The sequence below is a fragment of the Leucopleurus acutus genome, assembly GCF_964270905.1.
Source record: "Leucopleurus acutus genome assembly, chromosome: 11".
Lineage (NCBI taxonomy): Eukaryota > Metazoa > Chordata > Mammalia > Artiodactyla > Delphinidae > Leucopleurus > Leucopleurus acutus.
The window spans coordinates 72,483,853-72,628,031 of NC_139152.1; the positions used below are offsets into that span (position 1 = coordinate 72,483,853).

The 144,179-nt window shown below is 38.8% G+C and overlaps 1 protein-coding gene and 1 pseudogene across 2 annotated transcripts; one reads left to right on the forward strand and one right to left on the reverse strand.

Moving 5' to 3' along the window:
- Window positions 1–10,902: 10,902 nt before the first annotated feature.
- On the reverse strand, window positions 10,903–95,363 carry KITLG (KIT ligand). Its single transcript, XM_082850518.1, has 10 exons — window positions 95,243–95,363; window positions 58,080–58,193; window positions 46,813–46,875; window positions 31,527–31,697; window positions 30,071–30,230; window positions 29,556–29,639; window positions 20,797–20,906; window positions 20,350–20,417; window positions 18,999–19,075; window positions 10,903–11,258 (listed from the first exon to the last, which is right to left on the reverse strand). Exons 1-9 carry the CDS (start codon window positions 95,255–95,257, stop codon window positions 19,036–19,038), a joined length of 825 nt encoding a protein of 274 aa, XP_082706644.1. The 5' UTR covers window positions 95,258–95,363; the 3' UTR covers window positions 10,903–11,258; window positions 18,999–19,035.
- An 8,644-nt stretch (window positions 95,364–104,007) lies between these two features.
- Window positions 104,008–110,418, forward strand: LOC309968954 (small ribosomal subunit protein uS2-like; annotated as a pseudogene). The gene is made up of 2 exons: window positions 104,008–104,091; window positions 109,530–110,418. The product of its transcript is annotated as a small ribosomal subunit protein uS2-like (transcript).
- Window positions 110,419–144,179: the final 33,761 nt, after the last annotated feature.

Below are 144,179 nucleotides of genomic sequence, written 5' to 3' on the forward strand. Positions count from 1 at the left end.
AGAATTTGCCCATTTCTTCCAGGTTGTCCATTTTATTGGCATAGAGTTGCTTGTAGTAATCACTCATGATCTTTTGTATTTCTACAGTGGCAGTTGTTACTTCTCCTTTTTCATTTCTAATTCTATTGATTTGAGTCTTCTCCCTGTTTTTCATGATGAGTCTGGCTAATGGTTTATCAATTTTGTTTATCTTCTCAAAGAAGCAGCTTTTACTTTTATTGATCTTTGCTATCATTTTCTTCATTTCTTTTTCATTTATTTCTGATCTGATTTTCATGATTTCTTTCCTTCTGCTAACTTTGGGGTGTTTTTGTTCTTTCTCTAATTGCTTTAGGTGCAAGGTTAAGTTGTTCATTTGAGATGTTTCCTGTTTCTTAAGGTGGGCTTGTATTGCTGTAAACTTCCCTCTTAGAACTGCTTTTGCTGCATCCCATAGGTTTTGGGTCATCGTGTGTCCATTATTATTTGTTTCTAGGTATTTTTTTATTTCCTCTTTGATTTCTTCAGTGAATACTTTGTTATTAAGTAGTGTATTGTTTAGCCTCCATGTGTTTGTATTTTTTACAGATCTTTTCCTGTAATTAATATCTAGTCTCAGTGTTGTGGTCAGAAAGATACTTGATACAATTTCAATTTTCTTAAATTTACCAAGGCTTGATTTGTGACCCAAGATATGATCTATCCTGGAGAATGTTCCTTGAGCACTTGAGAAAAATGTGTATTCTGTTGTTTTTGGATGGAATGTCCTATAAATATCAATTAAGTCCATCTTGTTTAAAGTATCATTTAAAGCTTGTGTTTCCTTATTTCTTTTCATTTTGAATGACCTGTCCATTGGTGAAAGTGGGGTGTTAAAGTCCCCTACTATGAATGTGTTACTGTCGATTTCCCCTTTTATGGCTGTTAGTATTTGCCTTATGTATTGAGGTGCTCCTATGTTGGGTGCACAAATATTTACAATTGTTATATCCTCTTCTTGGAGCGATCCCTTGATCATTATGTAGTGTCCTTCTTTGTCTCTTCTAATAGTCTTTATTTTAAAGTCTACTTTGTCTGATATGAGAATTGCTACTCCAGCTTTCTTTTGGTTTCCATTTGCATGGAATATCTTTTTCCATCCCCTCACTTTCTGTCTGTATGTGTCTCTAGGTCTGAAGTGGGTCTCTTGTAGACAGCAAATATATGGGTCTTGTTTTTGTATTCATTCAGCCAATCTGTGTCTTTTGGTGGGAGCATTTAGTCCATTTACATTTAAGGTAATTATCGATATGTATGTTCTTATTCCCATTTTGTTAATTGTTTTGGGTTCATTATTGTAGGTCTTTTCCTTCTCTTCTGTTTCTTGCCTAGAGAAGTTCCTTTAGCATTTGTTGTAAAGCTGGTTTGGTGGTGCTGAACCCTCTCAGCTTTTGCTTGTCTGTAAAGATTTTAATTTCTTCATCAAATCTGCATGAGATCCTTGCTGGTAGAGTAATCTTGGTTGCAGGTTTTTCTCCTTCATCACTTTAAATATGTCCTGCCACTCCCTTCTGGCTTGCAGAGTTTCTGCTGAAAGATCAGCTGTTAACCTTATGGGGATTCCCTTGTGTGTTATTTGTTGTTTTTCCCTTGCTGCTTTTAATATGCTTTCTTTGTATTTAATTTTTGACAGTTTGATTAATATGTGTCTTGGCATATTTCTCCTTGGATTTATCCTGTATGGGACTCTCTGTGCTTCCTGGACTTGATTAACTATTTCCTTTCCCATATTAGGGAAGTTTTCAACTATAATCTCTTCAAATATTTTCTCAGTCCCTTTCTTTTTCTCTTCTTCTTCTGGAACCCCTATAATTCGAATGCTGGTGCGTTTAATGTTGTCCTAGAGGTCTCTGAGACTGTCCTCAATTCTTTTCATTCTTTTTTCTTTATTCTGTGCTGCAGTAGTTATTTCCACTATTTTATCTTCCAGGTCACTTATCCGTTCTTCTGCCTCAGTTATTCTGCTATTGATCCCATCTAGAGTATTTTTAATTTCATTTATTGTGTTGTTCATCGTTGCTTGTTTCATCTTTAGTTCTGCTAGGTCCTTGTTAAATGTTTCTTGCATTTTGTCTATTCTATTTCCAAGATTTTGGATCATCTTTACTATCATTATTCTGAATTCTTTTTCAGGTAGATTGCCTATTTCTCCTTCATTTGTTAGGTCTGGTGGGTTTTTATCTTGCTCCTTCATCTGCTGTGTGTTTTTCTGTCTTCTCATTTTGCTTATCTTACTGTGTTTGGGGTCTCCTTTTTGCAGGCTGCAGGTTCATAGTTCCCGTTGTTTTTGGTGTCTGTCCCCAGTGGCTAAAGTTGGTTCAGTGGGTTGTGTAGGCTTCCTGGTGGAGGGGACTAGTGCCCATGTTCTGGTGGCTGAGGCTGGATCTTGTCTTTCTGGTGGGCAGGTCCACGTCTGGTGGTGTGTTTTGGGGTGTCTGTGGACTTATTATGATTTTAGGCGGCCTCTCTGCTAATGGGTGGGATTGTGTTCCTGTCTTGCTAGTTGTTTGGCATAGGGTGTCCAGCACTGTAGCTTGCTGGTCGTTGAGTGAAGCTGGGTGTTGGTGTTGAGATGGAGATCTCTGGGAGATTTTCGCCATTTGATATTATATGGAGCTGGGAGGTCTCTTGTGGACCAGTGTCCTGAAGTTGGCTCTCCCACCTCAGAGGCACAGCACTGACTCCTGGCTGCAGCACCAAGAGCCTTTCATCCACACGGCTCAGAATAAAAGGGAGAAAAAGTAGAAAGAAAGGAAGAAAAGAAAAGAAAGAAAGAAAGAGAGAGAGAAAGGAGGGAGGGAGGGAGGGAGGAAGGAAGGAGGGAAGGAAGGAAAGAAAGAAACAAGATAAAATAAAATAAAGTAAGATAAAATAAAATAAAGTTATTAAAATAAAAAATAATTATTAAGAAAAAAAATTTTTTTAAGAAAAAAGCAAAACAAAAAAACCGGATGGGGGCATCCCTGGTGGCACAGTGGTTGAGAGTCCGCCTGCTGATGCAGGGGACATGGGTTCGTGCCCCAGTGTGGGAAGATCCCACATGCCACGGAGCGGCTAGGTCTGTGAGCCATGGCCGCTGAGCCTGCGCGTCCAGAGCTTGTGTTCCGCAACGGGAGAGGCCACAACAGTGAGAGGCCCGCGTACCGGAAAAAAAAAAAAAAAAGAAAAAAAAAAAGAAAACAGACGGATAGAACCCTAGGACAAATGGTGAAAGCAAAGCTATACTGACAAAATCTCACACAGAAGCATACACATACACACTCACAAAAAGAGGAAAAGGGGAAAAAATCATAAACCTTGCTTTCCAAGTCCACCTCCTCAGTTTGGGATGATTCGTTGTCTATTCAGGTATTCCACAGATGCAGGCTACATCAAGTTGATTGTGGAGCTTTAATCCGCTGCTCCTGAGGCTGCTGGGAGGGATTTCCCTTTCTCTTCTTTGTTCTTACAGCTCCTGGGGCTCAGCTTTGGATTTGGCCCTGCCTCTGCGTGTAGGTCGCCTGAGGGCGTCTGTTCTTTGCTCAGAAAGGATGGGGTAAAGGAGCAGCTGCTTCGGGGGCTCAGGCTGGGGGGAGGGAGGGGTATGGAGTGCGGGGCGAGCCTGCGGCGTCAGACGCCGGCATGTCGTTGCACTAGCCTGAGGCGCGCCGTGTGTTCTCCCGGGGAAGTTGTCCCTGGATCCCAGGACCCTGGCAGTGGCGGCTGCACAGGAATGGGGGTGTGGATAGTGACCTGCGCTCGCACACAGGCTTTTTGGTGGCGGCAGCAGCAGCCTTAGCGTCTCATGCCCGTCTCTGGGGTCCGCGCTTTTAGCCGCGGCTCGCGACCGTCTCTGGAGCTCCTTTAAGCAGCGCTCTTAATCCCCTCTCCTCGCGCACCAGCAAACAAAGAGTGAAGAAAAAGTCTCTTGCCTCTTCAGCAGGTCCAGACTTTTCCCCAGACTCCCTCCCGGTTAGCTGTGGCGCCCTAGCCCCCTTCAGGCTGTGTTCATGCAGCCAACCCCAGTCCTCTCCCTGCGATCTGACCAAAGCCGGAGACTCAGCTCCCAGACCCCGCCCGCCGCGGCAGATGAGCAGACAAGCCTCTCGGGCTGGTGAGTGCCGGTCGGCACCGATCCTCTGTGCGGGAATCTCTCCGCTTTGCCCTCCGCACCCCTGTTGCTGCGCTCTCCTCTGTGGCTCTGAAGCTTTCCCCCTCCGCCACTCCCGTCTCCGCCAGTGAAGGGCCTTCCTAGTGTGTGGAAACCTTTTCTCCTTCACAGCTCCCTCCCACTGGTGCAGGTCCCGTCCCTATCCTTTTGTCTCTGTTTATTCTCTTTTCTTTTGCCCTACCCAGGTACGTGGGGGGGGGGGGTTCTTGCCTTTTCGGAGGTCTGAGGTCTTCTGCCAGCTTTCAGTAGGTGTTCTGTAGGAGTTGTTCCACGTGTAGATGTATTTCTGGTGTATCTGTGGGGAGGAAGGTGATCTCTGTGTCTTACTCTTCCGCCACCTTCCCTTCTAGGATCTCTAATGATGTTCTTAAAATAAACCTTACTCATTAGAATATAGAAAAGCTGGATTCATAAAAGTCTCCAAAGGAGGAAAAGGAGGAGGAGGGGGATAAGGAAGAAGCAGCAGCTGCAGCCAAAAGGATCATTTATATGTGTATCAAAATCCCAAGAAATAAGACAGGAGTACAGATGAGTGACAGTGAAGTAGGTGCTCATACCATCAAGAAATGAAGGAGAAGAACCTGAGAGTTAGTACATGAAAGCAACAGTGAATAGCAGTGGGTATGTAATCTGATAACATGAGATTCAAATCTGGGAGGGATTAAGGAGTGATGACCCAGAAGCAGCAATGAGGACCAGAGAACCCACTGCCAGACCCAGTGACAGTTATGGAGGAAACACAGCCACCAAATGAGAGGGCTGAAGAGGCAGATATATCCTCAAAAGAGAGCCTCATTTTCATTTTGAAGAAAAAGTTCTAGAAGTACATTGGATTTTGCTAAGTATGGACTGGAATTCCAAAAGGCACACATTATAGTACAATTTCAATGTCCATCTATAATTTCCTGGCTATGGTAGTGGATAAAGGTTTATCTGGGCTGATGCAAAGTGTTACACATTCTTCTAATAAATGGGAAAAGTAAGGTTAGAGGATAGTATTACATAAATATGTATGTACACGTAGTTTTTCTGAGGGTTAACAAGAAATACCTGTTTTCCTGTGGAGGAAAGAACTTTAATGTTGGAGGGAGAATTTTACCTTTATTTTATACTCTGCTGTAGTACAATATTGCAATGCATGATGATGTGAGATAAAATATGAATACTTATTGGGTCTTTGATATTAAGGAATAATTTTTCTTAGGTGTGACAAAGGTATTACGTTCTAAAATTTATAATTTAGAGATACACATATAAATATTTACAGATCAAATATTTGTAGGTATTAGCCTAAAAATAATATGAAAGGGGTGGTGGGTAAGTGGTGTAGTAGGTGACTTAGATAAAATAAGATCATTCAGCACTTAAATAAGATTGAAGCTAGGTTATGGTTACATGGAAGTTCATTACACTACTCTACTTTTGCATATATTTCAAATTGTCCATGATAAAAAGTTTTAGAAAATAACTTTTAACTTATTGAACATTGCAATAGGTAATATCTATTCAGATCCAATTTTGTTTCAATTCCATGCTTTATTATTGCATTAAATTGGGGGAATGCAATGATATAAGTCTTCACGGTCCTAGTCCTCATGTGTTTATAACTTAAAGGGGAAAACAAACAATTAGCAACCCCCTGCCCCCCCCCCCAAAAAAAATTATGAGATGTGTCGAGGAGGGCTTTATAAACCATGTTGAGTTTGGGTTTGGTCCTGAAAAATAATGAGAAGCCATTTCAGTGTTTTAATCAGAGAAAAGTATTATCAGTTGTCTCCGTATTATTCACTCTAACATGAGGAACTGATTGAAAAAGGGCTAAATAGTGGAGGAGTGCGATCAGTTACAAGGCTGTTATCGTCTAGGCTTATATTGATGGAAGTTTGTAATATAAAGCGTGAGCAGAGGAGGAAAAATCGGCAAAGAAACTGAAAAGAAATGGTGGGTGAATAAGTGTGATGTCATAAATCTAGAGGATGTGGTCTCAGGAGTCCAATACCAACCAGGGGCTAGGCAGGATGATTACTTATTGCCTAAACCACATAAGCCGTAATGGTGTATGATCTTGCCATTCCATCCCTCTTCTCAGAAGCACGCAATGACTTCGCATGGCCCCTAAGAAGAATCTGCCCTCCTGTGGCATTCAAGGCTCTGGTCTCATCTCACTGTGTATCCCTTTACGCACTGTATGCTCAGGATTGGATTTGATGGGATAAATTGAGAAATTTTAAAACTTCTTGCTTTGGAAAACACTGCTCAGGCTGGGCATAATTATCCTTCTTTATCGAAATTTCTCATCCTTGTAAATCTTAGCCCAAACACCAACTCCCCCATGATCATCCCTAGGCTATCCATTTCTTCTTCCTGTGTGCCCCAAGTACATTAACTAGACCGCAGTTTTGCACTTAGGCAATTACTTCACTGTGGCTTTATGCAGTTGACAGTGGTTTTCCTATCTTCTCCCCAACTAAGTTAGAAACCCCTTGAGATCCAACAGTGTATTAATTCAATTTTACCTTCTTTGATTACTTTACCTATCTTCCTTGATTACTTAACCAACACATATTTATTGGAATAAAATGATTTATCTCCTTCTGTGCATATTAGAATAAAATCTAGATTAATGATGTTTTCCATAGAAAACTTTGAGTTTACCTTAAATGCTCAACCATGTTATGAACATGTGTGATAACTTCAAGATAATGACAGGGCAAATTTGAGTGCATAAAATTCTTTATTTAGAACAATAAAGTATGTGTATATATAATGTAATTTCAAATTCAAACCTGTATAAAAAAGGGTCAGGACATAAACCTATTTTAAAAAGTACACATACAGTACATACACATCACATTTTACAACCTTTTTTATTTAACTTCAGTCATAATAAAACTATAGAATAATGTTGACATACATTTACATTACAATATGCAAACTCCAATCTATGACTGAACTAGCAATATATCTGTGCATCCATCTAAATGTCTGAATACTTTAAGTCCATTGATTTAAAAAATAGTGGCAAGTGGACACTATAATCACACATTAATCCTTAGAATATAGGAGAATAGGGTATTTTGATTGGAAATTTTTATTTAGTGAGTCATAGCTCAGAAATCAAGTAACTGAAAATACTATGTTTTTTTAGTTTAAACAATTTTATTTTAAAAAACAACATAAGATGTAATTGGAGACGGCGGTTATAAATACATGTACGATGCTTAAGAAACATTTTAGGATCAAGAATATCCATTTTAATATGGATTATTTCTAAAACAGTATCTTGTTAGGAAATGAAAGTACCATTATTTTATCTTTACAAAGGCATTTCCAGCAACACCATAAACTGTGTGATCAAACACCACAAATGAACTGGTTGGAATTTCAATCTGAATGTTTATATTTTAATGCCAATTTCAGAATAATACTGTTTCAAAACAAGCTGGCTTTCTCTAAAATTCTTATCCCACTTTCCAATCCTGAAATATAATTTATGGTTTACCCATCTCCAAATGGATTCGAAAGTATCTTTTTGCACTTAAAAACTTTATGAGCATCTTACATTTTCTGCTCTTAGCTTTTAAGAAAAATGAGAGCATTTAAATGCTTGATTTGGTACACTTCCAAATGTTACACACATCTCATCTTTTCCTGGGTAAAATGTACTCTTGGTTTTCATTCTTCAGAGGTGATCCAAAAATGTTTATTTAAGCAACGGAAAAAGCCATCTCTTGTGTAAGTGGTTATCCGACTCACCCTACAGGAGACTGATTTTCACTTTTACGAATGGACCCTATTTACATTACAAACAAGAACAGCCATAGCTTTTTATGTTCAAATTGCTTATTCACAGAGATCAGAGTTGGATATTTTATATGCGATAGTTTCAGCTCTATTTTATCATCTTTGTCAGTCACATATCAATAGGTTTCTCTCATACCTATGGTATGACTTGACTTCACCATATAGATAAATAAAAATTGAGAGCCAAAGAAGGGCAGTGATTTACCAATACCTGTTAATGGCAGAGTGGAAGCTCCTGACAATTTTTCCTAACATCCATCCCACTATGTCCACCTGCCTTCTTGAAAAATATATTTCTTAGTTAAATTAGAATAGGTTGGGAATGGCTAAAAGCCCCATACTGGAATTACATTTTGAAACCAGAACCTAGCTTCAGAAAAACATTAAGAAATATCCATGAATTCTGCGTGGAGTTTTCTATTAATTTAAAACTTCATCTGAATTAGAATACCAAAATATGCCACGAAGTTTCTCCGGAGTACTTTAATTCTTACTAAAAGCAGATATTTCATTGTGAACATACTTTATCATACATTGTCATTTTTCACATAGTTAATCCTTTTCAAAGAGAATAGGGTACTTGTTCTGTTAAAGTATTGAAAAAAATAACTTGTTTCTGACTCATTAGAAAGTGGCTGTGTGGTAAGCACATCAGATTATAATACAAAATCAAGCAACGCTTTGATACCACAGGGCAGGCACCGTTTATCAGTGCCAGTTTGTCTATAGATTTGGGTGCTACCACAGAGGTACAAAGCTTAATTATACTTTACACTAAAGTATAATTTAGCATCTGCAGACTTCTGAAACCATTTTAAAAGACAATTTTGAAACATTACAAAAGAGAACTATCAGATACATGGTACCAGTTTAAAAGGTGATTTCACAGTTTAAGATGTCAGTGTGAGTTTTCCATGATTTATAAAGGATGTTCAGAACACATACTGGATAAAATAAAGCAAAGACATATATGTATATATATTTTTTAATCTCCAAGTAGATATGACAGTTCATTCCCAAGCAACTACCAACCAAAGTAATGTTCAACATTTTTCTATTGTTCGTGTATTTTACTGAATTTTAGTGTTTTAAAAATTGGTAATCCACACAACTCTCAATGAACCAATACATTTAATTAGGCAGAATACATCTCCCCTCGCCGACCGTGCCAGATTTCATAACTTGCTGAATTTGTTTATTTAACCCTATCAATTAGGACCATGTCCTTGTGTGTTAAAACCCAGCTACCAGCTTTGAGAACAAAAGTACATCTATTATACTCTAAAGCTCATTAAGCAGCATTTTTACATACTTACAAAGACTGAAACCATTGCTGAAACAAACTATTAGATTGAGAAGTATCAATCTTCTCAATTGACACATGACCTACACACATACTCATGTTAATCTATGTCTATTTTCTTCAAAACAATCAACATCACACACTGAGACAGGTCCTTTCAGCCATTAAATTGATCTCTGGTTTTATTATATATAATTGGTTGTACCATGGGATATTTGAGGGACTGAATAAATTAATGCAACTTCCCAAAGCATCTGGGTTGTATCTTAGAGACATGACTAGTGTTTGAGGAACCACAGCACTTTAGAGGAGGGATCGCAGAAATCATCTGAGCTCTTTGGTATAAAAAAGAGCAAGGGCCACTTACTAGAGTTGTATTTGAATTAGCTTTGAACATAAGCTAAAATCCAGCTCTACTAGAAGTTCTTGGACTTTTGAAAACAAAGGAAAGATAGCAGTTTTTCATGCCCTTCTCTATCACTGCATTGAAAACAGTCATGTGATGGTGATAGACATGGCAATGATGTTATCACAAGGATCAAGTTAGAATGGAAAGCTTTGGATTCCTGTATGTGTACGTTTGTGATATATTAAAAGAATCTTCATCAAAATAAACCAAAAGAAATCATTCCTTGACCTTAGTCAGATGTTCCTTTGAAATAAAAAAAATTGGCAAGGGAAATTCACTTAATGTCTTACAAGTTCTGGTTTAAAAATGCAACGTCCATCTTGGGAATTCCTGCCAAGTTCACTCAATATGACAAAAACGCTGTCGCATATTTTAATAGCAAACTGACATGCGTAACTACATAAAGCTTTCTTTTTATTTTTAATTCATAAACCTTAATGAATACAGAGTGCCTGATTTTAAATAAATGGATCCTTTAAACAGATAATGGTGATTATACTATAAATAACTAAAGTTTCCTGATCCCCTGCATTCTTGTAAAAGCCAAGTCACCTAGTTTTCAACACCCATATTAGCATGTGTGTGGTTATCTAACCATAGATACTAAATATCATAATTTATATTTACTCTCTCCCACAGCAGAAATTGAAAATGCGGCCTCCATACATTCAGTGATTTCTCCGAAGTCCCTTTACATAACTCTGTGATAGTTTTAGAATATAAACATTTTGTAATATAATTTGCAAGCACAATTTGTACACGCCATAGTGGTCAAGGGCAAAGGCTGACTTCACCAGGGGTGCCAGATGCCCTCCTCGGCAGACTGTTCTGCTGGGCAGTGTCCACAGCTTCTTCGTGTGATGACTCTTTCGGAGTCTCTCCTCTGCAAAGGCATCACTGTTGTGTAATTCAGTACTGGCTCCCCTGCATGACTAAAGTCAGACAACCATGTCCGTTTGTCTAGTGGGATACGGTTGAGCACACTCTGTGTCAGAAAGAGACCAAGCTCAGACCCACATCATTCCTTGATCAGCAGCTAGAAGGCTGACCTGCCCCTACCCCCACCCTCTTTTCCCACTGCTTTCTAAATGAACAGTGGCTGATGCTATGGAGTTTTTGTTTTTTGAATTTTTTCTAGATCCCTTTGATAAAAATGATGACCCCCACTATCCAGGCTGAAATCTACTTGCAGAGACCAAGATAACTATGAACTGCAGGTTGTAACTGTAAAATAAAGCTATGTGGTTTTTCAACAATTAGACGTTTCTGGAGGCATGCAAAACGGTACGTGCAGCCTGGGACACGTGCTTTCTCTCCCAACATCAGCTGCAAGTTCTAATTGAGACCACAAATCCCCCAGGTCCTTAAAATAGAGTCCTGCTCGGTGCAAGTTCTTCTTTACAGATGATTAATTCAGTGCCAGTTTCACAGTAAAACACTTTGTTCCAATTTCTGAATCATCCACATAGTCATGGGTAGCAAGAACAGATAAAGATGCGGTCTGTCACTCCAGACAGAATAGGAATTTGTTTAAAGCTGCTTCATTTATGAAGCAAACATGAACTGTTACCCGCCTAGAGAAGAAAAAAGAGAGATTATAGCATATCTGCTTTCTACCTTCTTTTCATTCTCAGTAGCTGAATTCATGTGGCTTTGAATGAGTAATAGATTTACAATGCATGCTTCACTTACACAGCCTAAAATAACTTGACAAATGTTTCCTAGATGCAGTGATCAGTCACTTGCTGATCTCCCTAGTAACATTTTACATAATCTGAAATGATCTTACTGTTTACTGAGTGTCTCTTCCCATTAGAATGTAAGCCCCATGAGGAACATAGAGCTTTTGTTTATCTTTTTCACTGCTGTATTCCAACACCTAGAACAGTGCCTGGTACAAAATAGATACGGGTGTCCCCTGCTTTTCAAAGTTCCCTTTATACCACTTTGCTTTTACAAAACACCTACTTTAGTACCTGTTTTCAACAAACGAAAGAAATCCAAAGAGGATTTTTGCTTTTATGAGAAAAGGCAAAAAGAGACCGTCGCATTCAGGGTTTGTTCTGCAGTGAGCCTACAGAGGCAGTGTGCACCGCCAGCAGTGAGAGTGGCACCGCCAAGTTCTTCCGCAGAACTACACTTAGCCTCTCAGCATAAAGCCACCGTAACTTTGAATTGTGTCTACGAGCATCTGTGCTTTACATAGATTTATTTTATGCATCGCATTAGCAAGATGTATCCTAAGGTGATTGCGTCTTTGCTTTAGGCCATTTTGGTTTAAGACAGGTTTCATTGGAATGCTCTACTTTTGCATAGCACTGGAGGGGGACACTTGTACTCAATAAATATTTCTTGAACATAGAGTGGATGAATGAATACCCTGTGGCTTTCACACCCCCAAGCACAGCACAGATTATCTCCATTTCTGATGAGTGTTATCAATCTATGTAGCCTTGAATTTCTCTAACAAGCCTTTGAAGAGGTTGTAAACAGGTGGTGAGGGGAGAGGGTCTGAAGAACAATGGCGGTGTTCAGAGTGGAGAAGTGGAGATTGATGGAGTGGCATGCAAGAGATATCTGGGACAGGCGGAGAGGCTGATCAGAGGCCACCCACAAATGACAGCCTCCTAGCCACAGATCAGTGCCAGTATCCTGACTGCCTAGCCAGGTTCTAGCAATCACTTCTCCCAGCTGAGGAAAGAGCAGCAGTAGGATCTCCTTCAGTGCTGTCAGCCAGAAGAAGAAAGATAGAAATCCTGGCACCACATTCCTGACAAAGCCTCTGGGGAAGTTCATTTGGCCTCAGCACAGCTTACTGTACTTGCTGAAGCATGAAAGCCAGACTCTGTTTTAGCTTTTCAGTGCTGGTGTTAAACCACTGAGCGTTGGACTCAGCTTTCAGATTTTTCAGCTTTCAGGTGAAGTATTTGTACTTCCTTATCTTTTTTTCTTTTTTAATTATAGGCAGCATTTGCATGCTATCTTCAATCACAACCCCTAAATAAATGTGTATTTTGCATTTAGTTTCTTCCCTACTCTTTTCCTATTTTGTCCTTATTTATCAATCCCAGAACCAGAGATCACTGGTTTTAAAATGTTTGAGATCATTACATAGGCTATATATAAAACTTTATAGTATGAGTGATAAGTACAGTGTTTTTTTTCCAGTAATATGCTAAATGTATATTACTCTAATGTAATATACGAAATGTATGCAATCATTAAATGTAATATATTGAAAATGTAAATATATAAAATGTAATAATATACTAAAAACCATATTACATGACGATTCACCAAACAGAGAACTCTAAAAAATAGAAAACCTGTATTTAGGAAAGCAGAATTAAATACTGAAGGAGAAATTAACAGGCATTAAGAGCAAATTTCAGAAATGCAAATTGCCTAGCAGATATTTTAAAAATAAAACTTGGTTAGAAAAGCAGAAGGAAATCACAAAAAAGCAAAAAATATATATATTTTTTGAAAAAGCTACAAATAACTTGAAACTCTAAACGTATGCGTAGAGAAGCAAGATTGGAAATCTATTCTGATTATGTCTTTGGATCATTTCGCAAAGAAAACAAACGGAAAAACCAATAAATGGTTTCCCATAGAACGAAACTACCATTTTTATAATAATACCATGGATTCTGGCAACAACCTCACGAAATAAATAGGGTGAGTATTATTATCCCCCCATTACATTTGAAGAATCAGGGGTTAAAAGACAACTGACTCATCCAGGAACCTACAGCTAGTTAAGGTGCAGATTAGACCCAAGTCTAATCCCTTCTAATCCTCTGCATCACAATGTATCTACACAGAGCGAGCTCCAAACCAAAACCTTCAAAATTCTAGAAATTCTTAGGAAATATGTGGTAAAGAGTCAAAGATCTGGCCATTGGTAACCAACCATTATTGAGTCCTGTGCAATAAATGTCCCAGCATAACTTGCCCTCATCCCTATTCCAATTCTAGGATCGACTTTCTTCTGTCTTAGATCTACTGGAAACTTCCATGTTGTGTTTCTTTTATGAATCTCTCCACCAGCCTAATTATAATAAGAATTACTTGCTAGGGATTTCCCTGGTGGCCCAGGGGTTAAGAATCTGCCTGCCAATGCAGGGAACATGAGTTCGAGCCTTGGTCCGGGAAGACCCCACAGGCTGCGGAGCAACTAAGCCCGTGTGCCACAACTACTGAGCCTGTGTTCTAGAGCCCACAAGCCACAACTGCTGAGCCTGCGTGCCACAACTACTGAAGCCCACACGCCTAGAGCCTGTGCTCTGCAACGAGAAGCCACTGCAATGAGAAGCCCGTGCACCACAACGAAGACCCAACACAGCCAAAAATAAATAAATTAAAAAAAAAATTACTTTCTACACTTACCATGCTGGGATAAGTCCCTAAACACCGCCATCTCAGTATCTACAAACTCATGCTATTTACCGTCAACCAAACTGGGCCTTCTCCGTGATGACACGGTCCTTCTCCCAAGGTCTCAATTAAAATTCTTTGTGGATGACTTCCCAATCCCCAATCTATTATTTGCAGCCCTTACTGTACTCTGAATTTCCAGTGAAGCATATTTGGCCACTGGTTAATAATTACTAACGGCTCCTTCTCCCATTTTTTTCTATTGGCGCTGCCATCTGGTTAGTCCCATAGGCTCCAAATCATCCCTGATTACTGCCTGCGATGTCAAGCCTCACATCCCATCAGGAACTAGGACTTATTCTTTTACTGCAGTGACTCCAAACTCAAAGTGGCCTATGCGTTCCTATCTCCATGGCTGTGACCCTAGTTCAGGTTGTCATTCTCTCACACCTGTTTTGAAGATTGGCCTCCTAAGTGGACTCCTTGATTCCAGGTCACCACTCCCATCCATCTGGCCACGCCAACGTCTGATTACTTTCCTAAACCTCTGCTTTGATTGTATTATGTCTTTTCTAAACCCTCCAACAACTCCTTATATTACTCGATAAAGTGTAAGCCCTGTACTTGGAATTCAGACCTTGTTTCAAACTGATGCCCATCCTTTCTCAGCATTTTAACCCTTTATGTGTACTTCTACTGGAGTCCAGCTGTACAAACTCTTGAACACAGTCTGTACTTTCAGCTCCCTGATTTAACTTATGCCATTTGCAGTATCTGGATTTACCCCTTCCCTATTGCCAGTAAAATTTTAGCAATCATCCAAGACCCAGTTCCATACAAATGCCACCTCCATCACCCTTACAATAAAGCCTTTCTCCGAATGATTTCTCTCCCCTGTTAAATAAGACAATTGTATGTGGGTGGTACAATTCTATGGGATGCCATCTGTACCAGTCATTATCTAGAGCTATGTTCAGGGCACATCCTCTACAACCACATGCAGTGGCTTTGCCTTTGACTCCTTATTGCATTTCTTTGTCAGCTTCTTTTGTTGTTTTTTAACCAAAATCTCCTTTAGTCTGTTTTAAAATAGGTTATTATGCATATGTCTTATCTCCTTTTGTAGGCCATAAGCAATCTGAGGACAGAACTAGGTTATATTAAGCTTTGCATCCAACAATGCACGTACTAGAGCTTGTTGGTGTCACATTTGTGGTTAGAATGAAGACTAAAATTGTGCTATGATCTACTCTATTTCTTTCTCTTAAACTGTGCTACACGCAACCCAATAAATGAAAAATTCTTCTGGGATGCCACATACGTATACTTGTCATTAGCTAGTTGACTAAATACATTTTTAACTTTTTGCAGAGATAATTTCACGTTTGATGTCAAATAAACACAGCTTTTCTATATTTTCTCTTAGAGGCAACTTCTTTTGTTTCTGGGTCATTATCTACATTCCTTCCTTGTATTTAAAATATCAAATCCTCCTCTTCATTTTCCAATTATAGGTTGGAGAACTATTCCATATGTTTTCTATTCTAGTGTTCCAATATTTGTCCTGGTTTAATTTGTTTCAGTTCATGAAACTTCTATTTCAGGGAGAAATCCTTGCCACAAACCTGAGTCATTCCTTATATTTTCCCCTTTTTTTGTGAAGCAAGAAAATGACTATAATCCAAATTATATCCAATTTTTAAAATATATAATTACAATTCCATATTTCATTTCTATCTTGGTACTTTTTACTACTGTTCTTCTTATTTCTTGGCATATTTCCTCTCCTACCATGTCATAGTCTGTTCCCCCAAGCCTTTCCCCCCACCACATCCCTTTCCCCAAATTATACTCAAATTTCCTTGGCAGGTTTTACCAAACCTCTGTTGATACAAGGAACAGGCTTTCTCTATACGATGGGTACTCAATAAATGGTTACAAATGATACATACATATTTTGACTTCGGGGTTTGCAGATTCATGATAATGAGCTGCTTCTATTTTCCTCCTTTTATCTATCTTGCCCTCAGTATTTGAATTCTTATTTACTTCTACCTACACACGTCTATTTTTGTTTTTACTCCATAAATTTTATTCTCACGTTACTGCAGTTCTCTGAGGTATTCATCCATCTCTCCATTCATTTATTCAACAGATACATTCATCACTTGTATGTGCAAAGTGTAAACTATATAGTTTAATGGGATTCCAAAATGATATTCAGAAACCAATCCTGTCCTCTAAGAGCTTATGGTTTAGAAGAGGACACAAAACGTCTATGTAAGTGGCTGTAAGTAATGTCTATGTAAGTAATGGTAACTAATACCATATTAATATTGTATGAAATGTAATACAAAGTATAATTAGAGGGCCATAAAAGAGAGATTACTTTCATTTGGGAAGTTAGCTTTTTGGAGGTGGTGGTTCTGAGCTGAGCCTTGAGAGAGCTTTGCAGAAATGGTGAGAAGTAAGGTCATCTATTTTACACCAGCTCCTCAATGATATGTGACGAGTTTATTTCTAAACAATTTGGGGCTTCTTTAACCTGTCTAATTTCATTCGTTTAATTATATGAGTAACATTTCAGATTTTAAGAAAAATAATTTAGCCATTTCCCATATGACTGTATTCCCCCTTGCTGTACATACCTTGCTGTCCTACTGACCAAAATCAGCAAATTAAACACACACACACACATACAAGATAAAAATAAACCTTACTGCACTTTTTAAAAGATTGTTTTAAAACATCTTATTTTATTGCAGTAAGAACACTTAACACAAGATCTACCCTCTGAACACAGTTTTAAATACACAATGTAGTTTTTTTAACTCTAAGCATTATGTTGTATAGCAGGTCTCTAGAGCATATTCATCTTGCAAAACAAAAAGAACCTTAAAAAAAAGGCCACTTCAGCAGAGCTATCTTCCTTACCACTTGGTAAGATTTTCATTTAGGGTTTATTTATTCACTCAGTCACTTCAACAGACATTTATTGAGCGCCTACAGTGCTTAGGCAACAAGTGAGGTACTTGTGAGGAGATATAGCAAGAACCAGACAGACTCACTTCCTGTCCTTGTATATTCCCTGACCAGCATGTGTAAGTTGCTTGACTACAGCTGCTTTAAAATGCCATCTTTCTTTCTCCTAGACAAGTGCCTTGGGCTTTTCCATCATAATCCATTTCCCAAATGTCACAGGACAAATGCCACAATTAAACACCACATCACCTACGTGCCAAAACGGGATCCCAGTGATGCCATCGAAAAGCAAACCACAGAGAACATTACTTGAGCCTTTAAGGTTCAATTAACCATTTAATGTGTAGTTGGTGGATGTCTGGCTTAAGGGAAGTGAAACAGCAGTGGGGAAAAAACAGTAGATTTGTACTGGGATTGGAGGTCAAAGAAATGTTTCTTGGAATAACAATGATTTCAGCTTGCGGAATACTGCACCCGAAAATAAAAAGGGTCAAGTGAAGGGTTTATTCCTTTACAGTGTTTGACAGGAAACATGAGGCTAGAGGAGAGCTAGGATGGGAGCAGAAGAGAGGGTGCTATTCGTGCTCCAGACGTGGTGATCAAGGGCATGATTCAAGGCAAAAATGAAGTCTGTGTAATAGCAGGGTTAAAGTGTTAGAGGCATGTGCGACATAATTACTATTATTATATGATGTTATTTTGGGTTGTTGAAAAATGATGTTTGAGAAAAGTGAGTTCCTGGAGGAGACAAAGGCTCTGTGACCCAGTTTCCCTGGGGAAGGTTCAATCTAGAGAGAAATCTCTGAATCTGGGACAGAAGGGAAAGCTGGAAGGACAGTGACCTGTAAGGAAAAGGTGAAGCTCACCAGAGACCATGTCTATAATAATCGGGCGAGTAAATGATCCTCTAACCACGAGGGAGTGCAGGGGAAGAACTGAAGATTTAGGAAGATGAAAGAACACTTATACACCACTGTAATAAATGGGGGTTCATGAGCAGAACAGAAGTAACAGTGAGTTGGCAGAAGTACAAATGGGAAGAGCATGCATGACGTTGGATCAGGTTAGTGCCATTCAGGGTGCTCCCTGCACCGCGTCTGCAGCTTGGGAGTTGAGAAAGTAGACAGGAGAGGGGAGAGGAGGTATAAACATCAGCGCCCTCTGGTCATGTTTTCCTAGTCTCCTTTCTCCCCAGGCCCTTCACAGACCCACACAATCACAACAGGTTATCTGTCCCCGGTTTATATTCAGTGTGTCCTGGGCTCTGGACGGTGATGAGGCACAAGTATTATGTCATGTGGCAGGTGGCACTTCACCTTGACAATTTCCCTCTCCTACTGTACGGGATTTTTTTTTTTTTTTTACCGTATGGGATTTTGACCTTTTCTACTTTTCCTTAAAATAGCAGGGCAATGTTTTTCATTTTCATTTGTTTCAGCATTTAACAAATGAGACACTTTTCCTATCATGTTAATCACACCTAATTGAAATTGATTTTATTTATTCTTCTTCTATTAATAATATTTTATTTTAGTCCTGTTTAGTCCAAAATATTTTATTTTGCCCCTTGTCTAATTTATTTTCTGGCCTCAAAAATAGGAAACACTCAGAAATTCCCTGGTGGCCCAGTGGTTAGGACTCCATGCTTTCACTGAAGGCACGGGTTAAACCCCTGTTTGGGGAACTAAGATCCCCCAAGTCCCAGTGGCGCAGCCAAAAAAGAAAAAAATTAGGAAACGCTCAACTGTTAATGCTTTGTATATCTCCCATACAAGATGAATCCACTACACTGGAATAATACTGCTTGCCTTTCAAAACTTGAGAATGCACAATTACATAACAGCTTCAGCTAACATACTGACCCCAGCTTGATAGAAGACTTAATAAATTTTGGTGTCTAGGATGCTGTATAGTTCTTGTTATATCTTTTAGCTTGAATTCTTAATACTTACCAATGTACGAAAGTAACAGTGTTGATACAAGCCACAATTACACTTCTTGAAACTCTCTCTCTTTTTCTTGCAACATACTGAAAAAGAATAAGAAACATGCTTATTTGCATTTAGACAGAGATTCTGAAGTAACCATGATCTGGGCATTGTAAAGGGCAGTTTTTATTTTTCTGTAAATACAGTAGCAAAAGATTGCAAAATTGAGTGGGAAGCTTACCTTCATAATATTACTGTAGGGAAGAGGGAAGACTTCGTCTGCTTCCACATAGTCTCCCCAAGTAGTTAAAAAATTCTCTACGCATATGCAGATACACATACGGAAAATGCTTATATGCACTTAATTTGTGAATATGTACACATGCAGCATAAGAGAAAATAACATGCCAAATGAAAACTATAACTGAATGTAAAATCAAAGCATTGGTCCTGGAGCAGTATGGGATAGGGTAAAAAAGTGACCAGCGTCAGCCACCATAAGTGGCAAGGGCTCACAAAACAATTTTTGTATTTGGCTTTGAATAAAATACTGAGTAGGTTGAGAAAAATTAAGGGCTCTGAAAACCAGAGTGAGGTCAAATATATGAAGTATGCAAGAGAAAAATAACTGAAAGTATCTTGACTAGGAAGTGATATTAAGAATGGGGTTTAGGGCTTCCCTGGTGGCGCGGTGGTTGAGAGTCCATCTGCCGAAGCAGGGGACGCGGGTTCGTGCCGCGGTCCAGGAGGATCCCACATGCCGCGGAGAGGCTGGGCCTGTGAGCCATGGCCGCTAAGCCTGCGTGTCCGGAGCCTGTGCTCCGCAACGGGAGAGGCCACAGCAGTGAGAGGCCCACGTATCGGCAAAAAAAAAAAAAAAAAAAAAGAAATGGGGTTTACAGAAGAATGAGACAAAGGTGGAGTTTAGAAAGGCTGAGGAAAAGAAAGATTCTGTGGTAGCAACTCAGTCAAGACATAATAAAGATATGGATGAAGATAATGACTATTGCCAAAGAAAGAGCTAAGCATGTCTTGGCTATAGTGTGGAAAAGAGGAGAATAAGCAAACGTGCCTCCTGAGCTCCATGACCAGGAACGTGAGCAAGATTCTGCTGTTTATAGAAATAAAGAGAGCAGAGATGATACCATAAGAAGGGTCATGAAGACAATTATATGAAGGTATTTCCCAAGTAAATGGAGATGTAGGATTGAAGAGACAAGGAGAGATCAGAAATGTGGATAAAACTTGGAAGACATCAGTTGGGAGCTGCCACCATGAGAGTGAAACACTTCTTAAAGATGTTATAAGCACATGCACGGTATGTGAAGTGGCAAGGTCAAGCTTACTTATGCACACATTTAGTAAAACAAAATACCTTATCTCATTATCCTCTTCATTAATCTGTATATTTTCAACTGCCCTTGTAAGATTTGGTTGTTTCTTCTGGGAAAAGAACAGTGATATATACATATATTGTAAAAATATCAATATATCATGTACTATTTAAGAGGTAAACAGTCTCCACTTCTATGTTTTCATCAGCATGCAGCATATAAAAATACTTTTGCAATAAGAAATTATGAAAAATGCACGGTTTTATCAACTCAGCATTTTTAGGATGTTGGAGATGAAAGAATAATAAAGAAACTGAAAGATTTAAATAGTAATCAAATGAAAAATATTGTTTTCTTGGTAGGATCCTTTCTTAGAAAAGGGCAGTTTGTTAGCTAATCATTGATGTAATATAGTATGAACAAATAAATATATAAAGTTCAGAAATTTTGTGATCAAGGGGAAAGAAAAAAAGAATAGCAACACTTACCTTCCAGTATAAGGCTCCAACAGCAAACCCAATTATAAGAGAAAAGAATGCTGGCAATGCTACGGCTGCCCATTGTAGGCTGGAGTCTTCAATGGGATTTGAGGCCTTCCCTGTAATTTAAACAGTACAGTGGTGAACACAGTATCTCCATGCCAGAGGTTTTGCTCTTATCCTGTGGTTGTTCCCAACTGTTTCTGAAATGTACTCTTGACCTATCTGTTTAAAATATTTAAAATGCTGATTTTCCTGCTTGCAATGCAAGTCCATGGAGTCTCCAAAAGATACAAGTTGAAAAACGAAAGAAACCCCACAGACAGAGGGCTATTTGACTCAGTTAATGCAGACCCATATGGAACACAGATGACATATACCTGCAGATGATTTCTATCATCAGGCAAATCCATCTTCCATGCCTTTATCTTCTAATATCTTCTCACTTTCTCACACTTCACATCTTGCCAAGAAATTTTAAAGAAGACATTTTGCAACCCGGATCAAGGTCTGGATGCATGCCTCGAGCTATGTTTGGCCTGCCTCAAATGTTAAGTTAATACCTGTACATTGTGGTTAGAGTACTTTTAGGGACCTCAAGTTTAGAATTATGGTGTCTCCTCATCACATCTTCAGCTGACAATTATTGGATGCCAGGTAGGGCCCCGAACTGTACCATGGAGTAAAGGTTTGAATTTTCAGACTTTCTGTGTTCGAAAGTCTGAGACTACTGAACATGAAAGAATGGCTGGAAGTACCAGTGTCTCCTTAAGCTGACTCTAAATATGTAATTTAGTGAGAGAGAAGACACACACATGAGTTTAACTTGGGACACCTCCCTTCACCCTGCTTTTCTCTTCCATGAGAAGCAGAATGATTCAGGAATTAAACAACACATCTCCCCCAAGCGTCTCTTGTTCCCAACACAAAACTTAACATTTTGACAGATTTTTCTATCTCCTTACAAGGAACAGCTTAGTTGTTTGAAAACATTGACACATATGTGTCAACTTGTAAGAGTTAAACTTTTTCTGTTGAAGATGTAATACAGTTAGAAATTGTACACTTTCAACAATCGTATGATCAAAATGTAAACCAATCCAAGGGAAAGTGACTGTTTTGGGCTATGATATTTTGCAATGATACTTGGGTACTGTGTCAGCCTATAGTCACCTATTTAACATATAAAATACCTAAAGTACATAATATAAAAGAACCAAACCACTGTATGTGTATCAGCATTTAAGATGGAAAAATAAACTCATAGATTTAACCGAAGAGGCAAGAAACAAATGTTATCTATTATAGTGAGAACAGAAATTGCCCATTTCCCTACCATTGGTAAACCTGGTACAGGAAATTCATTAATTCTATGATTCTTATGTTTCCAAAGAGGCTCTCAAAACAGTAAGTCTGTGTGTGTGTGCTGGGGTAGGAAATGGGGGGGGGGGCGATGTAGTGAGTCATGGGTGTCCCTTATACTAAGGGACATTGGGTAAAGTGGAATCTTCCATTCACGTAACCATGGATCACTTCCTTAAGACTAGACTGACAGCTCTTTTGGCCCACCTCACATCGTATAACCCCATGGGAAATATGTTTTAGGCATCTTAAATTAAAGCTCAACATGAATTCTATCACCAAATTAAGCCTTAGTTATAAAATGGGATTTGGTATAACTGAAGTAATACTGTTATTCCAATAATATAGCTATTTTAAGGGTTATATAAGATTATGTGTACTTGTCAGGGATTTTACTACCATTTATAAAGGTGTTTTCTATGAGGAAATGGATTTGGAGTTAACACGCAATTCCGACCGTGTTAGAAATGCTTATATCGTTATCTGTAAATAATTTGGCTGTTTGTGTTTATATTCCAGTGACAGGTTTGAATTCTCCTTGATGGCCAACCCACGATGGCCCACACTGTCTGTTGGGATTGCTGGCATGTGATTATGATTTGGCCAGGTGACATACATAGACATATACAGAGAGAACGAAGAAAGCTATTAATATTTTGTCCCCAGCTCCAATGGAAAACTAATGAGCTAAGATGGTGCTATGGAGAACTCCATTACCTATGTTTGGGCAGCCAGATGCCCCAGAATCAAGGCAGCTAAAACCCTGCTCTTCTTGTTCTATCCAAAAGCCAAATCTTGAACTGCATCGGTCAGACCAGAGGAAAGACCACACCCACCAGCAATAAGCAAAAGGAGCTTACTACAGAGTGAGGTGTTCTGGGACTCCCCACTCAAAATCTTTCTCAGGTAGGAGGACAGCCCCTGAGGGAGGTGTTTCTTTAGCGGCTAAAGAAAGCTCACCTCCCTCTACCAGAGCACTGTGACTTTTTAACCACTTTAAACTTCCACCCCTAGGACTATGGCCCTGAACAAAGTTCTGGAATCTGACTAACACGCAGCAGCAGTCCTCTGGCAGGAGAGAGGGAGGGAGAAGGGAGGGGGTCAGACCCACAGGAACTGAACCTCCCTCCCACAGAGGTGTCACCTCACTTTGCTTATTTCTCTTGTTAATGCAAATGGCTTCACAGCCAGGCCTTGGCTAACTCTTCAGTGATCCTGCCATTCCTCTTCCAGGGAGAGAAAAATTGATGTTATCAGAAAAGGCTTGCTTACGCCTCCAGGGCATGACTCCCAATACCTACTACTGCTGCTATCAGCCAGGGATCAATGAGATCTGAATTACGTGCCTCAAGGCCCATATGAAGGGTATTAGGGCCAAAGCTTTTCTTTTATGAAAAGATCGCCCCAGAAAGTGTATGGGGTGGTGGAGCTCATCTGGACAGGATTTGAGTAATCCCAAATTCCTGGGTTGTTTTCAGGTTAATTGTATCATTATTATGAAAGCTGTCCACAGTTCAAAATTTGTGGGAACTGATTTGTGTGGTTTGACTAATAACATCAGACATCTCTACAAACGCAGAACACAAACTGTGCAACAATTTTGCCAAACTCCTTTGTAGAGTAAGTCTGCTTATGGGGACCATGCCTATGAACATGGCTCTCTCCTTGGTCCTTAAAAAGTATGCAACTCAGTATTCTCTCCCTTGATTCAGCTTCAAAGCTCACCGCAGGCTTGCTGGCACTTCAAAGCTCACCACTGACCCAGCCTCGGTGCTAGATCTCATTGTTCTAATAATTAATGATGAACATGTACTATACATCAAGCACGGCTCCAAGTATACATGTGCTAACTCATTTAAAACTCACAGAAGGGCTTCCCTGGTGGCGCAGTGGTTGAGAGTCCGCCTGCCGATGCAGGGGACACGGGTTCGTAACCTCGGTCCGGGAGGATCCCACATGCCACGGAGCGGCTGGGCCCGTGAGCCGTGGCCACTGAGCCTGCGCGTCCGGAGCCTGTGCTCCGCAGCGGGAGAGGCCACAACGGTGAGAGGCCCACGGGCCGCAAAAAAAACAAAAACTCACAGAAAACCTGTGGAGAGATTATCAACCTCCATTTGATTGAGGATTCCAGAGATTAAGACAGTTGCCCAAGGTCACATAGCTAGCCAAGGTCTAGAGCTGGGATATAAACCCAGGCGGTGTGACTCAAGACTGTCTGGAAGATGAGTAAGTTAATGCCAAAGTAAGGATTTTCTTCTCTATTATTTAAATATACTATCTGTAAGAATCTCAATCATTTTAAAAACATCCTTTTAGCTTGGTACTAAGGATATCACTGTAACTTTGAAAACACAGTTCCCTTTGGCTAACTTATACACTTTTACATTATCCCATGATTTTCCCTTATAAGCTACAGAGAGGGCATTACACCTCTGGATTCCTCCTTCATATGCACTGGTCCTCTGGCCAGCCTGGCCACATTTGGGGTCTGTCTTATCCCTGAAAACCAGCATGCTTTCTTCAAGTTTCCCTGACCCTACTCCCGAAAAAGTCTTACCTCCTTTATGCTACAACTAAAAGCTTTCACATACTTCTATTATACATATTATATTATAATATAAATAATATATATTATAAAATACTATGACTTTTTATTTGTGTCTGTTTCTCCTATGAGAATGTACACCACATAAGAGCTAGTCTTGTGCATGGGTATCTAAGCGCCATATTCATTCATGAGTGACAACACCTGGCCAAAAGCTGATTATGCAAGACCCATATTTTTTACAAAAAGGAAGAAAAAAGAAAGGAAAACAAAAAAGAAGACTGGTCATTCATGTTGCAATTTAAAAAGTACCTATAAACTCAGAGGTACAGGACCAAATAGGTGTTTTATATTCAGTTTGTCTTTTAAAGTAAGTAGAAAAGACTTTTTCTTCCAACCATGATTATAGCAGATTAGCCTTCCCAACTTAAATAATTATTATACTAAACAAATTATACGAGGCAGCTATTTTCAGACATCAGCCAAGAGGCAGCCCAAGAGTGTAATCCCCGAGAGAGGAAAAAACACACGTGGTAAGGCTCACGACTGTCCTGATTTTCTGGCCGGGAGGCACCTTCAGACTTAGTAGTCTCACTGAGGTAGGGAATCAGAGAATGAAGTTCAGGGTTGCTGCCCTAGCTGGAGTTTATGAGGCAGGGTTATTTGTGGGAAAGGAGCTGTGCAGAACAGGAGCAGTAGAAGTCTCTGGAGGAGTCTCCTTAAGTCATTGGTTGACTAATAAGGTGTACAGGCACAGGGAACGACTTCACAAAACCTGGCAATAAACAATGCCCGGGAAGCTATGACTTTAACAGAGACCCTAGCAGTCAATTCAGAGACGAAGGAGTTCTGACAAGCAAGAATGGAGAGATTTTCCAGGTACTCAAGAAACATCTCAGAAACTCTATGCCTTAGAAATAAAGCTACTCTCTCGCCTCCCTCTAAGAAAGCTTAAAAAACATGACTGGGAAGGAAAATAAAGCTGATCTGCTAGGAATTGAACTGCCTACCAGTAAAAAAACTCAAAAGTCTCTGAAGGAATGCTACAAAATCCAGATATTCAACAACATAATATCCATAATATCCAACATATGTTCAAAAATGACTATACTAGCCATCTGAAGAGAAATGTGACCCATAATCAGGGAGAAAAAAATCAGTTAATAGAAACCAAGCTGGGATGACCTACATGTTGAAATTAGGAGACAAGAACTTTAGAGCAGCTGTTATAACTATATCCAAGGGCCAAAAAACAAAATATTGTTATAATGAATATGCAGATGAAAAATCTCAGCAGAAAAATGTAAAATATAAAAAGAATCCAATGGAAATTCTAGAATACAAAGTACAAACTTAGAAATGAAAAGATACACTGGAATCAAACCTGCAGACTGTATACCACCAAGAGTGAACCCTATGTAAACTATGGACTGTGGGTGATTATGATGTGTCCATGTAGATTCATCGACTGTAACAACTGGACCACTCCAGTGGAGGATGTTGATAATGGGGGAGGCTATGGGTATGTGGTGGTAGGGGGTATGTAAGAAAATCTCTGCACCGTCCCCTCAATTTTGCTGTGAACCTTAAACTGCTCTAAAACAATAAAGTCTTAATAAAAAATTTAATGGCAAAATGAAAATTTACTGGAAGAAAAATTTAGATTAGAGATGTCAGAAAAGCCGGGGAACTTGAAAACAGATAGGTTGAAATTATTCACTTTGAAGACTAGAGAGAAGAGAGGTTGGAAAAAAAAACAAACTGAACAAAACCTCTATGATCTGTGAGACTGATATTATCAAATTGCCTAACATATATGGGATTGGTACATGTGTGATTCTACATGTGTGTGATTCCTCTCAAAAGGAGCTGAGAATGAAGAAAAAAATGTTTGGAAAAATTATGGCCAAATTTCCCCCAAATTTGAGGAAAATAAGCTTACGTATCCAAGAAGCTTGACAAACAACAAGAAAACCACTCCTAGGTACATCTTTTTTAAACTCCTAAACAGAAGAACATTTTGAAAGGCAGAGGGGAAAAATGATCCAGTACATACAAGGGAAAACATCATACAAATGCTGCCTGCCTTTTTGTCAGAAACAACAGAAGCACGAAGACAATGAAGTGACATCTTTAAAGGACTCAGAAAAAAAATTCTTTTAACCCAGAATTCCACGTCTAGTAAAAAGTACCTGCAATACTGAAGACAAAGACATTTTTCAATTAAAAGAAAAAAAAATTGTTTTGGTGGCAACAGATCTGCACTACAAGAAATGCTAAAGGAAGCTCTTCAGCCAGAAAGGAATTAACACTAGACAGAAATTTGGATTTACAAGAGGGAATGAGGAGTAACAAGAAATAATAAATATGTGGGTAAATATAAGAGATTCTTTTTCCCTTCTCTTACTTTCTTTAAAAGACATATGATAGTTTAAAGTAATAATTTTAAGACTGCATTGTGGGGCTTATAACCTATGTAGATATATGTCAACACAGCACAAAAGATGGTTGTGGGCAAGTGGAACTATCCTGCTTCGAGGTTCTTATATTGTTTCTGGATGTGCTACAACATTAACCCTAAGTAGAATGTTACAAGTGAAGGTGTATGTGGTTAATTCCTAAAGCAACCACAAAATGACGTCAAGAGGTGCTGTTGAAAAGCCAACAGAGTAATTAAAATAGAACACTAAAAAAAAAAAAAACAACACAAAAGAGGTCTGTAAAGGAGGAACAGAGTATCAATAAACAAATGGGGCCAATAACAAAATGGTAGACCCACAACCAACCATACCAATAACTGTACTAAATACAAACAGATGAAACACTGTAATTAAAAGTAAAGTACTAGATAAAATAGCAAGGCCCAACTATATCCTGTCTACACGAGATGTACTTTTAAAATAAAGACAATATGTTGAAAATGAAAGGAAGAAAAATGATATACATGAAAACAGTAAGCAGAAGAAAGGCTGGCTCTACTAATGTCAGACAAAATCCACTTCAAGACAAGAGCTCTACCAGAGTTAATATGGGATATTGCAGTAAGATATAAAGGTCACTTAATCAGGGAAGACATAACAATAATAAATGTATAAGCACCTAATAGTAGACCTGCAAAACAGACAAAGCAAAAAACTCAGAACCAAAAGGAGAAATAACCAAATCCACAACCAAAAGGAAAGATTTTTAATGTCCCACTCTCAGTAGGTAATAAAAAATTAGACAAAAAACTTAATAAGGATATAGAAGATCTAAACAACACTATCAACTACTTGGATTAAATCTGAGAATGCTACACCCAAAACTTGAATAATACTCATAAAATGTCTCAATAAATTTCAAAAGATTACAGTGTATGTTCTCTGACAATAGTGGAGTTAATAATAAGATATCTAGAAAAAACACATATTTTTAGACAACAACCCACTTTTATATTACCCATGAATCAAAGAAGAAATCACAAGGAGAATTAAAAGAAGTATTTTAAAGGTATGATAATGGAAACACAACATATCAGAATGTGTAGAATATAGCTAAAGCTGCTTTTAATGAAATTTATATATGTGCTTATATTACAAAAGAAGAATGGTTTAGAGTCAATGATCTACTTTTCCTACCTTAAGAACTTAAGAAGTTAGAACAAATTGAGCAAATTAAACCCAAAGTAGAAGTAGGGAAATAATAAAGATAAGATTAGAAATCAATGAAATACAAACAGAATTTAAGAAGACAAAATTTCTTCTTTGGAAAGATTAATAAAATTCATAGTTAGTAGGAAAGACCTTAACTGACTAACATACAAAGTGTCTCTTCAAAACTTTTCAGATCCAATGTGTTATGTGATTCAGAATTTTAGATCTTAGAAGGTTTGGTCCTGTAAATATTGTATATTATATAATATTTTCAATGAGGTCTGGGTAGTACCCTATAATCAAACACATTAATATTTCCTAGTGAAATGCATAGATATTCACCTTTAGAAAGATAAATATTATAAATAGCCTCATCACAATTCAGGTCAGGTTTTGTTGGCAAAAAATCCAAAACAAATTGGATTTTAGAGCTTTTTCTTTTAATTTCTGAATTGTAGCATTGTTATTGTGGATTTGTATTAAATTGATTACTCCTTTTTACAGATAGGTCTTTGATGTCCTTGAACATATGAGAGTGCCCCATTACTAAGTCTTAAGGGATGACTTTCTTAGCTAAGATCAAAGGATGAATTTTTTTCCCCCTACAGTTGCCATGAGGCTAGAGGATCAGGATACTTAGTAAATCCAATGACCTTTATAGTGACCTTTGCCTCCATTTGAAAAAAAGACATTAGACTTCCAGGTAACTGGGTTCTTCTTCACCACCGAGGACAGAAATCTCAGAGAAAGAATATTCTCCCCTAACATGTAATTTTATAGTAAAATAACAAAAATCATCAAATTTCCAAACACACAATAGTAAATAGTGATATACACAGCAAAACAGAAAATATCCTTGGAATTTTATAAAACCAGCATTTGTATTTTCCATTTTAAAAGCCCATTTTTGTCAGGCAAATTCTACGCGGAATATATTTTAAGTCAACAATGAAAAAAGTTCATAAATCATACATCTAAAAGTAATTTTATGCCTTATTTAAAATAATCGTAGCAGAAAATTTATTGCCCCGATTAAACATTATCTCTAGCTATAGGGAAATCCAATTGTACAAACCTAATATTTAATTCTCAGGAAGATCATAACAGGAAGAATAGCAACAGAACAGCGTTAATAGTAATGATTGTAAAAATTTCCTTTAAAGCCCATGCAATACTCCTACAGATGCTATTGGAGCCATGCATGCATTAAATCAGATACATGTACTTACTATTACTGCTACTGCTGTCATTCCTAAGGGAACTGGCTGCAACAGGGGGTAACATAAATGGTTTTGTGACACTGACTCTGGAATCTAAATAGAAAGCAATAACGTGTCAGTGTTGCATGGTGATTTACATAAATTACAGAGTCCTCAAAAGGTGAAGTGCAATATCAGAGTACTTTCCAGGTCTGCTTCCCAAATCTAGATTATTCAGATTTGAGAAGGGGACATTAAGAAGACTGGAGGTGAAGAATAATATAATTGTACATTACTAGCAAATATCAGATAAAAATATGACTATTTCATATTGTTTACTCATGCACAATAAGTGTTGTTTTGCCTTGAACACCAACAAATCTACAACTGTTTCTTTCATGCCACTGATATTTGCTTTTATATTAGACATACACACATCTTTCCCTAGCTACACATGTATTTGAGTCAAAGGTAGATTCTTACCTATACATATAAGATTCAAACTTGCTTTTTATACTTGTATTAGAAATGCTTATATGTCTTACCTTTTTCAGGACTTGATGTTGAAGACATCACACATTCACTAGTTTTAGAAGCCACCATCTTCAAGTCCTTGAAGGCATCGATGGATTTATTAAAAATTCCAAAGAATTTTTCAGGAGTAAACAGCCTAGGTTCTGGGCTCTTAGATGATTTTTTTACATTCTAGAAGAAGAAAAAAAATAGGATTATATTTTTCAAATAGTCTATAGATTTAACTGATGTCAAGGTAATAGACTATAAATGTGTCCTTGAAAGATTCAAGTGAAACGGACACTTTTAGACAACTGTTTTAACACATATAATTCAAATTTGTACTGCAGGGTAAATGATCCCATCCAGTTCAGTCTGGGGCTCAACTCCGGATAAAAGGAAGAGGGTGGTGGTGAGGGTGAGAAAGGTGAATACAACATCATAACAATAAAATAATCCTAACAACAAATTACAGACACTGTTCTTTAGAGATGCTCATTAAAATTATTACTCCTCATTAAAAAAAAATACCCCTCCATTAATACATGCCCCAAATAGTCAATAATTTAAAAGTCTGACAATAATAAGTACTGGCAAGGACATGGAGCAGAGGGGTCTCTTATAAGTCACTGGAATGCCATAAATTGGCACATTTGATATTAGCTAGTAAAGTTGGACATGCGCCCATCCTGTGACCCAGAAATTCCACTTCTAGGTAAATACTCTGAGGAAGCTCTTGCACAACTGCACCAAGAGGCATATAAGAAAGTTATTCCCAGCAGTGTTTATAAACCCTTACACCAATAAACAGGAGAGTGGTTTAATAAACAGTGGTGTATTGAATCAATGGAATGCTCTATAAACAGTAAAAAACACACACACACACACACACAAACTACAGCTTTATGTGGATATATCTTATAAACATAACGCAGAGTGAAAGAAGCGAGTCTCAAAAGAATAAAAAGAGTATGATTTTCTATAAAATCCTCCAAACGAGTCAAAGCTCTATTTTAGGAATTCATAAATACATGATTATAAATAAAAGCAGGTAATAATAAGAGTTAACACCTATGTAGCACTTACTATGTACTACTCTATGATTAGTAAACGGACATTCTCTGGTATTTGGAATGCTCTTCCAGACATTGCCATTTACTGACCACCTAACTCATCTTTCATGCCCCAATGCGTATGTTATTTCCTTCATGATACCTCGTCTAATATACCCTACTTTTTGTGACCTCTACTTCTTATCAATGCCATTAGCACACTATTTGTACTGATACGATTAGCACACTATTTGTACTGATACGATTGACATAAAAAGAGATGTTAACTCTAAGAGATGTGCTCATCTTAAAAATTTTTTAATTAAAAATTTATAAATTAGAAATCTCACAAATATGCCCCCATCCCAGCCATGACCAATCAGCACAGGTTTTAGAGAAGAGTAATAAAAAGCAATCCCAATGAATACAAAGTTACCTCAAATGAGTGTTCTTCCATGCACTCCACAAGGTCATCGACTATTTTCACAAGTTTGTCTATGATAGAGTAATTACTCAAGCCTTCAGAAATATTTGAAAACTTGTCCAGAAGATCAGTCAAGCTGACTGACAATTGTTCCACCATCTCGCTTATCCAACAATGACTAGGCTGTAAGAAATTGAAAGAAAAGAAGATAAAGCACCTATTTTAAGTACAGGTGGATTACCTGTGGATTACCCTTCAAAGCCATCAATGTTTCAGTCATGGACTCCCGGACAAAGGATTTCCTTATATCAGAACAGGTTAGTTCTTATGTTTTGTTTAAGTCATACCTAACATCTGTTTCAAAATTTACAAATGCATAAAGATCAGAGGAAACTGTTGATGGTAAAGATTTTGCTCTTCCATGGAAGTAAAATTAAGACAAGAAGAGCCAAGACGGAGTCCTTGACAAGGTTCAGATACTAATGGAATTTAAAAGAACTTTAGGCCCAGAGGAAACTACAAAAATATTATTGTGGGAGAGAGTCCTAGTCTTCAAGGAACTTCCAGTCTTTTGGTGAATTGGAAAATGAATCAGTGGATTAATAATAGCTTATTTTTCTAAAGACCTTGATAGATTTCAAGGCTTCTTCATAGATGAATTCTCGTGCGTGTTTTTTTTTTTTTTTGGTACGCGGGCCTCTCACTGTTGTGGCCTCTCCTGTTGCGGAGCACAGGCTCTGGACGCACAGGCTCAGCAGCCATGGCTCACGGGCCCAGCCGCTTTGCGGCATGTGGGATCTTCCTGGACCAGGGCACGAACCCGTGTCCCGTGCATCGGCAGGCGGACTCTCAACCACTGAGCCACCAGGGAAGCCCCCCGTGCGTGTTAAAAAAAATAAAAAGTAGCCCTGGCAGAATGTGGTCTGAGAGAGAAGCACGTTTGCCTTAGTGGCAGGACCAGCTACATAATTTGTGCGGCCAGTGGCAAAATGGAAATGTATTTATTGTTCAAAAACATGTTCAGAAAAATGATTAAGAGTTTCAAGATGGCGACAGCAGAGCATGAAACCAAGCATGGAGCCCCCTGCCCATGAAGCCAGACCTGCCCACTGGTTAGAAGCTCAAGCCTTGGAGTCAGATATAACTGGGTTCAGTTCTGGCTGAGACTCCAGACAAGCTACATAAATTCTCTGAACCTCACTTTGCCTCTCTATAGAATGGGAATAATGGAAACAAGGTAGTTTTGAGGAGATGAGGTACATAATTTGAATGTAAGTTTCATGAAGGCAGTATTTTTATAAAATCTTGTTCCCTACCGTGTCTCCTGGGGCCTAGAACAGTGTCTGTCATATGGGAGTTGCTCAGAAACTACTTGCTGAACTGATGTAGGTGTGATTAAAAAATGAATGAGAGGGGCTTACCTGGTGGCGCAGTGGTTAAGAATCCGCCTGCCAATGCAGGGGACACGGGTTTGAGCCCTGGTCCGGGAAGATCCCACTGGCCACAGAACAACTAAGCCTGTGAGCCACAACTACTGAGCCTGTGCTCTAGAGCCCGCAAGCCACAACTACTGAGCTTGTGTGCCACAACTACTGAAGCCCACGTGCCTAGAGCCTGTGCTCTGCAAGAAGAGAAGCCACCGCAATGAGAAGCCCACACAATGAAGAGTAGCCACCGCTCACGGCAACTAGAGAAAGCCCGTGCACAGCAACGAAGACCCAAAGCAGCCAAAAATAAAAAATAAATTAAAAAATAAAAATGAATGAGAAAAAATACTCCATCATAGGGGTCCATGTTTTTCTGGAAAGGGCTAGATGGTAAATATTTTAGGCTTTCTATGCCAAGAGGCAAAAATCAAGGATATTGTGTAGGTCCATTTATACAAGAGAAAATAAATTTCCACAGTTTCTTTTATTACAAAGTTTAAAAGGTAATGATTATACTTGGATATAATTTCTTTTGCATAATAATTGAATTTAGGGCTTCCCTGGTGGCGCAGTGGTTAAGAGTTCGCCTGGCAATGCAGGGGACATGGGTTCGAGCCCTGGTCCGGGAAGATCCCACATGCCGTGGAGTAACTAAGCCCGTGCACCACAACTACTGAGCCTGAGCTCTAGAGCCTGTGATCCACAACTACTGAAGCCTGCGTGCCTAGAGCCCGTGCTCCGCAACAAGAGAAGCCACCACAATGAGAAGCCTGCGCACTGCAACAAAGAGTAGCCCCCACTCTCAGCAACTAGAGAAAACCCTTTTTGCATGCAGCAGCGAAGACCCAGTGCAGCCAAAAATTAAATAAATGAATAAATAAACTTAAAAATTTTTTAAATTTCTTTTGTAATACAGGTCTACCAGTAAAAAGAATGGAATGCTTTATTTTGGGTCAACATTTTGCTTGGGGTTAAAAGCATTCTCTATCATCAAGTAGACTGTAAAGGTTTATCTGTAAAAAACAAACTCAGCTACCTGTCCATATAAAAGTAGGCAGCAGACTGGATCTGGCCTATAGGGTATAGTTTGCCAACCCCTGCTATAAATGGCTGTGGATCAATAAAGGTTTAGATTATTAGGAAAAACTTCTTAGTATGTTAGAATGGATTATAATTTTTTTAAATTAATGTGACATCACTTAAAATATAATCATTGGTCATAAATTCACATACTTGGTATACTGTAACGTTATCTTCTCTCTTATAAAGATCTTTAAAGTAAAGGTCCTGATTTATTTTTTTAACTCTGTTAAAATGTTATACTGAGAAAAATAAGATAATTATTGGCAAAGATAAAATGGTCTTGGCTTATTAAGATCCTAAATAATTTAAAATGACTCCTATTGTAATAAAAATGTTGTAATCAGGGAGAGTACCTGATGCCATGTAAAACGAATAAAACCACTAAACTTTATTTCTTTACCTACCAGCAGAATATCTCTGTGGGGGAAGGTCGAGTAATTTATGTATTCTAAATTATACAAGAGGGCCATTTTACATTTATTTAACAGAACAGTTTTAATTAATATGATTCAGCTGAAAGGGAAACTGGCTTATCTACAGATAGGTAAGCTGCAATTTCTGGAAGCATAAAATGCCATTCAAAACTTTTAGGGAGTGTTGGCTCTGGCTTCAGATAAGTAGAATAAACAAACCCCTAAATGGGAATTAGTTCAATTAGGCCATTTCATTTGACACATCAACCAAGTTCTCAAAGACTCTGTTTCCAAAACATGTTGAGAATGAACTCTTTGTTTTGTAAAATTAACGCTTATCTCAAGCATATGCAAGTTCATATTTGCATCGTTAACAAGTCTCTTTACAAGCTGTCAGTCTTTCTTTTGGGGCTGACTGCTCTCCAAGTTTCCGCCTGTTTAGACAGTGATAATTCCCTTTAGATAGTCAGCCCTATCAGCAAGGGGCAGATTTCCTAGGATATAGGAAACAGCACATTCTGTAAATACTGCCTTAATAGTACTTATTCGGTAGAACAGCCTTCACCAATTCGTTCATTCCGTTGAAATTGTGCAAATTTTTCCATGGCAAGCAGATCTCATGTATTAATCTTTTCAAACTCTGTCCTTGCTCCACTTTGTCAATAAGCTTGCCTGTCCTCTCAGATCCTCTGATGTGTGGGAACCAAAATCAAATTCCCTTGTTCTGAACTAAGGTACTCCTTTTGTTTCTGTGGTCTTTGCCTTAAATGAACAGGTTGGTTTTTTTGTTGCTGTTGTTTCTTTTTGGTTGTGTTTTTTGTTGCTTTTTTGTGGTTAAAGCAAAAAAGAGTTTGTTTGTATGTTTCTTATTTTTAACTGGGAACTCGGGGGGTGCTTACTGCCACTTCTGTTTGTCTCTATTTTCAAATGAACTCTATGTTTACATTCCATATTCAAGTTCTTATTTAACTATGACTACTCGCCCCATGGCCACCCACCCTTGTTTTCACATACCTAATCAACAGTCCAAGCAATCAACTTTTCCCAGTAACATTTTCAACCCTAAACCTCTAATTTCTTAGTTAAATCCTGCCTAGCCCAATATCTGCCCTTTTAGAAGGACATTGAGTCAATGTCCAATTGACTCAAAAAAATTGATTCAATTTTTATGAAAAATTCGTTGATATTTGATATAAAACTTCTGGACTACACTGGTGAAAAATATATTTCTAAATGTCTTTAACTGTATTTCATTCATTATTCATTATTGGAAAAGACTAATCCAAAGTTCTTTCTTGTCACTAAATTTGTTTAAACAGTTCTATTTTAGCTTTTAAAGATTAGTGGATTTATTAAAGATAAAATTGAGGTAAACAATATTAAATATTAGCCAGTTTTAACTCGTCTGCCTGCAAGAAAGGAAACCAGTTTTGACAAGAATATCAAGCAGTTTCGCATTTTCTTTTTAATTAAATATAGTCAATGATTTGCAGAGAGAACAAAACTCAGTGAACTAAATATTTCATTTCTGAGATGATAGGAAGTCTCTCTGTTTTTCACCTCTTCCAAGATTATGATTAGGAAATAGATAATTAAAAGTTTGAGGGTCACAAATTTAATTTTTTCCTTTACCTTAATAACAGGCATTATTGTCACTCTTTATCTTTCAGAGACCATTTTAAACAAATAGTTTTATATAAATATTAACTCACAACATATATCAGAAGAATGTAAGATATACATAATGTTCTTTATTTCACTAGAAGAATGTGAAGAATTAATAAAGTTGATAAAGTCACCCAGGATGTCAAAGAGGTGATGTAAGGAGTACCTTTCAAATTCCTGAAGTACACATAATTTAATGTTTTATTCACTCATATACATACAAAAAGAAATATAGTTTTTGCTTTGAGAAACTCCAAACTTCTTAACTCCATACTCTTAATTTCTTACCTTCTTTCTTGGTAGCCTCTGTCTTACATTTTCTGGGCCAATTATAGCAGCTCTATTTAGGACTACTGGAGCAACACATGCTTTCTATTCATCTTTGTATGTGTGTGTGTGTGTATATATATATATAATGTATATACATTATATATATATATTATGTATATATATAATATATACATTATATATATTATGTATATATATAATATATACATTATATATATTATGTATATATATAATATATACATTATATATATATTATGTATATATATAATATATACATTATATATATATATTATGTATATATATAATATATACATTATATATATATTATGTATATATATAATATATACATTATATATATATTATGTATATATATAATATATACATTATATATATATAATGTATATATATAATATATACATTATATATATATATACACACACACACACATATAACATGTATCATTCTAGAATGCTAACTGAATCAATGATATTGACTCATTGTCCTTGACCTGCGAGCATGCCACCACAGAAGATCTGGGTAAAAACTGTGAACTTCCTAAGGGATTTTAAAATACCATAAGCACCAAATTAATGATTTAACAATTAAAGATATAAAAACTACTACAATTGAAAGCATTCTAAACATAACCAGGAATATGACCGCTTCCAAAAACCAACAATGAACATTTAAAATAGATGATATATGAATTTCATAACATGTATGACATAATACCTCTGTGGACCCAGAACTGGTAAATTTGAGTTGCTGGCTGAAATAAAAACATCCTGGGGACTTGCTAAATCTGGCCTGCTTTCTCATCTCCATCCCTGCTTCATTTAAGAAACTGTTCCGGTTTAATAGTAGAAAACATTTGACACACTCTTCCACATCAGTCTTAGATGAAGAGAGTCTCTAAGAGCAGTCACCATAAGCCTTTTGGAATTAAAATCTGAAAGTGGACAAAACATACTCTAACATTTCTTCATGGATGCACTTGGCACTACTTTTCCATTTGGTAACTGTCTTAGGTACGTGTCTGCTTCCTTAGTGGGCCTCATGTAGTTGTCTGCACTGTGAGGGATTTCTCCACAACGGAGCTGGGGTAAAATATCCATTAGAGACTCAGAGGGAGGAAAGGCCTGGCTCATAAGCTACGAGGCTTCTGAGGAATAGTCACAGGCAGTCTTCACCCCATCTTCTAATCCAACCAATCGAATTACCAGGATTACCACCCAGTTTGATCGCTTTTGTTTTGTTTTCTTTAATGAGTGTCAACCCTCAATCTTGCCAGAATTAGAGAATTAGAGGTATGGATGCCCAGGGTACAAAAGCATTCCTTTCTTTCCTCTTGTGCTTCTAGCATTTACCTACTGGCTGGGCAGACAAAAGAATCTAGAGCCATGCCACTGGAATCACAATGGTTTAGATCTGGAAGAAATGCTGAAGACCATCTGGTCCAGTCCCACCAATTTCATAACTGAGAAAACCAAGGCCTAAAGCAGTGAAGTTGCTTGCCAAGATTACACAACAAACTTAAATATTAGAAACCAAGACTCCCAAGCACTCGTCTAGTTCTTTATCAGTGAATACAGTCAAAGCACATACAGCTGCAGTATTTTCTTCTGCTGGGCTCTCCATGACTCATGTGTCTCACATCTGGACGAGGCACACTGGTCCTTAACCTCAAGAGATTTCTTAAGAACTGGAAGTGGCTCTGTCTCATTTCAATGAATCCAGAGCTATACTACAGAAAGAAAATTTCTCCCAGCAATCGTTGCAACCAAAGAGCAAATGCTAATCGCCTTTAGCGAACTCTCTCTGGTTTTTACTCTTAGGGCTAGAAAGCTGACACTCCCTGCCACTCTCAAACATTCCATGGGCAGGCAGATTTAAAACATTCCTACAATAACACTTTGTAAAATATTGTGTGCTCACATTACTACTGTAGAGTCTCCAAAATCTTAACGCCCTTTTAGATGAGCTGGGTTTTGTCATTTATTTTAGTCTTCTGTCTAAACAATTAATTTGGGTTTTCAGTGTTCACTGTAGACATCTAACTTTGCATTTTCTTGTTTGAATTAAAGTGATGTAGAAACCTCAATCTGATTAAGATGGTAATCAGTCCAAACACTATAAATATGTGATGTTTCCCGGGGCAGGCCTATAAATGGCCTCTGAACCAGACACAAAATAGCACATGAGGAAGGATCAGCGTGGGGAGGTGAGGGCAGCAATGATGAACTAGAGGCTGTGTCTAATTCTAACTCGGTTAACACACTTCGTGATTTTAGGCAAGTCACTTATTCAGAACTTCAGTTTCTCTATAAAATACAGGGGTCTGTCTAATCTGTGCTAGCTGATAGGGGGTCCGTTAGCCACCTTCAGCTACTTATCGCTCAAAATGTGGCCAGTGTGACTGAGGAACTAAAATATTACTTTTGCTTAACTAATTCAGTCTGTTGAAAGTTAAAAAATCAATACTTGATTTGGTGACTGGAAAACTTTTAAGTATGTTTGGAAAAGCTTAGGTATGGGAATATGCATTTTCAACTGTAAACTTTATAAAAAGCTAAATGAATAAATATTTCTGATGAAAATTAATGTCTTACTGGAGTGTACTGTAGGTATGAAATACACAGTGGGTTCTGAATAAATATAAAAAAATGAAAACTATCCCACTGATAATTTTATATTGATTGTAAGGTACAATGATAACATTTTGAATATATTGGACTAAATAAAATTTAATATACTTAATTTTTCCTGTTCCTTTTTATTTTTTAAAATGTAGCTACCGGACAATTTAACATTACATATGTGGCTTCTATCAGATAGTAATGGTCTAGATGTTCTGAAAGTATCTTAATATAATCACTTATTTATTAAGATGGGCCCTGTACTTTGAGAATACAAAAGAGCCACTTAAAAATCGTATTTAATCTTATATTTTATTCACTTACCTAACATTTTACACTTACTCCTTTGAAATACATACTCTATTATATGAGAGATAGAAGTAATTAAGTACAGTGTCTACTTGACTGACATCTATTTCTATAGGGAGCACATCAAATCATAGGGGAGGATTCTGAGGATCCACACTTACAAATAGTGAACTTGCCCTGCAGCCACAGCTGACTGAACAATAGTGCCCTCCTGAGCCAGATGGGTCAATCAGAAAGTCCCTCCCCAAAACTGGTAGCAATGATAGGAACTGACAACGAGTCTCTGAGCAGGGTCAAAACCAATATGTAAATGTGGGAGCTCTGGGGCAGCGATATGCCCCCCAGGTGACTGGAACAGAGAAAAATTCTGCGCAGGCAAAACAGAATGAGGCAGAGCTGCAGAGAAGGGGAAAGGAAAACCTGGTAGCTTTCCAATCCTGGCTCCAGTCCCTTCATGAGGCCTGGCTGCATCCCTATCCTTGACTGGAATGCTATTCTTCAGTCTCCTTAAAATAATGGGACTTTTTTGTTTTGTTTTGTTGGTAAAGCTTGAGTTCATTACTGTTAGTGAGAACCAAAGGAATATAAACAAATGAGATGGGCTCCTCAAGATTTGGAAATCACGCATTTTTTGCCAACAGTTAAATGTTTACTGGTAAGTAGTTTTTGAGTAGCTACTACCTGCTTATATGGTAAGGAAATACAAAGGAGTAAAAGATTTGATCCCTAATCTTTAGATAAATACAGCAAAAAGAGAAAATATAACAACAAAATAATTGTGATGACATAGGACAATCATTGTACGTATACTATATCTTGGGTTTTTCATATCTTAATTATTTCTCACAACAGTACTTTGAGACAAGTCCATAACGCATACGATTTTAAACAGCTATGTAAGCAATGTATGATCAAGTACCCCAAATGATTTGTTTCTGGACAAATTCTATAGAAATTCAGAGATAATAAACTAAAAGGTAAGGTCCACAGAGCAGATACCACATCAGTGTTGCTGACTACTTGTCCCCCACAAGCACCAAGCAGAAGCACAAAATAGGGGTGATGTCAATTTTTAGTGGCCAAATGATATGGGGAAGAGAGCATGGTCTGGAACACTAGGAAATGGTCTTATGAGAAAGAGGGTTCTTAAGTTGACCTTGGAGGCAATGACCACTAAAATGCTTTTAGCCCCAGGGTATTGTGTAATTCTGTGGGTAGAATTTGGATGAGAGGACGGGAGAAAAGAACATTCCTAGCAAAGGGAAGTAGTACTAGGCAGCCTTGGAATTGAGAATAAGCAAGGTGATTCTAGGAGGCAGGGATGCATCTGGCTGGAGGGGCGAGTCTGTGTTGGGGAAGAACGGGTATTAAGATGAAGTGGTTTTGGTGGGGCAAGATTAGGGAAGGTCAAGAACATCAGATTCAGGAATTTGGCTTTCAGCCTTCAATCGCTGAGAACAATGAGAAGGTTCTTGATTAAGGAAATGACTCAATAAAAGTAGCGTAACAGAAGGCTCACGGAAACCATGATTCCTCAGAATTGCATGATACAGCTCTTAGACCTAAGAGTTTTTACAAAACGCACACATATCTAAAAGAAGATAACAGTGTGACATTGAGGTGCAGATAATGTGTGATGAGTTACAGTTATTCGCCTCATCATCAAAATCTTGTAGATTCTATTCAATTGGTGCCTCAGGGAAATTACAAGTGATTACATGTTAGGGCACTTTCCTCCTTCCTTCCTTCTTCATTTTCTTTCAGCAGATAATTTATTAAGTGCCTATCATATGTTGGACACTGAGGATAGAAGAGCAAGATTATACAATGCCTGCCCTCAGGAAGTTTACAGGTGAATAGAAGATTATCAACTAAATTCCACAAATAAACAAAAGCACTACTACTCTGAGGAGTGCTATGAAAAGAGTTTCTAATAGGAGGATATGGCTTCCTCAAGGAGAGGGAAGGCTTCCTTAAAGAAGTGAAATTGAAAATGAAAGAGTCAGACAAATAACAAATGCTGGAGAGGGTGTGGAGAAAAGGGAACCCTCTTACACTCTTGGTGGGAGTGTAAGTTGGTGCAGCCTCTAGGGAGAACAGCATGGAGGTTCCTCAGAAAACTAAAAATAGAGCTACCATAGGATCCAGGAATCCCACTCCTAGGCATATACCCGGACAAAACTACAAGTCAAAAAGATACATGCACCCCTATGTTTAGAGCAGCACTATTTACAATAGCCAAGACATGGAAACAACCTAAATGTCCATCGACAAATGAATGGATAAAGAAGTGGTACATATATACAATGGAATATTACTCAGCCAGAAAAAGGAATGAAATAATGCCATTTGCAGCAACATGGATACAGCTAGAGATTATCACACTAAGTGATTAAGTCAGAAAGAGAAATACAAATACCATATGATATCCTTATATGTGGCATCTAAAATATGGCACAAATGAACCTACCTACAAAACAGAAACAGACTCACAGACATAGAGATCAGACTTGTGGTTGCCAAGGGGGAGGGGGGGAAGGAATTTGGGGTTGGTGATGCAAACTATTACATTTAGAATGGATAAACAATAATGTCCTACTGTATAGCACAGGGAACTATATCCAGTCTCCTGGGATAAACCATGGAATGGAAAAGAATATGAAAAAAAAGAATGTCTATATGTGTATAACTGAGTCACTTTGCTGTACAGCAGCAGAGATTGGCACAGCATTGTAAATCAACTATACTTCAATTAAAAAAGAAAACCATAGAAGGAAAAAAAAAAGAAAATGAAAGATTCAGGAGTTACCTAAACAAAAGGATTGACAAGCACTCTAGGTACAGAGAAAGGCATGCAGGAAAGGAACAGTGGCAGCAAGGAACATGTGAGGTTGAGGGACTGAACAAGAATTTGGAAAGGTGCCAGATCACGAGAACCTTGGAGGCCTTGTTTAAGGAGCTCCTTTTCCTAAGAACAACCATTCAAAGCTTATGAAGAGGAGGGGTAAAATGATCAGGTGTATTTGTTTTGTTTTGTTTTTTAAAGAAGAACCACCCTGTCTTCTAAAGAAGAGTTGAAACCTCACATAATAAATCCTGGAATGGCGAGGGAGATGAGAGTATCCCAGAGGGAGCAAACCAGGCAAAAGAAGGTGGGGACAGTTGAGATAGTAAAATCGTGCAGGAAGGGTGCTACAGAGGGAAGATGGCTGGGAGGCATATTGTTAGAATAACATTATGTATGGCCAATGGCTTATTTGTTTAACCTTGTCTTTAAAAGAATAATGATTAAAAACTGACAAGACAGTAAAGACTGGTTCAGGTAAAAATCATCAATAGATGCTAAATCCACGAGAGAAATTTTGATGAAGAACTGTACATGGTCTTCAAGTGTCTCCCCAAAGATTGCTGCTTAGTTGTTAATGAGTAAATACACAGAAATGGTGGAACACCTGAACCAGGAGATCAAAACATGCAGCAAGAGAAGATGGACATTGTGTGCCTTTGGATGTGATAACCTGAGGACACGTCATCACTTAATGTAGCGTCACGGCTTGGAATGCTTATTCTGAATATAATCATTAAAAAACATTAATTGTTTCAAAGAGAAATATTTTATCGAAAGGGGAGGGCTGTATAACTCAAAAATTTCATTGTCATAAAGACAAAGAAAGGCTGGGAAGTCTTAAAGTAAGATCAAAGAGACATGATGCATTAGTTTCCATGAACTTAGTGGGCTTAAAAGAGCACAAATTTATTATTTTATAGCTCTTGAGGTCAAAGTCCAAAATGGGTCTTCCTAGGCTCAAATCAAGGTGATCACAGGGGCTGTGTTTCTTCTAGTGGCTCTACAGAAGAATCCCTTTCCTCGCCTTTTCTAGCTTTTAGAGATCTCCTGCATTCCTTGGCTTGTGGCCCCTTCATCTTCAAAGCCAGTAGTGTAACATCTTCTCTCTGGTCCCTAAACTCCTGCCTCCCTCTCATAAGGATTCATGTGATCAGACTGGGCCCACCTGGATACTCCAGAATATTCTCCCCATCCCCAAATCCTTAATTACATCTGCAAAGACCCTTTTGCCATGGAAGGTAATATAGTCACAGCATGAGACATCTTTGGGGGACCATTATTCTGCCGATCATGGATGATATTAAAATGCAAATCATGATCCTAGATTAGATCTTGTACTAGAGGGAAAAAAATGCAAAAAAAAAAATTTGACAAAATTGAAATACAGCCAATAGATTGAAGTATTTTAGTTACTGCTAAATTTATTGAAGCAGACAACCATACTGTGGTTACGTAAGAGAAAATCCTTAGGAAACACACACTGAAGTATTTTAGGGGTTAAACAGCCATTTTGTATACAACTTACTCAACGGGTTTAGAAAAATAACACATGTGCACACAGAAAGCAAGCATTTAGTAAAGCAAATGAGGCAAAATGTTAAAAATAGATGAATCTGTATTAAAAGGCATATGGGTGTTCTTTAAATATTCTTACAACTTTTCTGGAAATTTGAAAGTATTTTCAAATAAAAAGTTAGAAGAAAACTGATAAATATGTAATTTAACTAAAAAGGGACGAATTTTTTTACTCAAATACCACAAGCAACTCATAGTTTATATCATTTTAGAGGGGTCAGAATGACAGCAGATGTGTGGCCCAAATTCAGCAGCTCAGTTTTTGTTCTTTCTATAATAACATTACTTGTAACTGGAAAGGGTCAGAAATGTTTAGGATTTTTTAGTTTAGGAACTTAAAGGAAATCCTAACAGTCTGACACTATTATAGTTTCAAAGAGTTTAAAATAAAATTGGTAATTATTGTTAAATTTAAATACCAACCAGTGGATCACACCCTGCTATTTGTGAGAGACAATCTGCTGGGTAATTTTCTTAAAAGACCCTTAGAAAAGTAACCTCCCCTTTTCAGGAGTATTTAGCTTATTTTTAAAACAAAAGCAAAAAATAAAGTGTATTCTACCCTATTGCTTTCTTCTGCCTAGTGCCTCTGGAAGAATTTTACTGCTCTGGCCCCAGAGAATCTTTCTGGTACCCATACTGGCTCCCACTCTACCCTCTGTTGTTTAAAGACAAAAGATACAGCAGCTGGGGCTCTGACCACTGACAAATAATCAGGGGCCTCTCCACTGGGAAACTCCTCTGGTCTTGGCAGAAACTAACATTTTAAAATGAAGGTAAAACAAAGCGTAAGACCCCCTATTTCTACCCAAAGGCCTATGCACGGGCTTGTTTTTCTTGCCAACGGCGGTAGCCAAGAACAGAGTTTCTCCAGTTGTGCCAGGACAGTGTGCCAAGACCAAATAATAGCGGACTTTTCTCAATTACAGAAACAAGAAAAAAAAAAATATAGGTGGCAATGAATCAGCTTTATTTTTACAAGTTTAGCTCTTGTTATCAATAACCGATATTGAAATCTATGATTTAGCACAATCTATGATTATACTAGCACAATCTATGATTTATACCAGCATAAAATAATCTATTTCACTATTTTCAGTTTAACATTGTTTTTCAAAGAGTTGCATGATTTCTTTGAGAGAGCTTGGCAGTGCCAGGCCTAAGTGCTTCTATAGTCAGGAGCAGGGTGCATCTTTATTACTTAGATACTTCACTTAGAACACTTTTCCTTGCTATTAAATTATTTAGATACCCACATTTAGGGTTAAAAGTCAGATGACCTAGGGTTTCTTTTTAAGGCTCTATCACTTTCTAGTTGTTTAACTTTGGGCAAAATGCTTCTGGGTTGTAAAGCTCAGGGTGTCATTTGTAAAATAGGAATCACAGTAGCTATCCTGCTTTCCTCGCAGGGTTTTTCTGATCATCCAAGGAGATTAAAAACATGAAATCATTTTGAGAATAGAAAAGCATTATGAAAAGGCCAGCTACTCCCCCCGTCCATTATTATTAAAGTTTTTGAACATAAGGCTAATTGATGTATATGTTTCTTAAAGTGTCTCATAAAGTGCTAGCTCCATAGTGTTTCCTAAACGGACACTTGCTGAGTGAGTAAGCAAATGATTAATTAAGTTTCAGGCTGCTATAATGTTATATTATTATTTCCAGAGAACTCTCCTAACTCAATAGGACATTGACCTAGACTTGCTAGGTCAACAAAGAGGATAACTTGTTCAACAAGAAGGTACATGTTCTAAGGAATTCTAAGGAACGTAGTAGAGAGTAAATATTTTAGTATAAACGAATGAAAAGAAATATGCCTTTCAAGAGAATGCTCTTGAAATGACAACCTTATAGTCTTTGAAAGACGTTTTAAACACAGCACTGAGTGGCGTGCTTAACATACTTGAACTGGTAATAATTTTGATGGACTCGTCCACAGAAAGGACTCAAAGTTTAAGACAACTTGCACAAAGTCGATGTGTAATAAGTATTTTTGTTAAGTTATGGAAAGATGTCAAGTTGCAGAGCAGAGAGTAACGCAAATGATTTTAAATTAAAGGAACAATACAGTAGTTAAAATGAATCAACATGGAACATGTTATACGTCAAAGGCATGTTGCAAAATATAAGCAAGTTGCAAAGTGATACATGCAGTATAATGGCATTAACATAAATATGCAAAAAATTGGTATCTTATGAATGGATGTACAGTTTGCAATCAAAGTATTAGAGCAGGGCTACTGTGGGCTGTTGCACTCAACACAGCTCCAAGGGGGTGGTATCTTCAGGTCAAGCCTTGAAAACATGCACTGGAATGAAAAATTCCAGCTCAGAATACTTATTCCTAAGAGACAAAGTGAGCACTAATGGGTATAGGAATGGGGCTTTAGTTATATTTATCATAATTCAATATTAAAAAATACATTTGAAGCAAATACTGCACAATGGTACCATTTGACAAGCTATGTGATGAGTACACAGGCATTACATTATTCCCTATGCTGGAAATATTTCTTTATGTATGAATACTGCTACTATGTAATGAGAAAAACAAAATTGCTTAGTTACAGTAATAAAGGAGTACCTATAATCATAGCCACATATTTTTATTGTAAGGTTTTAAGAATCAATCACATTGCAAATAAATTCAGAGATAAAACATTTGTGTTCTCAAATTAACTCAAATTAAATAGGAGACTTATATAGGACCTTTTCAGGTATGAAAATAATTTACATAATTTTACACTCAAGCCTTTTTTGGGGGAAGACTGAAGGAAAGAGAGAAATCAGTGGCTAGCTCTAAGGAAGGTGATCTTATTTACTTTGGGAGTACAGGTGTAAGACACATGTGCTGAAATGCTCATCCAAAACTAAAGTTTAGCAGTTGCCTGAGGAAAAAAAATATGTAAGTCAAATTCCAAAGATACCTTCTTCAAATTCTGACAATTAGCAAACTCCTAAATGGCAGATAATTTCCTATCTCAATATGAATGAATGATCCCATCTCTTTTGTCAGCTACCAAAATGAAACCCAGAAATGTACAGTTTACATACCAAAACGTCCATCCCGGGGACATATCTGAGGGTTATCTTATAGTCTTTTGGAAGATTTGCCACCTACAGAGACCAAAAAAAAAAAAAAAAAAAAAAAAGGAAAAAAATATCTGTAAGAAAATCCATACATATCAGTCATATTGTTTTTAGTGGTTTGGAGAAAAACACCTACAAACCTATTATGCTTTTAGTTACTACTGAATTTCAATATTTACATATATAGTGATTTTTCATTCTTGATTTCCCTTTGCAATCAAAGGCACTCTCCAGAAATAAAGTGATAATACGAATCTTTTTTCCTCCAAATTCAGTTATGGGTGGCTAAGTATAATCTACTGAGTTTTGGAAACATGATTTGAATTTCAATTTCCATCTGTGGTCTTGGAATTTCCCTCTAGGATTATATTCCTATTTGTTCCTCCAAAGGATCAGTAACACAGTATATTTTTCTTGTAAGTGGTTTACCAAGTGATATATCAACATCACCAGGGAATCTGTAGAAACGCAGTCGCGGGCCACACCAGACCTACTGAATCTCATGTAACAAGTCCTCCAGGTGACTCTGATGTACGCTTAAGTTGGAGAACTACTGTTCTACGTTGATCCTAGAAAAAAATGTCTGCGAAATTTCAAAAGATCAATGATACTTATGAGTGGCAAATGCTTTATCACTTAATTACTTTAGAAAGATTCAGTTCTGTGATATAACTTAATCAACTTAGCTGGTGCTGAACGTTTGAGCTGCCTCAAGTGTTTACCTAGCTTCTTTTAAAGGCTTTCAAAGACTAGCTAACCCATTTCCACCAGTCACTGTGGCAATAAGTTGAACAAGCACCTGATTTAGAACCAGGGAATTTGGAACAAATCTAAACTGTACTTTGGTTTCTCTCATCTGTAAAGTGGAGATAAAAGTACCCATGTCTGAGAGTCAATTTATGAGCTGAGATGAGTGAATGTGCCAATCAATCCATATTCTTCACTGAGAGCTATACTGTCAACTGACTTCCAAGGCACACATCCTGGTAACTTACAGAGTTCTAGGTTCACTTGTCTCCTTTTCTACATATAGTACCACCTCTTACATCTCACCCTTCTAGCACAGATAAAATTTCCATCTGTATCATATGGCCCGTTTATAATATGTATAAACTGACTTAGCCCATTGAGTCTTAAAATAATATACAATGTAAAAAAAGTGGTTTTGCTTTATTATATCCTCAATGGGTCTACCTTGCCTTGGTGGACTCATTTTCCCCTTTACCCTGTCTCCAAAATCATTCCTATTCCCCATAGTAAGCTGGGATGTTGTGCATGTTTGCCAGACTAGGTCATCTCTGACAAGTCTCCCAGAACACAATCCATATGGTTTTTTCTTGGCTTTGCCAATAGCTTCTGGAATCTGAGAACAATTTGGTGAGAAAAGAATCTAGTTAAAGGCATAAGCAGTCAGAGGGGAGCCAAGGAAGTAGATGATCCCACTGTGCATGCTACCATTCTACTTCCAATGGTACCATCTCCCACTCATCTCAGCCTCCAGCCTAACACTTACCAAATATTTATGATGTGCTGGCACTGTGCTTATCAAGGGCTTATGTTGCATGATCACATCCAAGCCTCAGAATCCCTTTCACATACTATCTCTATTTAATGAATGAAGAACTTAAGGCTCAAAGAGGTCAAGAAACTTGACTAAGTTCACACGATTACTACGTGTTAAGTCTGGACTAGAACTCAGGTCTCTGACAGCAGAGCCTCCCTTGCCTCTTAGCTCAACTACATATTTTCATCTATCTACTCTCTGCACACTTGTCCTAGATATTTTCCACTTGTGAGGCTCACCATCAACCCTCCTCATGCCACCCCCAATAAAACAGTAAAGTCCTGGGCTTCCCTGGTGGCGCAGTGGTTGAGAGTCCGCCTGCCGATGCAGGGGACACGGGTTCGTGCCCCGGTCCGGGAGGATCCCACATGCCGCGGAGTGGCTGGGCCCGTGAGCCATGGCCGCTGAGCCTGCGCGTCCGGAGCCTGTGCTCCGCAACAGGAGAGGCCACAGCAGTGAGAGGCCCACGTACCGGACCTTGTTATTTTATGTAAGCCCCAGTGGAAGACATAGCTGACCTAAAAGCTGGAATCAGAACGAGCAGCAACATTCTGTTTTGTTATGAACCAACCGTGTAAATGAAAGTCATTCCAGATGGAGAAACATGGCAAGAAGTGGCAGGTGTTCTGAACACAAGCTGCTTGACAATCTAGCCGTCCTTAAGCACAACTAACGTTATCAGAAAATAAACATAGAATTGACCGAACTGGTATTCAGATAACTTAGGATCTGAGTATGTACCGAAAGGGCAGAAAAAATGTAAGCAATATGCTGGCCAATTTTGTTTTATTAGTAATCTATACGTAAAAATTGGTGCAAAGAAACCTTACGAGAAGTTCTCTGACCAGCACACTGAAATCTCCACACCTTACCACTTGGGGGGTATATAATAATAATTTCTGCATTAAACTGATTTACTGATATTTAATTTCTGGTAGAACTGAAAAGTAATACTATTTTTGAAAAATGCTTTACAGTTTAAGTTTTCATACACAGTCTCTATCACGACCCCAGAGATATGTTATTAAGCCTATTTCACAGAAGAAAACACAGAGAGGTTAACTGGCATCCCAAGGTCACAGTCATCAGGAGTACCTACTGGAGGTAAGGATACAAATCTTGGCGCTGTGCGCTGGTCTCAGCACAGTTATCTACAGATCAGTCTCCGCATTATTACTTTCTTGGCTTGCATTGGTTTGTTTCCAATTACATTTGGAAGAGAAATTAGGAAGTCAAGTTGTATATTTTTATGGCTGCTTCATGAATTATTATATTACTTTCCAAGCATTTATAGTATGTTAAATAGCATTCAGAAAGCACAGAATTCTCTTATGTATATTGAGCACTGTGGAAATTTGATAAGAGTAGAGGGAGCCTTTGACCTAGAACTAGGAAGATAAGCTGTTCCTTCCAAGCAGTTAGTTTGATGTAGGCCTCACAACACAGGTCCCGGGGACACACTGCTCAGGTTGGATCCATGTCCTGCCACGTGCTAACTCAGAGATCTTAGGCAAACTACTTAATCTTCTTTAGCCTCAATTTCCACATGTGTAAAATGGGAATCATAGAATCGAGCTAGTGGATCTATTAAGACTAAACAAGGATTATATAACTTGTTTAAAATACTTAGTGCTTGAGCATGGTGTATGAATGAGTATGAGTATTTATTATTAATTGCAAGGGAGTGGGACATTCTAGGTATAGGGTTATATGCAAAGACAAAGACATGGGAGACCAGGGACAGATCATTCAGGCTCTAGCAGGTAGGAGGTAAGAAATACCCTGGGAAAGCCATTATTAGTGAGGGACCTAAATGTCGGGCCAAGGAGGCCAAGAGGGAGTCAGTGAGGTCCAGCGCGACCAGTTCCAGTGGAACAAGTTCCAGCGGGACCAGTGAAACCTCTGCTCCTCGTCTGTAAGATGAAGAGGGTGAAGTAGATAACTATGAAAAATTCAGTCTGATTTACCTTTCTCATGGAATTAAGCAGTGGTGCTACACTGCAGGTGTTTAAGCTGGAAGGGAACATGACCGTCAATTTAGAAAGGTGAGTCTGGAGGGAATAGAGACTGGGGGCAGTTTAGAACACCATTAGGAAAGTACTGAATATGTAGCAAGGAGAGAATAGAGACTGGGGGCAGTTTAGAACACCATTAGGAAAGTACTGAATATGTATTAAATATTTATACAGAGACCGTACGCTGAAAAAGCAGAGACGTGGTTTAGATTCCAGGGAAGCATACTGTTGGGAGGGTGAAATGGATACATAACCAAGGCTCCAGATTTTGAAAAAACCAATCTATTCTCGTAAAATATGTTCAGGGCAAAAAATAAAATAAAATAGAACCTAACTGGTGGAAAATTTACCAAAGGTCCAATTATTCCAAAGGTCCAATGAACTTTGTGGTGTGGAGTGTGAGGATGTAAGTACTGTGCCAGATCATTAAATGCATAAAACTGCAAAAACAAGTCACTCTGTGATGGTCTCACTCTACTACTAGACGGGCCCATTTGCTATCTGTTTTTGGATGTCTTAAGGACTGACCATACTCAGTGACACGAGGAGGCAAAATGCATACGAGAATGGCATGTAGAAATGCCGGAAACCCAGCCAGGAAAAGGTCTTTGCAAGCCAAACAGGCACTGGCTGCCCACCATACCCTGCAGGTGTTTGGACTCAGGAGAAAAAGAACTCAAAGTCAGAACATTTAACTCCCTCTCTAGATCACTTATCTAAAATCTTTGGATTTCATGATTCAAATATCATTGAGGTCTCTAAGTCTCATGAAATCAGTGCCTTCTTGGACATCTTTAGTGAGACACACTTGTCTCAGTTGTTTCTCTCAAGTTCTAGATAAGAATCAAAATGCAGCAGTAATAACTCATGATTCCCTTGACGCTACATAAAATGTTGCACATATGTGAACCTTTCTGAGGAAAGAGTCCAGTTTTCAGAGTGCTGGGAGACCCAGAGAAGTTTAAGAATCACTGCTGTAGAGCAAAAAACCTAACCTTCTACGCTTATATTTTAAATATCCCAGTTCACTCCTGCAGCAGTTTACTGTAATGCTGGTTGTTCAGTCTTCAGAAATAACACAGGACAAAGATTTTTGCCTTTAAAAAAAAAAATTAATTTATTTGGCTGTATTGGGTCTTCATTGCTCCACGCGTGCTTTTTCTAGTTGCGGCGAGCAGGGGCTATTCTTCATTGCGGTGTGGGGGCTTCTCATTGCGGTGGCTTCTCTTGCTGCGGAGCATGGGCTCGAGGCACGCGGGCTTCAGTAGTTGTGGCTCACGGGCTCTAGAGCACAGGCTCAGTAGTTGTGGCGCACGGGCTTAGTTGCTCCGCGGCGTGTGGGATCTTCCTGGACCAGGGCTCGAACCCGTGTCCCCTGCATTGGCAGGCGGGTTCTTAACCACGGCACCACCAGGGAAGTCCCAGCTTTTTGTCTTTTTATTTCTCCTTATAAGCCATCTCTTGTTAATGTTGACTAAAAATCTAACTAACCAAGTTAATTACCCTTTTTTTCCCTTTAATAACGACTCAATTAGTGATTTAGAAAAAATTAACATGACAACTCAAAGACTTTTCTGGGTCATATTTTCTCAGTGAAGAATATCTAAATGAAGTTAGATGACCCTCATTCTCCTTTCAGATAGAAGAGATTAAAAACATTTTGGTTTATTTCATAGACACACTTTATAATGTGGATTCCAATTAAGTAGTATTAATTGAACTTCTATAATACGACTGCTTCCTAATCATAAGATAAGGTGACTACTACCTAGGAAATAAAATTCAAGAGGATGGAATGCTAATTCTTAAATTGCAGTTGATATTGACATCTTAAGTTAAAACATCATAAATTATGAACTGGGTTCTTATGCTCTAGAGATGGGCAGTTAGGGGTTCAAACCTCTATTCAGCTCCCTGTTTCCAGGTGAGGATTGTCAGGTTACTAACCATCACCAGGCCTCAGCTTCCTAATCAATAAGCTGTTGGTAAAAATAATTACCTCCTAGGGCTGTGATGACTAAAAGAGAAAATCCATACAAAGTGCTTTGCATGGATACTCACACAATAATGATTACTTTAAAAAGTCAAGGAGCAGGAGATTTTGTACCTAAGTGGTTTATCTTATAATGGAAGAACAATTTTTTCTTTATGATAAGATTGACATGCTTGGTAACATAGCCCACTACTTGTCAGTTTTTACGACTATTATTTCTAATACGCTTCTGTCCTTTCTTTGCATTAAGTCCTAAATTTACCTTAAAACAGAGAAAAGAATTTTCTACTGACCACAGTAGCAGAAATTTAAATGCTAAATATTGCAAACTAATCAAAATAAACTTTAAAAACTCTCCAGCTATCAAACCATTGTTCTTCAAGGGTCAAACAAAATTATGTGAGACCTCTGCTTTTAAAGAGAAGATATGCTTAATAAAGCTCAGAGTTCACCTAGAAATGGGAAGTCTCAGAGACTCCAATCTTCCATTTTAAGGCAGTGGTAATTATATCCAAAGAACATCGTATTTGAAGAAGAATAAAAATTCCACATCATTCAAAACTGTCCATTCAAAGTGTGAAATTTGTTATCTAAGTATATTTTTATAATCTTCCATTATTTTAAACTCTAAGAGTCATGTATTAATATAATCTACTTAAAATAAGTGCCTACTTCAAGACCAGGAAAACCACGAATTCTTGACTTTTAATTCTACTCTACTCATTTGTAGACTGACCTTGAAAAGACAGAGTAGTTTCACCTTTACAAGATGGGGCTGGGACAGCAACCTGCCTTAAACATTTTGAGGAAGACAAATAATTACTCAATAGATAGTAAAAGATAAAAAGGTTTTTAAAAAAGCAACAAAGTCATATTCAATTAAATTCCCCCAAATGAAGGAAAAAATACCACAAATGAAAGGAACAGCAGGAAGAAAAAAAGGAAAAATTAATTTGAACTATTTCAATATTTGGATTCCTCCTTATATTAACACTTAAAAATCATTAAAAGCTACAGCTGAACCATCCCATAGATACAAGTTTTTAGAGTTTCATTCATCCCCTTCCCAGACACTTGACCCTTTCTTTAGGTAGGTCTGAGTTTGCCATTTAAAACAAGTCCTGCAACATTTTTTGGAAACAAAGCAAAATGTTCTGTAAATAGATGAACTATTATGCTGAGTAAACATGCCAGAAGGATTTCAAACAAAAACCAGGGGATTGCAGGGGCAGTAAAAAGTGTTCAATAAGAAATTTAAAAGGAAATGACAGTAAAGTCATAAATCGTGTGCTTCTGTGACATGAGAATCACCCCAAGCAAACAAACTTAATGTTTGTGGGCACAGTGCAAGGTGCCACCTAAAGCAAAGGAGGAACTGGCAGAATGGGCAAAGGAATGATTTCAGCTGAAGAAATTACTATGAAAAGCAAGGTAAAAAGGTACTCTCAACCCACTTTCTTTTTCTCAAATAAAATGTACCAAAGTTATGTCTGCAAAGAAACCAGATCCTCTTGTTCGATATAACCTCCTTTTGTCAAGGCATAACTGAATCTTTCCAAAAGGTACAAGCTAAAAAAAGTATCTCCATGGAATAAAAGGATCTCAGAGCTAAAAAGGGTCTCCCAAGTTATCGGATTTAGTAGTTCTTATCTTTTTGGGTGTCGCAGACGTCTCTGGGAAGCAGATGAAAGTTATACATGCTCTTCTTAGAAACACACATAAGGCACACGTAGGCATAATTTAGAGTTCCATTTGCAAGAATTTCAAAGTTTATGAATCCTAGATTAAGAACTAAGTATTGATCATGTCCTAGTTCCTCATTTTCAAAACCACAAGTTGAATCCCAGAAAGGTCTAGGGACTTATTTGTCCAAGGTCACACAGCTGGGTAATAGCAGAGCTGGTATTCAAACACCCCGGTAAGCCTGACCTACTTGAAGATGCTTTTTTGCCCCACTGTTCTCTAGAGAGAGGCTGTGATTATCTATATCCATAAAACTCAAAAGTGACTCATGTTGTTGCTTGAATTAGTGAAATTATGAGTTTTAGGCTAAGGATGGGAACACAGCTTCTTTTCAGACATGGAAACAACCCAATATTGTAAGTATTATGGCCTAAGCGGTCCTGCCACTTCTATGCAAATAACTATCACCTGGCATATTAGTCAGAAACATTAACGTTCCTACATCTCATCTCCACAAGCTGTGATTCCGTATTTCTGAGGCGGGCCCTGATAGCTATACTTTTAACACGTACCCTAAGAGATTGTGACTGGATGGTTCTCAAATGATATCCCACAAATGCTGATTTAAAGCAGTGGCTTGCAAACATTTTTTCATAAGCTCAATTGTTTTTTCAAGCCAAGTCTTATTTAGAAACCCAGACACATAAATAATAAAAGCAGAGAGGCTAGGTGGACTCTTGAAGCCAGTTTGAAAACCACTGTCCTAGAAGATACAGCACAGGTAATGGGACCAGGAGCTGGGCTTCACCACTCCTGGGTCTCAGCTTTCCTATTTTGGAAGTACTTCGTCTAGATTGTTTCTAAATTCCCTTCCGACTCCAGTATCCTATGACCCCACAAATGCCACTACTACCATTACTGACAGTATTTAGCAGGCACTTGCTATGTTCCTAGCACTGTTCTATTCACTTATTTAAAGTTACTCTATGAGGTTAAGTACAGTTGACCCTTGAACAACATGGGTTTGAACTATATGGGTCTACTCATACCCATGTTTTTGTTTGTTTTTTTTTAACAGTTAAGTCCGGCAGTATTACATGATCCATGGTCGGTTGAATCTGCGGATGCAGAACCACAGCTAGGGAGGAAGCTTGTATACAGAGGGCCAACTACAAGCTGTGAGAAGGATGTTCCACTGCTAACTCCCGTGTTGTTCAAAGGTCAATTGTACTGTTAATCTATTACACTGATGAGGAAACTGAGGCACAGAGAGATTATGTGATAATAACTGTGGTAAAAAATTTATATATACATTCTCTTATTTAATCTATACTACAAAAGGGTAAGTAAGAACTGAGATTTAGAAACGTAGTTACTTATCTAAGGTCAAAGAGCAGGTGTGCCAGATTCTAAAATCCATTCTTTGAACCAATAAATTAGCATAGGTTGGTTCCCACGCTATACCAGAAAATCTTTCAAATGGTATCCATTTGCGTGTGGTTATTGCAGACTGAGTGATATGCACTCATATATTCATAGAGATGGGTTAGCTCCCAAACTAGATTATAAACACTCTGAGACCAGGGATTATTTTATATCTTTCAATGTCCTACTCTATGAAATATTGGCTGGGCATTAAGTAGGTCTTTATTCAGTTAGAAGTGATCTTCTAAGTCCTTTTTCGTTACTAACTAGATTTTTCCCCCCCGATAATCCAAAGTAAACACACTAATTTCATTTAGATCAACTCTTGAAATTAAAAAGTTCCCCTCTGAGTCAGGTGCTCGAGGGGTGACAGAAAGATTTTTTTCAGTTTAATGATTTTTTTACATTTGCCCTTGGGGGAAGGAATTATATTTTAGTGTTAATAAGTATCTCTTTCCAGGCACTTCTTTCTCCATGCTTCCTGCCATTTTTCACTGTATCAACTGATAGGTAACAGACTGAAAATAAGCAGATGGTCAAAGACAAGAGTGGAAAATCTTGGAAGGTGCTTATAATACCTACTTATGCCACTTGAAAATATCGGTTTGACATTTCACAGGAAGTGGTGCTCATTAAGTAGTGTTCCTCACACAGCAAAAAATAATGACTATAAGTAATTTTTCTTAAATACCATTTTAATTTTGGACATGCTCAGCGTGTGGTCAGATACACCATCACCTTCCATCTATGACTCCTTGCCCACATATTTGAAACTGGACACCTAGGACCACTTCAGACCTCCCCTGCTCATCTTAGCTCCATGGTTCTACCAGCAGCCCCATGAGAGCTGTAATTTCCCAGTTGTGGCCTACTTTAAGCATATTTTGGAGACTCGTATTAATCTAACATTTATATAAATCCATACAACATAGATAAAACTACTCATAATAAGAAATGAGATTAAATCAAGGTCACAATACTTTGGTCTCTAAACTGTGACAGAATAGACCATCTAGAGCACTGGTTCTTAAACCTCCTTTAAGGAATGTCTTTAAATGTAGATGCCTTCAGGCCTGCTGAATCAGTGGGGCCCAGACACCTATGATTTTTGTAAGCGCCACAGGTGATTATGATGTTGCACCGTGGTACACATCCTTACTTCACTGAACAAACATTTCATGAGTGCCTTCTATTGATACCAAATTTCGAATATAAACCTTTTCTTTTTAATATAGTTTCTTGGTTCAGAAACTAACGTGCAGCTTGAGGGAAAGGATCATGATACATGTTTTAAAAAAAGTTCTTCATCACCCCACCCCCATCCTTATACCTAGCTGGGCATATAGTAGGCAAATGTTGCATTGCTTTGGTCACCAGCTCCTCAAATAAAACATGGTGATATATCTTCAGGCACTACACCAGAGAATTTTTTTAAACCTGGACTTTGTAAGTATCCAAAGAAATCTGCATGGTGTGTGTGTATGTGTGTGTGTGTGTGTGTGCACGCGCGCGTGTGTGCGTGTGTGTGTGTGTGTGTGTGTATTCTTAATTCTGCATGAGACTAAGCCAGCAAGACTCAGATCGTAACATTAAACTTCTGTTTTGGAATTTGGCTATGAACCCAAAATAAAACACATAAACCGGGAAATGCATATCAAAATAGGAAAGATAAATATCTCAAAAAATATACTTTTCTTTCTTTCTACATACTACAATACTCATTTCTTTCCTATTCTCACATCACGTCCGTTCTGTAGACAATATTCAAATAACTGAGTGCCATTTGGCTCTTTTGAACCATGAACTTAGAAAACTGCTTCTCAAACTTTGTTCATCCTGAAAGCACACACTGTGGCTCAAGTGAGCATGTACAATCACCGCTAGATCGTGAGAGTTGGGAGGAAGGCATTTCAGATGCTGTGTCATGCTCTCCCTCTCTGTGGTTTGCATCTTAAGAGAAGCATGGCACAAAGCCGGCAGTGACCAAGGGGCACCAGTGTAAAACGGCTTTTCCTGAGGGAAGAGTTCCAATGTGATGGATGTGGGAGATGAATCTGGTCAACACTTGGGCAACAAATGACTCCAACTGTGTTTACTGAGGGAGCAAACACCCACCCGCATGTGACAGGGTCTTCAAGCTGCTGGAAAGGGGAGAAAGACCATCTCAGATCTTTTGTTAGGCTCGTTAGAGAAGAGTAGGAAGGCATGTGGAAGGGAAATAAAACACTTTTAAGAGATAATGGGGAACAAGCTAGTGCTGGCACATCAGCACACAGAGAACTCGCCAGTATCCTTCACTGCCTGTGAAGGAGATGAAAAGACCAGCAAAGAAACAAAGCCACTTCCGTGGGGTGCAACAGGCCAACTTTACCAACAAGATGCTCCATGACCTTAAATATCTCCCTAGCTGCTCTCTACAAACTCTTTAGAGTAACTCAGTGACTTCTCTCCTGGTCTTCGAAAAATACTAATTTGGGGCAAGGAAAAAGGAAATATTTTTCAAAAAGTACAAGAAAAAGAGTCACAGCAATTGAAAGCATTCCTTACTTACCAATTTTGTAACGTCTTTCACATCATCAGTCACACGGTTCCTGCAGATCCCTTGAGTTTTGACGAGAGGATTAAATAGGAGCAGTTGAAGATAAATGCAAGTGATAATCCAAGTCTAAATGAAAAGAGAAAAAATGCTGGTGATCATCAGTGAAAATCCATAGTCACTAAAACTATTAACAATTAACATCTTCTGCCTTAATGTGGAAAAGGGAATCTACCTTTTTTTTTTTTTTTTTAACGCTACTGGCTTAAATACAATTAGATGCAATTAGATGCTGAGCATTCAAACTATGCTGACCAAATTTTTAAAAAATTTCTTTTAAAATATGGTTTGGATTTTTCATTTCAATGACAGTATTGTTAACTTTTGTCAAAAGCTTTCTACGGGCAATTTCCCAATGGCAATTAGGAATGAACTTGTAGCAACATGTGAAGTATTTATCACTTAAGGTGTTTTCTAAAAACTAGGGAATGCATAAAATTCATACCTGAAGGCACCAAAAGAAACTTTCTCTACTTTAAATGTAGACTGTTTGGCAAGTAGCAGCAAAACCCTGAGCAGTGCTTTAATCCGATAATCTAATAGTACACCCAGTTAAAGTGAGGGGGAGAGACAGAGATTTAGATATAGGACAGAATTTAACCTAACTGTGAGACATCAAAAGAATCATTGTTTTGAATCACAGCTTTTTGGCCATTTAATAAGGAAAAATATTTTCTAGTCAATGGGAAGATATTCTTGAATCCTAGCATGAACCCACACTCACACGCCCCCCAAGACACCTCTCTTTGAAAATAACTCTTTCAAATATGTAAAATAGTTACCTTTGTGCATGGCTTATTTTTTCTTATTACACTATATTTTATGTTTTTAAAAATCTGGGCATCTATTTTTTTTCTTCAGTATCTTTACAACACATAGCAGAACCTTGAATATAAAAAACTCTTAATAAATATTTGCTGGGTGAATCAGTGACCAAGGTAAAAAAAAAAAAAAGAGTGTAATGCTTCAAATTTGATACCGGTTTATTGAGCCTGTATTATGAGACAGGGACTGAGCCAGTCACTAGAGAAACAAAGGTGATAAGACACCCTTGAAATGCAGATGCAGGTAAGTAAGTGACACCCACACCCCAGTGATAAATGCTTTGGGAACTCAGAGGAGGAAAAACTTCATCAGTTGACCTTAAGGGAGAGAACTCGTGGCAGAAAGACAATGCCAAGAAAAGCCACAGAGAAAATGTGACTCTGGCTGGATTTTAGAGGACAAAAGAAGAGTTTGCAAGAGTTGACAAGGAAGGGACAAGTATTCCAGGAAAAATAAACAGCATGAGCAAAACATGGAGATGTGAAGATATTTTAAAATATGAGAGTTCTTTTAAGAGTTAACATTCATCTATGGCATCTTAAAATTACACAAAGGCCCATCTGCACATGGCTAGAAATCTTTCCTACTTATTATGTAACCAGCCATGTATTATATGGAACTGGATTATTATTTTCAATTAATATCTGAACGCTAAATAGATATTACACTGGACCAAATTATAATTATCATTTACTAAAATTTCTAAGACTGCAATGCTACCTACATAGATAATAGTGGCTTCGAAACAAAACTAAAACCCTTTTATTGTTTTACCACTGTAATCTATGTACTTTAGCAGTAATCCTGCTTAATTTTGTTTAAGGCTACTTTGAGCATGGTGGGGTCCCACTCTTCATAGCATCATCTCCCTTGGACCAAAATGAAGACTGAATTGTGTAAATGATTTGTTTGGGGGATTCTTCTTTTTGGACAATCCCAACACATAAAATATCCTCTAATATCCCTTCATGTATGTAAGTATAATTGCTTAAACTCAAGCTTTCTTTCATACTGTCATTGCTAAGACCTAACCCTCCCTTGAAATATATTTCTCCAAGATCCTCTTCCATGATATGATTTTGGAATCCTCCCTAAGGACCTCTGTAAATGGCCAATCTCACTAATAACCATATTCATATTCTAGGCTCTAAGAAATATAAAGGCATGGGGTGGGGGAGGGGGAACTGGAGGAAGGTGGTCAAAAGGTACAAACTTCCAGACATAAGATAAATAAGTATTAGGGACGTAATGTACAACATGATCAATATAATTCACACTGCTGTACGTTATGTAAGAAAGTTAAGAGAGTATATCCTAAGAGTTCTCATCACAAGGAAAAACATTTCTATTTCTTTTGGATTTATATAGATTTTGTATCTATATGAGATGGCAGATGTTCTTAATATGGTAATCTTAATATGGTAGTCACTGAATGATGTATGCAAGTCAAATAATTATGCTGTACACCTTAAACTTATACAGTGTATATGTCAATTATATCTCAATAAGACTAGACGAAAGAAAAGAAACATAAGGGCAGAAATTCTGTTGACTTCTCTTTGCCATGTCTTATGCCTGACACTGAAGAAACTACACAAACATTTGTTCACTCATTCATTCATTCAGCAAATATTTATTAAGTACCTAGTGCTACTGTGTGCCAGGCACTGTTCTAGATGCTGGGGATATATTAGTTAATAAAAAAATTTTTAAAAAAAGCAAAAATTCCTGCCATCATAAACTTAGCTTTTAGTGAGGGAAGGCAGACCATAAACAATAAACATAATAAATAACCAGATTATATAGGTCAAAGGTGTGCTGTGAAAAAAGAAAAATTGGATCACACTAAAGGGGATCAGGACTATAATGCCTACTCTGCTCTACTAGCAGCATGGTCCTAGGTTCAAGGTGACAGTCACACTCATAAGGCATCAGAGGCTTCACGCAGCACCGTGTACTACTGAGCTCACATCTGATGGGGCCTCATTGGGAAGGCAATGTTTTATCAAAGATGAGAGGGAGCTAAGGGAGTTATCCAAGCAGATGTCTATGGGAGAGTATTATAGACAGAGAAGCTAGTGCAAAGGCCCTAAGGTCTATCTTGTGTTGTTGTTGTTTTCAATTGAATCTTTCAAGATATTTTATATAAAAGTAATATATTATCATTATCAAACATTTGGAGAAGAAAAAGAACTTAGTTGGAATGTCACTACCCTGACAACTTAGAAAGTATATTTTTCCCCATTATTATAAAATAAATGCATACTCATTGATTTAAGGAATCTGCTTTAAGGAACAGCAAGAATAAACCAGGGGGGCAGTGAAGTTGATGATGTCAGAGAGAATGGAGAGGCCAGATCATGTAGGGTCTTGTATACCCATCTGGACTTTTGACTTTTACTGTGAATGAAAAGGGATTCATTGCAGGATTTTGAGCATAGGAGAGATATGACATATTTAAAACTTTTTTTTAAGACACTCTTTGGAAGTTTCTTACAAAACGGAACATATTCTTACCATATGATCCAGCAATCATGCTCCTTGGTTCTATCCCAAAGAGCTGAAAATGTGTGTCTATACAAAGACCTGCACACTGATTTTTATAGCAGCTTATTCAAAATTGCCAAAATTTGGAAGCAACCAGGATGTCCTTCAGCAGGTGAATAGTTAAATAAACTGTGGTATATCTGGGGAATGGACTTTTACTCAGCACTAGAAAGAAATGAGCTATGAAGCCATAAAAAGACATAGAGGAAAAAAATGCATATTACTAACTGAAGAAGCCAGTCTGAAAAGGCTATATACTGTTTTTCTTTTGTTTTTGCAGTACGCTGGCCTGTCACTGTTGTGGCCTCTCCCGTTGCGGGAGCACAGGCTCCGGATGCACAGGCTCAGTGGCCATGGCTCACGGGCCCAGCCGCTTCGCGGCATGTGGGATCTTCCCGGACCGGGGCACGAACCCGTGTCCCCTGCATTGGCAGGCTTACTCTCAACCACTGCGCCACCAGGGAAGCCCCCATACACTGTTTTGATTCCAACTACTATGACATTCTATAATAGGCAAAACTATGGAAACAGTAAAAAGATCAGTGGTTGCCAGGGGTTGGAGGGGAAGGGATGAATAGAGCACAGAGGATTTTTAGGGCAGTGAAAGCACTCTATATGATACTATAATTCTGAATACACGTAATTATACATTTGTCTAAACTCATAGAATGTTCAACACCAAGAGTAAACCCTAGTGTAGACTATGGGCTCTGGGTGATTAAGATGTGTCAGGGTAGGTTCCTCAGTTGCAACAAATGCACCACTCTGGTGGGGATGTTGATAATGGAGGAGGCCATGCATGTGGCGGGGGGGGGGGGCAGGGGACACTGGGGAAATCTCTGTACCTTCCTCTCAATTTTGCTATGAACTGCTCTAAAAATATAAATTATTTCCAAAAAAAAAGAGATCACTTTAATTGCTGTGACTTTAGGCTAACAATAGGTAGAAACAGAGTGACCAATTTGGGGCTATTGCTATAATCCAAGCAAGAAAGTGTCGTAGCAGTGCATTGCCCAGAGGTGGTTAGATTCTGGATGCCTCCTGAAGATTGAGCCGATAGGATTTCCTGACAGTTGGAGAGTGCTTTGAGAGAGAGTCAAAGACAACTCCAAGGATTCTGGTCTGAGCAACTGGAAGGATGGTGTTGCCATCAAATGATATGGGGAAGGCTGAGGGGTAGAGAAGGTTTGGGGGGCAGATCTGGAGTTAAGTTTTGAGTGTGCTCAGTTTGAGACGTGTTTTGAGACATCCTAGTGATGAAACTAGGTCAGGATATTTCAATCTGGATTGAGGAGGGAAGTTTGGGCTGGATATATAAATATGACAGCTTTTGATATATAAATGGAATTTTAAGCAAAAGAGTAGATGAGACCATCAAGGGAGTGAGTACAAACAGAAAAAAGAACAAAGAACTGGGTCCTACGGTGCTCTAACCTTAAGAGGTCTGGCAAAAGAGTTAGAACACACAAAGGAGCCCGAGAGAGGAGCCAGAGGAGGAGGAAGAACACAAGTTAAAAAAAAGAAAAAAAGAAAAAGTAAAAGTACCTTAAGGAGAAGGTTAAACTATGAAACTACGTCAAATACTCGCAATAGGTCAAGTAAGATGAGGACTGAGAACTGATCATTGGATTTAGCAGCATAGTCACTGGTGACATTAACAAGAGCATTTTTATTGAAGCAGTTTGGGAAAGGCCAGGCAGGAGTGGATTTAATAGAGCATGAGAGGTGAGTGATTAAAACCAGTGCATAGAGACAGCTCTTTTAAAGAGGTGTGCTTCAAAGGAGAGCAGATAAATAAATGAACAAAGAAATAAGTAAAAACAAAGTGAGACGGGAGTTGGTGAGGAATTAGGTTGGGGGGAGGGGAGAGTCTTATTTATAAGATGGTAAAAATACCAGCATGTCTGTATGCCTATGGGGATGATCCAGTAGGAGATGCAGTTGGCACTGTGGGTCAGAACAGAGAGACATCAGATGTCCTTGAGAAGACAGGAAGGGTGAGATCCTGTCTCAAGCAGAGGGCCTGGCTTTACATAGAGTACATACTGTAGTTCATCAGTACCATCAGGCAGGATGTCTGAATGTGTATGCAGACGCTTGTGCTTTCTGAACAATACAGTGAATAACAGCTTCCAACATTTACTATGTACCAAACTTTTTGTCTAGCTTACCACAAACAAAATTTAAGTTTCATATATCCTAACTCTGAAGATGAAGAAACTGAGACAGAGAGAGATTCAGTGACTTCTAAGTGGTGAGATCAGGACGAAAACTCAGGTCTGTCCAATTCGAAATCCTGTCCTCTTCACCACCTCATACTGTCACAGCACTTCAAGAAAGCTGTTATATCACTGGTGAGGACTCTGACGCCATCTCTCCAAGTCTTTAATCATTTTTCAAATATCACGCATATGGAGATAAGTTTGTTCCCTATTCCAAGCTAAAGCTGAATATTGTGCATTTTTCAGAACTTTTAACTTTATAATTTTTATATATGTTCTTTGATAGTTTAAAAATATATATCAATACAGACTTCTATAATAATTGCAAAATAATTTCACCAGGGCAGCATTTTTTTTTTGGATCAGTTATACACAAACATCTGTACAGATGATTTTGCTCAATTTATTGGAGTCTATTTGGTTAGGACTAAACTTAAATGTGTTAATACATTCAAATATCCCTGAGAGAATGTAAATTGGTGCAGTCACTATGGAAAACAGTATGGAGGTCCCTCAAAAAACTAAAGATAGAGTTGCCATACAATCCTGCAATCCCACTCTTGGACATATATCAGGAGAAAACCGTAATTCAAAAAGATACACGCACCCCAATGTTCACTGCAGCACTATTTACAATAGCAAAGACATGAAAACAACCTAAATGTCCATCAACAGATGAATGGATAAAGAAGATGTGACACATATATACAATGGAATACTACTCAGCCATAAAATAGAACAATGCCATTTGTAGCAACACAGATAGACGTAGAGATTACCATATTAAGTGAAGTAAGTCAGACAGAGAAAGACAAACACAATACGATATCACTTATATCTGGTATCTAAAATATGACACATGAACTTATCAATGAAACAGAAACAGACTCACAGACATAGAGAACAGACTTGTGGTTGCCAAGGGGGAGGGAGGTGGGGGTGGGATGGAGTGGGAGTTTGGGATTAGCAGATGCAAACTGCTATATATAGAATGGTTAAACAACAAGGTCCTACTGTAGAGCAGAGAATTATATTCAATATCCTGTGATAAACCATAATGGAAAAGAATATGAAAAAGAACGTGTATGTGTGTATGTATATACATATATATATGTATGTATAACTGAATCACTTTGCTGTACACCTGAAATTAACACATTGTAAATCAACTATACTTCAATAAAATAAATTAAAAACCAAATATCCCTGAGAAACTTATATTTCATGAGGCATTTTATTTTAAAGCTATTAAGTAAACTAATATTTTAACTTAGTATATACAGTTGACCCTTGAGCAATGCAGGAGTCATCCGTGTGTAATTTATAGTCAGCCTTCCCTATCCCTGGTTCCTCAGCATCTGGGGATTCAACCAACCTGGGACCATGTAGTACTGCAAGTATTTACTATTGAAAAATATCCACATATAAGTGGACCCATGCAGTTTCAAATGCATGTTGTTCAAGGATCAAGTACTTTGCTACTGATGAGTATTCACCTTTCATAAAATTCAATCATTCACTCAGGCATAACTAAACGTTAGGATGGAGGAGCAGTCAAGGCAGAAATGTACTGAGAATTCTGCACAGCAGTAGTAATACCTCCCTATCGGTATTCTTGGGAGAGTGCCGAAATGAGGAGCTTACTTCTTTAAATGGAAAAGTATTTTTTCCATATTATTCTATGCAGAAATTTTTCTAATATATAGTACACACATTTCCCTGATTTCCTAAACAGTGGCTAGAAATATTAAACTTTGCTTCTCTTTGATGATTCATTTTCATCAAATAAAGAGAAGACTAAATGAAATAAGCCAGACACAGAAAGACAAATATCATATGATCTCACTTATATGTGGAATCCAAAAAAAAAGAAAAGTTGAACTCATAGTAACAAAGAGTAGAACAGAAAGGTGGGTGCCAGAGGCTAGGGAGTAGAGGAAAATGGGGAGATATTGATTAAAGGGTACAAACTTTCAGTTATAAGATGAGTAAGTTCTGAAGACCTAATGTACAGCATTTTGACTACAGCTAATAATACTATATTGTTTACTTGAAATCTCCTAAGAGAGTAGATCTCAAGTGTTTTCACCACACACAGAATAAAGGGTAACGGGATAGTTTGACTGTGGTCATCATTTCACAATGTATCCATATATCAAAACATCCCATTGTGCACCTTAAATATATACAATTTTATTTGTCAGTCACACCTCAATAAAGCTGGGGGGAAAAAGCATTTTGATTATGTAGTTGTGACTGCCCACCTCCAAGGAGCTCCAAATTACTGTACTTGTTTGAATGACTGTTTTTACAATTTTATTTTCATTTTTGTTGGTTTGTTTCTTAGTTTACCTATTTCTCCCATACTGTCAGGTCATTATTTGCAACATATTTTTACTGTTAACATGCCCATCTCTAGCCTCCTGTAGTCCCGGAGGCAAACATAACACATGGCCCATGGGTGGTGCTTATAGTAGGCAGAATAATAGCAAAAAGACGGCCACGTCTTAATTTTCTTGGAATTTGTGACTATATTGACTTATATGGCAAAATGGACTTTGCAGATGTGATTAAGCGAAGGACCTTGACATGGAGAGATTATCCTGGATTCTCTGAGTCCCATCTAATCACACAGGTCCTTACAAACTGAGAACGTTTCCAGCTCTGGTCAGAGAGATGCAGTGATGGGAGAAGGGTCAGAAAGATGTGACACGATAAGGACCTGACTTGCCATTGCTGGCACTGAAGATGGAGGAAAGGGCCCAGGAGTCAAGAAATGCAAGTACCTTCTAGAAGCTGAAATAAGCAAGGAAACAATCTCCCTTAGAGCCTTCAGGAAGGCACAGTGTCATCGACACCTTGCTTTTAGCCCAGTAAGCCCCATTTTGGACTTCTGAATCTCCAAAACTATAATATCATAAATCTGTATTGTTTTAGGTCACTAAATTGGTGGTGATTTATTCCAACAGCAATAGAAAAATAAATCAGAGCTCAATAAACTTACTCTCTGGGTGAATTACTGAATAAATGGAGCAGTGTGCGATGTTCAAGCTCTTCCTGGTAAGGAAAACACACTGCCCCGCCAGTATTCTGGGCCCCCAACGCCTACTTTAAGCAAAGTAGCTCAGTTTTTTTCTGTTCTATTTTTTCATGCTTCTGGGTAAAATTTTGTTCAAACAAAGGTTTCCAAGGGCAAAAAAGAAAAGAAGTTCACGCTTATGAAAACCGGTAGTGTGATGGCAGGGTATAGAAGATGGATCCAGAAAACCTCTGAGCCCCACCATGTGACCTCAAACAAGCCAGTGAATCCTTCTGAGTATCTGTTTATCAGTCTCTAAAATGAGAATCGTTTTTGCCTTACCCGTTCATGGAGTGGTGGTGAGAATCTTTTCAAACCACAGGTGTTGTGCAATTATTTGCTGTGTGGATTATAGGTTTTGGATTGTCTAGGAAATCAGGAAAACAAGTGCTTAAAAACCATACAAAGAAGAGTCCGGGAAAGGACTTTATAGAATCAATCTTGCATGAACAAAGAGTCTGACCTTTAGTACACGGTATGTTGATGCTGATTTGGGGGTCAGATGCATTTTTCAATTTATTTCTTAGTTCTCAACTGTGTTGAGAGTAGCTTCGGTTAATGGACAATTGACTTCCAATGGAGTTTTCTCTCTCTTCCTCTTTCTCTAACTTCTGGAGACTCCAACAAGGGTATTCGGGTGCCTGAACGTGTGGGCAGGTGCGCACACACACACACCCTATTAGACAGAAAGCTGAAGCAAAATGTCCCTGCGTTTGTGACTTCTGCTCTAAAATGGATTGTTTCCATTTGGGTAGTCATCTCTTGCTGTTTTTACTGTAACACTCTCTGCTTCTGCATATGACATTTTTCTTTGGCTACTTTGTTTTTAGCATCGTACAACTCTTCTCTCTAGGTCACGCTTGTTGTGTGATAACCTCTCATTTCACGATAACCTCTCACTGCACAGTCACATTAAACTAATCTTATTGTCGGCAGTTCTAGATTTTTTTTAATTTAGAGGCATGCGTCAAAAGTGTCCCCTACGTACTCTGCACAAGACACAAAATTCCAATAACCCTTTCTTTGCTAAAAGTCGCCTTCAATTTATTTACATGATGAAAAAACTAATGAGAAATCCTTATGCACTGTTAGAACTAAAATATGCAGTAGAAACAGTCGTGGTGGAGGGAAGTAATAGTGACTAAAATACACACTCAATTGTGAATGACAGATATAGCAAGCAGGTCTCTTTCTGGGAGCAGGTTTTAACAGTGGCAGATGGTACTGAAAAGGAACTTTAAAAGGGAAAATTTACAGGAAGACAAGGTTGGAGACTCTGAAGGCAAAGGTCTTACTTAAATCTCATTTTTGTTGAGAACCAATCTCAAAAGACCCCAGTGGAATATTCACCCATTCATCAATTCTTCCTGAGCATAACAGCCTTCCGTACAATAAAATGCCACATTCCAGAGAAAGGAACTGCAAAGCCCCCCTAAAGCAAACTATTTACTTGATCTGAACGTGTGTTATTACACAGCAGTCAGGTTGCAGACTCCTTTCCTTCAGTAGAAACTAACATGCATGCAGCCCAAGAACATCAGGGCAACATATGCTGTTCAGGAAACCAGAGGTTTCCAATCTTCTAACTTGGGGGAAAAAAACAAACTTTTCTATGACCATGAGAAGTGGTTTTAAAATATTCATTGCCAGGATCCACGTTACAGACTTTTCAAAGTCGAAAAGGTAAGTGGGGCATCTGTGTAGCTCGTTTTCTTTATGCAGAGAACTACAAAATAGTATTAGGACTGCCCCGAACAAAACAGCAGCTGCTGCCAGAAACAACATTCATCTCTTCTTTAATCTCGCCTGCCAGCTAGCCAGGCAGGCAGTTCCCTTGCAGCCCAAATGTGCTTTGGAAGAGAGCCAATTGGCTCAGCTACCCAGAGCCAGGAAAGCAAGTTACCAAGATACAGGTATGGGAATTAGTCCTGAGTTCAGATTTTCTGCGGTCATAGGAACAATACCCTCCCCAAATAATCTTAACCTAAAGCAACAACAGACTGTCGGTCAGTGAATAACGGTTTAATTCTACATGACTTCTTCCTTAAGATTTTTTATTGCTCAACAAGATTTTACCATTTAACACTATGAAGGAAACACCTAAGCAACCTACACTGACTCAAATTCTCCTCTACTGATTGTCCAGTAATCTCGAAGGGTCAAAGGAAACCGCAGATTGGTCATTTTAGTGCTATGAGGAAAGGAGACATTAACAGGCCAGTTAAGTGAAACTCAAACAAGCTGAAGTCCAAGTTGGTCCACTAAAATCCTGTAAAGTTACTCACTCTTCTGCCTCTCTCAATGCAGATCTTTTTGTGAAGTAGAATATTGGTAATATGGGTAAGTATGCTCTTATAACAAAATCTGAACATCCTAGAAGTGAATTGCTTAATAGAAAAAGGCAGAAAATGGCTTTAAGGTAAAAGGAGAACTTAAGGATTTCAAGGTATTCAATCTATAGGAAGAAATGGGGAGACAGAGAGAATCACCCTGTGACAGTTCATCCTTACTCTATATTTAAATGCTACTTAAAGGGAGAAATGACTCACATATATTGACTCCTACTAAGGGCCACACATAGCAGTTTGCAGACATTATTTCGTATGATCTTCCCATCAACAAGGTAGGTTATTTTTATCCCATTTTGTAGGCGAGTAACACATGATTCAATGAGACTAAGTAACTTGTTTATGGCTACTCTACTAGTAAATCCCTGGACCAAGTTCATTCTTTTAATTTTATTTTATTGAAGTATAGTTGATTTACAGTGTTTTAGGTGTGCAGCAAAGTAATTCAGTTGAATATATATATTCTTTTCCATTCTTAAGTTCTTACAAGATATTCAATATAGTTCCCTGTGCTATACAGTAGGTCCTTGTAGTTTATCTATTTTATATATAGTAATGTGCATCTGTTAATCCCAAATTCCTAATTTATCCCTTCCTCCCTTTCCCCTTTGGTAACCATAAGTTTGTTTTCTATGTCTGTGAGTCTATTTCTGTTTTGTAAATAAGTTCCCTTGTCACTTTTTTTTTTTTTTTAAGATTCCACATATCAGTGATCTCATATGATATTTGTCTTTCTCTGTCTGACTTACTTCACTTAGTATGATAATCTTTAGGTCCATCCATGTTGCTGCAAATGGCATTATTTCTTTTTTTTTATGGCTGAGTGACATTGCATTGTGTATATGTATCACATCTTCTTTATCCATTCATCTGTTGATGGACATTTGGGTTGTTTCCTTGTCTGGGCTCTTGTAAATAGTACTATAATGAACATTGGGGTACATGTATCTTTTTGAATTACAGTTTTTTCTGGATATATGCCGAGGAGTGGGATTGCAGGATCACATGGCAACTCTATCTTTGGTTTTTTAAGGAACCTACTACATACTGTTCTCCATAGTGGCTGTACCAATTTACGTTCCCACCAAAAGTGTAGGAGGGTTCCCTTTTCTCCACACCCTCTCCAGCATTTATTATTTGTTGACTTTTTGATGATGGCCATTCTGACTGGTGTGAGGTGATACCTCATTGTAGTTTTGATTTGCATTTCTCTAATGATTAGCGATGTGGAGCATCTCTTCATGTGCCCATTGGCCATCTGTATGCCTGGACCAAGTTTAAATCAAGACTAGAAAGAAAAACACTGGGCCAATCAGATAATAAAACTGACTTCATTTATATCTAATGAACAGTTAAGTTTCATTTACAATGCCTATGCTGTGGACAGCATATAGGTCTCTTTAACTGCATCAGTTTCTAATTGAAACAACCATGTCAAATTATGACTAGGCTGGATAAACAAGTAGTGCATGTAAATCAGGTTATACTTGCGGTAGCTTAAAAAAATTGCATAGCTAGAGGGAGAGGAGAGCTCAAAAAAAGTGATAAGTTGTTCTTTCTGGTAAAAACAAAATTGAGTGCTTTCAGACTTCTAAGAAGAGCTATTTATGCTATTTATTCATTCAACAGACACATATGGAGTACCTGATAATTACAGAAGGTAAAGATACAGAAGATATGGTCATGGCCTCAGGAAGCCCAAGCTCTTGGCGAACACAGCAGGTAGAGTATCTAAGAAGGGAAAGGCCCAGGGGGACAGCTAAACCTGACTTTGGGGTGGGGAAGGGAGACTGAGGGAGGGGCTCAGAGATAGCTTCTGGGAGGAGACATCTTTTCCAAAGGTGAGTGGAAGGTAGCCAGGTCAACGGGAGCTGGGGCAAAGACCCCTGACAGAGAACGTAAAGAAGCAGGTGCCCACAGAAGTGAGGGAAGGAGACAAAAATGAAAAATTAGTTTCAAGGAATAAGCAACAATAGATGAGGCTAAAAAGATATGCAGAGGTCCTCCCAATTTTGCTAATTGATTTGGATTTTATCTTAAAGGCACTGGGGAGCTCCTGGCAGACTTTAAGTAGAGGAGTATCAAGATCTGATTTATTTTTGAAAAGTTTATCAGTCATCAGAATGAAGGATACATGGGGTGGAGGGGGGCAGCCAAAAAGCCTGGGAGCAGGAGGTCACTTAGGAGGTCAGTGAAGTTATCCAGAGGCCACATGAGGAGGGCCTTAACTAGCAAATGGCAGTGGGAATGGAGAGAGACAAGTTTAAGAGGATGTAGAAGTAAAAAGGAAGAACTTGGGTGACTGACAGAAAGCGTGCAGGGTATCGGCGGGGGGGACTCACCAATGACTTCCGTGCTCCAGTTTGGGTGACTGAGGCAGAAGTGGTGCTATTCCCTAAGCCAGGATATGCAGCAGAAGTGGCAGCTGGGGATTGGAAGTTATCACCCAAAACCCTGGAGAATACCATTATATAAGAAGAAGAAAGAATTATCTGCATAGGAGACAAGACAATGAGAAGCCAAATATATGAGAGGCAAATCAGTTGATTTGGGGGTACTGTGGCCAATAGGAAAATAAAGTACCAAAGGGAGAGTATAATCAATAAAATAAGCACTAAAAAGATGTCAACCTGTTGGTTGTTGAAGAGGACGTAATGGAGCTGACCTTGATGAGGACAGTTTCCATGGAGTGAGACCATGGAGGATGAACCTTAGGGGTCAGTGAGAGTGAAGGAATTTCAAGGGCATACTACAACAGAGTGGTAATGTCTGGAAGGGCTAGAAAGTTCAGTTCAGTCTTGGTAGATAAGAAGAGACATCTCTGAAAGAATGGGGCTAAAATGATAAACCAAGCCTTCTTCCTCCTTAAATAGCCTGTGCATGGGGGAACTCACCTGTGGTTAAGGAGAACCAGGTTAGCTCAGAGACTTTGCCCCTGTGTGAAAATACCTACAAAGGACTTCTACCTCAGGCTAGAATCTAGGGTCTAGGTATACAAGTTTTATTATTTTTAATAGAGACTTACGTGAGAGAATAAGTATTTGTGCCAGCAGTATAGATTTCATCAGAAACAATGGTAATAGATAGGTCATTAGCTAGTCATAAATATAGGTCTTCAGCAGTTTTATAAATGCAGAGGGAAAGGATGTATTTTACAGAGATGATAGTTGATGACTAATTCTAATCAATATTATGAGGAAGACGACATGTAACAAACCAAACTGGTCTAGAAAACTGGTGGGTGCAAGTTCACCATTGAACCTAGATTTACATATCTGTTGCTAATTCTTTTTGCTATAAGTGTTTATTTTCAAAAACAATAAGAGCTACAGGCCCTCAACATTGGCAAGTACAGGAATATCACAAGAAGAAAAAAATGACAGTTCTGAAATCCACATACCCAAATTCAGCACTTCGTGGGCACTGATTCTTTGGGGATGGCATTGTTCACTATTATGTCAATTAGTTGCTCTTAAAATTGAACCGCGATGACATGCAATCCAAGGGTTGTAGCTTTCCAAAAACAGCTACAAAAACCTAAATCACAATTTATATTCTTCCAACTATGTGACTCATTTCTGAAATTGTGATCCCCTGTAAATCAAAAGTTCTTCAAAATCTGTACAATCTTTTGAACTCCAAACAACTGAGAGATGGAAAATGAGTGTGGGCTCCACTTGCTATCTGATTCCATGCACTGAATTTGGAGTGAATGCCTAAACTTCCTAGAACTTCTTGTGTTTTTTTCCCCTATGGCTGTAATTAAATGGGCTCAGATGTTTTGTCAGATCAGCTACTGGGAGTCTGACAAGTTTGGTCTCACAGGCCCTTTTAATTTTTAAGGAGACTCAATCTGAGGAAGCAGCTCAGGAAATCTCCAACAAAAGTTTTTGTTTGTTTCCCACCTGGGTTTTTGGACTACAAATAAACTAAATCTTTATACTCTGCTGGAACTGTTCCAAGTAGCATCAAAACGAGGGGGTCAAAGGCCTGAGCTCAAAGAACACTCACAATCTTGATCATTTTCTCCATCACATCAGATGACAAGCCAGATTTGCAAAGGTCACTGTATGAGTTTCCCTGATTATGCGATGTGTGCTGGACATACCAAGTACCTCTGGTTGAACTGAAAAAACTGCTGAAATGTACCCCTTCATGGAAGGTGCTCCAACTGAAACAAGGGGAGTTGCTGTCTTATGTTTAGATCAAAGTGTAATCATCTGGGGGTATTTATTTAGAATGCAGATCCCTGGGCATCATGTGGAATCCAAAATTCTGAGGGTCCATCTCAGGAATGTGTTTCTTTTTTTTTTTTTTTTTTTGCGGTACGCAGGCCTCTCACTGTTGTGGCCTCTTCCATTGGGGAGCGCAGGCTCCGGACGTGCAGGCTCAGCGGCCATGGCTCATGGGCCCAGCCGCTCCGCAGCATGTGGGATCTTCCCGGACCGGGGCACGAACCCGTATCCCCTGCATCGGCAGGCGGACTCTCAACCACTGCACCACCAGGGAAGCCCAGGAATGTGTACTTTTAACAAGATTCTTAGGTACTCTCTGAAGTCTTAGACATACTATTTTAGGCTGTACTAGCTCATGGGTGCTATCATTAGAGAAAATAAAAATGTCTGAAAAGGTAAATGAGGTTGCATTTGGTTCAAGGGCTACATATTAGATACTCCTGATTTAGAGGAACTTGGAAAAAGAAAAGTTAAGTAGTGAGTGTAGAGGATACTGTGAGTTGACTGAATTCCCATTCCTGCTCTGAGCATATTCTTCTATACTGTAGTGGCTGCAAAATTAAAATCTCCATATCTTGGACTCCATTGCAATTAGCTAAAGTTGCAGGTACTTAGGTTTCAGCAGTTAGGCAAAACTCTGCAAGACTCGATATGGAAAGAAAGTCCTGGAGAAGAGAAGCTGGATGGATGCCGGGCAGGCGTTTTGCTGGGTGGTAGTGAGGCAGCGAGACACTGCCGTCAGCAGCAGTCCTGGTTGTACAGCACTTGCTGTTATGTAGCTGCTTTACAGATGGCCTTGGACTTAACCGTGTTCTGGGTGATGGGAGTGTTCTGAAATCTCAACCTGTTCTTCTAGCCCTTCCAGTGGTTTTATAACCCATCAAATAAACTTCAATATATCCCTTTATGTTTAAACTAGCTAGAGTAGATTATATTGTCTGCAACTAAACCCTAAGCACTAGGAGAGAAAAATCCAAGTTACTGAGCATTTATTTCTCATAAAGGTCAGTCTAAACTTTCCTTAGGAATTTTCCATTAGTATTTCAAAATTCAAATTGGAAAATAACAATCATTTAAATTTTATCTTTAAAAGGCAGTTAAAAAATTATTTATTTATGGCTGCATTGGGTCCTTGTTGCTGCGCATGGGCTTTCTCTAGTTGAGGCGAGCAGGGGCTACTCTTCATTGTGGTACGTGGGCTTCTCATTGGGGTGGCTTCTCTTGTTGCGGAGCATGGGCTCTAGGTGCGTGGGCTTCAGTAGTTGTGGCTCGTGGGCTCTAGAGGGCAGGCTCAGTAGTTGTGGCGCACGGGCTTAGTTGCTCTGCGGTCTGTGGGATCTCCCTGGACCAGGGCTCAAACCCATGTCCCCTGCATTAGCTGGTGGATTCTTAACCACTGCGCCACTGGGGAAGTCCTAAAAAGGCAGTTTTTGATTGGCAATCCATGAGAATGTTAATGCAATTCTACCACCTGAAGCCCAGCAATAATGTACCTTTGACATGTCCAAAACATGTTCCTCTGGTAATTCTACCACCTGAAGCCCAGCAAAGCATCTGCCTTTGAAATGCTCAGGACATGTTCCTCTGATAACAATACACTTCAGCTGCAGGTTCATTGCTTATGAAAGAGATGAGATGATGTTTAGAAAAGAAGAACATCAGCAAAGTAAGATGTAGATTCAAATCCTGATTCTGTCGCTTACATGCTGCAACCTTCAACAAATTATGGAACCTCTCTGAGCCTCGGTTTTCTCATGGTGATAACATTTCTTTGGATTTTTGAAAAGATTAATAAATAAGACAATGTTATAGTAGACCATGACATGACTGTTAATGCTATACTGGTATGTCTTGGAGATATTGAGGGTTCAGTTCTAGACCACCGCAATAAAGAGAATATTGCAATAAAGCAAGCAAGTCACACTAATTTTTTGGTTTCCCATTGCGTATCAAAGTTGTATTTACACTATGCCATCATCTATTAAGTGTGCAACAGCATTACAACTCAAACAATGTACATATCTTAATTAGAAAATACTTTACTGTTAAAAAATGCTGACCATCATCTGAGCTTCAGCAAGTCATAGTAGTCACATCAAACATCACTGATCACAAATCACCATATTATAATAATGAAAAAGTTTGAAATACTGTGAAAATTTGTGATACAGAGACACAAAGTGAGCAAATGCTGTTGGAAAAGTGGCGCTGATAGACTTGGTCCAGGCAGGGTTGCCACAAATCTTCAATTTGTTAAAAAAAAAAAAAAAAAAACCCGTGATATCTGGGAAGCGCAATAAAACAAGGTAGGCCTGTAGTTATTATTTTATCACTACTACTAATTTTTTAAATGTTGACTTTTAAATTAAAAGCTATGCTAACAGTGGATGTCACAATCCCATTTATGTTCTGCTTCCCCCATAGATTAAAGATCAGCACAGCAAGGTGATAAAAAGAGGTTGTGAAACTGACCCTTGGGCTTGGATTTGGGATCAGCTCTCCCAAAGCGGGCAGGCTCATCGCTACCTGGAGCAAAAGTGAGACTGAATTGTTTGGGCAATGGGTGAATGTTAACCTGAATAGTAGAGTTTCAAAAGTCAACTTTAGCTTCAGTAATAATCCAAGATGGCTTAAGAAAACAAAGTGTGTTTACTCAAGCACAGAGAACGGTATAGAGTGGGGGGCTGGGAGGCGGTGATTCTAGAATCAGGCTGCCCTAGCTTTAATCTCTACTCTGCCACTGACTAACCTTGTAGCCTTTGGAAAGTTATTCATCTTTCTGTGCTTCAGCTTCCTCACCTGTATTATGGGCCTAATAATAGAACTTACTTCACAAACTTCGCACAAAGTTATATAGACACTTGGTATATAGCATCTGACAGCCAGTTCACCCTCATAAATGTCCATGATGGTTATTATCACTGCTGTCTTTTCAACCACACCTAGAACAAGCATCCCCAGTAATGTCATTTCCAAAATTGAAGCCTGGTGGTTCAAGCCACAACTCTGAGCACCATCCTTGATCCTTCCCATTTCCCTAGTTCCATATCCACTCTGTCAAGTGCTATTAGTTCTACCAGCAAAATAAATCCTGAAACATTCACTTCCCTCCGTCTCATCTTGTACCACTACAGCTTGTGCCGAGCTTCCCTACTCCTGCCTGCAAGACTGCAAGGACCCCCTAAATAGCCTTCTTTGCTTCCATGCTTGCTACCCACAAGACTGTGGTCTTCAGGGAATGCAAAACATCACCACCTGCTTGCAGACTCTGAATGCTTTTCCATTACATTTATGATAAAATACAAACTCCTGCTCAAGGTATACAAGGCCCTATTTAACGTAGACTTGCCCACCTCCATGCTCATTCTCACCATGCCCTCTTCCCACACCATACTCCAGCTACACTGGCCTCCTTTCTGTTCCTGAAACACCGGGAATGTATTCCTGCCTTAAGCCCTTTGCACTTAGTTACAAGCTTTCTCCCTCCTGGGCTCTGAAGAGGCAAGTCGTTCTGATCCTTCAGGCTTCAGTTCAGCTATCACCTTCTAGGAAAAGCCTTCTCAGGTGACCTGCCTTAAGCAACTCCAGCACTCTCAGATCAGTTTTATTTCCACCGAAGCACTTTTCATCAGAAATAAGAAACTGATGATAACCCAGTTCGTTTACTCTCATCACCTGTTCCTTCTGACAAGTGTGCAAATGGGCTGAGGACGAGAATTACACTATTCTTGTTCATCATTCTTATCTCTAGCACCTTGAATTGCTCAAATACTCCTACCATCAAATTCTCTTTCATATAGTACGGACCATTGTGGTAGCACTCTCTAAACTGTCTGAATAGAGAATAAATTCAGGTGTGTGAAATGGGGCACAAATGAAGTCAGGACAGTGTGATTCACTCCTTAGCAGATGGTGGCCCTATCACACAACGGAATTGCAACATCATCCACCAGTTGTGCTTGTTACCTGTCTCCTGCTCGAGTTTGAGTCCCATAAGGCAAGTACTACTTTCTGTCCCTCACTGTTTCGTCCAAAGTGGGTAGAGCAGTGCTGAGTACAGACAAGCCTTTCATAAATATTTGTTGAATGAAGGATAAACAGAAGAGTTTTGCTCATCCATTAGGCATAAACGATTATCCTCCTTCCTACTCTTGGGTCCAACAACTACTAAACCTTAATGATAACAAGGGTGAGTAATGTTGCAACATTCTCTTAATTATCCAAAATGTGACATTAGATAAATGCTTCTCAGTTTGAACTTTTAAACTTTTTCTTTGCACCTTTAAATACTTCTCTAGCCCCATGAAAATGGAAAATTAAGATATAAAACCAGGGATAGACTGTAAGCCCCATGAAGAGCAGGAATAATGTGTTTTGCTCACTGCTGTGCTTTAGCCTCTAGCACAGTGCTCTGATTGTAGTAAATGCTAAATAAACTATATATTTTTAAATAAATTATTTTTAATGAACAACCAGTGGAAAATGCCTTCACTGGCAGATGTGGCCAAAATGTGATAATGACCCAAAGTGCAGACCCGCCTGTGAAATCCCCAGATTCCCTTTCTAAAGAACTAGATGAGTATCACGTGTAGCTACTTTCCTTTACTGACTCAACGGGGGCAAAACAAAACAAAACAGAAAAACAAAACAAAACCCCACAGACCTGGAATGCAGACACTTTCCTACAGTAAGTTCAGTGGAAGTCTCTGAGAGGTCTACAATTCTGCACTTTATTTAGAATTCAATATAAGATGCATCTATAAATTTCTTCCTCTCTCCCAATGAGCTGCAATCCATCAAAATTTCTAAAGCAGCCATGTATAAAAAATTATTCATGGTGATTCTGCACTGGGAAACACATGCAAGGAATATGATTTCACTTGGGAGCAGGCGTGTTCAGAAGTGATGACATAGGTTAAGCTTTTAAATGCTAATCTTATCTCTTCTCAAAGCACTGGATGACTTATCTGTCATCCCTACCAGAGAAGGCAAAAGAAAAAAAAAAAGCTCACACTCACAGAACTAAATTATTTTTTTTTACGTCATCCAGACCCATTCCTAGTTTGACTAAAGAATAAAATCAACTACCTTTTCTTCAGAGTAACACAGGCATAATATCACTGTTCCCCTCTGACAAGACTTGTTTGCAAGAAACAGAAAGTTGCATGCCAGACTACTCAGGAGTGGACTCAAATGACACTCCCCCTCACCACCCCCCTCCAAAATAGGCTTTATTATTGCATTTTCATGCTAATAAGCATGATTAAGTGGCAACTCTTTTATTCCGATTTTTCACCATGACATCATGGAGTTGTGCTGAGCAATCTCCATAATATCACTATGTAGGAAGAGACTCCGAATTCAGCAGAGAAAGGAAGATGTAGGACAGAAATAAAACAGAAGACTTCTTACAATGTATCAGGATGTGAGTAGCGGCATCACACAGTTTATTATTACTATTTTTTAAAAGGTTCTGAGTTAACAATCTTCAAAGTAAATGTCAACTATTTTGTGTTATGAAATTCTTCCTCAAAGACAACCTGGGAAGATTATCAATTAAGCTTTCTTGTTTAATAAAACAAAAGAAGAATATGGAAAATGTACTTTAAACCCTGCTCAAGTCCTAACTCTAAATGATGCTAGGGGAAAATAAAAATGAACTTTCTCCTTGGGTCAGGAAAGAAGATGAGTGAGTATCCATTGCAAGATTATCCTTTGGGCTTTTTTCAAAGCAGCTGCTTTGCTGCGGAATCAAAAGTGGCTGGAGGAATATATGTAAACAGGAAGACTGCTTGGAAAGCAAAGAGATTCTCTCAACATATAGGAGAGAATGGGAATCTCAGGAAATGAAGACAGGGCCGTGTATCCAGCTAAATGAAATTTAAAAGATATGCTTCAGCTGCTGTATGATTCAAGTGCCAAATCTGCACAAGCCATTTTGCACATCCACTCCATTATTTAATTTTTGTGTGTCATCTCCTCTTCTCATTTATGGTCCTTTTTGGAAATTTTGTTTGTAAATTGAGACAGGAGGTAGATTCTGCTCCTTGTTATGTAATCATTATCCAAAACTAGAAAAAGTTTTATGGCTTTCAGAAATGATAACCTTTCAGTTTACACACAAAACCAAGCAGCTTACCTGATTTAAAAAACAGAAAAAGAGAAAAGGTAAAACAGGCCATGCTGTAAGGTTGCATAACTTTAACAACTTCAGAACTTTTGAAAACTTGGCGTCAAAACATTGGGTTGGCCAAAAAGTTCATTTGGGTTTTTCCGTAAGATGTTATGAAAAAACCCAAACGAACTTTTTGGCCAACCCAATAGTTTTGTGAATTTTTTAAAGTACACAAATCTAAAAACGCTTAACTTTAGAGCACTGAATTGTAAAGCAGTTGTATCATTGCCTTGGGTCACTAAGATGGTGGCTTCTAATCACAGATGAAATTTGAAAATATCACTTATTAAATCCTTCTCCAACTTTCTTCCCCCACACTTAAATATGTCTTTGATCTTGAGTAATGAAACATCGTTTTTGCTAAATTCCTTAACTACATCAGTCTTAAATCCACAAATATCATTTAAAATGAACCATCTAAAATTCTCATATTGTCTATTGCCTCATATTTATTTCATCAATTTCTTGCTAGAGATTATACACATCAGAATCTAAAACTACACAACATCCTTTCCTTGTCTATTGCACTGGCTAACCATTAACCAACACAAACTGTGGAAAGAAAATATGAAAGGAAGCTTTTTGAATGGGGGTGAGCTGGGAAGAAGAATTCATTTACTCTATTTATAACAGTCTTATTCATTATTATGTATCAAGAAAAACATCTTACCTAGGCAAAAAGAGAAGATGTCAGCAATACTAATACTAAGCAAACAGACTGGGTTTAAGACTAACTAGTTGTAAGATGCTGAGCGACTTGCACAACCTTCCTAAGCCCACATTCCTCTTCTGTAAATGGAAGGATATAACCACCCTCATAGGTGGAGAGAATCAGGGGAGATGAAAGTATGTAACACACTTAGCTCAGGACCTGGCACATGGAATAAGCATCACAATCAGCATTTTCTTCATCATCAGCAGCTGATTATGTACTAAAGTCCTTTCTGGCTCTTATACCCTCTATAACTTTGAATTAGCAAGCACCATCTGGCACCTGCTATTCAACCTATTGTGTTATTTCCTTAAAAATGGCCAGCAACTTGCCCCCCACCTTCCTCTTTTATTAATCCATGGTCTCTACCCTCTTCTACAACCCCAAGTGGCCCACTTCTCTCTCCAAACAGAATTATGTTTGAACAACATAGTTTGTGCCAGGTGGTACTGAGTACAGTTATATGCGTTTCCTATGTATGACATCAATGCGTGATAGTAATGTTCCTCCTACCTTCCAAATAACCCTCCTTGGCACCAACCCATGTGTCAATTGAAGTCAGCAGGCATAAAACCGATAAGTACTCAGATCCATGCTTAGAATGCTATAGTCAAAGATTCAGTCAAAGATATATCTCACGTGATCCATTAACTCATAGTTTGGTTCCAAAAACCTTTACTAAGATTTTGGTGTTGTACCACTAGCTGGGGATACCAGCATGAGGCAATTTAGCCAGGTAGACAGGTAAGTAAGAATATAATTTCATTATATTGTTTTCAATATATGATTTTTTTTTTTTTTTTTTTTTTGTGGTACGTGGGCCTCTCACTGTTGTGGCTTCTCCTGTTGTGGAGCACAGGCTCCAGACGTGCAGGCTCAGCGGCCATGGCTCATGGGCCCAGCCACTCCGCGGCATGTGGGATCTTCCCGGACCGGGGCACGAACCCGCGTCCCCTGCATCGGCAGGCGGACTCTCAACCACTGCGCCACCAGGGAAGCCCTATATGATTTTTTTTTTAATGCTATAGAAGCACGGGGTAAGATCACTAAACACAAGGAAAGTGGGGGCAGGGAGGAAGGGCAAACAGCCTTCAGGGAGGACTTCCAAGAGGAGGAACCATCTCAGCTAGACCAACTGGAGGATGAAGAGGGGCTACCAGGGCTTTCAAGACCAAATGCAGTTGTGGAATATGTCACTATTTCACTGTACTTCGTTAAGTGACGCCAGCATGAAATTTACCACTCAGGGAGCAGTAGAGATAAGCAACAGCCAATCACAGAGAATCTTGTACAGTGTGTTGAGGGTTTGGACTTTATCCTGCAGGTAATGTAAAGCCAATGGAGGATTTTAACCAGGGTAGTCACATGGTCAGCATTCCATTAATAATCTAGATTGTGTGCATTAGAGAGAATCTTTAAAATTACAGAATTCACTCTTCATTTTGTTGGATAACAAAATGGATACCCTCGGAGGGATGAACCCCATATCAACACCACATAGTTGAATTCAGGATGTGGATCTCCTATACAGTCAGCAAGTGCTTGTTCTGACTTTCCTGCCTTGCCCCACCAAGTGCCAGGAAACACATTTCAAGGAAATATGCAAAGCTAAGTCCCTTATAATCCAGCCCTCCTCTTAAGTGACTTATAAAAACCAATGATTCTGTCCCATTCTCCTTTGGGCCTTAAAAGAATGGATGTAGACTTTTTCCTTTTTCAACGTTTAAAAGATTTTTGCTTTTTGGTTTCACTTGAGTCTTGGCTCAAATTGTTGTGTTAGATCCTACTCTAAACTGAACCCAAAGTTACGTCACACTTGTCTGGGTTGATAACTTAATTTTTGAGGTAGTGATAGTCAAAGATTCAGTCAAGAAACCTCTAGAAAGAGCGTTCAGATTATACAATGTCAGAAAACAGGAGCTGTTTTCTGTCTTTCACAAGTGCTTTGAACAAGTCCAGCAAAAGGAACTTAACAGTTTAATGTTCTGTACAAGAATGGAATGCTTGTTTACCTGAAGTAATGGACAGATAAAAGTAACGTGCGTCTGTCTTGATTGATACAAAACTTACTTGAAGATTAACCTGGCCAATCAAGCCCTTAAGCTCTAAATACCATCACCCACAAGGAAAACCTGGATTCATAATGCAAACATTCCCAAACTGTTGATCCTACACCCTTAACTAAATTCAACACATGCAAAGAAAAAAAAAACAAGAGCAAAAAAAAAAACCCACAACCTACTTTGAATGCAAAAATGAATTTTTCTTGAAAGCAGCTAGCATTTACCTAGGTTTTCTGGGTACCTGGCATGAAATAACCCTTCTCATGTACTGGCTCATTTAATCCTCAAAACCATGTGAGACGTTAAACACTATTATAAATTTCATTTTAGAAATGAGAAAATCAGAATGTTAGAAGAATGATTCAAAGTCATCCAATTTGAAGAGGTGACGCCAGATCTATGCGTCTCCAAAGCTATTAATACATACTATATAAAGTAGTGTGCGGCTCATTTTGGAAGACATTAATAAACTCAAAGCTTTCATGTATTTAGAAAGTTTGAATTTTTCATTACTCAAGGCTTAGAATAATAAGTATGACCGTAGGCCTCTGAATGGAACACCACACACAATAACTGGTGACACAGCCAAGTCATGCATCAGCATTCTTGGTTAAAAAGGGGGATGCTGACCCAGATCCAGACCCTTACTAATCTCAGTTCACGGTCACACAATCCAATGTCACATAATCACCCATAATCTCTCTCTGCTTTTCAATGACAACAGGTTTAAATAAATTGTAGCCATCACACAAGTGAAGCAAACAGACAGAGTAGACGGATCCATACTGATCTGTTAGCTGGCATAACCCAGTCCCTAAAGATTAGAGATACTACTTACTGAACATCAGTTCTGGGTCAGCCAATTTCCATATATTATCTCATTTAATCTTTGTATTCTTCCAACCACGTAATATTATCCTTACCACCCCATTATACATATGAGGACATTGAGAAAGAAAGTAAATAACATGCACGTGGGTCTTGGTGAATAACAGAGCTAAGGACTTAAGCCTCATTCTAACTCCAAAGTCCATGCTCCTTTGAGTGTCTACATGAGGCCAATGAGTCAAACATTTGTACAAACACAACTTAGTTCTTAATAGTATAGCAGGAAAATGTGTTAAGTCTGAAAAGTACTTTTTTTATAATAGTACAATTCTGTGAGTGACAATCACAAAGCAGGTATGCAACATCCTATTTCCAGGTTAAAAAGCTACAAAGTATTATTATTCCATTTTACAGAAAAGGAAATTCAGTTTAAGAGAAGGTTAAGCAAAGTTAAATAATTTGCTTAAGATCCCTTGGCAAGCTAGAGCCAGACGTAAAACCTTGGTGCTTTTGACACAAAAGCCATGCTCTTTCCTTTCTCCCTTGACAAGTGGCTATATTTCTGTTGATGCAGAAAATGACTTCTCCTCCCAGATAGGGAGAAGTAGATCACTCACCAATTCATGGGAAGGACTCATGTTCTGTCCCCCCAATTCCAAGCATAGCATAGCGTTTAGGAATGTAGGCTCTAGTTCCAGACCGCCTGGTTCATAAGTCAGCTCCACCATGTATTAGCTCTGTGACCTTGGGCACAGGATAGAAAGAAGTAACTTTGCTCTAGGTAAACTATCTTGCGATTATAATTATACACATTTAGCTCTTTTTCAGTTTTTGGTTAAAGTAGAGAATGAAAACAATTATTCAGGGCTAAAGTGAATTCCAAGCCTGAGGTATTTGGATAAATTGCTTGAACTTTCCCTTTCATTCTGACAATGGAGACTTTGTAATTAAAGTCACTTTCTTAAGAAAGGAGTCACCACTGTTGATAAGCTTACCATTTGTTTAATGCTGAAGATCAGAGTGAATATTTATTTAGGATTTCCTAGGTGCCCGGCACTGGACTAAGGGCTTTTTGTGGATTCTTTCATTTAATCTTCACAACCACCTTTGAGAAATGTACTCCTGCCCTCTCTCTTTGGCAGATAGGGAAACCGAGGCTCAGAGGATTAGCCAACCAAAGTGGGTCATCTAACTGCAGTCTATTTGGTTCATCACACCTCTGTTCTGTTGTTTCCTTCACCTGCGTTCAAATGATTCCAGGACCTTTTAGCAACCTTTTAAACAACTTCATTTCCACTAAACTGATAAATTACATAGCGATGCTGCCCCTAAGGGTGCTCCAACAGTCAATTGTTTCAAAAAATCTAACATCAATGCAGAAAATGAATTTTTACTATTCATGCGGTTGGACTGACAAGGAATTACAAAGCAAAGGTCACAACTTTAATGGCTGGTAGCTTTAACAAACAGACATAAGCATAATGACATTATTAAGTAGTTTTCTAAAAATGATCACCGCCACCTAAAATTGTGTTTGGAAACAGCATGAAAATAGAGCAAACTGATTAAAGTAATCCCCGGAGCATCTTTTATCCCCCAAGAAGTTATTTTGCAACACAATTTTCAAATATTTAAAAACCTCCCCTCTGCCAAGAAAAGTACCATTTTATTTGAAAGACACCAAGGTTTCGGCAGTAATTCTTAATTCCATAAATTAAAATGGCATTTTTCCAGTTTATAAGGACCTCGCACACAACAGGTCAGCTGACGCAGGCATTCGATGGCTAAGGAGACTGAGGTGGGAGAGGCTGGGGACCAAACCCTGGATCCCCGACTTGTGGAGGTGCTGCTGCTCTTCACAGCCATTTACCCTCCTGCGTGGTCCTGACAAGCTGCATCAGAAGCAACCCCTCGCTCTCCCGGGAACCCTGCTTCGCTTGCTCTCACCCTTCCCCTTATAAGATTAAAAAACCATCATCTTCACCCGCAAATTTTTTTTTAAAAAAAGGCTTGAGTCTTACAGACCGTATGTATATGTATATTTAAATATGGGTCCATTCCATTGACGTGGTTCAATGGAATCTAGTTTTTAGAATTAAATATGCTTGGGCTTCCCTGGTGGCGCAGTGGTTGAGAGTCCGCCTGCCGATGCAGAGGACACGGTTTCGTGCCCCGGTCCGGGAGGATCCCACGTGCCGCTGAGCGGCTGGGCCCGTGAGCCATGGCCGCTGAGCCTGCGCGTCCGGAGCCTGTGCTCCGCAAAGGGAGAGGCCACGACAGTGAGAGACCCGGAAAAAAAAAAGAATTAAGCAGACTTGGCTCCAAATCCAAGCTCTTCCACTTACTTGCAATTTTTTTCCCTTTTAATCTTGGTTAAGTGTTCTTAATCTCCCTGAACTTTAGTTTCCTTGTTAAAAAAAATGAGATCAATAATCTCTCTTTCATAACATTTTTTTTTTTTTTGGCTAGAATCAAATGAGATATTCCTGTGCAGTTTGTGGCCTGGTGCCTCATCTATAGTGAGTAATCAACGGATATTAACATATTAACTAGTCTTATTCATTCTTTCTCTTGTTTTTTTTTGGCCGTGCCCCGTGGCATGTGGGATCTTAGTTCCCGGACCAGGGATCAAAACCATGCCCCATGCATTGGAAGTGCAGAGTCTTAGCCACTGGACTGCCAGGGAAGTCCCCTATCCTTTCTCTTCTTAAGCAGCTTGTCTTTTGGCCTATTTTGTATAATTGTTGCCTTTCGTAGAAAGGGGAGAAAGATAAAGGGGGTAAAATTGGAGGAAAATTTTGTTTAATTTGCTAAGAGTGCTTGCGAGTGTTAAAGAAGGTAGATTGTGTATAAATAAGGCAGTTAAGGTATTAAGCTCTATTATTTTAATTCATTTATGCATGCAAGCCCTATAGCCAAAGGCAGGAACTGTGAACAATGAATTTATGTCTTACAGCATGTGGATTTGCTGAAAGCTTCCATGATTCCCTCCTCTTGCAGAGAAGGAACTGATTATTTACTAAGAGCAAGTACCTGTGCCCTTACACAGCCTGTCTCACTTAATCACGACATCAGTACTACCAATAGATAAGTTATTTCTGCACCCATTTTAAAGATTGGGAAGGAAAAGTTCAGAGAGAAACACTTACTGAAGGGCACACTGCTAGTAAGAGGCCGAACCACTACTACATTTGATTCAGTCCAGTGTTTTCTGTATTCTCACATGCCCACCAGTTTCACTTAGTAAATAATAGTGCACATTCACTGAAAATTAATACTGTAAATGGGGAACAAAGTAGCCTTTCTAATCATCGACCAGACACATCTGTGTATAACAGAGCCAGGACAGTAGTTAAAATTTGCCTTCTGTTAAAAAAAAAAAAGAAAAAGGCTTCTAAAAAAGGTTGTTGGCACTTAACAACCTGAAATCAGGCATTTATTTATTCAACAACATTCCATCTGTGTTCACTGAACCTCTAGTATGAGCCACTCTGCTAGGTAACTGGAATCACAAAATTTTTGTTGCCAACTATTACAGGCAACTGTTTTTAATATCTGAATTGTGTTTGTTTTTGATTTAATGTTCCTATAAGCAGAACGTGTATCTTTGAGGTTCTGAATAGGCCGCACTAATACACTGTGGCAGTGACAGCTAAATCTCTTTGGGTGTTAATCATGACCATAAAACACTTGGAGTTGGCACGTTAAAGACCTTTTCCTCATCTGTGAATTGGGGTTTAAAGAAAACAGTACCTACCTCCCAGAAGAAAAGTTCTTTGAATTCATCTTGGAACTGTTTTCTACTAAATGCCATTTTGGCATGATCTTATTATCAGGGTGATTTGATTTTACAAAACAATCATGAAAGTATTTAAAATGGATACACATTTAAATGTCAAATGCTTGACACAGACTGTAGTAAATTTCATTCCTTCAAGCTGAATCATTTATGTGTGACATTTATACAGAAATGCAAACAATAAATGGTCAAATCGATAAAAGTCTATGGAATTGTTTAAGACTAAGAAAGATCCAAATTTCAAACGGGGAACTATTTTTTATAGTCCACTATTTTCTAGTACTGTTAAGAGGTAGAGTACCATTATGGCCATAGTACATTATAAACAAATGTGTCCTAAACTTTTAAAGTATTTTCCTGGGCAGGGGTTAAGAATTAGAGAAAACAAAACTGTTACAATTTGTTGCATAACAATGGAAGGATTATATAAACCCTATTTTGTCGTTTGATGCTTTTCTACACAGAATTAATTTCATCCAGCACTAAAAACATTATACTAATATCATCCTTTTGATTCTTCATGAACGTTTTCTGACTACTTTATTATCCCTGCATTTTAGCAACCCCTTTGCACCACCTGGAAGCAGAAAGCACCAGCCCAGCTCCTTTTACTGTGATAATTTATCTTTCTAACAAACAGTAGAATGACCTGTGTTAGTTCTCCACCTAACAGAACACATCAGAGATCTCTGGGTAGGGCTGGCTGAAGATAGCAGCTTTCTAAAATCGCCAGAGATCCAAACTAAAGTAATCACAGAGGTTTTAGTCGGTCATCAAAAATGGAAATCCCTAACGTGTTGACTATTTCAGAAGTGTTAAACTGTAGGTTTAACACAGAACCATAAATAACGATGTGTGACTGCCGGGGTTTGTTTTGCAATCCTTGGGTTTTCTAGATCACATTAGAAACCATTTTATATGAAGCACCTCTACCCTGCCTCCCTCCTCCCATCTAAAGTTCAGCAGTGAATGTAAATTTTAACAGCCATCCATATGGACAACGCATACCAGGAAGGGTGCAAGGCCTTTATAAACACAACCTACTTTCTTTGCAACACTCTTCTTGGAAATCAAGGAATCTGTTTTTTCACAAGGTAGCTGTCTAGGAAGGCTTTGCGAAAGGGACCCCAAGTAAACAGTGGAAAACTCAGCACAACGGGGTTCCTCACAATAGACAACCACTGTTAAGCTGTAATTTTTAGAGGCAACCTGGTTTACGACCACTCAAACACTGGTATTTAGAAGAAACAGGCCAATTACAAGATGTGATTCAGCCCTGGACTTTAGTAAAGGCACTTAAATGGAAAGGTCCTTGGCTTCAGAGATTTCAAGTCAAGAGGAAAAAGAGGCAAAAGTGCTAAGCACCCACAGGGCTTTTAAACAAAAGATGAACTTCTGCTCCTGAAAGGGCAACAGAGTATGTGTATGCAAGACAAACAACGGCCCCCTTCAGGCTGTGCTCTGTCCTCCCTGGTCTCCAGTGGGGGCACAGTATGCAGTCAGGGTACATTATACAGTGGGGATGCCCTTTCTGCAAAGGTGAAGGAGGCTGGGGCTTACTTTTTCCAGTGAGCACTGACGATGGCTTTGCTCTCGCTCTCTCGTCTTGTGCACCCTTTTGCTTGGTCACCCTAGAGAGCAAAGGCATTCTTTGCAAGGCCACTGTCAGATTTTTGAGCTGCTGTCTGTGCACCAGGAACACAGAAAAGGTACCCTAACTGCCCCCTTAGAGACTACATTCTAATCAGCAGCCCTCCAAGCCCCAAGGCAACAGCTACACCTGCAAAGTCAAGTGCTGAATTCCTTCATCCAGATAAATGAAAGATAGCTACTGCTACTTTTTTTTAAGTGTCTGGATCATTGCCTCAATTCTGAACATGGTTTTAGCAGGAAGTTCACTAGATTTTGCTGGTGCTTAGAGCATTATCATCGTCACAGCTCTATTTTCTGCGGAATCCGTGGTCTCTTGCCTGGAGGAGGGGGTCCAGACCTGCAAAAAGTCAGGGCAAGGAGAGACTGAGACTCGGCAACGTGCCATCCACAGAAACTGTCTTTCCCAGAGGCAGAAGGGCTGCTCCCTCCTTTTTCAGCCTCTGTGTCTCCAGCTGCAGACCTCTCCCCTTCACTCTTCTTCTCAGAATTAACTCTAGGGCACAATATTACTGAGGCTCAGTGACTTGCCCAAGACTATGAAGATCCAGTGACCGGCCCTGGAGCCAGAACCAAGTGCAGGGTCCGTACCTCTGATTCCCTGCACGGAAGTTCTTTCCACTACAGGATCAAATTCTCTCCATTTCTTCTCCACGCACACAGATATTGGAGACCGCAGGGGTAGAAACAATGAGCAAATACGGGGAGGCAGACATTCATTAGTTATGTAAGATGACGTCCTCTGGCTGTCTGACTTTGCCTTATGATTCTTCTTCACTTAGAGGATTTAAAGATTGGGAGAGAGAAAGTAAAGATCCCTTTCAACTATGGATATTGCCCAGATAGCAAGTGCAAATACCATTCTTGTTATAGAGGAATATCAAGTAGCAGGTGAAAAGGCTAAAAGTAGAATAGTCTAAGTTGAAATCTCCTTCATTTCTCCCCATTGGCTGCTTTATCATCATAAAAAGATGGTTAAAATTTCTATTCACACCAAAGCAATGACTACATGAATCTCGGAACCAAAGGAAGCTAAAATGCCATCTGGTTCAAACATCTATTTTACTACTACCTTAGACATAGAGAATTCTAGAACTGGAAGGCACTTAGAAATCACCTAGTCCTACTCTCTCATTTTACAGTGGAGGAAACTGAGGTCCAGAGAGATTCAAATGTCTTCCCGAAGTCATACAACATAGTATCTGTGCTAATAAATGAACTCCATCCCCTAATAACCAAGTCAATGTGGCAGCCTAGAAAAAAATAGTAAAATGTAGTCAAAAGACAGAGAGAGTTACGTAACAGACAGTCTTCCTTTAGAGGACACACACTGCAATTTTAGAAAAAGATCCATGAGGCCTAATTATAAGAAAATCACCCCCTATCACCTCCATTTTTCTGGACAGAAGGAAATAGGTAGAGATGGGATAATGACAATTCTCTCCAACTCCCAGCCCCTGTAAACAGTTTTTATCATGCCCATAATTAAGTGAAAAGGCAAAAACATCTCACTGCATCTATAAATCAGTAAGTCTATAGTCAATGGTTTCTATGAGACAAAGTCTAAATAAAATAACCCTGAAAACAGCATATATTATAAAAGCATCCTGGTGTTCCTTCAATTTGTTTTATAAATTGTTCTGACTACACAGGTGGCTAACACCAAAGAGAGTCTCCTGCAGGTGCTCATGATTCATGTACTAGAAAACAAAGATAAAAGATCACTCCTGACAGATTTATATCCAAATGCCTTACCCTAATTTACGAAAGGGAACATTAAGGAAACTGAGAAAAGAAAAAAAAAAATCTCCCAAACTTGCATAATGAAAAAAATTAAAATGTCACCACATGTTGCCTGGTAAAGACAATAAAGACACACTGCAGACACGAATGCTTGTCCTCACTCTGAAGAGCAAGTTCACGAACACCAAGGACAGGAAACTGACCCAGTCTCTTTAGTCTAAAATGAAATAAAATAAACCCTCAGAATCAGACAAGAGGCACTTAGAAAGCAAAAGTATGGAAATATGAAAGTGAATCAGAGATGGTGATTATATTCCCATTTTCGATTCCTATTTTCAATTTTAACTCTTATTTTCACTTTTTAAGAAAAACTTTAGGGCTTCCCTGGTGGCGCAGTGGTTGGGAGTCTGCCTGCTAATGCAGGGGACACGGGTTCAAGCCCTGGTCTGGGAGGATCTCACATGCCGTGGAGCAGCTAGGCCCGTGAGCCACAGCTACTGAGCCTGCGCGTCTGGAGCCTGTGCTCTGCAGCAAGGGAGCCGCCATAGTGAGAGGCCCGTGCACCGCGATGAGGAGTGGCCCCCGCTTGCCACAACTAGAGAAAGCCCTCGCACAGAGACGAGGACCCAACACAGCCAAAACTAAATTAATTAATAAAATCCTACCCCCAACATCTAAAAAAAAAAAAAAAAAGAAAAACTTTAAAGCATTTATCATCTCTCCTGCCACAGATAACCTTTCTTTTCATACATTCCTGATTTGATAGTACAAACAGGTATCAGTTTATAAGGCTGAATGCAGAGATCCAGATTTATGAAAATTTGGTCTCTGTGCTTTGATGGTTAAGCAACATTTACCTGCAAAAGCTAGTTTTTTTCTGGCTTTTAAGTTAGTCGGCAGGCAATTCTCTTCTCGGGGATAATAAATTCAGACTGTAACTACAGTAAGCCACTGTGCTGGGATACAGACATATATAAAATCTCATTTAATCCTTACAGATCTTTATAACTATTTTATAGTCATTGTACAGATTGCAAAATGGAAATCCCAAGAAGTTAAACCATGTGCCTAAAGTCATTTGTCTTACCAGTGGTAAGACAGGAATTAGAGTCAAAGTCTTGAAAAGCTAGAACCTAAGATCTCTCCACTATATCTCAGGTGTTCCCTAGACATGGTTGGGGAAGGGCACACTCAGTGGGGCTCGCCGGACCATGCAAGAAACCTCCAGTTTCAGACTAGCTATTTGGGGAGAATTTTTTTTTAATGTTATTGATGGTGATGGAAAGATTTCAATAACCCTATCATTATAGCATAAATGTGATTCATAACTTGCGATCTCCAAATCAGCAGTTAGATATAAATAAAATTTGGCGATTTTAATTAGTTTGGCTCGGGCCGGGCCTTCAGACTTCCATATGGTTATTTTCCTTGTTTTATGTTGCATGTAATCGACTAGGCACTTGAGTTTTAAAGTCTTGGCAGAATCTATCAATTAAAAGCTACAAAAATTAGGATTGTTCAAAGCACACATTCCAAATGGAGTGATTTTAAGGACAAAATTTTAAAATGCTCTTTTCATAAATGTTAAATTTTTCTGTAAACTTGCATCATCACCCAGATGACAAACTTCATACAGACAAAAGAGGGATATTTTCTCTGGAAAAACAAAAGCTAATAAACATTTGCTTCTTCTGAGAACTAATGTGTGCCTCAAATGGCCTTTTCTACACCGTTCGCCAGATGAATTTTTCCTATCTTCATATTTCTAAAACTGACAGCAGTCGTGAAAACTCTCACAGACCAGACCATCTCAAAACTAAAATGTAAGTACAACATCAATAAACATGGCGCCAGCCCTGTTAAACTGATAACACTTTTTTTTTTTTTTTTTTTTTTTGCTGTACGCGGGCTTCTCACTGTTGCGGCCTCTCCTGTTGTGGAGCACAGGCTCCGGACGCACAGGCTCAGCGGCCATGGCTCACGGGCCCAGCCGCTCCACGGCATGTGGGATCTTCCCGGACCGGGGCACGAACCCGTGTCCCCTGCAACGGCAGGCGGACTCTCAACCACTGCGCCACCAGGGAAGCCCAGCACTTTTCTCATTGGTCTTGCAAATTAATGTCCACTTGTTATTTAATATACCAGTTTATCAGAGTATTACATTGAAAAAATGATTATACATTGAAATAGATGTTCTTTCTAAGCCAGAGACACAATTCCCTTCAGAAAACGTAAAACCACACAATATGGATAAAATACATTCAGAAATCTGAAAAACACAAAATGCTTTCATTTCTGTAGACTTGTGACTAAATTTATTGTTAAAATTGCTCCTCACGACTACTGCCCATGTAATTATTTCCCATATGCTAAAAGTTCATCACACGTGCTAAATAAATTAAAGAATCATTTATCAAACCTCAAGTGGTTGTTGGTGAATTTCCACATTTATTTAGCTTGACTGAAAGTCCAGAATGCCTGGTGTCCCTGTGATTCTTGGAGAGATGCACAATTCAAGTGTATTTTTAAAATTATCATTAAATTCTCATTTTATATCTTGGGTAATGGAAGGGTACACAACTGTTTGTTTTATAACAGAACTCTGGAATTGATGCCATCTTTACAAATGATTATTTAAACTATTGAATGTTAATAGATATTCCTCCCTGGCAAGTATAACATTAGATTCAGTAGAACAATCTTACGACTTAATGTCAGATTTCCTTATGCTACTCTCCATCCACACAGAGGTGCACAGGAAATTTCTTTGTAACTTTTGGATTTAACAATATGAACAAATTTAACAATATGAATGAGGATCTAAGCACCCTCCCCCATTTCCACTGATTATTTCATTGATTTCATGCTATTTCCAGGGTCCCCTTTTTCTGTGGCAAGAATATGGAATTGCTAGACGTATCTTTAAAGGAAACCTTGAAGGTCATTAGATCCCAGGCAATGAATGCCTTCATTCACCAAGGGCACTGCCCTCCTTTGCCTTCAGTCCTTTAACAGCAGCAAGTTCCCCCAAAGGGCTTGCACTTTTACTTGGCCTGAGCAGGTCACATTTCTAAAATACTTAGCTGCCTGCAGTGTCTCTGGTCAGCAGTACTGAGTCACTAACACCAAGGAGTTTCAGGCTAGTTTGACCTCTTTCTAGTTTTCAATGGAATTATCCCATGTAATCCAATTTACACAGCCATTTAATCAAAGTGAGAAAGGAGATTACAGAGCTCACTTTTGTTTTGCAAAGCAAGGGTGCAAGGATCATCAATCCTACTGACTCTCAAAGTGACTTGATAGTACATCGCCCCCCTTTGGATTGTTGGTCATTAACCTGATCTGTCTCCAGTGATCTTGTTTAAATAGGAAGGTTTAGGCTCTTTTCCTGAACTAGAAGGTAGCGGTTTCTCCACCCACATCTCACCACTACCATTCACGTGAGCAGATGCTACTATAACAAAGAATTGGTTCCCCGTCCGCCCCTGCTTATTATTCCACAAAGCAGAAAGCATGTACGAATCAAGTAATTAGATTAAAACTTCTCTTCTGTTGCCAGTCTTTAACATTTGCATTTCAACAGCCCACTGTGGTGATCCCAGGTGCTTTGCCTATAAACTAACCTGCTTGCAGGAGAGGAACTTGCGCTCCGCTCCTCTCCTCGGTCTTGGGCAGCTGCCCTAGAGACTACACAAAAATTTCTTCCAGGCCACGTCCCTCCCTCCTGCCCTTTTCCACACGGGTGCAATGGGCTCGAATCTTCCTACTCCCCTCTGAATATGTACCCTTCCCAGGTCTAGACACCTATTTAAAATATGACACTAAGTATGTCATTAAATAAAGCATTTTCAGCACATTCTAAACTGAAGATCTGTACCAACCTTTCCCCCACCAATTCCACCCCTTCGACACACTTCAGGAACTGCAATCTCCGACAGCACCTCTGGGGGGTGAAAGGGCAGCCTTACCCAACCCGCGGCAGATAACAGAAAAATTCCTAAGGGGAGAAGTAAGTAGAGGTAAGACCTGCAGTGGCAAAAAGAACTGTGCATGGGAGTACGGTGGCGGCCCTTTCTAAATCCAGATATCTGCTGCAAGAAAACAAACAAACAAACTAAACTAATTGTACCCCTGGACGGTGCTTTACCACTGTGCTTCTGTATAATGCACAATTTTGCAGCACTGGGAATTACCTCTATAACTACCATCAGAGGTGCCCATTAACACACACACAAACAACTTTTTCTCTTCTGTAATGGAAGAAAGTGGGTGCAATGTGGAGGTATTACCCCCTTTAGAGCTCTCTTGCCTAGAGCCGCAAACCTGGCAGACGCCGCGGGAGTCAAGTTTCCCGGGGCTGGCCGGGGAGGTTCTCCGCCCAGCGGAACGCGGTCACTAAGGAACTCTGGGTTGGCTAAGTTCCAGCGGCTGCACCCGCGTCCGCACAACCCAGGTACCCACCCAGGGGCTGCACAAAAATCTGGGTGCGCGAGCGAGCGTGCCGCGTGGGGAGCTGTTGTAATGTCCCCGAAATCCACGGGAAAATGTCTGCGGTGCAAAGACATGCCTTTCAGTAATCATTTAAACTCTCCGGCCAAAGGACAGATCCTTCCATCTTACAGGAACTGCGGCTCCCGACTGACAGCTCCCAACTTAAGGGCTACAGCTCCAAACTTGACACGGGCTCCCTCTCATCACTCCCACTCCTCCTCTCCCAGGCTCACCCGGGCCGGGCGGCTGGGGCTCGCACGCCACGCCCGCCTCCCCAGCGCCCTCCAGGCTCTTCCGGCAGGCACAGCCCAGAACGCCCTGGCACTTGGGGCCGGGACGCGCCGGCCTCCAGGCGCGATTTTCTTGGAGAGCCAGCGAGCTCCCGGGCGCGCCCTACTCACTTGTGTCTTCTTCATAAGGAAAGGCAGCGCTGTGATCCAGCCCAGGCAGCGGTGTGGCAACTCCGTTTAGCTGTTCTGGAGCTCCAGCATATTGCATGAGCAGCGGCTGCAGATAGTCCATGCATTGGGTAGCCCGAGCGCAGCGCCCTCTCCACTGCTCGTGCTTCGCGGAGCGCTCCCGGTCCCGGCGAGAGGCGGCGAGAGAAGCCCGGGTAGGGGAGCCGCCAGCACTTTTATACAGCTCCCTCCCGCCTACTCCGGACACGCCTCCTTCCCTTCCGGAGCTCCGGGGAAGCAAGGCTGGGCTGGGCCACGGGAGGGAGACCCGGGAGGGCGGCCGGAGCCCCGCGAATACACCAGAGTTCGACAAATCAAGCCAAGCGCGTCCCCACGCCGGGGGGCCCGTGTGCGCACGGCCGGGAGGCCACCAGGGCGCGGGGGCGCAGAGGGTGAAGCTGGACACCATGCAGCCGCCGCTCGCGCTGCACGCGGGTAGTCGAGAGTCCCTGCTCGGCCTCTTAAGATCCGCCGGGGCTCACCTGGCACCGCCGGGGGACGGAAGAAATACCTCGCGCGCTGGCGAGGGCCCGGAGCTCCCTCTTTTCTGTAGAGGCGGTGTGGGAGAGGTCACTGGGGGCCTAGCAAACAATTCGCCCCGTCCTGCTTTATGGAAATGTTTTTAAAGCTTAATTAGGATCTATATAGTTAGGCCATTGTCTTACCCTTGTTGTTTTTAAACAATTACTTTAGTGAATGAATATTTAATCATTGAAATAACAGTTGACTCAGGATTGAATACTGCTAAGGGAGATACTGTTTCCAGAATGGTTTACTGCTGCTTCTTTAGAAATTAAGATTGAAAGAGAAGCGATAGGTTATTAAACGTGGAGATCACCAACACAGCCAGAGTTTTGAAAACTGTACTTTTTTGCTGGAGAAGGTTTTGGAGTCGGAAAGATAATGCAACAACAATAATAGTAGATAAAACCATTATATGATGCACTTAATTACATACCAGGCGCCGTACTAAGTACTTTACAGAGATTATCTCGTCAAATCTTTTCCATAAATCTATTGTATAGGACCTGTCATTTTTATTCCCAGTTTGTAGTTGATGAAACAGTCTTAGGTCAATTTTCCCAAACCACAGCTAGGAAATGACAGAACTTAATTTGAATCCAGAGCCCTGGCTATACAGCTTTTTGTTTGTTTCTTTGTTTGGGGCTTCGTTGAGTCTTTGCTGCTTCGTGTGGGCTTTCTCTAGTTGCCCGATCGGGGGGCTACTCTTGGTTGCGGTGCTCGGGCTTCACATTGAGGTGGCTCTTCTTGTTGCGCAGCATGGGCTCTAGGCCTGCAGGGCTTCAATAGTTGTGCCTCGGGGGCTCTAGAGCGCAGGCTCAGCGAGCCATGTGAGATCTTCCCGGACCAGAGATCAAACCCGTGTCCCCTGCATTGGCAGGCGGATTCTTAGCCACTGTGCCACCAGGGAAGTCCCCTATAGAGCTTTTAAAAAATACTTAAAACAAATATTAACTCTCCAAACCCCGCCCCTGCCACCCCCCGCTTTTTTTTTAGTCTGTGCTGTGTCTTAATTGCCGCAGGCGGGCCCCAAAACCCTTTTATATTTGTTCTTATAACTGGAGAACACTAAAAAGCATTTTATTAATTTTTAAAAGAAAATATTTACTAGACATTAACATCAATAGTCTATGAAATAAGAATAATGTGTAAATTTAGGAATTAGGTATTTTAATAAGAGAGTAGGATTCCAAATTTGCCTTAATTAGTTCAGTGTGCCTTTTTTCAAAATGAATATGCCAAACCTATAACCATGAGAAACAAGAAACTAGGTAAAATTTGAAGCTCACTGTGTTAATTTTCTATCACTGCTGTAACAAATAACCAAAACTTAATTGCTTTAAACAACACAAATTCATTATCTTAACGGTTTGGAGGTGAGGAGTCCAAAATGGATCTCCCTGGGCTAAGTGTTGGCAGGGCCGTGTTCCCTATAGAAGCTCTAGAGAGTTCCTTTTCTTGCCTTTCCAGGCTTCTAGAAGCTATCCAGATTTTTTGGATCATTCCTCTTCAAAGTCAGTTGTGGTGAATTGAGTCCTCACATCACCCACTCTGCCCTTCCCTTCTGCCTCCTTCCACTTCTAAGGGCCTTGTGATTACCTTGGGCCCACCTGGATAATCCAGGCTATACTCCCTAAATCAGCTGATTAGCATCATTGATGCCATCTGCAATCTTAATTCCCCTCTGCTATTAAGGATAGCCTATTGACAGGTTCTGGGGATTAGGACACTGACATCTTTGGGCGTGGCAGGGGTGCATTATTCTCTCCACCACACTCAATAGCAAACAAATTCAGGGAGAACATGGAGTGGAAATGTGGGCTTGTTATGTCACTATGCATCCTTCATCAAGTGCTTCACTCCAAGTGGCTACAGAGCTCTGACTAGGAGACTACCTCCCGCTCCATGGTTACGAAAATAAATGTTTGAAAAAACCAAAAGTTCAGAGTATTAAATAATTACTTTTACTTTCAATCGAAACAGTGCTACAAACCATTTTAAGCAGAAGTGAAAAGAAGTCTGTAAACAGAAGCAAATGCGACGGTATAGGAAAATCATTTAACTAATGACTCCTCTCTGCCAATCCCAATCTTAACACAGCCAGCCTTTAGGAGTAATTTTGGTCTGCCAGAATCTTCCAAAGAGTTGCATATATATTATGCACAAAGGAGTTACACTCCTGAAATGTATCATTATGGTCTAATGGAAAGGGAAACGGGTTTGAGAAAGGTTGATTCTATTTCAGACTCTGTTGCAGGCTCTATGACCTTGCCACCAATCAGGGGTTTAGCAGTGTGGCATGCATAACTGCAAAGCCTCCCCAGGTGACTGTAGGTGCTGCACTGATGAACATCTTTATCTTACCAAATGAGTATAAATTAAAATGTGTATTTTTAAAATGTATATAATATATACATGTATAACCCACATATATCAAACAGATGATTCCAAGTTGATTATTGCTTAGAAAAAAAGAAATTTGAAGGGTCAATTTAAAAGCAGTTTAATGTATAACATTAAATAAATATAACTGGTAGTAAAGGAAGGTGTATAACGACAAAAATCATGACATTGGTAGAATTACTGAAGCTTGGCAAACATCAATCTAACTGTACTAATTTTATGAAACCAATAAGAAGGAATAGCCTAATAGGTTAGAACAGGTTTAAAGAACCCGGGGAGTAGACCTAGCAGAAATTCAACCCAATTTCTTTTCAATCAACTGGATAATTCATCTCAGGACTCCATATACTAATCTCCTAGAGTGACTCGCTCTCTTCGCTTCCCTTCCTCCCTCCTTCCCTTCTTCTCCCTCTCAGTTCTTTCTCCTCCTCCCACCTCCACAGCTCAATGGCTTTCTAGCTACACTAATATCATCACTGACTTTCTCATCCATAACTGTATCTGTTGTTTCCTTCATACTGATGCACTACAGTTATGCTGTATAATCATGATACTTGAAATCAAAATGAAGAGAATATGAAAGCAGATACCAAAGAGGTTAGAAGAGCTAGCATGCAAATCACAGACTGTGGGCAAGCTCCTCAGGAAGTCAGAAGTGGGTCAGAAAGACAAAGATCTTCCTTCGGTGTAGGCCTTTGAGAGGAGACAAAGGCCAGCCTCTAGTCCCTTAGCAGAAGAAAACCAGGAGCTACTTAAAAGTGAACAAGGGTGAGCTGTGACAGGGCGAGAGAGAGTCATGGACATATACACACTAACAAACGTAGTAAGGTAGATAGCTAGTGGGAAGCAGCCGCATGGCACAGGGATATCGGCTCGGTGCTTTGTGACAGCCTGGAGGGGTGGGATAGGGAGGGTGGGAGGGAGGGAGACGCAAGAGGGAAGAGATATGGGAACATATGTATATGTATAACTGATTCACTTTGTTATAAAGCAGAAACTAACACACCATTGTAAAGCAATTATACCCCAATAAAGATGTTAAAAAATAAATAAATAAAGTAATGGGACTAGAAAAAAGAAAGATAAATATTGAAGTCCTAACACCTCAGTAAAAAAAAAAAAAAAAAGAAAAAAAAAGTGAACAAGAGGTAGGGCTATGCCCCAAATGGATAGGAAGCATCAGGAATTTTTTCTCATAGAAAAGTAGGCTCCTGTTATAGGGTGCAGGGAGTTCAACATTTGATACATTGGGAAGAAAGTCTATCCATGATTATCTAGTCTTTACTTGCATACTTTCAGTGCTAGTTGGTCCACCATGCTGTTTTTGATTAATCTAATTATTGGAAAGATTTTTCTCTTTTGAGCTTTAACATTTGTTGTTGTTTATGTTAAGAGATAAGTTTAATTTAGTAAGGAAATCTAGTAAGTCTTGTGCGTATGAAACATCTCTTGTTTGTTCGCCCATTCTGGCTGCCCTCTGTTAGACACATCACTCTTTGATCACAAAACTTCCTGTGCTGAGAACTCTGGTGGCTTGCCATTGCTCTTGGAATAAAGAAAAGCAAAGAATTTAAGGCTTCCCGGGTCTGGCCGCCTCCCTGCCTCTCCAAAGTCAATTTGTGCTGTGCTCCCTGCTCCAGAGGCAAGAAACCTTTTCTGTTCCTCAGAGTTCCCTCCCATTTCAGAGCCTTTGGTTATACTCTTCCTTCTGCTTCTGCAGAGACCACTTTGCTCAAATCTCCTCTTTACCCAGTAGATATTTTCTTATTCTTTAGATCTCAACTCAATATTCCCTATATTCTCTTCCTCAGGCAGGTTTTCCCTAACCTCTGATTTGATCAACTCCCCTCTTATTATAAACTCAAGTATGAATTCCCTCTTTCGTAGCATTTATGAAACATTTGTTTGTGTGATTATTTGATTAAAGTCACTGACTATGACTGTCCTCACTCATTAGTTTATCTTCAGTGTTTAGTACAGTAAGCAGAACACACTGAATCTCTTAAATACTTTTCCAATTAGTTTACTGATGCCAGGCAGGAGGCAGGAATCGGATAAGGCCCAGAGCTTGTACGACGTCAACAATTTCTCACAACAATCATGTAAGGGAGATAATTTTTCTGTTTGATAAATAAGGAAACTAAGGACCAATAAGGTTAAGTAATTTATTCAAGATCCCTCGGTTGGTAAGTGGAAAGGCATGATCTAATCCAGGCATGTGGACAACGGTTAGGATTTTTTATCTGCTCTACACCTCTCCTATTCTTCTTCCTCTGCTACTAGCATCCCACTTTCTTTTGTAGAAATCACGCAAGATGATCCCATGTCTCTCAGAAGGGATTGTCATTCACAAGGCTTTGCCTCCCCTTCCCCCTTCACTGTAGGGGTTGGTTTAGGATCCAAGTCTGGCCAATCCCCTGATTGGTGAGGTATGGGTATATCACCTGAGGTGGGCTAATCAGAATCCACTGAGGTATTTTCCTGCTAAAGTCAATTGGAAAGATTACCTTCTTCCTATGGAGTTGCCACAAGCTACAAAAATGTGAAGTTTCCTTTATCCTGTTGGTGTCTGGTTTGACCAGCCTTAAAAATGATGAAAGATATCCGTTCACAGACTATTCTTTGAAAAACCCCAAATTTCTTATATTCAGGGAATACCATCAAACTCATTTGTTTAGTTTTTTTCTTGATTATAGAATAAAGGTTAGAAAATATTGCCGAGGATAGTAAATACTTAAATTATTGATAGTCGGCCTTCTTTTCCCTTTACACTGTGCTTAAAAATTAATCACAGGTCCAATTTAAAAACAACAGTAAATAATTACATTCCTGAAAAAACGTTGAGCCTGTATGATATCAAATCAGAGATATTTTTTAACTCTTTTATGAAATCTAGAGATGTTTACAATATTAACTCAGAATGTTCAGTTTAGTGTTGTTAATAAATATTGGTCACATATCAAAAGGAATTTGGTTGACAAAAAGAAAGGAGTGTTGGGCTTCCCTGGTGGCGCAGTGGTTGAGAGTCCGCCTGCCGATGCAGGGGATACGGGTTCGTGCCCCGGTCCGGGAAGATCTCACATGCTGCAGAGCGGCTGGGCCCGTGAGCCATGGCCGCTGAGCCTGTGCTTCCGGAGCCTGTGCTCCGCAACGGAAGAGGCCACAACAGTGTGAGGCCCCCGTACCGCAAAAAAAAAAAAAAAGAAAGGAGTGTTTCCTGAAGATAATTATAATATACAAAGATCATTATCCTCCATGGATATCAAATAATCTAGAAGTTATTAGACATCATGACCTACTGAAAAAGTGAGATTATCAAGAAATTCTAAAGGAATAGACTTATTTAAACATTCTAGTAGAAACCTGAGTAAAAAGGAATCCAATGGATCTTAGAGAAAGAATTTCCTGGTACACTTAAAACTATTAATTCAACTTTGCAGAAATAATTCATATTATTTATTCATTAATTAATTCATTTGACAAATATTTTAATACTTCCAGTAATTATAACAAATAATTTTAAATTACTTCCAATAATCTCCTCTAAAATGTATCATTCATTTCTGTTATCACTGCCTCACTTCAGAGCTGATGAATCTCATTTAAACTATTGCAGTATATTCACCAAATGTCATCCTGTTCCATCCACTTCACCAAATATCCTCTTCCCATCCACTTCATCATCACTGCCAACATTACTGTAGCATCTATAAAAATCTAGGCACAGCACCTCACTGTCTATAAATGTATTCTGATTCTCCATACCTAGAGAATAAAATCCGAAGCTCTCCACAATTTGGCCACAACATTTGTAGCTCCCTAGACTCATCAACTGTACTAGCCACTTCCTTCCAACTAGCCATATTGGACTTCTCAACATTTTCTCTTTGACACCTTTGTTCCTGTGTTCACATTGTTCTTTTAGCACGGAGTAGTAGCTTGTTCTCTATTTTCTGCCTGAGATCTCCTTTTCATTATTCAAATCCTGGTTCAAATAACACTTCCTCTTTGAAGCAGAGTGGTTGCTCATTCCTTACAAACTTCATTAGGCTTACAATTAATGGGAAAATTATTTTGTAATCCATGAGCCCTCATCCAGTGAAGGAGAGAAGGATACTTCTCAAAATGTGCTGAGTGAAAGAATAAAATGAGCTGTGGAAATTTGATGGGAACATTCTAGGGAGAGGATATGCATATGGGGGCTTGGTAAACGTTAACTATGTCTTCATGTTATTTTTTTGCTACTAAAAGTTTAACAAGTATTTTTTGACTCCAAATTTATTTTTTAATAAGTATAATTATTTCATTTAACTTATATAAATGTTTTTGTTTATGTCTTTTTCTAATCCTTAAAGATTTCAGAAACTGAGTTATTTCACAAACACGTAGCTTTTAAAACTAGAAGAGAATTTTGATAAAATGTGGTTTACACGGTTAATCTACATATGAAGAATTGATGCTACAGACAGGCTTATTTGAATGAGGGGTAGAACACTTGTCTCCAGAATTGACTTATGAAACACTTTCTGGCTAGTCCGGAAACACTACTTCCAAGGAATCAAGATCAAAGAGTAAATATTCTACCCTTGTTTATAGTAAAGAGTGATTATTAATAAGACAGTGATTTTAAGATTATTTAGAGGAGAATTTCTAGAGGAGAGAAAAAGGTAGAATTGATTTTCTAAATAATATGTATATTCTGGGAATATGCTTTTCTATAGTCTATATTCCCAGAATATAAGAGAATGTTCACTATATATATATATATATATATTAGACAATCAAATACCATGAACTGTTACAAATTTTATATGTTTTACTACAGGTCCCTCTTCTCCATGACATTTAAAAATATATTATTTAACTCTATGTTTTTGCATAATTTTCCTGGATATTAAGACTTTCATATATGTCTCATAACTTTTATGTGTATTAGATAAATTAATTTAGGTTGATGTTTTTGTCAGTGATGTTATCCTCTCCACTTATCTGATTTTAAAAGAGATTTGTGACTTCAACTGTGGCAGTGTTCTTTTGTACATTGTACTTTTGAAATGTGTTCTCTAGTGAATCATTTAAATGAGAAGTTTCTAGAGTATGGCCTATTTCCTAATTGACAAGTTTGTTCTATACAACTCTTGAATGGCACAGTTAATAAAGAGTATAGAGACATAGACAAATGCACTAGTACTTTGTAAAGCTCTAATGATATAATATGACTCCCCTAGTTATCTCTTCCTTTAAAAATTATAAACAGGAAATAACAGAGAAGCTGTCATGTATTTGGAACCTTCTTTCTTTCTTCTTCTGCAAGGTGGTGGGTGAAAAGAATTTGACATTAAGGCAGCTAGGGAACAGATACCAAACTTTACCATTGTGGGTTCCAAAGTCTGAAATAAGCATTGTGGTTACTTTTTTTTTTTAGTGGACATTCAACTTGTTTGGACAAGTAGCAGATTTTTCGTGTCTCCCTCCAGCGTCATCAGACCACTTATCAAGTTTGGATAAAAGACATTTGTTAACAATGTACCTTATTGTCTATGTTTTCCCTCAGCTAGAAACTATTTGCAATGACCCTATCTTCAGAGGTTATGGGGATCTTGACCAGTTTTCAACCTAGTCTAAAGAGGCCTTGAAGGAAGAGATGGCTTTCAGAATTGAAATCCAAGCTTAGAATGGCTAGTAAGCCCTAGACATTGTCATCTTAGCCACATACAGAGGCCACCCTCACCCACCTTCCTTTAAAAAAATTTTTTTTCCATTCAAATCTGTCATTCCATACTATGGAGACCCCCATGGCAAATCCCCGTTACCAGCTTTCTTATTCTGAAGACTATACCCAAGGTGAGACAGTAGATAAAAATAAGGTGAGCTGATTATTGTCATAATCATTGATTTAAATATATGTTTTGTTTTTCATTTATAAAGAACACATGCTTATATTGGATTGATTATTGCTTAAAATATGCAGTGTGGTATTGTGTGTGTGTTATTTGACTGAGGGCACATCCCAGATGCTGGAAACATTCTATTCAAGAATTTCAGTCCAGGGCCGTCCAGCTAGCTTTCAAATTAGAAGTTCCATGCTCTAGAGGTTACTAATGCAAGCACTTCTATTATTCATATCTATGCTATCAAAATCTAGCTTATTTCAGCATAGATTTTGGAAATAAGTTAGAAATAAGAATGTTCCCTATTATTCATAAACAGCATACTATATGGCAAATAATTTTTCAGAGGTGAAAATGGTGGCTTATTGACCAGCATCATTAATGTAAGAAGACCATCTCATCGGCAAAAATTAAAGCTCTTCAGGATACCTGTACTGGCTAAAATTGTTCTAGAAGCAGTCATGAACAGGGTATAATAATTCAAGAAGGCCTGAATTTTAGCAGTAGAAATAATGCTTTTAAGACCTGAGCCCTGAACAGACTGGTTCCGGCCATCGGTGTGAGAGGATTTCTAGTGATGTGTTTGTTTTGAGAAACTATTTCATGTAAGATGCTAATGGAACACTTAACTGTATCAAGAGCTGAGACTTTATCAAGCTATAAAGAATATTTTGTGTCACCTGATTCATGTCTATTTATCAATATATTAGTCTATATGTATTGCAGAACTGGGTCTGTGATTTGCTTTCAAAAATGACCTGGTGGCCACATAATCTACCATAAAGAACCTAAGACTTTTACATATTGAACTGGCTTGAGGTCTGTTCATAATTGTTTATGGAACACTTATCAAGTGATAAGTACTTTGCAAATATTATTTAACCTCTATAGTAATCTATACAATAATCCTCACAATACTCCTAGCACAACTGTATTGTTTGGTTTTGGTAAACCATCTATGCATAGGGTGATGCTAATCATTGTCATTATCTAGAGAAAGAGAAGCAACATGATCAAATCCACGTATGAGGTGGGCATGGCACAGTCACCTGTTTTACAGATGAGAAAACTGCAGCCACAGGGTAGTTAAGTGACTTACTCAAGGTCACACAGATGGAAAGTGCCCAATCTTGGATTTAACCTGTACCTGAATGACTCTAAAAGCCCATCCTTCTAACCATGATATTTTACTGCATCCCTTAATGATTTTTTCTTATTAATAGAAGAATTTATGGGCTAAGAAGTGACTTAAATATTTCTGATAGTACAGTATTTACATTGCAGAGTTTTCTCAGGGGGTCTAATGACAGAAAATAATTTGTCAAGTCTAGGGCATGCTGGGTAGTTATCAGGACTATAAGATAATTAGACACTTTTCAAAGCAGGACTCTCAGCGTGGAAAATGTCCTTAAGGATTTTGATTCAAATGACTGATTTCATGACAATGAACAGCTCCAAAAGCAAAGAAATGTTCTTTTATGTAGAGCAAAGGAAATAGGCTAGCATTGAGTCTTTTCAGGGCAAACTTTGGAAGCTTAAGATTATCTGTGCTGATTTTTCCCCTAATCCACCTTATTGGGTTTCTGGTTACCCGACCTTAATATAGCTTGTACAATATCATCTCTGTAACCTTTGTGTTTGTCGGCTTATCTTGATCAACTATCAGTGCAAAGTGAGAAGCTGCCTTTCATCTGGTTTCCAATGGTGCTAACTAGGAAAAGAGAAACCAAAAAGTTTGCACTGAGCAGAAATAAAGTAGTAAAGGTATTAAAGCACTGAGAGCGAACCTAAAGAAGGTATTTGAAGAAGGAAGGCTTCCTAGGGAGAAGGTTCACTAAAGAATATCAACACCATAGGATGTTGTGAACAAAGAGGGTTAGCTAAAATCTTGATTTTTTGCAGTGGTACAAAGTTTTCCTATTTGAACTTCAATAAAGAGTTTTTGTCAATTCATCCTTACGCTGAAGCTGTTCTCCTAAATCTAATGCATCAAAGATCTGGCATTGTTAAGGAAGACAGTCCTTGAACTCTCAGCAATATAAGCAGAACTAGCAAGAAGAAAAGAAAGTATGATGCTATATAAACCTTTCTCTCTGAAAAGAAAATAGAACAGGTTTGAATTTTGGAGACCAGCTAAATCAGGCAGAAGAGCAGAGAGAGGCTTTGTAGTCAAGGACGGAGGGAAAAGTGAACAAGGAAGTTGTAAAATGCAAAATGATTAATTTTACTACTGTGTATTAAATAAAAGGAGGAGGTATATTTTGTGTATCTAACATGCTTCCTTTTACACTGTGTGGTAGTGAAATGAACATTGGCTTTTCAGTCAACAGACCTGGGATTAAATCCTGGCTTCAGCACTTTCTGCCTGGGAAATTTAGGGCAGATTCTTAAACCTCTCTGAGCCTCAGTTTCCCCATAGGTTAAATGGAGCTCCCAGTACCCATCTCCCAGAAGTGTTGGAGATTATATCTGTCACTAACCTTCTGTTTGACTTTGGGCAACTCAACCTCTCTGAGCCTCAGAAGCTCCATCTATAAAATGGGAATAGTCATGCTTCCTGGCTCCAATCTAGAACATTTTTCCTGCACATGTGGACAAAACATACAGGACTGATGCTCTTGATGGTTTTTGCTCTGTTAAATCAGAATAAAAATGACTACCTAGTAGTTGCCTTCTAAAGATTAGACAGTGATACATTTCAAGTCCCTAGATCATAGTAGCCAGGCAATAAGTGGTACACAATTGGCATGCAGTAAATGTTCGGAGTACATTGTTAACTTCTCATAAGATCTATTGGTGGCATTGGCTTACTCAATACTCATTTTCATAGAGAAAAATATATACCATAGCAGACAACATATGAGACAAAAATTTCCCGTATTTAAATCGTGTTCTCCATTTTTCAAAGCATAATCATATTCTCATGGAGAAGGATACACACATCATACTTCCTATTTTCCAGAAAAGAAGGCTGAGATCCAGAGAAATTTAGTGATATTCACCAGAAATGGTGTGATTTAGCAGGATCAGGGCTGGAATCTGGATTCCTGAATTCTGTCCCCGTGATCCTTCCATCGCCGAACAGTCTCGCTGTCCTATGGTTCTGGTATATCTTTCCAGAAATCCTCTGTTAGGGTAAATTGTAAGAGCAAGAAATCAGCAATCAAGATAGCCTTTCCTCTTACGAGTTCATGATGTGTTGATATCCGTGGCTTTTTGTTTCAGCTTTTTAAGTGCAAAAAAGGTAATGAAGTCTCTGTAACATTTAGAGAGGAACAGAGAACTCACTTTTGCTAAATTGAGTGGACTTGTGCCACTATCAGCTTTGAGCCTTGAACTGACTGCAGACCCTTGAAAGTTGAAAATTAGCAAAATGTTTTGCCCTTTTTCAAAAAAAAAAAAGATTAAAGTTTTTAAGATAAGAAATCAAATTAATCAACTCTAAATAGCAAAGGAAAAATTAAATTTTTGATCAATAAAGCAAATTGGAATACCAACAACATTATTAAATTTTCTTCGAAACAGAAGTCTTCTTATCATACATGGTTAATGACTACATATTGTTCAAAAGCATTGGGTTTATAAGAATCAAGCCCAAACTAACTTAGATTTCTTAAAATAGTTTATTTTCCCCAGTTAACTGCCTTAACATTTGATAAAATTTTTTTCTTTGCAATATTAAAATACTTTTAGAAAGTAACAGAAGTATAAGACGTGTAAATGTAATATAATATATATTTTGGTTCAGCCCAACAGACAATAATTTAGTTCAATCTACAATACTCATAGGGAACCTATTCTCTAGGGCATGATGCTGGCCCTAAGATAACAGAGGTCTCTGTCTTTGAAAAATTCAGCATCTGAGCTTTATGGTAATAAAAACTTATAGTTGCCAACTTTTGATTGGTTCTTGTTATGTATTAGCCACTTTGCCAAGAGTTTTGCATATGTTTTCTTATTTAATCCTCCCACCTCAATCTTTTAGAGATAGAGTTTTATTTGCCCCATTTTATAGATGAGGGGACAGTGGTTTTTTTGTTTTTGTTTTGTTTTGTTTTAGATTTAGGAATTTATCCTAGGACACAGAGTTCATAAATGGTTTAATCTATTGAATTAATATGCTAACACAAATATACAGACACAAACCAACAAACTTACATAAGTAAACACAAGTACTTGCAACTTCTATTTTTTTAAAAAAACTATGAATATATTTTTCCCTTTTTAAATGAGACAAAGGTGTTTGTTGTTGTTTCTCCTGTCAGCTTATGCTTAAATAATGATTGTACGGTCATAGCATCATCCTTGTGTAGAAAGGGCAATGCATTTATAATCACACCAAGGAGTGCATAAGTCTCTCATGGCTATTAAGTCTCAAATGCTCTGACCCTGACACTGCATTTTGTTCATGTTTTTAAAAACATCAATTAAAACCAAAAGGTTATTTAAACATAGGTTGATTTCATAATAGAACTTCTAATCTTAAACAATACTTGTGTTTTTCCTGGGGAATTGTGGTAATAACATGCTTTGAATATACTCAGAACTGTCTTTTATAAAAGGATCCCAAACACACAAGGCCAGAGGACCTTAAACATGAGTGCTCAGGGGCACAAGTGTAGGAGGGAAATTTAGGGAAACGTGAGGCTTTACAAAGGATAGACTTCCCAAAATGTATTTAAAGTTTTTGGGTAGAAAATTCTTCATAGAATATTTAGAAAAATATTGAAAGATATCGAATTCTGTTTATACATTCAAATAGTAGATTGAGTGACTATGTTAGTTTACTAGGCTGCTATAATGAACTACCACAGACTGGGTAGCTTACACAACAGAAATGTATTGTGTCACAGTTCTAGGCTGAAAGTCCAAGATCACAGTGTCAGTGGCGTTGGTTTCTTCTGAAGCCTCTCTCTTTAACTTGCAGATTGTTACCTTCTTGCTGTGTCCTCACATGGTTGTCCCTCTGTGCATTTGTGCCCTGGGTATCTCTGTGTGTTCAAATCTCTTTTTGTTATAAGGACAGCAGTCAGATTAGATTAGGGTCCACCCTATTGGCCTCATTTTAACTTAATCACCTCTTTACAGGCCCTCTTTCCAAATAAAGTCACATTCTAGGTATTGGAGGTTAGGGTTTCAACATATAAATTTTGAGGGGACAAAATTCAGTTCATAACTGTGACCTTTAGCTGTTAGGGTTAGCAAAGAGCTGAGAATTCTTCCAGATCTAGAATGTCATGCATTTTCTTCAAATTTTTCACTGCATATAAACTGACCACAATTTAATTTGCTAATATAATGCTTTTATTTATTTATTAAAAATGACATTCCTGCTTTTCTGCATTACCCAGAGAGGGGTCCATAAGGCATTGTTCTGGGTTCCCCTCAGAGGTTAAAGGGAAACGTTTACAAAGTCCGGAGCCCTTGATGGCCTGCAAATGAAGGAGGAGAATTTCCTCCAGTTCCTTGGATCAGGAACCCACTTAGGTGACACCAACCTTGACTACCAATTGGAACAGTACATCTACAAAAGGAAAAGTGATGACGTTACCTCATACGCCTAAAGAGAACCTGGGAGAAGCCTCTCCTGGCGGCTCGCGCCGTTGTTGCCATTGGAAACGGGGCTGATGTCAGTGTCATATCCTCTAGGAATATTGGCCAGCGAGCTGTGCTGAAGTTTGCTGCTGCCAGGAGCCACTCGTATTGCCAGACACTTCTCTTCTGGAAACTTCCCTAACCAGATCCAGGCCGCCTTCCCAGAGCCACGACTTTCAGTGATTACTGATCCAGGTTGATCTCAGAGGCGTTTTATGTTAACCCGCTTTCCATTACTGTGTCACAGTCTCTCCTCTGCGCTTGTGGACATCGCCATCCCCAGCGACAACAAGGGAGCTCCCGAGGTGGGTCTGCGGTGGTGGATGCGGGGCGGGGGCTGCAGGAAGTTCTGCGCATGCGTGGCACCAGCTCCCGTGAGCACCCGGGGGAGGGCAGCCTGATCTCTACTCTGCGGAGATGCTAAGAAGGCCGCTGCTGGAAAGGCTGTGACCCAGGAGGAAGTTCAGGGCGAATGGACTGCTCCAGCTCCCGAATTTGCTGCTGCTCGACCTGAGGTTGCAGATGGGTCTGCAGGCGCCTTTTGCGCCTAATCAGCGGTTCCCTACTGAAGACTGCAGCGCTCCGCCCACCACTGGGGACTGGACTGCAGCTTCCACTGCTCAGGCCGCTGAACAGGTAGGACTGACCACTGAGTGGTCTCAGCTTGTTCTTCCACAGACTCTTAAACAGAAAATGGAAATAGATTAGTGGAAATAAAGTTTCTTAAAAAAAAAAATGACATTGCTGAATTAGCTTTAGTAGGACACTATATATATGTGTGTGTGTGTTTATATATATATATTATATATACATACACTTACATATATATGATGTGTCCCCACATATATATGAATGTGTTTAGGTAGTAGAGAAATAGAGAGACAGCTGTGTTTACATCTACCTTTTTTTTTTTTTTTTAGAAAGGGCAGCTGGGCAGCAACTGAACTGAGATGATGTTTTTGTTTTTATAAATTTATTTATTTATTTATGGCTGTGTTGGGTCTTCGTTTCTGTGCGAGGGCTTTCTCCAGTTGCAGCGAGCGGGGGCCACTCTTCATCACGGTGCGCGGGCCTCTCACTGCTGTGGTCTCTCCCGTTGCGGAGCACAGGCTCCAGACGCGCAAGCTCAGTAGTTGTGGCTCACGGGCCCAGTTGCTCCGCGGCATGTGGGATCCTCCCAGACCAGGGCTCGAACTCCTGTCCCCTGCATTGGCAGGCAGACTCTCAACCACTGCGCCACCAGGGGAGCCCCATCTACCTTTTAACGCATACATTTACAACCAAAAGTATATACCTATTTATTGACCCATCACATATGACTAAATGAATAACCACAATCATATATTTTCACCATGCTAAAAGCATTCTGTTTACAACTGCATTTGAAAAGTTTCTCTTTTAGATCAACCTATAGTTTCATTCTACGTTCAACCTGGTTTTTGGATACATTTGTATAGACTAAAATAAATTATGTGGGGTTGTACTATGAGTTAAGTCATCCCAAGTATGTTCAATAAGAACCCCATGGTTGTGGATTGTATTTTCCAAAAATGGCTGCAAGAACATTTCCAATCCCATAGACAGTGGCAATTTCCCAGTCCAGAGGTGGAGTCTATGTCTCTCCCCACTGCAACCCTCCTCTTTAAAACTTGGTGGGTCTTTATGACTGTCTCAATAAATAGAATGCAGCAGAAAAGATACTATGGGACTTCTGAAAGCAGGTCATAAAAAGTAACATGGCAGTTTTGTTTATTAGCTTAGTTAACTACTTTTAGGCATGTTTTTAAAATATATGTTTGATTTTTTAATGATTCATATAGTTCAAAAAGTACTTAATTTCTTGAAAATGATTCATATAATCAATATTGATGCTGTCATGTAATACATTTGTTTGCCATTCCATAAAGGATAGTTCTCTGTTTTTATTGTGGAGATAATGTCTTATAAATCTTGAATTATTCTGTCTACTGCCTTAAACTATGACATAGTGAAAAGTTAATTAATAGTCTCAGGTTGGCTGTTATTAACCATCAGTATTTTACTTCTCCAGACCAGCTACCTCATTTATTAAAAAATAGGACATTATACCACACCAGTGTTTTCCAGATTTTATGACCACGAAATTACCTAAAGCTTTTGTTATAATAATGTTCCAAGTCTCTCCTTGTGGAGATTCAGTAGGTCTGCTCAGGATCCTTTTTTTAACAAGACCCTGACATGACTCTTATGGTTAAGCAAGTTTTGGAGTAATTTCTAGTTGTCCAATTCTTTAATATAGGAAGATAAACGAAGTAGAGTTACATTTAATTCGTAATCATCATAAATAATGGGAGCAGGATGTTAATAATTGGGAGTGTATAATCCCCAGATTTTGTACTTTTGAATTCCAAATGAGTTTTCCATTATTTTGTCTATTGTTACATAGTCCTAATTATTCTTTCTCATTGAGATATAAAAATTAGTATTAATTGCAAGAGCCTTATCAACCATATACACTTCCATCAAAAAATTTTACGTCACAATAAGATCTGTATTTTAGGAAAATAATACGGCAGCAGGATTTAGGAGAAATTGAAGGAAAGAGAAAAACTATATATGTTTTCTGCTCCAAGTAGTTTTTCCTTTCTGAAATGGTCACCTATGTTGCCAAAATATGCTTTGTTTTTTTTAATACTAGTTGAAGATTTTATATTTAATTAGTATGCATCTTCACTTCTAAGACTTTCTTGGGGCCATATTTTAGCACTCTAAAATTGGGCTGCACACATTGGGATGCCACAGAAAGGCAGTTAGTTATTAGATATAAGATGGGTGGTTGAAGACCTAATGCCTGTACAATCCACCTGTAGACTCAGGTTCACTTATACTCTGAAGCCAGATCATACTCTGGACGAGAGGTATATCTATCTCCCCTGCTGAGGTAGCTTTTGGCAGAGTATATTCCCATTCTAAGACATGGGCAGCAGCAGGATAGGGTAAGTTAGAAGGGGTGGGACTAAGAACCCACAGACAGAAAGGATCAGGTGGGCATGATGATACGTCTGTGGAAATTAGATAAAGCAGGGATCTGCATGCAAGTTCTGCAAGTTAAACAGGCAGTGGGTTGGTAGCAGTCATGGGGGTTGCGGGAGTGGGGGAGGAGAAGAGAATCTGTAGCTTGTGCCAATTTCCCTGGTATGAATACTCCTACCATGATCACTTTCAATCTACCAAAGTGAGATAAATGGGCTTGCAAAAATTTTTGAAATGTTAACAATTCATTCTTATGAGCTAGTTTGGGCCAGCTCCAGCACACTACCAGTACTGCCACAGAGGTTTATAACTCAGGCAGGTATAATGGACCGAGGGTCAGTGACTAGGCAAAGAGATTGGGTGAGAAGTTGCCTGAATCCAGGCAGATCATCTGAGTGATATGTACCAGTATCATCAGCAAGAAAAAGCTAGCTATGTCACTGAAAATCGTCTGAGCCATGGTCTGCTTAGATTCATTTTTTTTTTAAATTTTCTGTGGGCGTAGGTTAGAGGCAGATGGAAGCAAGTTGGAGTATCTGCCAGAGTAGGGAGCAAAAGCCTACAAGGCACCATATGGCAGTCCCTGCCTTCTTTCTCCCGGGTAGATATGCTGGGTTTCTGGGTTATTAGTGTTACCGAGTCCAAAGTCCAAGCTTGTACTTCTCGCCTCACGATAGGCCAGTAAATCTAGAGACGAGTTGTTGGGGCAAAGAATAGCAACTTTATTTAGAAAGCCAGCAGATGGAGAAGATGGTGGACTAGTGTCCCAAAGAACCGTCTTGCCTGCGGTAGAATTTAGGCTTCTTTTATACTAAAAGGGGAGGGAGTAAAGTCACACGTTTTCTGGTTCTGGTCAGTCTCTGGAGGGGATGTGCTAATTTCTTCCTTCCTGTAGTCATTCACAGTTGGGCCTGGTCAGGATGTTTCCCGTGAGCTAAACAAAAGTATTTTAGCTTAATGCTCATTACCTGGGAGGCAGGTTTCCCAGAGATGCACCATTATGTATAATTTATGTATAATCCCTTTAGTGATTAACTTGTGAAAGAATACAAAGGTTCTTGCCTATTACGTTAGTAATGCCTTGGCTCCTGTCTTTGATTAGATGCTTCATTCTCAAGCCTGCAGCATGAGAGGTATGAAACAGGTAAGACAGTCATTGAAGGAAAGGATTTCTCTGTCTGGTAGTGAGTTGCTGGTTTCTAATCAGCTTCAGGAATTAAATAAATGGGATAATTTGTACAAAAATCTTCCAGCTTCTCTCTCTTTCCTTTATAAATGTTCTGCCTTGCTTGAAGCAATCTATCTTCCAAGTGATGCCATTCTCAAATTTGGTATTTCAAGAATATTCTTTAGGGGGGCTTCCCTGGTGGTGCAGTGGTTGGGGGTCTGCCTCCCGGTGCGGGGGACGCTGGTTCAGGCCCTGGTCTGGGAGGATCTCACGTGCCGCGGAGCGACTGGGCCCGTGTGCCGCAGCTGCTGGGCCTGAGTGCTGCACCTACTGGGCCCATGTGCCTGGAGCCCATGCTTCAGAACGGGAGAGGCCACCGCAATGAGAGGCCTGCGCACTGCAGCGGGGAGTGGCCCCTGCTCGCCGCGACTGGAGGAAGCCCGTGCGCAGCAATGAAGACCCAGAGCAGCCAAAAATGAATAAATGAATTTATATAAAAAAAAGAATATTCTTTAGCTCACATGCTAGGATAAGAGTTTTCAGTGTTTAAATCTGTGAATTTATATCATTTTATTTCCAGAAGAAAATTTTTATTTCCAGAAGAAATTTACAACCTAAATAATGGTAAAAGAAATTCCAAGCGATATGATGACTGTAGTTTTCATAACTTACTAAATCCTTTAAAAATAGCTGTCCTTAACATGTCAATTTTTTTTTAATGAATCTGACTTTTGGGTACAGTTTTAGTCACAGTACATTCATTGATAATTTCTGCCCTTTAGTTATAAGGTAAGAGAAGCCCAGAGAAGCCTTCTAAAATGTCAGTAAAACAATTAAATATGACATTTAAAGGATCCATATTTGATTAGAGAATGAAACTCTAATATTTCTTCATTAGAATATTCCCTTTTTTTCCAAATGATGTTTGTTAGTTGTAATGAAATATTATGAAAATAATTCTGTAAATAGTGTTTTCTGAAGATACACATCAGCCTTATATCATGAAAATTGTTGACACCATTTAAAAATATGGTGTATATAAATTTAATTATGTAAAATCATTGGAGGTCATAGAATTGGAAATAGTTTGTGATTGGATTCTATGTCTCCTGTGAAGGGGAAAAAAAGATAAATAAACATAAATTTAAAAAGCACCCTGCTCAAGCCTACTGCCCATTTCATTTCTCATTCCATGACTCTTAACCCTGGACTACTTCTGCTTTTCCATGCTGCCAAGCCTGCCTCGACCTGACTGTAGAGTTCAGGTCCAAGCCTGTCTCTGATGAAGTACCTGAGCCTCTTCTCCAAAGCTCCCTGCAAGGCCCTAGTGCTTCAAGATGGTATATACAAATTTAATTATGTAAAATCATTGGAAGCCATGGAATTGGAAATAGTTTGTGATTGGGTTCTATGTCTCCTGTGAAGGGGAAAAAAAGATAAACATAAATTTAAAAGGCACCCTGATCAAGCCTACTGCCCATTTCATTTCTCCTTCCATGACTCTTAACCCTGGACTACTTCTGCTTTTCCATGCTACCAAGCCTGCCTCGACCTGACTGTAGAGTTCAGGTCCAAGCCTGTCTCTGATGAAGTACCTGAGCCTCTTCTCCAAAGCTCCCTGCAAGGCCCTAGTGCTTCAAGCTTTTTCTCTCTTACAAAGTCCAGAGGCTCTCCCAAGTATGAACTTACAACTCTAGGCCCAGGCTGATAACATTTCTGTCCTGCTCCTTATAAACCCACATCACATGGTTGTGTGTTGGGGCCTCTTTGTCCCTCCCACCCCCCTTTTTTTTTCCTGAGAAGGAACTGGGAAAGTAGGTTTGGTATCCTATTTTCTTGGCTTTTGTGAGAAGCCATCCCTGGAGTACAAATTAGAATCATGCTTCCCTAAGCCATTTCTTGACCTCCCTATTTAGAATTAACCCCCTCAAAACTTTAATCATACTCGCAGCACTCTATCTCCTTTTCAGCTTTATTTTCCTCCCTAATATTCATCACTGACTAGAATGCAAAATATTCTACTTCTATATTTGTCTATAGTTTGTATTTTTTCCACTAGAATGTAAATTGCAGGAGATCAGGGCTTTTGTCTGTCTCGTTCATTGCTGTCTCCCTGACACCTTGAGACATGATACACCATAGGTACTAAACAGTTATTGAATACCTGAATACGTAAAAGATCAAATGAACAAATTCTGGAGGACAGGGTTCAGACCTGGTAATAGGGTTCAAATCTGTGGCTTTCTAGCAGCTGGCTTCATGAGAAATAAGATGAAGGTCATTTCCATGCATGGCTATTATTTATGTTCCATTCATTTATCCATTCATTTAACGACAAATGTTTGTTGAGAACTTTTTGTATATAAGGCACTTTTCTATATGTTGGAAGTTGGTGCAGAGTTCCAGGTTAGCAGGTTTATTAAGGTCAGTAGGGTTTAGAAATGATATTACTATACACTGTTATGAATGCTTACTTACATGCTGGCTGAAAGAATATGTGAATGAATGCTAGAGAAAGTGTCCTGTTAGAGGTAGGTGCAGAGTGGGAGCGCAGAGAAAGATGTGAGTGCCTTGAAGGAGGTTATGGACAGGTGTTGCTGGGTGTAGATTTACAGAGGAGAAAGCATTTATTTTACACACTGAGGAGTTGTTGGTAGACTTCCCTCTGGGTTGAGAGAACTGAATGCCCAAAACATAGATGAGGAAGCTTATGTCATTTGGGGGGAATTGCTGAGTTATTTGTGACCAGGGATAAGACTGGGAATATAGGTTGGGGCAGGATTAGAAAGTATGTTAAGAATTTTAAGTTTATATCCTGTAGGTTGTGGGACACCACTTAAGGTTATTAAGTGGGGAGTGACATACATGTTATATGTTGCAGAAACATGAACATTTTTTAGTGCAAAATATTTGGAATTGGAGAAGGAAAGAAATTTCATATAGGAATGCCTGCTAGGGAGCCATGACTCTGGTCCAAGTGGAGATGATAAGGAAGACTAAGGTAATAGCAATGGGAGCAGAGTGGTGATGACAGAGTACATAGATATTTTGGAGGTGGAATCCATAGGATTTGATGAGAAGAATAAAGTAAAGGGAGGAATGAGGAATGTTTATGGAGTTTCTGATTCGGGAATTGATATATTATTTTATCCTTAACTTATATGAGTAATACATGGGGTAGAGGGAATAGGTTGGTGGAAAGATGGGGAGGGAGACACCAATTTGCTGTTAGACATGCCACATTTGAGTTGCAGATGCTCTTAAGAAGGTGAGCCCTGAGCTCAGTGTAAAATGGGGCTGTAGATGACAATCTGGGTATCATTGCTGAGGCTATGAGCTCCATCAGACAGAGGATACAGAGCCAGGATAAAAGCAATCCTAGGATGGGATGCTGAGGTATGTGAATATTTAAGAGAAACTGGTAAAGATGGACAGTGAATACTCAGTTTCACCAGAACCAAAGGAGATATAAGGGAGGAGGAATCTTTGCAGAAGGAAGAAATGGTTACATAAAAAATGCCGCAGAAGGTAAGAATGAGGTTCAGTAGTTAGGGGTCTTGGATGACCTTAACAAGAGCCATTTCAGTTGGGTGCTGAAGGTGACAGCTGGATTGTGGGGTTTAGAAGGTAGGAAAGCAGGACAAATGCTGTACATTTTGTATGAATGCATGGCAGCACCCCCTTTATGCCCTTGGCCCTACCCCATGCAACCCTTCTCACAGAAACAGATCCTCACTCATGCAGGGCTTACAACAAGTTGAATTAATTGAGCACCTTGTGTTCCCATGAGAACTCTGTGATAGTATTCACCCGTTTACATGATGTGACTGCCCGCCCTTTCCTTTTCCTTTAGCATCTTCGCAGATGTTTTTTTTATGTAACTGAGGAACACTACTTACTGACCAAAATGTATTTGAGGAGGTGAGTGAGGTCCAGAAAGTCTTCATTTTTAGAAAGGTCAAGGGCAGATGCTGTAATTACCAGTAGCAGTCACATATCCTGAGATGTCCTTGATTTAAGTTCTGTGCTGGTGACAGTATCCTCTGTCACCTATATAATAATAAAAAAAAATTGCTGAGATCATTCTCTAAGCAGAACTTTGCAAATAAGGGCAAAAATCACACACGTACTTATGTATCTATGTATCTAAATGTATAGGAAAATCTGAAGGGTACACACCCAGCAGCAGTAAGTAACTTTGGGGAGAGGAGTGAGATTAGGGGAGGGATAAAGGTAGAACCTCACTTTTTAGTTTATAGTCTTCTGCACTGTTTAAAATTTTCAATGAGCATATACACATGCATTACTTGTGCAGTTTTTTAAAAGTGGTAGTATCTCCTTATGTGGGAGACTGTCCTTTCCACAACTACCCCAGCACAAAATACTACATGGAGTTTTAAAGCACTGAGGGTTTTAATATGAGTTCTTCTTGTTGACAAATGAGTCATGAGCCCATTGGCAAAGGAAGAAATGTGAGAGAGAGGCGAACCAAGAAAAGCAGAAAAATGTGTATAAATATCACAAGCAAACTTTGGTGCTCTTTTCAGCAGCCAGGTGGTATTGTACACTGTTCCAGAGTATGGTCCACTTGCATCTGAATCACAAAGGGCCGCTCAGTAGAAATACAGATTCCTAGGTCCCACGTGATCTACCAGCCTGGATGCTCTGAGGATGAGACCTAGGAACTTGCATTTTTCAAGATCACTGCTGGTGATTCCAAGGTATATACAAACATTTGAGGATCACTGGTACATATAGAAGAGTAGTAACTGGGAATCTGAGGGCCTGAGTTTTAGTTCTAACACTTACCATTGGTGTGGGCTTCGCACACATGGCTCCCCTCTCTGAGTCTCACTTTCTCACCTGAACATTGAGCAACCCCTTCCAGTTCCAGGATTCTATGCTTTGTATGATTGTAAGCATGACACAGCACTGTGAAGAAGAAACGTTCCTCCGAAGAAATCTTCTCGTTATCATGTTTGTGTTCGAGCCTGCTCCTACTAAAGTAGGAAGCAGGCTTTAATGAAATCATGTTTATTGTTTCAAACTTTTGAAACCTGAGGTTATCAAGCCCTTGGGTGCTTTTCTCTGACAGTAATTCCTGCTGCTAATGGTCATGGGTGTCCGTTATGGGGCATGTCCTTGACAATGTGGTAATAGAGCGGTCGTTAAAATTTCTCCTATCTCTTCCTTATTTGTAAGTATTTAGGTGTGAACTGGCTGGGGCAGGAGATGAGGTTGGTGGAGGAGGCATGGGGAATAGAGAGAGTGTTGTGAACATAAAGAAGTTTAATTCCTTAACATGGAGGTCACTGAAATGCTAAGTAGCCTTTAGTGTGGGTGTGATGCTTTCTTTACTCTCACCTCCTTTCTATGTTTAGTGACTGGATAATTAGGTCTCCTGCAAGCTGCTTTGCTCCTGTTCTGGCACTTTGGACCAGATTCCCTGTTTGCTGGCCACAGAGTGATAGAGGGTTAACTTGGTGAAATGGCCTTGGAGTTATACCCTAATATAAGAAAGTGGGAGCAAGCGGTTGGAGAGTATTAGGATAGAGAGTATCTCTTCTGCTGACCTTTGCTTGGCTTCTAACCTAAAAAAGAAAAAAGGAAGAAGGAGGATTTCTTCCTTCTTTGGAATTTCACTGTACAGAATTCATGAGAATTTCTTACATTTGTTTAAAATTACAATTGTTAAGGACATAAAAATGTGGCTTCACTGTTGTGTGGTACTCTACTGAATTCGGTATAGGCTGGTATATCATAACCACAAGGAAAATAACCACATTCACATGCACACACATACAAACAGTACCCTGAAATTTCCTGATGGTATGTGGGATATTGAAGTCCCAGTTGTATTTTGCAAGAAATTGTGGCCCTTCTTTGCTGTTTCCTTTTCTTTTCCAGCCCTAGAACTATCACCCTTCCTTTCTCTCTCCCCCTCTCCTTCCTTCTCTGCCTCTCTTCCTTCTTCCTTTGAAAAGTGACATGTCTAACACATTTGAGCCCTAAGAACACTTTTTCATAGACTACTGTGATTTAATACATGCAACGGGCCAATATTTTAAAAGTGCAACTATTTATGAATTCTATAATGGCGGGGGGAGCAGGATATAATGTTGAGAGGAGACTCTTCTTTTGTTGAAAAAAATCACCTTTACAGGACTATTGCTTATAAAAAAAGCAAAGTCCAGAGCATGGACTCTGATGGGAGAGGTTCGCACAAAGGAAAAAAAAATTCTGTGCTAAGTAGTGAAAAGGACAGTGTTCATTGAGTAAGTAAGCAATTCTAAGAGGTTGTTAGGCTAACATTTTTTAAATGTCCTTAAGTTTAGCAATATCCCGTTAAAAGTGATTTCATAGACTATTAAACCCTATGTGATGGTATGGGGGTTAAATCTTATCCAGATATACAAGACCACTGCTTGATTGCAATGAAAAAGATGGATAATGTTGGAGAGTCTGTACTCTTAGAGGTCATCTAACTTTGAAAAGATGAATGGAGTTTACTTGATTGACAGATCTCATAGAAGAGAATTTTGATGGAAACAATCTGACTTTGTAATCAGTCACAGTGTTGTTTTTCACTGTCACCCTGGAATTCCTCCATTGATACAGTGCCTGCTTTGCAAGCTGTTTTTTCTTAGTCACTGCTTTATTCTCCAAAATTCTCTTCAGGTTAAGCAATACAAAGCCACACTCAGTAACAGTGATTCACAAATAAAAAGTTCATGATCTATAGTCCTTCTATAGCTCTCAATTTTTTTTCTCCTCCTTGAGCTTTTCAGTTTAAAGATAAATAGAGACACTTCTGGGACGACGAAATTAATTTGTCTCAAATTGTTGTCATCAAGTTAAAAATTACCCAATTCATATTGGTTCATTCTAGCCCAAACAGTGAGGGTTTTATAGATAATATTCCTTAAGTATAGTTCGTTTTAATCTTTGGGGGAAAAGAATCTTTACTGCTAGTCAATAGTCCAATGCCTGGGATTAGAAGGTGAACGTGGGTATTAACTGTGGTTGACACTGCATGCCCTACATCAGTGATTATATCAGGAGTCAGGGGCCTTAAAGGGAGATTGGTGCCACAGACCTGGCGCCAGGCACAGACAGGGCCTGGCTCTTAGTCATGACTGATGTTGGGCTGTCAAAGTGATTTCTGGATGTTGTGACCTATTACCAGGTCCCCTGCCCTGAGATGCTCAGCCGGTATTGAATAAACTTGCTATTAATTTGTCTTTTTGCTTTTGTGTTCCCTTAATTTTCTAGCCTCCCTTTCTTCATTTTACCCCATCCGTGGTTAAGAGACTATCATCTGGAAAGTGACTCTTGAGGAGTTGGCATGAGGGACTATAATTGAGATCATGAAGGAGCCCAACCTCAAAAACTATCGACGTTAGAAAGGGAATCTTAGGAGGAGGAAGGTATCGAGGAAGAAAGCTTGGGAGATGAGGGATTTCCTCACAGGATGTCCTGACAAAAAGAGACAGCTTGGGTGTCACCTGGGAAAGAAAACATTATAGCTAAAAAATCAAAGGGAGTCCTGCTGAGAAGGAAAAGATGTGGGGAAGAACTGGTTAGGAAGTGTTAACAGAGAAATCAAGAGGTTGGGAAAGAAAGCAGGAGTACACTTAAGAAAGAACCATGTGCTAGAGACCATTTCAGAGTTTCCCCTAACTGATGGTGTACATTCATGCTTTCCCCACACCTGAACTTTTCTGTAATCTAACAGCCTTCAAAGCAGTCGGTGTTCCCATTAAATAATTAAATATCTATAAAGATATATATTATGAAAGTTCATAAAAATAAATGTGATTATTAGATAGGAAAATCCAATTTCTTTTTTTTCCTTAACCAGTCTTAAGAGTCTAATGGAGAAGGGCCTCTGAGAATTTCCCTTAAATCAATATTAAAAAAATTCTGTCCTCTCCTCTTCTGCCATTAAAGCCTTGCATGGCAGTGAACCAAAGTGCATTAGAGGTATACTGGGGATGTGTTAGTGAGGAAACTTACAGTCAAGGAGATGAGAATGTTTCTGCTGCCCTCTGTTCCCATGGGTTTTAGTTTAGTAAAGTCACCATCAACATTCTTAAGCTGTATTTACTGTGTATATTTAGTTTTAAATCAACTGCACAAGATTTATTTACTGCATGGGTTATCTAAGACGCCTTTTTAATTTAATATCAAAATATTAAGTAGAGTTTTAGGGTCTGAATTTCCTCCCATTGTGCCGTTGATATGTAAACACGAAGGCGGCTATGGTGAAGTCAACAAAACATAGGGAATCTTTTTGTGAAAAAGACAATATCTCACAGAACATCTAAAATCAAATACAGTGTGCTTTAGGTTGTTCATGATTTGAGATTATTTGTTGTTAAAATTACTCCTCTTAACTAGCATGGATGGCTACCAGTTGAACAAATTCTGGTGCCTGGAACTCACAGATAACCAAGAAGACTATCAAATACTATAAAATCACTGATAGGTGCATTCTTAAATGACCAAACATTTGATACTTCTTTAGAATCACCCTTGATCTCATTTTAAAGTCCAAGCAATAGTTTAAAAAAATTTGTTCTTTCAAAACCTTCTAGTTTTCTGTACTTATGATGTGTTGGGTTAGAGTATTACATACAACATTTTTGAAAAATTTAGGCCACTTCTGCCAAGATAAATATTGTGTAACCCTCTAAACTATCATAATGGCCCCAGAAGTAAATTTACAACAAATAAAAAGAAAACAACCCTTTGTAAAAAGCATGATCAACAAGGCAGACATCACAATGTATTCTTGATAGACATTCAATGCATACATTATCTTAAAGGAAATATGAAAAGAAAATATTTTTGCTTATATTTTGGGATAAGATCTAAGAACTCATACTTTTGGGCTGTTATTTTGTTTATGGTAGAGAGGAATGGTATAATATCAATATGTCCTCTTGACTGCTTTGTTAATTGTGTTTATAATAGTCAGCAATAGTATTTGAAGTCTTTTTAATGTCCTCTGGACTATGGTTGGTTTCCCTTAAATGTTTCCTTGGTTGTTCTTCCACTAGAGGTCATGGTGTTGGTTAATTTATATGTCAACTTGACTGGGCTATGGGTGTGTCTGTGAGGGTGTTTCTACATGAGATTAACATTTAAATTGGCAGACTGAGTAAAACAGATTGCTCTCCTAAATGTGGGTTGGCCTCATCAAATCCGTTGAAGGCCAATGGTTGAGTAAGGAAGAATTTTCTCTCTCTGCCCGACTGTCTTTGAGCTGGGACATCAGTCTTTCCTTGCCCTTGGAGTCAAACTCAGTCTGAAACTTACACCATCAGCTGTCCTGGTTCACAGGCCTTCAGACTCAGACCCAAACTATCCCCCTGGCTCTCCTGAGTCTCCAGTTTACAGCAGGCTTCTCAGCCTCCATAATTACAATAGCTATTTCTCCATAATAAATCTCTTTATATATATATCCTATTGTTTCTCTAGAATAGAAACACCAGTTTCAAAGATCTGTACTCCCTTCCTGCAAAGTCTCTTCAAAGAGAGAGCTCCAAGAGGGGAATCAGGGAGAGCCAATCCCATTCATGGGCCTAGAAACTGTCCAAGGCAACCTTGTTTAAACAGATGATCAGGGAAGTGGTGTTCTGAACCTCCTACCTCGGGCTCATTTCATGTAGCTCTATCTACCTCTCGCTTGGAGTCCCAAATGCTTTTAGCATCTGGCAGCCACTGGCTCAGCTCCCAACTGCTCTGCTCGGCTGCTAGAGGACTCCCTCGGCTTCTGGAAGATTACACCCAACCTCTGAAAGTCGTCTTTGGCTGTTGTTATTTCCAAAGCCCACCAGTCTGGATGCTTCTGCTGGAGCTGCTTCTGACTTCCTCAGGGGTCCTTATCCTCACATGGATGGATGGGCTTCTGGAATCTCAAGAAATAAAAAAAATTGCATATGTGTCTTTTTCGGGGAAACAGATCATATATACGTTTTATATTTTTTTCCAATCAGATTTTCAAAAGGTCCCAGTACCCCAAAAATGACCATTATCCTAGGGAGTTGGTAAGCTTGCTGGTTCTTTGAGGCATTCTGGTTCCGTTTTGCCTGGGAAGAGACATTAACTTCGTCAAATGCATTGTTTGCCTTGTTGAGCCCAAAGCAGTTCAGCAGTTTCTTGGCACTTTCTTAACCAACCTTGCTCCCCTTAACTGAGGAGGTTACATGTACTTTGTCCTCAGAATGACACGCTACACCTTGTCAGGCATTCTCACATTGAAAAATGTGCCCTCCCACTTCTTCTAACATGTCTCCGTCTCCTCTGGCCTATATTTGGGGTCACTAAAGTTTAGTGTTAGGGTTTCAGTGATTTCCAACAAATACTTAACTTATTGCCTCTCTTCTTTTTTTTTTTTTTTTTTTTTTTTAGCGGTACGCACGCCTCTCACTGTTGTGGCCTCTCCCGTTGCTGAGCACAGGCTCCGGACGCGCAGGCTCAGCGGCCATGGCTCACAGGCCCAGCCGCTCCGCGGCATGTGGGATCTTCCCAGACCGGGGCACGAACCCGTGTCCCCTGCATCGGCAGGCGGACTCTCAACCACTGCGCCACCAGGGAAGCCCACCTCTTTTCTTTTAATGGCTGAATTTTTACAGTTGTAAGCTACACGATAGAGTCACTGCCATAATGTTTCCCTGAGTAAAGGAATAGTACTGGAACCCATCTGTGTTCTGCCAATTTGCTGCTGTTTGACCATGATAACTTGGAAGGTTTATTCTTTGTTATGTTTCTGTTGTCTAACGGTAGGAGTGGTCCTTGTCTGCATGAGCTGCCAGTCTAGCAGGAGAAAGAGTTACACGTATAAATGGCGATAATTAAACGCAACAATGACTATAATAATGGTGTCTATAAAATACCATGGAACTGCAGCCTGGGGAGCAATGAACTCTGCTTCTACGTGTGCAGGTGGGGGCGGGCCAGGGGAAGCTACTAGGAGGAGAGAATTTTCTCTTGTGCCCTGACATGGATGTAATTTGGCCAGGGGACCTGCAGGAAGGGAAAAGAAGGAGAGCTGATAACCAACACTTAAAAAAAGATCTAGAGAGGCATTCTTTCTTAAACTAATGTTTGGAAAACAATTACTGTTTGAATAAGAGTGTTTAAGTGTTCCTATTAAGCAGTGTCTTTGAAATGCTTAAGACCAAGAAATTCTGTGCCAGTTTTTTTTTTTTTTAGAGAAAAAGCTGTATGCATTCATGCCTTATTACTTTTGATTTTAAACAACAACTTACAAACATTTTAAGGAGTAATTTTTCTTTTGCCTTTGAATTATACCCATTCTTTTTATACAAAGACATTCTAATTTCCTTATTTGTCTAACATTTGTGGAGTGTTTTATAGACTTTATCTAATATGTATTTACTCTCTTAGGAGGGAAGTTAATGCTTTCTATAAAACAGAATTGCTACTGTCAGCTACTATATGATTTGATTTATTACGAGAGTTTATAAGTTAGATTCATTAACACACTCCATACAAGGGGTAATTCTAGAAAAAAATTTGATTTAAACTTTAAAGTTGTTAGTTGTTATAATTACTGGTCAGAACTTCCTGAAACACCTAGTGCCCTATGGAAATAAAGTATCAGAACTCTGTATTCTTTATGCCTTCATAGACTAGGGTTATTCTTGGACAGTTATTTGAGGAAATATATTTGAAAGCATTTATGCACAATCATTTAGCCCCTGTTATTTAAATAACACTTTAATGACCATAAATTTTTGTTGTTTCCAGTTGTAAGTGTTCTCTTTATAGATCCTTTGCCAATTTGTTACGCAGATGTTTTTGCTGTTTTAACAGCAACCAAAACTTCACTCTAAAGCTCTAATGAATTTGAGCACCTACAAGAGCACCTACAAAACACCAAACAATGTGCTCAGTATCTATAACATAGTCTTGAGGAAAAATAAGCTTGTAGACAAAGAATTATAGGGCGATTGGTTAAGTGCTATGAAAGAAGTACACAAAAACACTCACACATTCAGAGACTTACGCGTTATGAAGCACTGTATTCTGTTTAGGGAGAGATGAACCGGCCAGGAAGGGCTGCAGAGGGGAGAGGATGTTTGTGAAAGATTCTAGAGGAATAAGGAGGAGAGTATTTTAGTAGGGGCAATATCATGAGCACCGTGAGTATGAAGGGCGGTGAGAAGTCCTATGGAATAGGAGGTGAGGATGGGAATGAGGCTGGGGACACCTTGGTACAGGCCTGGTGTATCACTTAACCTGAAGAGGAAATGGAGATCATGTACTAGAGATCACCTTGGTAACAGAAAGGAGAATAGACCCCTTCCAGAAAAACTCCATGACAGGAATACCAGTTAGTAGTTAATAGGCAATGTGAGAGTCTTAAATGCAGTGTTCACCATGGAAACAGACAAGATCAGTGGGGTCCGAGAACTCATTGGGGATGGCGGACTTGACAAGAACTGGTGACCAATGAATGAGAAAGAGAAGAAGGGGTAGATACAATGGAAGAGGAAGAGTGGTAAATGACTAATTTTTCAGCTTGTGAAATAGAAGAAATAGTGGTATTATTAAATAATCTAGGAAAGATAGGACAAAGAATTTTGAAGGAAGCAAAAGTTCTTAGTTTGGGGAAGAAATGCATTTTAGTGAAAGGAACATGGACACAGATTTTAATCTTAGTTCTCTGCTCTATTATTCACTAGCTCTGTGAAACTTGGGGAAGCTCTTTAACCTCTCAGAGCCTCTTTTTTTAAAAAATTTATTTTATTTTATTTATTTTTATTTTTGGCTGCGTTGGGTCTTTGTTGCTGTGTGTGCAGGCTTTCTCTAGTTGAGCGGAGCGCTGGCTACTCTTCGTTACAGTGCGCGGGCTGCTCACTGTGGTGGTTTCTCTTGCTGCAGAGCACGGTTTCTCTAGGTGTGCGGGCTTCAGTAGTTGTGGCTTGCAGGCTCTAGAGTGCAGGCTCAGTAGTTGTGGCAAACGGGCTTAGTTGCTCCGCGGCACGTGGGATCTTCCCGGACCAGGGCTTGAACCCATGTCCCCTGCATTGGCAGGTGGATTCTTAACCACTGCACCACCAGGGAAGCCCCAAGCCTGCTTTTTAAAGTAAGGAAAATTGTACTTACTTTCTAGAGTTGTTGAAAGGAATAAATGACAAAATGTACGTAAAGTGACCAGCACTTTCCTGAAATACAGGAGACACTCAAGGAGTATTATTTTCACTTGCACTTTCTCCTTCTTTTGAATTTGAGGAGCAGAAAAGATCTAAGATAATTAGTCAGCAAGGCAAGTAGAGTTGGTTAAAAAAAATAGAAAATCCAGCCAAAGGAAGGAATCAACGGAAAGTCTCCAGAGATTTAAAAAAACTAGGAAAGCTGGGGAAATTTGTATATATTTAATCCTGATCTCTATAGCTACTTTAGAAATACATTATACAAACAAACAACTTATTTCTATTGGTTTATCTGCCCAGTTAAGACAACATTCAGTTAAGGAGTATGACATGAGAGACACTAACGTTAGGCAGAGTAGGAAATGGATTCTAGGAAGTAAATGTGTTCTGAGAGGAGAACATATAAGATGAGATGTAGTTGTAATATTTTTGTTTGTTTGTTTTTTGTTTTTGCAGTATGTGGACCTCTCACTGTTGTGGCCTCTCGCGTTGCGGAGCACAGACTCCGGACGCGCAGGCTCTGCGGCCATGGCTCACGGGCCCAGCCGCCCCGCGGCATGCGGGATCTTCCCGGACCGGGGCACGAACCCGCGTCCCCTGCATCGGCAGGCGGACTCTCAACCACTGTGCCACCAGGGAAACCCTGTAATATTTTTTTTGATTGTGGTAAGCTATGGGAAGGGGGGAGGAAGAGGTGATAGCACGGTGACTGGCATGCAATTGGTGATCAGTAATGATTTGTTGGCTGAATAGATTCGTGTTCCATTGAACATTTTGAAATGAGTATATTTTAGACCACTCTGTTCTTCTAAGTCATCATTCATGTAGCATTTCTTTTTGTTACAAGTATTAAAAACACTTCCCCCCCCCCAACAATTGTCTGAATTTTCTACAAATATCTCAATGTCAGATTCAGCCTTCTGAATAGATTCAGATTCCAAAAAGCTTTTACCTTTTTTCTCTTTTATTCCCTACCACAAGAGGGCATGAATTTCATCTTCTCTTAAAAATTTAAATAGAAAAATATGGGGAAATGTGAGCCATTTCCAGTCTGTTCAGTTGTCTACCTGTTCTGAGATCTCAGATTTAGAGAGAAGTTTCTAATCACCTTACGATTGCCTTTGGTGTGAAAAAAGGTATACCTATTTATTTCTAATGCTCCCATTTAGTATCATGAATTTATCTAGTACCGTCTAGAGTTTGTTTGTTTGTCTTTTAAATGTGAATCATCTCACTACATCAAGCAAAGAACATGGCTTTACCATGTGTTCTATCAAATACTTTAGTAACTGTACTCAACCACCTTTCCAAGCGCCAAGGTGCTCCATCTTTCTGCAGTTTTGCAGTTTGGTCAATAAGATGATGTCCTTTCTGACATTCGAATTTAATGATCCCACCTCATCTTTATTTTTCTTTCCTCTTTTTTTCCAGAAAAGAGACACCCTAAAATCCTGGGAGATCACCAATTGCCCTGTAGATCTAGCTCCAAAGGACGGGTTTGGTAAAGCAGGATAGGTTAGGATTTTGTTACATTGTTATATCAGATGTAAGTTTATTCCAAAACAAACTAATTTAATTTTTCTAAATTAAATTAAACATTCTTCCTTACCTTGAAGTTAAGAAGGGTTATGCCACCTCAAAAGATGCCTGTTGCCTAGGCTGCCATGGCCCATCAGAAGGCTGGGGGCTCTGCAGCTGACCTCATAGATTTCTGGCTTCTTAGACCTTCCATGAAGCTTCTAAAGCTTTGGTTTTTAGGGTTCAGGTCCCCAAACTTTCCAGGCCCACTTACATTAGAGTTATTGGTTCCTCCCAGAGTATTTTCCAGTCCCCAGAGATTTCCCCTCCTTCTGGAGTCAGGATACCCTCTTTTATCCCTGTGAGACTGTCTCTTTCTAAAATAATCCTGATCCTTTTTAATTAAATTTGGAGCAAAAGTCTCTAGAACACAAAAATATTGCTTGTCTTCTAGAGAGAGAAAGGAATAATGATTCCCATTTTCCTGATGCACCTACAGGAAAAGTAAGTATGGTTTACTTCTTCATCTGATTGACCTGTCATATTGGTCAAGTAACTGTTTCTACTTTAATGGTGTTAAAGGCTCCTAAGTGGATGCTTCACCATTGCTGGTGTAAAAAAATGAGATCCTAGAACTGGGATTTTGTGTGTAAAAGATATCTTAGGTTGAGCAAATTTTGTGTGTGTGTATGTGCAAGTATCAATAATTCAGTTTGAGGTATGATTAAGTAGAATATCAGATATTCATCTCAAAAAGATTTCATGGGCCACCATCATGTTTTAGGTATTATGATTGGCACAGCTCTGAACCAGACAGACAAATCATAGGATCTTACATTCTATCAGGAATTTTTCTGGAGCAAGATGATGGTCAATAAGATGATGTTCTTTCTGATATTAGAATTTACGACAGGCATTGTCAAAAATGCTGTATGTAAATTATTTTATTTAATATTTGCAATAACCCTGTGTGCAGATGTAATTCTTAGCTCCATTTTATTTATTTAAATTTATTCTATTTTTTTAAAGTTTTGGCTGAGTTGGGTCTTCGTTGCTGTGTGCGGGTTTTCTCTAGTTGCAGCGAGCGGGGCTACTCTTCGTTGTGGTGCGCGGGCTTCTCATTGTCGTGGCTTCTCTTGTTGCAGAGCACGGGCTCTAGGTGTGTGGGTTTCAGTAGTTGTGGAACGCAGGCTCAGCAGTTGTGGCACACGGGCTTAGTTGCTCCGCGGCATGTGGGATCTTCCTGGACCAGGGATCGAACCTGAGTCGCCTTCATTGGCAGGCAGATTCTTAACTACTGCACCACCAGGGAAGTCCCAGTCCCATTTTATAGATAAGAAAACTGAGGTGGAGAACATTTAAGTAGTTCGCCAAAGTCTATAATGATTGTAAGTTCTTGAGATTAAAATCCAGGTATTCAAAACCTGTGCTCAATGCTGCTGTACTAGTCAGGATGGCCATAAAGACTGGGAATATAGATTTTTTGTTTAAATAGAGGGGCTTTCTTGATCACTTCTTCTAAAATACTCTTAAGGTGCAGGTTTATTCAGTGAAAATTAGAGACACAGACTGTTACAGATTTAATTGTGTCCTTCCCAATTTCACATTGTTGAAGTCCTAATTTCCAGTACTTCAGAATGTGACCTTATTTTGAAATAGAGTTGTTGCAGACAGAATTAGTTAGTAAAGATGAGGTCATACTGGAGTAGGGTGAGCCCCTAATCTAATATGACTGATGTCCTTATAAAAAGGGGAAATTTGGTCACAGATACACATAGGGAGAACGCCATGTGAATGTAAAGGCAGAGATAACGAGTGATGTGTCTACAAGTAAAGGAAAGCCAGATTGCCAGCAAAACACCAGAAGCTAGGAGACAGGCATGAGACATTCTTCCTCACAACCCTCAGAAGAAAGCAAAACTGCCAACACCTTGATCTTGGACTTCTAACCTCCAAAACTATGTCAATGCATTTCTGTTGTTTAAGCCACCCAGGTGTGGTACTTTGTTACAGCAGCCCTAGCAAACTGACATACAAGCCACCTGAGGCATCACATCACAGACGCATGAGTAGCGATTTAAAATAATGCTCCCTTACTGTACTCTATTCATTGGTGATGAGGAACAGAAGGTTGAACAGATCACATATTGTAACATAATAGCAATAAACCATTTAGTGTGCACAGTTCATCTCTGTTGCCAGACTTTATGGCTACCCTGTATATTTCCCTTAGAGAAGTTGATTCATTACAAAAAAAAATCACTAATTAGATTTATCCATCATATCAAGTAAATGCTTCTTTGGTTGAGGAGTTTAACCAAAGGAGAAGGGGGAGAGCCATACAAATTTTTGAAAACAACGAAAATTATTAAATGTGAAATCTGAAAATAAGCATTCAAGATAGTCAGCCTAGTCTGTGATGCTCTAGGAGAGTTCATCAGGTATCAACATCTCCCCTTCCAGCTCTAAACTTCTGTTTAATATTGCCTCAGAATTCATAGCTGAGGGTGCTGTGGGAAATAAATATCTGTGGTCGAGTAGGCGAGAAGAGACAAGTGCATAAATAATGGTCAAATCAGTTAGAGAGTGATGTAAAACACAAGAAAGCACATATGAGGGAATATATTAACCCTGACTTAGGATAAAAAAGTGAAAATAATAATGTAAGGTTTCTGTTTGGGAGTAATTTGGAATTTGAGAATCTTGAAGTTAGTACAGTATTTCAAATGGTAAAGAAAGGTAAAGAAAACTAGAGTTTTGGTTTTTTTTTAACCAGGGCAAGCATTTGTTTTTTTGCTTGTCTAAAGACAGAGTAAATACTTCTAATATTTTTTCTTTTTTTATAAACTTCACTTTTTTAGGACAGTTTTAGATTTATAAAAACATTGAACAGCTAGTACGGAGAGTTTCCATAGACCATCCCCATATACCTACACTCACACAGTTTTCTCCATTAACATTTTACTGTGTACATTTATTACAATTAATGAACCAATATTGATGTATTATTATAAACTAAAGTCTATAGTTTACATTAAGGTTCACTCTTTGTACAGTTGTGTGGGTTTTGATACATGCATAATATCATGTATTCACCATTATCATGTTAGTCAGAATTCACTTTTCTAAATTTCTACTGTGCTTCACCTATTTATTTCCTAATCCCCCATCCTTGCCCCAACCAAAACCTTGGCAACCACTGAAACTTTAGCAGTCTCTATAGGTTTGCCTTTTCCAGAATGTCATCTAGTTGGAACCATATAGTATGTAGTCTTTTCAGACTGGCTTCTTTCACTTAGCAGTATGAATCTAAGGTTCCTCCACGTCTTATGATTTGAAAAGTAGGACTGCGTTTAGCTTTGTGAGAAACTGCCAAACTGTTTTCCAAAGTGGCTGTACTATTTTACATTCCCATCAGCAATGAAGGAGAGCTCCCTATTGCTACACATCCTCACCAGTACTTGATGTTGACAGTATTCTGAATTTTGGCCATTCTAGTTGGCATGTAGTGATATCTTATTGTTTTACTTGCATTTCCTCAATGACATATGAGGTGGAGCATCTTTGCTTATTTGCCATCTGTATATTTTCTTTGTTGAGGTGTCTGTAAATATCTTTGGTCCATTTTTTAATTGGGTTTTTTGTTGCTTTATAGTTGATTTTTAAAAGTTCTTTGTATATTTTGGATAATAGTTCTTTATCAAATGTGTCTTTTGCAAATATTTCTCTCAGTCTGTGGTTTGTCTGTTCATTCTTATGACATCATCTTTTGCAGAGTTACAGTTTTTAATTTTAATAAAGTTCAGCTTATCAAATATTTCTTTCATGGATCATGCCTTTAGTGTTGTATCTTAAAAGTCATCACAATTCCTATGTTCATCTAGGTTTTCTCCTATGTTATCTTCTAGGAGTTTTATAGTTTTGTATTTTACATTTAGGCCTGTGATCCATTTTGAGTTAATTTTTATGAAGAGTATAAAATCTGTGTCTAGATTCATTTTTTTGCATTTGGCTATCTAGTTGTTCCAGCATCATTTGTTGAAAAGACTATCTTTGCTCCATTGTATTGTCTTTGTTCCTTTATTAAAGTTCAGTTGACTGCATTTATGTGGCTCTCTTTTTGGACTATATTCTGGTCCATTGATCTGTTTGCCTATCCTTTTGTTAATATCACATTGTCTTGATTACTGTAGCTTTATTGTAAATCTTGAAGTCAAGGAGTGTCAAATTTCTGACTTTGCTCTTTTCTTTCAATATTATGTTGGCTGTTTTGAGTTTTTTGCCTCTCCATATAAACTTTAGTATCAGGTTTTGGTATACATGACATAACTTGCTGAGATTTTGATTGGGATTGCTTTGATCTATGGATCAAGTTGGGAAGAAAAAATACCTTAATATGAGTCTTCCTATCAATGAATGTGAAATGTCTCTCAATTTATTTAGATCTTCTCTGATTTCTTTCATCAGTGTTTTGTAGTTTTTCTCATATAGATTTTACTTGTATTTTGATAGATTCATACCTAAGTATTCAATTTTGGGGGTGCTAATGTAAATGGTGATGTGTTTTTAATTTCAAATTCTAGTTGTTCATTGCTGATATGTAGGAATGCAATTGACTCTGTCCATTACCCTTGTATCCTGCAACCTTGTTACAATTGCTTAGTAGTTCCAGGATTTGAACTTTTGGATTTTTGTTGATTCTTTTGGATTTTCTACCTAGACAATCATGTCATCTGCAAATGAAGACAGTTTTATTTCCTCCGTCCAAAACAGTATTCCTTTTTTTCCTTTTCTTGTCTTATTTCTTGTCTTATTGTTAGGGCTTCAAGTATGATGTTGTAAAGGAGTAGTCAGAGGGGACATTCTTGCCTCTACTTGATATTAGTGGAAAAGCTTCAAGTTTCTCACCATTGAGAATGGTGTTAGCTGTTGGTTTCTTGTAGATATTCTTTATTAAGTTGAGGAAATTCCCCTCTATTCCTAGTTGCTTAGTTTTTATCATGAATGGTTGGATTTTGCCAAATGATTTTTCTGCATGTATTGACTTAATCCTTTATCTTTTATTCTTTAGCTTGTTGAAGTGATAGATTACATTAGTTGATTCTTTTTCCATATTTATTGAGATATAATTGACACTGTATAAGTTGTGTACAGCATAATGGTTTGACTTACATATTTTTTTTGGAAATTTATATTAGTTGATTTTGTAAGTTTGTCAAACCGGCCTTTCATACATAGAATAAATTACATTTTGTCATGGTGGATATTCTTTTAATACATTGTTGGCTTCAATTTGCTAATATCTTGTTGAGGATTTTTATATCTATGTTCATGAGAGATATTGGCCTATAGTTTTCTTTTATTGTAGTGTCTTTAACTGGCTTTTGTATTAGGATAATTCTGGTCATATAGAATGAGTTTGGAAGTGTTCCATCTCCTTATATTTTGGGGGAGAGATTATAGAGAATTGGTATAACTTCTTTCTTAAATATCTGGTAGAATTTCCCAGGAAAACCATCTGTGCCTTGCTTTCTTTTTTGGAACATTATTAATTTAATACTTTTAATAAATGTAGTATATTTGTATTATTTACTTCTCCTTTTGTGTGTTTTTGTTTTTGTGTGTTGTGTTTTTGTGTCTTTCAGTAAACTTGTGCATTTCACCTAAGTTATTGAATTTGTGAGTGTGGACATATGCATTGCAAAAACTGACCTGAATTAAACAAATGCCTTATTTGACTTAATTCAATCAAATAAATTATACCTAATTTTTTTCTAAAATTTTATTTAGTTATTTATTTTGACTGCATTGGGTCTTCATTGCTGTTGGGGAGCATGGGCTCTAGGCATGCAGACTTCAGTAGTTGCAGCATGTGGGCTCAGCAGTTGTGGCTCATGGGCTCTAGAGCGCAGGCTCAGTAGTTGTAGCACACGGGCTTAGTTGCTCAGTGGCATGTGAAATCTTCCCAGACCAGGAATCGAACCCATGTCCCCTGCATTGGCAGGTGGATTCTTAACCACTGCACCACCAGGGAAGTCCCTTTATACCTAAATCTTAAAAAAAATTTTTCTTAGTACTTATATCACTTAATTTAGCTGTTTAGATGAATCTCTGCCTGGCTCTAGCCAGGCACAATAGCTAGCACAATATAGCTACCACAATAGCTGCTGCTTCCTTCTGTTCACTCCTCCTGCTCTACAAAGTATTTGCAGGCCTACATTTTGAGTCCTAGGGTGTAGTTCTCTGCCCTTTCTGGTTTCAGGAACTTGTGCTTTCTTCCCTGCTTGTACCTTCCCCCATTTTACAGCACTTCAGATTCCCTGAGCATTGGACAATGTTCCTTTTCCTACTTTCAGAATTATCTTCTGGTTCTGGTCTGTTTATCTGACATTTGACCTCTTCCTTCTGTTGACCTCAGTTATTTGGGTGAGGAAAAGACTCTCCTTTGAAAAATCATGGAAAAATATGAGCATGAGAGGGGATGTGTCCCTCTTGGCATTTCCTTAGTTCTGTCTTGAGTTTATAGTTGAAATAGAAACATGCAATCTTCACTGGAGGCTCAGACAGCCTTTAAAGAAATAAATCTTCTAAGAGGAAAGATAACTTCCCTGTTATTATGAAATGCTAACTCATAACTATGTTCATTACAATAAATTATCTAGCCTTTAAAAAGCTTTTAGAATTTCAACAATGAGAATCATTTCTAGAGTGAGAAGAAAAAAAATTTTCTTTCTACAGCATGATTACAAATCATTTCTCCTGCTGTCTAATGGTTTTCAAAATCATAGTGCAGTAAAAAAAAAATCCCTCCACTTCCTTTGTTGAAAAAGGAAGGAACTGAAGTCATTAATGGTTCTGATGAAATTAGGAAATTCATACTCTCCCAGCCCCAAAGAGAATATGTTAAAAGTTTTAACAGCTTAAAAGTCTCTCTCAACTTCTCTCTGTGTTCATGAAGAAAACACATGAGAAATTCCCGTATGGAAAGTATAGATTTTTCTTTCCCCTAATCTCATAAAGTAGCTTCTTATCTCTCCTCTCCTTTCTACAGGAGTGAACTGAACTAAACCACAGGCTACTTACTGTCTGTTTCAGTGCACTCTGACCCATCTCTACCATTGATTATTTGCCCTGTGTTCAAAGACAAAGGTAATCAGCTTTTATGCTTCTAGAAATGTGTTGACCCTTTCTCTTAAGTATGTATACAGAGAATTTTGCTAAAGTTTTGAGGCACTTTGTCAAAGATTCACCTTCTGTAATGGGGATGGGAGAGGCCACAAACACTAAGAGCAAAGCACACAGCTGCTTGGAGGAACATTGCCAAGATAAGAGCAGCTTTGAAGGATAAACTGGGAGATTATGTTAGCAAGCATGGCTAAGACTTCTGGAGGGCTGGAGGAGGTTGCACTTCCCTATAACATTCTATTACAAGTCTAAGGATTTTACTCTTTTCTAATGAGCTGTTTATGTTCCCTGTGGGATACCAAACACAACTTTTCTTTCAAAAGAGTAATATTTCATTAAAAATGCTTTGACTTTGTGGTAAACATATTTTAGGACCTAAGAGAATCAAGGACAATGATTTCCACAAATGTCTTATCTATTAGAAATGAATGCTTAGATGGATTCAGCATAGTCACATTATTAGGTTTTTTGGCAAATATTTTCCAAATGGGTAACTCTTAAGCCACTAATCTACTCTGTTGTATATGATTTCAAATAAGATCTAATTTTTATTTTCTGTCATAGTTGTATTTTATTTCTTTGGAGTAGTTTCCTTTCCTAAAGTATGTAGTTCTAGGTTTTAGTGTTTCTTGAATTTTTAGTTTTCTTTATATTTTCCCTTTTGTGTTCAAGCACTGCTTATTAAAATTAAATTTCAGAAGCTGGTACAGACATTGGTAATATATGGAATTCATATATATTCCTGCTAACATATGGGATTTAAATGAATATCTAAATTTTAGATTTTGTGGTGGTCTATATGATTTTCTTGTTACAGTCTTGCCTTCCCAATTGTATTTTTCATTGGGCTAACATTAAATTCAGTTTCCTTCCTGAAGAATACATATTGGGAAATAGACATGGATATGGCAGCCGAGAGCCATACCTACAAGTAGTAGATGGTAAATTTACGCTGGCTGAATGAGAAAATGAAGAGATGTTGCTGAATGAAGACCTTCAGAAAATCAGAATAAAAAATGGTTTTACCAAATATCAAAAATTGAGAACATAATATAGTTAATGTAGGTTATCGAGAATATATCATATTTTTTCAATTTTCATCATCATGGCATACTAATATTTACTTTTCTACTGTGATAATGAAATATATATATTCATTTTAACTTATTTTAAGTTATCTATGTATATATGTTATATTATGTGTTATGTTATGAATATTTAATGAATATTGAATTTACCTAGATAATATAAAAGAAAATAAGGCTACAGTTTTCAACAGTGCATATGGTATTAGTTTCTACCTAAGTAATTTTTAAGCTTCTGTCCTTACTCAGTTTTTATTCAGCTCAAATGCTCTTTGATATTGGCCTGAACTTCTGTTGAATCAGGACACAAAAAGGATGAAAGGCTACTTTTGTTCACAAGTTTAATTCTTACATTTTTCCTTCTGTCAAAGTACATTTGTCAGAAATCTTTCTTCCTAACTGTATAGTTAATAATTACCCCTGACTATTTTGAGAATGGAACCATTTTAATATTTTTACTCCATGTAACAGAGGATATCTTTACAACATCTAGAAGGACTTGATTGATACACTCAGGATATGGTAAAGGGTAATTTGAGAATTGCTAACAGAAAAAGAGGTTGTACATGTTGGGCAGGAAAATATCATAAATGTCCACTTGTACTATTATTCAGCTAATGCTCTATGAATTATATAACCATTTCTCTACAGTTGAATATTTAAGTCATTTCTGAGCATTTAGCTTCAATAAGCTTCTTTTTTTTGTTTCAATTTCACTAATTTCATGATCATGCCCCCCTGTCAAGGTGGGTTGATTTCTAATGTGATTATTTTATTTTATTTATTTTTTTAACATCTTTATTGGAGTATAATTGCTTTACAGTGGTGTGTTAGTTTCTGTTTTATATCAAAATGAATCAGCTATACATATACATATATCCCCATATCTCCTCCCTCTTGCGTCTCCCTCCCGCCCTCCCTATCCCACCCCTCTAGGTGGTCACAAAGCACCGAGCTGATCTTCTTGTGCTATGTGACTGCTTCCCACTAGCTATCTATTTTACATTTGGTAGTGTATATATATCCAACAATAAGCATTTTTCTCTAAAATTAATTTTTGAGAGCAAAATTATATGGCCCAAATATATTAGTATTTTTTTCCTTTGATGATCTATTTTTGTATGTTTTCAAAATGATTGTATTGATGTTGTTGTGTTAACTGGGTACCATCTGTATTTGACAGTAAAGCAGCAATTTCCTCGGAAAGAGTTATAGAAAAATTTGACCTGTCAGAGGTTATGCACCAACTGGAATTTAGAGTATAATGCACAGAACTAGTGGACTGTGTTCCCCCAAACCTTGAAAACATTTCAGACACCTTCCTGTGTTTGGTTGGTGAATATATCATGTACTTATTTAAACCCCATCTTATTCCTGAAAGTAAATGTATCTATAACAATAACACAGAACAGACTTGACAAAACTGAGCAGAATATACATCGAATTTTCTTCCAAGTAAAAGATAGGAGGAAGCAAAAGTCACTTAAAAGTCCTTTAATTACAACTTTTTTGTGTGTGTGTGGTACACGGGCCTCTCACTGTTGTGGCCTCTTCCGTTGCAGAGCACAGGCTCTGGATGCGCAGGCTCAGCAGCCATGGCTCACGGGCCCAGCCGCTCCGCGGCATGTGGGATCCTCCCGGACCGGGGCACGAACCTGTGTCCCCTGCATCGGCAGGCGGACTCTCAACCACTGTGCCACCAGGGAAGCCCCGAAGTAATCTTATTCTTATATGTTGATGTAATATTAAAAAACAGGTAAAATTGCTGTCAGAAAATTAACATTTGGTAAGTGTTCCCAACGTGCTATGGCCTATATCAGTCCCAGCTGGACTGCGGTAGATGGTGTGAAGTTCTGCAGTGAGAGGACCACTGAAATCAAAGGGAAGAACAAGCTTATGAGGAGGGGGAGATGGTGGAAGCTCACAGGGTTTAAGAATTTGAGAAAAGTGAACAGCCTAAAGCTTCAAATCAAAATGGGGCACAGCTTAGGCAATCCATGTGTAAGGAGACCCTAAGGAACCAGAAATATCCCGCATGCATGGAACCAGTGAGTGTCAGAGGGGATATGCATACCCAGATCTATGCTAGGCCATGCCAGAATTCCATCCCTGCAAAATGTGAATGCAGTCATTAAAACCTGTCTCTATTCCTTCTTATAGATGAGAAATGGAAACAAACAAATAAAGTATTAGGTGATGGCCCTAGCTAGTTGGAGTGAAATCACATAGGATTCTCTTTGAACATGGCAAGAGAATTCCCTTTTTTTTTTGTGTGTGAACCTACTGTTTTACAAAACCTGGGTTCAGTGCTTTATCTGTGTTAGTTTATTTAACTCACACAAAACCCTATGAAGTAGATGATGCATTCTTACTTTACAGAGGAGGAACCTGGATCCCAGAGAAGTCACATATCTTGCCCAGGGGCACACAGCTATTGATGGGGTTAGGATTTGAACCCAGATCTACAAAGCTCAGGTACTTTCTATTATTTCTAATGGGTCTGAGAATGAAATGATCCAGTAGCTTAAGTCCAGTGAAGTGTTACTACATTTCCACCCCAAGGCATAGAGCAGATAAGATGGAATTCTATATCTCACTTACTCTGGAAAGCAATTGAGTTATATTAACCCACTTACCTATAAGTGATAATATAAAGACCATATTCACCCAGCTACATTCAAGATAATTGGAATATGTTCAGGTCCAGAGCAGACCTACATTCAAGATAGTACTGATAGTGCTGATGGCATTTGTAGAGAGAATCTTAGATGTTGCTTCCAGTCTTGTGATATTTAGCATCTGGTGAGAGATGGATTAGCTCGTGTTGACAAAAATACATATTTCCAGAGTGCAACGGTTTAAATTCAATCCAAACCAGCCCAAGCTGAACTGAATAAATCAAACCAAAACAAAACAGCTCTTACGAACAGCTGGTGACATTGTTATGCAACATTGTACTGTAGAGTTTTTGGTCAAGCAATGAAACAATCACTGACCAGACATTTACCTACGTAGTTATGTTTATGCAAAAGAAAAATATCATATGTCAGATACATGTACTTGTGAGTAAATAAGTTCCATATATATTCATCTTATTTGGCAGTTTGCATTTTGTCTTTGTTATAGTTTTAAGGTCAAAAATGATCTTCTTTTCCCCAAATTATGTCTATTTCACAGTTTCTGCTTTACTCCAAAAGACTTGTCTCAATCTTCCAATATCCATTGTGAGCTCTTGGCTCCCACAAAAATGCCATTTTTCTAAATCCTGTATTAGAGTCACGTATTTTAAACATGCGAACCTAGTCATGCCATGCTATTGGTAGATCTATTGAATATTTTCACTTTTAAAAATAGAAAATCTTTAACCAGATACCCAGTGCTTTGGTAGAAGGTTCAGTTTACCTGCTTAATAGATTGAGGCTAGCTCATCTTAAAGTGAGAGATTGGAATCGACCAGAGTTGGTCAGTTTTCTGAAAGCAACAAAATCTAATAAGAGCTTGAATTAGGGCAACTTAGGCCACTCTTCCTATTACTGAAAGGTAATCAACTTTAATAGACCCACTGTAGTAAAACAGGGAGAAAGCTGCCCTCCTTAAGACCATAATAGCTGACTTCCTTAAAATGTGATAATCACACCTGAGACTATCTATTCTAGAGCCATTTTCAGTTATAACTGAAATGTGAGACAGGAAAGAACTTGGAAGAGGAGAAAAAAGCTCATCATTATTAAGCTTCTCTGTGTTGAAATCTAAGGTTCTATTTAGTATCCAGCACACTGAGGACCATTACATAACAATCTCCCCTCCTTTTTTGCCTCTCCCTTCCCCACTGCTGGTTCCACTGCCCACTCTCAAAGCCCCTCTTTTCCTGAGCATGGTAAATATTACTGTTGTGTGTCCCTACATCAGCCCAGCCCCTGTGTAACTGGTCTCTGCTTTTCCCAACAGGATTCATTGATCTTTTCTTAATTCCATTTCCTGGGCCAACTTTGGCTCACCAGAAAACATCCCTGTACCATTTAATACTCTTCTCTTGCTGGTCTTTGAGATTTGAAAAATAAGTTATCAAGAAGCCAATCTGAAAAGGCTCCATACTGTATGATTCCAGCTATATGACATTTTGGAAAAGGCAAAACTGTGGAGACAGTAAAAAGATTAGTGGTTATGAGGGATGCAGAAGGAGAGGAATGAATAGGCAGAGCACAGAGGATTTTTAGGGCAGTGAAAATATTCTGTACGATACCATGATGATAGATACATGTCATCATACAGTTGTCCAAACCCATAGAAGGTACAACACCAAGTCTGAACCATAATGTAAACTATGGACTTTGGGTAATGATGATGTGTCAATGTAGATTCATTAAATACAACAAATGTACCACTCTGGTGGGGGAGGTTGATAATGGGAGACGCTATGCATGTGTGGGGACCTAAAATTGTTCTAAAAAATGGTTGTTTTTTTTTATCACATATTATTTATTTGTACACAAGCAGTTATTTGTAGTTACTTGTTTGGTGTCTACTTCCCTATTTTTTTTTAAATAAAGTCTTAATAAAAGAAAGAGAATTTTAAAAAAAGAGTCACCCTTCCAAAATCTAAATATAACAAGGCCAGAATTTCTAGACTCCCCTGTTTCTACCTATCCATATGGCTCTGAGTCAGTTCTTATTTCTTACGCTCCCACTGGTTTTGTCCACAGAACAGGCTCCTGCCTTATAACCTACTTCTGCACTTAGTATAATCCAAAGATCAGCTGAGGAAACCCTGACCTTTGGAATTCATATCACATTGTGTCAATTACACACCATTTGCAATGGAACCCCACTCTGTGCTCACCATTTCTCCAATGATGTTGGGGGCACAATGGGATCCTAAACACTTCTGCCTCTTTACTCCTTAAAATATAGTTTAATGCTTCCACTGTAATTTAGTTTATGGGTTGTTCTGCTATTTCAATTGTGCAACCACTTCTTATTCCTGACATGGATCATAACATGCTATGCTTGATTTCCACCAAAAAATATCACTCATACAAGGCAGTTGTGTGTGGATTAGACTTACTGCATATTCAATGTCCAACCAGCTGGGACTCTGGGGCTGGAATTCAGGCTCTGTGGAAGTAAATACCTATCTACTGATTAAGGTAGGTTTCTAAACCTTTAACAGACCTTAGGATGGGTCTGAACTGTGTATTACTTTGCCTGTGAATTGTTTTCCAGAGAATTCTATCTAAATCTCAGAGTCCCATGATTCTTAGAAGACATTTGAATTTTATTTATTTTATAATGGATTGAGTTCAAAATAAGGAAATTAACAGGCTTGTTGATTATGGATTTAGTTAAGAAAACTGATGTGCAAGAGGCAATGGAATGGAAATGACTACTCATTTACTCATTCACGCATTTATCTATTCAAGATGTGTTAACTGAGTGCCTGTTTGAGCCAGGCAAAGTACAATATACCTTGGATGCACAGTTAATAAAAGGGATATGGTTCATCTCCTTGTGGAAATTATAGTCTGCTGAGAGAAACAGAGAATAAATGAGAAAAACGAATGTTGGGGGAGGTCATCAAGAAGACATGACTGAGAGTTGACCGACAAGCTGGGCCCAGGCAACTGGAGGCTCCTCACCTCTTCCCCTGTCCTTGGAATGTACGTTTTGCCCACAGTGGGAGCTGATTTTAAGGACACAGTTTGAGGGAACAATGTGCTGTTGAACCATCTGGATGGTATAAGTGACTGAAACCAGTTAAAACCTCTATGTAAACTTAGGATTCTGGCAGGTGGGTGCAGAGATCTATTCATCTTGTGGTGCCCAAGACAAGCCTCGTATGTAAGCACCCTTGCTTATTAAACCTGCCACCTACCTATCTGGAGTGGTCTGCCTCTTTCTTTAGTCTCTCCTTGCCCTCCGTGTACAGGGCCCAGTTTCAGATTTCACTCAAGGAGCTCCTGAGGTTTCAAACCAACAACCAGCAAGTGAACATTCTATGTCTGTGCCAGCTAAAAATTGGCACTTGCCATCTACCTCTACAAGGATTAAATCACGAGCTTCGGCAGCTGGTGACCTTCAACACCCCCTGAAAGGAGTTCAGGGTGGAGATCAGGAATGAGGCCCTCTGTGCCCTGGGAAAAACTGGCAGAACAGGTCTTTAGACAGTTAGATATTTTCAGGAGAAGATTTTATGAGCCCAAATCCTGCATCTCCTCATATCTAGAGAAGCACTAAAATTATTAATGGTGACATCTGCTCCTCATGACGAGCAGTAAGCCTCTGCCAAAATGTGTGCTTGACTGCATGTACCCCCTTCACTAAAATCATATAAACCCCTGACCTTCCCCCCACCTCTTTGGAGCAGTTTCTCAGAGCGATCTGAAATGCCGTCTCCCGGGCTATAGTCCTCATTTTGCCCTGAATAAAACTTAACTCACAGCTCTCATATTGTACAAGTTTTTTCACTTGACATCTGTATTTTGTATGAATAACTAATATAAGAAGTTATTTTTAAAAATTGACCTTATTGGGGTATAATTAATATGCAGTGAAATGTACCCATTTTAAGGGTATGGTTTAATGACTTTGATAATCACAAGTCTAATCAAGATATAGGGCATTTTGATAGTGCCAGAAAGTTCCCTTGAACTCTTTGGAGTCAATACTTCCCTCCTTGATCCCAGCACCCCAAGCAACCACTGACTTCCTATTAGTTGAGATAAGTTTTATCTGTTTTAGAATGTCATATAAGTAGAAACTTACAATACCATTCCTTTTTATCTGGCTTCTTTCACTCAGCATAATATTTTTTAGATTTGTACATATCAGTAATTTGTTCCTTTGTGTTGCTGAATAATATCCTCTTTTACGTAGATGCCATAATTTATCTATTCACCTCTTAATGAATATTTCAACTATTTTCAATTTCCAAAGCGGCTATGACCATTTATATACAAGTCTTTGTGTGGGCCTATATTTTTATTCCTTTTAATACCTAAGAGTGGAATTGCTGAGCCATATGGTAAGAGTATGTTTAACTTCATAAGAAACTGACAAACTATTTTCCAATGTGGCTATTCAATTTTCACTCCTTCCAGCAATATGTGAGGGTATACCCAGTTGCTCCACATCCTTGTCAGCACTTGGTAATGCCATTCTTTTCAGTTTTAGCCATTCTTTTGTGTGTGTGAGTTAAGGATCTTTTTTTTTTTTTTAACTGACATATACTTGATTTAGTTTCAGGTATATGTCAAAGTGATTCAGTTATATATACATGTATTTTTTTCAGATTATTTTCCATTATAGGTTATCACT

Bases quoted from the DNA above. Each gene is read 5' to 3' on its own strand.
- KITLG (XM_082850518.1), bottom strand. The intron at 29,640-30,070 runs GTAAGACATATA...CTTTCTATTTAG, and splicing joins AACATCAAGTCCTGAAAAAG to ATTCCAGAGTCAGTGTCACA. The intron at 20,907-29,555 runs GTAAGTACATGT...TTTAAATTACAG, and splicing joins TGACAGCAGTAGCAGTAATA to GGAAGGCCTCAAATCCCATT.